This window comes from Zosterops lateralis (genome assembly GCF_965231275.1).
Source record: "Zosterops lateralis genome assembly, chromosome: 8".
Taxonomy (NCBI): Eukaryota; Metazoa; Chordata; class Aves; order Passeriformes; family Zosteropidae; genus Zosterops; species Zosterops lateralis.
The window spans coordinates 14536752-14659942 of NC_139768.1; the positions used below are offsets into that span (position 1 = coordinate 14536752).

The window sequence follows — 123191 nt, forward strand, 5'->3', positions numbered from 1 at the left end:
TTGTGCTTTCCCACCCAGGGCTCTCAGTGGGACCCTTGAGCCCCAGGACCGTGTTGAGGTGCTGCTGCTTGTCCTGCCAGAAAGGAGCTCACAGCCTGGCCTGTGGAACAGGCTTCTCCAGCAGCACCTCATGACCAGGAGCTACATCCATCTTCCTCTGCTGCCTGCAGCCTGGGCCTGCTGCCCTCCCTCCCCTGGGAGCAGGACAGGGGGTGACAGGCAGCAGTCACCTTCTGAGACACCAACACCTGTAACCTGTGGCTCAAGGCCCAGCAGAGCCGTTTTCCTGCTTTCCCTTCTCTTCTTGGAGACAGGGCCTGGAGAAGGCTGTAGATAATTTATTTGGGAGCTCCAGCTTACTCACTCTATTGTTCTTCATTTGTATGTTGTTGCTTAAATTAGTGCATGCCTGCATGGAACAGAAGAGTTTTATTAGAACAGAGGCTGGTGTTCACCTGAGCCGGAGTCCAGAGAACAGATTCTACTGCAATGACATCTTGTTAATCAGCTAATTAATCATGTAATGCAATGGAAACCCTCTGCGAGGAGATGTCATCCTGCCTGGGAAGGCTGGCTGCAAGTCAAGCCTGCTCCCCACCAGCAGCTGCCTCTGGCAGGGAGCAGAGCTGTGTCTTGGGGGCCCTCAGGAGCCTGAGCACATCTCTGACACGGGTCAGGCTGAGGGCTGGTGTGGGTCGTGCCTCCTGCAGCTGTCTGCCACAACGATTTTGCAGTTACCTGTGGAGAGGCACAGGCTGGGGACCTGGAGACATGCTTGGCTTTTGCTGCTCAAGCTGGGAGGTGGCTTGAAGGCTATTTCTTCACCACACAGGCTCTTGAACCATGCAACTTCTTCCTGCAGTACCAGTATTTAGCATGACATTGTCACAAAGAGTTCTTAACTCTTGCAGTTCTTAACCAGCTTGAGGAGAGGCTGGCAGGACTAACAGGTTCCCCCCAGTGCTGGCTGGGACACTTGCAAATGCCCACCCTGATCCTTAAACCTTAAAATCAGGGGCAGATGTGCCCCATGGGGCTGTGCCCACCCAACATCCAGATGGACCACCCCATCCTGCAAGCACAGTGCTCCACCTTTCAGGGTTCCCCTGTTCAGAGTTGGGATTCCTCACTCAGGTTTGTGCAGGGATGGGAAAACACTCCTGGGGACTGCAGTGTAAGAGGAGCTTTGGTGTTTAAGATAAAATGATTGGCAGCAAGATAATTAATGTGGAGTCTTAAAATGCCAAGGGACCACTCCAGCTGAAATCTAGTCAATTAAAAAAATATTACATTAATTCCAAATCCCCTCAACACTCCAATCTAGAGTTTCAATTGTTTCTAAGTTGTCTTTCTGTAATTGCTACCTGGGTGCTGTGGGTACAGCAAGTGTGCAGGGCCACAGCGACCCTGGTTCAGAGCACGGCAAGTGCTTTCACCCACAAAGGGAAAAAAATGGGAATAAAACTACTCTTCCACTGTCTATGTTCTCTATTTGTCCTTGATGGAGTAATAGAAAACATTCAAGCCGAGATGGGAATTGCAGTTTATGGTACAGCTCATGCCTTTTGGAGCATTTGGTGCGGCCTCTGCAGGCTGGGGGTGCATCAGGCCGAGTGTGAGTTTCCTGGCAGTGCAGTGGGTGTCGGGGTGCCCAGCACCGGGGGGGGCAGCGCCGCCGGCCTACAACTCCCAGCATGCCGCGCGCCGCACGGCCGGCCGTTCCCCCACACCCGCCCCTCGTGCGCGCGGATCGGCCGTTGCCCGTTCGAACCGGCCAATAGCGACGGGGCGGTGCCGGTCGCAGCCAATAACGTTGCGTAGCGCGAGCAGGGCTGGGCCGAGGGGGTGGCGCGGCGGGCCAATGGGCAGGCGGAGCGGCAGGTATGAGATGGCGGCGGGAGCACCGGCGTCCGGCCGCGGCAGGTAGGAGCGGGATCCCGGGCCCCCCCCTCGCCCCGTCCCCGCGGCTCGCTCTCCTTGGCCCCTCGCCGCCCTTTTACGGGTCGGGCACCCCGCAGCAGCCGGTGGGCAGGCGCCGGTCCGTGCGCGTCGGCCCGCCCACTGCGGTGCGAGCCGCGCCGTCCCCGCTGCCGCGCCACCCGCCGGTGCCCGGCACCCTAACGGAGCCCTCAGGCTCGGTGTGCCGGCGGCTCCGGAGCTCGGCCGCGCAGTCCCGCGGGTGTCGCAGTAGGCCCCGTGTCCCCGCGGTAGGGCCCGTGTCCCCGCGGCGGGGAGCGCTCCCGCCGCATCCCGGTGCTGCATTGCGGGAAGCGCCGCCCGCTCCGCTGCAAGGGGACGGATCCCGGGCCGGGAGCTCTGCCCTGTGCGGGCCCCGCCGGGCCGGCTCGCTCCTCCTGCAGCCGCAGAGCCGCTCTCGGCAGTTGCGGGCTTCGGTAGGGTGATGGCACTATATAGACTTGCTTCGCATCCAGCCCGCTTTTCTCCTTTGCTTTGTCCGCTCTACGCGCGTTATTTCCAAACACACAAGCGATGTAAGCTTCACGTAATTCACCTTTAGCTCATACTTGTGTATGCATCACCATTCTGTCACTGCTGCAATAAAATCGCAAGGACTGCATGAGCACCTTGCTAGAACACTGCCCTGTCGGATGACTGTTAAAAGGCTGCAGTATACTTCTTTTTTTTTTTTTTTTTTTTTTTTTTTTTTTTTTTTTTTTTTTTTTTTTTCCTCCCTCTGTATGGGTGGTGTGTAGCTGCAAACTGAGTATCCTCTGAGTGGTAATTCTTATGGATAAATAAATATAGTTGAGGGCTGATTCACAGTGGTACCATCCTGCTCACTGCTGACCCTTCCCCAGGGCACTTGCTGTGCTTATCTGGGAGCACTGCTCTGGTGCCTGGGTTGGGGCAGAGCATTGCCCTGGAAGGAGGGATGAAGAGAAGGTGATCATTGCAGTGTATTTGGGCAGGGAGTGCCTAAAATGCTGGACCTGGTAAAGGGATGTGTTTACTCAGTACAGCTGATACTTAAAATGCCCTTTTGGATAAAGCATTTTTAACACGGCCTCGATCAGCCTAATGACTCGATTTGTTTTTTTCTATGTTGGCAGTTGTCCTTAGGATACATTCCACCGGTTTTTATCCCCCACTCTCCGCAAACGGTTATGTTAATGCAAAGCCTGAAGTAGGAGTTTTCCTCCAGCGCTGCCTGTCGCCCACAGGCAGCGCTAGAAAATCGATCTCTTGCTTTGCTGGTCCATCACCACACAGGCCATAAAGCTTGCTTTTTTTTTGTGCTTTTACCCCTGTTTCCTCTCATCTGGAGAGAAGTGCAAGTTAGCTAGTAAAGCTTGCATGCTGTGTGTGTGATACTATAGCATGCTGACTTAAGGACTAGAATTAAAAGGTGGTTGTCCTAAACTCCTCACCAAATGTCACTGAACACGTCAAAAGATGATTTCTGTAGGTCTCTCTCTTCTGTTTGTGGTTTCTCTAACCTCTGCCTGGTTCTCCATAACCAAGAATGAAAATTGCAGTGTGCCAGGCTGCTCAATTTCAAAAGAGAAACATCTGTCTGTTTAATTAATGCATTTAATGTCCTACTCAAGCAGTGCCTAAACGCTTTGCCAGGCACTCATGTCAGCCATTTGATATGACCGGGGTGGGATGAGCAGAAGGGAAAAAGCAATGAGTCTGGAAGAAGCTGGAAAAAGCCATAATGCATCTTGCTAAAATGGCTTGATAGAATGGCACTGCATAACTGGACATCAAGAGCTCACATCATAAACAGGTTATGAAACTCCTTTCACAGTTGCTATCTGTGTTTTACTGGTAATAGGAAAATGTTCACTGTAAACATGACTTGATGGCAAAAAATCAAACTGACTTGCTGAGAGTCAGGCAGAAAAAATGGTCGATTTCAGAGTTAAAGCCAAGTCTGAACACATGGCTACTTTTGTCTGAAGATAGCCTGGGAGCTGGGGACAATCTTACTCACACATTCCCTTTTCCACGGCCCTCATGAGAATCTTTGAGACCTAGATTTGTGTTTGACTCCATACTCAGTCCAAGTCTTGTGAGGTATGCATCTGAACCGAGCTCAAGGCCATGTTCTATTTCCAGTATTTTTATATGTTTGCATGTAACACCCTGTCCTGTTCCCATCCAGGGTAGGATGGGCTTTGACAACAGGATCCTTGTTCTGCTACACTTCAGTTTATTGTCTGTTTGTGTGAAGGGGGCACATTGCTTCCCACATAGCCCAAAGCAGCCTCTGTGTCTCCTTGCCAGCCTGGTTGTTTCCTTGTTGCTGTGTGCACATTTACATGCCTATGAAAATGTCACAGAGCTTCGTTATCACTCCTTTAAAGGTGCTGGGCATTTAGTTCAGTCTGAAACTGAAGCACTGAGTGCTAGACACTGCTGGGAAATCAAATGCCTTGTCCTAAAGGTCAAAAGTCCTCAGTGTGTGTTGATTTAATAAGTGACATGAACAGATGGGAAGGAGATGGGCAGCATGGAAATGTTGGCTAATGTCAAATGGTTGCACTGAAGTCAAGTACATCTTGGAAATACTGTCCCTCTGTATATTGAGTTGGGCTCCTGGTCACAGCTGAGGCCTTATATTTTCTAGCTGTTTTGGACCTAGCTCATTCTATAGGATCTCATTTTCAGTTGCCCTTCAGCTGGAGGCAGGAGCAGGGAGCCCAGGCCCTTTCCTTGCCCTACACTCTGCTGGTTCAGGCACAGCCCTGATGTGCAGGGTGTTACCAGACCTGCACTGTGATCCTAGGGAGTAACACTATGGGTTTCTGTGTTTCCCAAGTCACAGGGAGTCTTGAAATCAGCATGGGCAGAGAAATGGGAGGAAATGTGTCTGCTTGGTGGGATAAATAGGCTGAAGTTTTTCAAAGCTTCACAGGTCTGGCGTGTCCCTGGCCTCTCATCCTGGTAATGCATTGCACTTACTGTGGTGTCTGACAAGAGCATTAAGCCCTTTGCTCTAAAGAGCAAAACCCTCATTCCTTGACTCCTGGCCTTTCTCACCTCTGCACTAGGTAATTGCAATTAAGCCATCTAGAGTTTCCTCATAAATTTTATTTTCAGAAACTATAGATAGCAGGGAATGTGATAAGCTGCTTAATTATTGCCTGCCAGCTGGCTTACAGGAACTTTTAATGTGTTTGCTTTTGGCCTATAAAGCTCTAATAATTTGGACTCCAGCCAAAACATCCTTTCTTCTTGAACAGTAATGTGGCAGCTCTGATTTTCAGAGGCAGGAATTTCTCTGGGGAAATGGCATTAGTTTTCCTTTTTGTTTTTCTGGAGCTCATACTGAAGGTTGAAACATAGCTTTATGGTTTGGGACTTCCATATGGGTATTCCTACAGCCTGCAAGCCATTTTATAGCAGGAGACAAGCATGCTGTGGCTCTCTGTGCCTTGGAGAGCAAGAAGCCTTTTACAGAACATTCTCACAAGCTCTTGGGGGTTTCTGGAGCTCTCCTCATGCACACGCCACTCTTCATTCTCTTGAGTGGCCCCTGGAGCATGTATAAATATATCACAGTTCCCTGGGCTCTGCAGTGAAACAGAGTTGATCCAGACAGAGATGAACTGTCAGGCGGGATGGGAAGAGAAGCTGTATCTCATCAGAGTTGCATAAAGTGACACTATGGCTTATTGTCATATGAATTCTGGTATCTGTGTACAGTATTCCAGTTTTTGACATCCTAGCCTGCCCAGATCCCCTTCAAAAGCCCTAGGCCCCCATACTGCTCAGTTTGGTGAGTTAATTGGGCTGCTTTGTGTATCTCTGTGTCTCTGGTGCCGCATGCTGTGCTGCACTGTGGCGGGCCCAGCCTGTTTATCTGTGTGCCTCGGCAGCCCTGACCAGATGTCACCAGCTTATTTAAATGCTGGCATGCATCCAGGTGTTCCTCATCACAATTCCAGCTTGTAAGAGTTTACACATCTGGAACAAGGGATATGGCCTCTGACATACTCAGTGGTGTCTGCAGAGGATTGCTGATGAGGAGGGATTTGATGTGCTATCATCCTTTGCAAGCACCACTGTGATACAAAACACAGATGCAAGGATGCAGCTTGTTCACTGCAGCTCCAGAGCGTTGTGGAATTACAGAACTGTAGTGAACAAAAACCAAGAGCTGTGATTCCTGGATACCTTAGTCCTCTGTATTTGCCAGGCTGTGACTACAAAACCTCACTAATAGTACTGTGAGGAGCTGGCTGTGGGTCCTAACCCAGGTCTCAGTATCCTCTCAGTTCAGAAAAAGAAACTGCAGTCCAGCAAACCTGTGAGTGCTGCAGCACACTACTCAAATTTGCTCAAGCACCAGTCTACCAGCTGATGGTGGGATGGGATTCCCAAATGTGTTCTGGGCACCCACTGGTGCTACCAATTTTGGATATCATCCTGTGGGAGGGCTGAAGGAAAACATCCATCCTGCCTTACTGGGTTGCTCTGAGTTCCCAGACTGGTTGCTACAATAGCTGGTTAACTTTGTTTTGGTTTTTTTGTGTAATTGCTTGATTTTTCATGTCAGAAGTAAACTGGATTGTTTAGATGGTAGTTCTGCTCTGACCTGGACACTACCTTGGAGCTACTGGACTGAGAAGCGTCTAGATGGTGCGTCTTTGCTGGCCTCTGAACTCCATTTCATCCTGCCTCTGAAGGAAGCCCTTGGATTCTTGCCTTCAAGAATAAGGGTGATAATTGGAGGTGCATGCAGCAATTTTGGACTGCTAGAGGCCAAGGAGGTATAGGTAGGACTGGGCCATACCTGTTATTGACTTCCATCCAGTACACTCAACATGGGGAAATAAAGAGATAAAGACATTTTAAAATGAGAAGAATAAGGGAATGCTATAATTATTGACAACTGGAAAGTATCCACCCGCACACTGGGGATACAGCAGACGGATGTTTGGTGGGAAATGGCTGTGGAGCTTCCTCAGGCTGTGTCCCACCCTGCAGTGAGGGTCTGGATGTGCCACAGAGTGCCCTGTGGCACTGCCAAGCTTCTCCAGCTCCTGGGCACTGCTGGCTTGTCTCGGCCTCACCAGCAGCTCCCAGCCAGTGCGTGGAGCTCGGCTCTTGCCTCCTCAGCCCCATGTCCCAGCTGTCCCTGCCTGATAGCTTTCAAACCAGCTCCTTTATGCTCAGTCCCATGTCACCCCTTGCGCAAAAGCTGGATTTCTTCTAAACCTCTGCAGTGTGACCTGATTTTTTTCCCTGTCCTTCCTCGCCCTCCTTTTTAATAGTGTCTACAGAAAAGCTGGCAGAGTTCAGTTTTATCAGTCATGCTGACTGATAGTGCTGCCTCTTCTCTTGGGATTCCTTCTCTTTTCTGTCCCTCCAGCATTCATTTCAGATTTAGCTATCAGCCCTCTAAAGACAGGGTATTGCCTTTGTTCTGTTTGTACAGCACGGAGCACAGCGGAGTCCCCAGCTGTGACCGAGGTTCCCAATGCCACAGTGATAAAAGTGAGCAGATCAGTAACGAGAAGAGGCAGCTGCTGCCATCTAAAAAGATTTAGTTTTGGTGCTGGTTTCAGTGAAATCAGGATTGGATCTAAGGCTGTTCTTCTATAGCTTCTCCCAGTAGGAGTTTATATTAAAATAGAGACACAAATGCATTGACAGTCATGAGAATCAGAGCAGCATTCCTGTTTAACACTGTTCGACTGTGTTAATCTGATCTTAAGGCAGACCTATGAGCTTGCAGATCTTTAATGTAAAATTACTGGATTTCTGGTGGTAGCTGCCTTTCTGCATTTTTACAGGCTCTTGGGTAGTCTTAGTAGCTGAGCCATCGTAGAGTGTGGGAGCACCTGGACCTGGGGTGGTGGCACTGGGAAGACTTGATGAGGAGCAATGCAGTGAACGTGCAGTTCCTCTCTAAGGCACCCCTTGGTTCTTTCCCCCCTAGCACTAGAAGGCATCTGGATGCTCTGATGTTGTGATGGCTGATTGAAGTACTGCTTGATTGACTTTAAAATATTCCAGTGGCTATTATTAAAAATATCACAAAGAATTCACTCAGGTCGAACTTGAGAAATTTCATGCTGAAATGCAAATTTCTTGATGTTTCACATATATCAAGCTGTCTTGCTACTGCTGTTTTCTTTGACGTTAGTAATGTATTGCATTTTCATTTTTTTCCAAAGCACAGACCCCCACCCCTCCCAACCCTTTTATCTTTTCAGATAGGTCCATCTCCTCCAGGTTCACATCACAGATGTGTGGCCAATGTTACCAAGATCTACTCTGAGTCCTTTACTGACACAGAAATTGAATTCGTAGATGATAGCAGTGACATGGATAACCAATATACCTGGTTTCCAAAAGGTGGCCAGGAATTGCATTAGTTCCAGGTTATTGAGCACAGGCCACCATCACATAACAGCAGCTTTCTTAGCAAGCTCCTTGCTGTTTAAATTGTATATTATTATCTGGTTCTCATAGCCAAAAGGCTGAATCACTCTGTGTAAGCTATTTAAATGTGAAGAAAGCAAAGCAAAAATTAAAAAGGGAGTGTTATCTCATAAGGCTTACTTTTGTCAAGGCTTGAGAGAGTAGGCAAGGATTGGCACCCACTGTGCCACTGTGCTGTGCACTGTGTACTCATCACAAAAGGACTCTGCCCCTGAAGACCTTATGAGTATAACCCCGGGCAAAAATTACTGCATGTTTTTCTTGACATTTTTCAGAGGCTTATCAGTCATCCTGTGAAAAGTTAGGGTGCCAAGTCTGAGGCCTGAATGTGATCTTTGTTACACCATCTTACAAGAATGTCAGTCTGAAGTACAGCCCTCAAAGCAACTTTAACTGTGGAGTCACTTCTAGTGTCTCTGCAGTCCATTCCCATTAGACTATTTTATTTTTTTATTATTTTTTAATCTAGGAAATAATTTGTCTTCTAGTCCTTTTGTACTTAAAATGATTCCATATAATTCCACTATGGTTCTTTCATCTCTTTGCAAAATCTGGGATGGCTCCTATCTGGCTCTGGAAATACTGTCTTCAGACATCCTCATTAATTGATTCCTTACTCTGGCACAACATAGGAAACAATGCTACTTCTCCCTCCCTGGGGAAATCCGAGCCTGTGTGCATCTGTCCCATGTCCCTTTGTGCTTAGCCAGGCAGAGAATTGTTCGTGTTTTGTGTTCTTCAGCACTGCCTGCATATCACCCTGCTCTTAGTATTTGGTAGCAGCCTGGCTGTTTCTTATAGTCTAAAGATTTTATTATTATAGAGAGATTTTCTTCTATTATCTGCCTTACTTTCAAAAGCTCTTTAATCCTTTTACTCCTATATGGTAAAACTTGTCTACTCTGGTGTGTCTGAAGCATAAGGCCTCAGTGATGACATACAAAGAGTGCAAAATGGCACTGGAGATGGATTTTGCCCACTGAATTAGACACATCAGGCAACTCTGAAATCTTTAGCTTTCGGTGTATCCACTTTCCCAGCTAGACAAACACAGCTGATGCCTTGCCCCAAAGGTACCTCTTCCTTTTCTTTCTTGCCTTCTGTTCTCCTTATGTTCTATTACATGTTTCTTGAACTTTTCTTCTGTCACATGTGTGGACTTAGAACAATATCAAATCTGTGAAAGCCACTAAACCAGCTCCATCTCACCTAACCAAATGCAAGCTTACTGCCACGTGAAGTAATCTGCCTGCTTGCAGAGCTCTTGCACCACAGGTTTGATCACCAGGTTTTGGCAGTTAAAGTCTCATTTTTGTCCTAGTTTCCAAGGCATTTCCCTGGCCTGGATCTAGTTACCTTAGGGATTAATTGATCCATCATGATTTTGACCTCCTGCACCATCCACTCCCCATGAAATGATGGGGCTGTCATGCCTGAAGCAAAAACGCTGTGTGTGACAGACAGCTTTCTTTGTGACTTGGCTGGGATCACAGGCTTTGCCTCTGAAGGATACTAGAATGGCAAGAATCTCAGCACAATATAGGACCCATTTTTTTTAATCTGCTGTCTTAATCACAACCCTATTAGAACAAGGTTTTATTATTCATTGGGATTTGATTATATTCATGAGACTGGAGAGGAAGCTATTTATTCCTTTATTTTATTGTCTTTTGACGTGTCGTAAAGCAGTCTGAGATCACAGCATATAGAAAATATAACTCTGTAATTGCAAGCAAGGCAAAAAAAAAAAGGCAATAAACTCCATGAATACATGTTTGTCTCCCCTTTGCTGCTGTTATATAAACTGTGAGTGTAGGTAGAGTACATCCATCTCTCTTTTCTAACATGAAAACAGCAGATGGGGCACATGGCTCTTTCTGAAGGTTATGGTGTGTGCAGCAGTGAGGATTGGCAGGGTTATTGTGTGTAAAGCCAGTGGGGGCTTTATCTTTGCTCAGAAATAGGGGTTTGCTTCACATTTCCATTTTGATTAGCAATAATGATACAAAAGCAAATTTTCTGTGCAAGGAAGAGCTGCTAATAAAGTGACCTTTCAAAATTAAGTAGCTCATTGAAGTGCCATATCACAATAAGCGTATACAAGGCTGGTCCCAGCTGCAGCAGGCAGGGGAACTGGACGGGAATCCAGAGAAACGTGGAACAGGAATCCTGAAGTGGATGAACGGCACATGGTGGCACAGTAATAGTAGCAGCAGGGAGCAATGGCCAGGTGCTGTTTCCAGCTCTGAGGGGCTGATCTATGTGCTTTGTCTTTGAAAGGATCTAAAAGTGAGAAAGACAGGCACAGGGAGTTTCCAGCAAGGTTTCTGGGCATGGGGTTGTGCAGTTAAGGGACTTGGCTGTTGTCCTGCCAGTGCTGTAACATCGGTTGTGCTTGGATGCTGTTGGGAATGTGTTTGCATGGCTTTACTCATGGTAAACACAGGGTAGACTTGGATCTATTTTGTGGAGTCCTCTTGGATACAGGTGGAAAGCACTTAATACCACGCTGGTCCTAATTCAAAACCCTGGTTTCTATGTAGGAATTATTTGCAGTTAAACTCCAGCTACGCAGCCTTTGGCAAGAGACATGAATCAATTTGTCCAGCTTTTCTTTTCTGTTTTGTCCCTGTGTGAAGGCTGATGCCCAGTGTGTGCCAAGGGGGCCTTTCAGACCCAATAATGCGCCCTTGTGTCTCGTAGCATGCGTGGAATTTGCATAGGCTGTGCTGGGACAGGCAGGTTTCTTTTGTTGCTGGAAACAAGGAGCAAGTTCTTTTCTCTGTCTCTGCTTCCTAATGCCTCTTCAAAAGCTCTCAGCACTCATGTAAGAAATTTATTTTTTTCTATTAATTTTTGCATTAAATGTTGTTGGACTTTGTGCGACTTGTAACACAGGCTGTGCAGAGAAGTCATATCAGTCAGTACTAGTTGACAAAATTGTTTAATTTTCTTTCTGTGAATCTAGATATCTAATTGTCAGAGGGAAGAGATAATCTGTGATGCTTGATGTAACTGCTGCAAAGTATTTGCATATCTTCTCTGTGGGGAAACAAAACTGCTAGCGAGTGAATAACAGTGCACGGATCATTGCAGGCAGGGTCACTGGGCCTATACACTTGCTATTAACCCTTCTCAGGATCTGTATTGCCACAGAATGAGTTGTCATGGGTTTCAGGCAAAGGGCTTGCTCCACATTGTGGGCAGAGCTGGCGCTTTTTTGTGCCTTGTAGCCCTATGCAATGAAATGCGAATATGATCAGATCAATTGGCAGTTGCTTTTTGGCAACTGATACAGAATTGTTGCATTTTGGTCTTGATTTATTGCAGATAACAAACTGCTGAAAAACAGGCTGGGAGGTGCTCAGCAAAATATGGCCCTCATTTGGAGTCAGCAGTGTGCTTGCTAGGCCACTGAGCCAGGCAGCTGGGAGCCTTTAAGAGCTTTCTAAAATTTTAGATGACCTGGCAGTTTGCCTTGCAGTCTGCCTTGCAGACCTTCTTCCTCTCCATCCTCTTGAAGGCATCTTTGGCATCCATGGAGAGCAGTGTAAAGGGGAGGGGGTTTGGTATGGATTCTCACGATGTGAGAGTTGCTGAGAGCCTCATTTCCTCTTGTTTCAGCAAGTATCTTTCTTCTTGTGGAGCCTGAGTCCCAGCTTTTATTCTGTTATTCTGATCACGCATCCTGGAAATCCTGGGGATAGTCTTTCAGGTCAAAAACGTACAGCAGTAGCTCAGATAACTGTTGGGTTCACAGATAATGTGCAGAGGTGGGCTGGAGTTCAGATAACTTGCCAGGATGTGCTTTGATGTCCTCGTGTCCTGAGCTACTGTCAGTTTACATCACAACAGGAAGTTGCTGAGGTCTCTGAAGTAGCAGTGAAATGTTCTGTTTCTTGAGCCAATGGATGTGAGGTTCAATGGGCTGCAAACACTTTTGGTGGCAGCTGTGTTGGGCAGTGAGCAGGGGTGCCCAGCATGGTCTGAACACAATAGTATTGCCACCACCCTTCAGCAGCGAGGAGAGGAAGAACAAGGTGCTGCAGTCTTCTGTAGAAAAGCCTGTTTTGAAGGGAAAGCCTTTATGGGCTTGGGAGTGCTCAGCAGAGCACTTGTTGCCCCACATCTGCATCTAAGGGACTGATGTGATCCCTGGTACATAAGCACAGCATCCCTATTTACTGTGCACTTGGCAGCTGCTCTTGGAAAATGGTGTCCAGTGAGAGAGCTCACAGCTGAGGATGGATATAGAGTGGAAAGTATTGTAGAAGAACTAAAGAATGATAAAGGATTGGGGAATGTCACAGGGTGAACACACAGTACATGCAAGCTGAGTGGGTGGGGATCCTCCTTCCAGAGCCCTGGAAGAACTGGCACATCCATTCCCAGAGCCAGGCTGTCACAGCTGAGTATGAAATCAAGACAGTAGCTCGTGACTGGAGAATAATGACACTAATTCTCACCCTTAAGTAAAAGAGTGGCGGGAGAAGCAAGCTGGGCAACTTTAGCCTGTAGGCTTGACTTAAGAAACATGAAAATGTTTCAAACAGTGGTGGGAAGATGGTAATGGAAGACCTAGAGGTAGATGGAAATTGACATAAAAGTTAAGTATGAGCATTAAGAGTGCTGATTAACATGGGATATCTCTTTGATAACTCTTTAATTTGATTTTCAACATGGTAAATGTACCTATCCTCTGGTAGAGTTATGTACCCGTTTGAGATAACTCTTAGCAGAGCAGTGTCTTGGGTGCATCCCTTTTCCCATGCCACATGAGAAGCCATGAAATGAAGAAAGTAGCTGTCAGTAGAGAATAGGGAGGTCAGATAAAGGACATGAAGGGATGACAAAGAGGTAAGAACTGGATGAGCTGAAAAGGGATGATCTATGTGAAAAGTTAGTAGAGGTTCCTCAAGGATTGATCTTGCATGGCTCGTGACAATGAGTTCTCACTTGCTCCAGAGTGTGGAGCTGGCAGAGAGTAGTAACCAAAGGCTTGGCAGCATGTCACCTGGGAGCATTTGACCACACCCACAGCAAAACTGAGGGTTCAGTGTTACACACATTTATGACCTTAAAAACCAAGTCCCAGGACATGGGAACTATCTATTTGTTGATACAAAGGTAGGTATGATGGAATGGCAATGGGATCTGATGAGTGTAAGCTGGCCATGAAAAAATTTAGATTATTTTTCAGACTTTCAGGCCACTGGGAGTGAATTTCTGGGGAGGAAGGGAGATTAAACCAAACTTATTTATGACTTTAAGCAATAAGTTAATGTAAAATATTGGGTGTCATCTCTGCCAGAGCTAGTATGATGTAGATACAGTGAAACAAGTAGTAGAGATGTAGATGTAGTGAAAGTTTTTATTGGGTGTTGCCATGTGTTGTCTATGTCATCAGCACTCTGTTGATGTGTTGTACACTCTTTGGCTGTGTTGTACAAACAGTCCAGAAGTTATTTTGCTCCACAGGGAAATGTAACTGTGCTGTGCTGAGCACTCACCAAAGTCAGACAGTGCTGTTGTTGTAGACTGGTATCTCCTATGTCAGCAAATGTCTCCTTCAGGGCAGACCAGCTGGCTGTAAAAACCAAAGTGAAGAGGAGTTACTGTATTTTTTTTTCCTCTTTCCCTCTTTTCAGTGATGCCATCTGCAATTTTGTGATCTGCAATGACTCCTCCCTCCGCAGCCAGCCCATCATCTTCAATCCTGACTTCTTTGTGGAAAAGCTGCGCCATGAAAAACCAGAGGTGTTCACAGAGCTGGTTGTCAGCAACATCACCAGGCTCATTGATTTACCTGGAGCAGAGCTGGCCCAGCTAATGGGAGAGGAGGACCCAAAGCTGCCTGGAGCAAACAGCACGGCCTCTGGATTTTTTCGTTCTCTGATATCTCTGAAGCGCAAGGGTGAGTATGGATGCCATGAAGTCTGGTGCCCACCTTTAGAGTGATGCTGTCATCATTTGTTACACTTAGTTTATAAAACTTTCAGCCTGTAGTTTTGAGCTCGTGTGGAATGCTTAATACTACGGTTTCATAATCTCTGGGGCTGCCACCTCTAGAAAGGAGCAAAGCAGGCCAGGAAATTGATCCCAAAAATGCCCTGCACTTTGAAAATACCTTTCTGGGATTCCTGCTGTGGTGTGTGTCAGGCTGGCTTCAGTGGGTCAGCTCCCCACTGTGCAGCTCAGAAATCTGTAAGCATCTTCCATCCAAATGCTAGTGCTGCTCTGATCCATGTCCCAATCCAGTGAGTCAGTGACAAAGCTCTGCAGATTAACCGATGAAGCCCAGTTTTAACTCTGGGAGGTGACATATCTCTCTTTCTCTCTTAGACAAGCATTCCACTGGAGTTTTCTTCTGCTAAACTGACTATTCTTATAGTCTCTCAAGTTCAGCTCTGTTGGTTGTGAAACATTAGCCCCAGGCCCTTCACAGAAGTCTTCTTTTGAGCGTGGTTGTGTTCAGATCCTTTCCTCTTCAATGGCTGGCATTTACCACTCTGTTTTGTTGAAACTAAAAGCATGTTCTAGGTGTGTGTGTGTGTCTTCTCTCACCTTTCCCCACACTCAAGGGGAGTCTGGTTCTCCTGGTAAGTTCAGTTAAACCTTCTCACTCATCTAGACAGAAGCAGCCTCCATCTGGGCCTCTCACATTCCTCCTCAGCTCTGGTTTCCCAGCTTAGACTGGCTGGCTGCTGGCAGAGAAGCTGTGAGCTGCCTTCAGATGTTGGCAGTCTGAGGTTGAGCACTTCTGATTAGTCTTCCTTTTCCTTTGAGCAGTTCTGCTATTGTATCTCAGAGAAGGGAGGTATTGCTATGGCATAGTTTGACTACAGCTTTTTTCTGTCTTTAAGCATTATATAATTTGTCTAATTTCTACCAAGCTTATTCCTCCATTGTGTTTCATAAGGACAAGCTTTGCAGCCCCACTGATCAGGCAGAATTTTCTGGTGGTGACTTCAGCCCTCCACTTCTATCTGACACAGCAAGAATCCTGGTATATACACTCACCCTAGGAAAATAAAAGACTTCAAATGAAGTCTTTTAGCATCCTTAGATGAGAATTACTTAATATTGTCATGACTTACTTTGCTGCTCCATTATAACAGGTCTTTGTGCTGCCCCTAAACGGCAGTTAGACTGTGCCCATACCTATTATTGGTTCTGCCTCTTCCCAGAGAGTAGCAGGACACCTTAAATTCAAGCACTTGCCACTTGACAAACAGAAGTGAGTGAGTAACCAAATTGAAAGTGTTTTCTTATTGTGTATGGAAACCCCCATGTTCTTGTCAAAACCTTCCAGCAGGGGCTGTTGAGCCTTCTCCAGCTCAATTTTTTTATTAAAATATCTGTACTCTGTTGGAGCTCTGCTCTTATCAGACCTGACGTCTCCTGCTGACTCTGTTCCCCCAGAGCTCTGCCTTTCCCCATTCAGATGTCTCCATGGCCATGTGTCACTACAGCTAGCAGATGTTTCCAAGTTTGCTGGCTGCACTCCCAGGCTGCAACGGCAGTGTCTCCCAGCATTGACAGGCACTGTCTGTGAACTCCTTGGCCAAACTCTGAGAAAAAGAACTTTGTGCCTACAGAGAAAATCAGTTTCATGTACTGTGTGTTTCATCTTGGAGCTATCATTTGTTTTTCTGCATGTTATAGACCAGCTAGAATAAACAAGTTTTATTTCCTTAAAGCCAGAGGCCAAGGACCATGGAGCTCAGACCTGATCAAACTGCAAATAGTTACAACTTCTTTGAGCGTCAGGAAACTCAATCTCATGGTGCTGCTTAGTTTCAGAAGCAATAGTACAATAACATCTAAGCCTCTGTAATGCAACATCCATTCTCCAGACACGTCTTTCAAGTTTCTTTGAGAATCAAATTCGCATTCAGATACCAGCTTCTGACTTCAAAACTAAATCAAATTTGTCAAGCCCTGCATGTCTCAAGAAGATGTATTTTCCTCTTCTGTTCCTGGCCACTGTTGATTCTATCTGTTGAATGTCTAATGAGTTTAGTTTTCTTCAAGGACAAGAATCTTTTGCCGATCATTCTCTCCCTTTGCACTCAAACCTTTCAGATCTTTCGTGTGGATCAAGAGCTGGCATTGCTCTCCTTTCTCTTGCAAGACTGAAGCATGTGCTTTATCAGAGTGAGGTCAGAAAGTTCTTGATTTAACAGGAGGCTGGAGTTCCTGGTGGCTTACCATGTATTTCAGAAGTCCTGGAAGAAAGCAGAACATTCTTCAGGCGGAATAAATTTAGTTACACAGGATGGCTGCTAGAGAAGTGCATAGGGTTAACCAGGTCTCTCTCACATGCTGTGAGCATCAACACCACAGAGCAGTAAGATCTGTAGTACAAGAGACCAAAAGCAAGTAAAATCAAAATGACATAGGGGGGTAGGGGGGGAGAAAGCAAGAGAAAGCTTGTGGGGGAGATAACTTTTATCAGACCAATTCATTGCTTGGATTGCTGGGGTATCAGCTGTAGCAGTAAGGAGAGAAACCTTCAGTGCAAATGGTGCAAATGTCCAGCCTGCACTCAGAAGTGACCCATGTTCCTGACAGTCTGGTCATGGAGAAGGGAAGGATATTCTTTTCTTACATCTGTTGTCTCTTTGAAGCCTAAGTACAAGAGCAGGACAAACCAGCTCTGTACCTGGTTCCAGTTCTCAGTCCCAGTCAGCATGGTGTGGTACAGTCTATCCAGTATCTTGTCTCCAGTCCAAACCTACATGCATCTGAGGGAGGAAGTGTGTTACCCAGAGTTCTGGTTGCAGCCAGTAAAGTCTCTGGGAGTTGTCGCCACTTTCTGAGGGACAGATCATACTGGCTGTGTGTGTTTGACAGAAAAATCCATTCAGTAGCAAGGTTGCATTTATTAGAAAACGCTGGCCTTCTGGATAATCACTGTCTCACCTGGGAAGTTCCTCTGTAGACAAGAGTATTCTACATTGGTTCAACAAATGCCCCTCAGTTAAATGGACTTCTCATCTAATATTTCCTTCCCTGCAGGGATCCCATTCCTTTCAGCTCAGTTGCTTTGATCTTTTGGGACTATAGCCTGTGTTTTTTACTGGAGTTCTGGAATTGACAGCTCATGCCCAATCTCAATCCCATGAGATGGGAACAGACTCCAAGAGTGAGAGGAGCCCAGCTTATTGCTTTGTTACTCTCCTTCTGCCTCGTTCAGCTTTTATGCTTTACTCAGACCAGGGCAGCTGACATGGAAGAGAGATTCACTGGGATGAGGAAATTCCATGTTTTACCCATGCCTGAAAAGGAAGCTAGTTTGAGCCAGTCTGATTATGTCTGCTCTCCCCAGCAGTGCTTATTTGCCCCTCCCATAAACTCATAGCTACAACTCTTGTTTCTGCTCCACTTCATGTCAAGCCACAGTGAGGATTAATCTGGACATTTCTTTCTCGGTGTGGAGTGTGTCAATGTGGCAGGCATCAGGGCTGTCCAGGCTTACATCTTTTCCCAGCCTTTCCCACTTTGCTCTTTTCATAAGGTCTGGGCTTGTAAATTCCATGCCATTTTAAACTGAAGCATCTGTCCTGGTGTTGTTTTTTCTTCAAGGGATAGAGAATAATTGCTTTAGCTGATAAAAGCTGTAATCAAAGTAAGGTAAGAAGCAGGATGATGAAGCCCATGTGAGTACAGCATGGTGAGATGAAGTGACTTATTTTAGAGTGTTTGTGATATCTCACATCTGTGAGGGTCCTTGTGACCTTCATTGGGGCACTGGTCTTTGCATGTTGAAATGCTGTTCTTTGGGGAGCACTGATTTCTGTGGCTGTTGGGTTCTGAGCTGCCTGAACACCTTGTGTTCTGTTCTGCAGAGAAAGGGGTGGTGTTTGGCTCACCACTGACAGAAGAAGGCATTGCACAGGTTTCCCAGCTAATCGAGTATCTGCACAAAAGTAAGTGGCTCTGGTTGCTGTCTTCCTATCCCAATGGGTGTCTGTCTGGCCCACTTCAGGTCTCTTCTGGAGACAGTGACAAACTCTGAGTTCTCCAGCAGCAGGAGTTTGAGACTGCACTGGGCAACTGTTCCCCAGAATTGCCTAGCATATATGTTGATCTATTTCCTTTTGTACAAGAACTTTCTCTACTGATTGGAGACAGCTTAAAGTCATGTCTCTGAATGCAGTTCACTGAGGTTTGCTGTCAAGCTCTGGAAAGATGAGGAAACTGCTTTAGTAAGAAGGTGGGAAATCAGCCTCTGATTATTCAGAGCTCTTTTTTTCTCCCCTCTGCTGAGCAGATCTAAGAGCAGAAGGCTTGTTTCGAGTGCCAGGCAACAGCATCAGGCAACAGATCCTGAAGGATGCTCTGAACAGTGGTACAGATATTGACCTGGACTCTGGGGAGTTTCATTCCAATGATGTGGCCACCCTACTTAAGATGTTCCTGGGTGAATTACCAGAGCCGCTGCTGACACACAAGCACTTCCATGCCCACCTCAAAATTGCAGGTGAGTGGGCAGCAAGAGGCAGTGATGGGCAGAAGGATTGGAATTGGCCTTCTAGAAAGCACACTAGGCTGTGATGTGTATTCCTTAAAGGCAGCATAAGAAGGAATCTTCCTGCCACCTCAGCCTGGTGATGGAAAGACTAGAGCTGATTAATGAATCAGACCAAGTCTGTCTAGACTATTCTTCTCTCAGATACCACAGTGATAACCTGGGTCTCCATCTATTTTATGTCCAGGGTTCTGAGCAAGTTGTGGTTTCTATGTATTTAATAACTGTTATTGAACTACCTTATGTGAACTTCCTCCATCTTGCCTTCAAGCCATCACAGCTCTTAGCAGCTCTGTTGTTCTGTGGGAGGAGTAGCATAGATTAACACATCAAGTGGGGAGCTTGGGAGCTGGGGGGAAGAGAGATGGTGGGCCAAGAACTGTGCAGGGGTTTGTAGGAGATCTGTATATGAAGAGGAAAGGATAAGCAGTTGCAACAGACTGCTCTGAGGGAAAGTAATGTACATCCTTCATGTTCTGCCCTGTGATTCGGCAGATTTGACACTGTTTGATGAGAAGGGGAATAAGACCAGCACTCCAGACAAAGAGCGCCAAATTGAAGCCCTCCAGCTGCTGTTTTTGATCCTTCCCGCTCCCAACCGCAGCCTGCTGAAACTGCTGCTGGACTTGCTCTACCAGACTGCCAAGAAGCAGGACAAGAACAAGATGTCTGCCCACAACCTTGCCCTCATGTTTGCACCCCACATCCTATGGCCCAGAAATGTGAGCAATGCCTCAGTGTCTGTGGGTGGGGTATTGCAAGGTAAAAAGCAAAGGCTTGGCAGGGGAAAAACCAAGATGAGAAGGTTAAGTAGTGACACAATGATGTGAGAGTAGGAGGCTATGATGGAGAGATGAGAGCCTCCTGGCAGGACTCAGTCCCATTGTTCAGCCCAGGCTTGCTATGGGTCTCATTTGCAATTTATGCATCTTCTTTTCCAGTAAGATTGAAAGCACAGCACAGTCATACTTCTTCTTAGAATATCAGCTCCAGAAAAACCTTGCAGATCACTCTTCAAGGCTTCTTATGCTGCTGGTGAACTGTTTGGCCACAGAGTTATTTGATTCTCCTCTAAGAGCAACTTTGGCTCTATGAGCTCTGCTGCTGACGTGCTATAAGCCCTCCCTATCACCTCAGAGTAGATCTCCTGCTATGGCACTGTGTGTGTCTGTGTCCCAGAAGAGACCCCGTCCTCCTCCCCTTCTAATGGATACACCTTTGGCTGTGTCCCCTTGCCAGGTGACAGCAAATGACCTTCAGGAAAATATCACAAAGCTAAACAATGGAGTGACCTTCATGATCAAACATTCTCAGAAACTCTTCAAGGTAAGTGTGCTTTGGCATCTTGCTCTCCTGCCTCCATCACCAGGAGACTGAATGCCCCTTGTCCAGAGAGATCCTATATGTTGAGTGTATATTCTGTGGGCTCTATTCTGCTGTAGAAGGAGACTTTCTACAAGAAACTGTTCCTATAGTGACTGGGGAGGAGATCTTTGCTGGGCAGGCAGCCCTGGAGGTGGCTTTGCCAGGGCAGGTTAGCAGCACGGTGCAGTGTTACACTCCCCTCTGCTGGACACCAGCACCTGCTGCCCGCCAGCAAACCTGGCTCCCGAGGGCAGGTACACACCAGGCTGCACTCAGGTTCTGGCAGGATCAGGAAATGAAAGGGATTTGTCCTACCTGAGTGCTGTCAAGAGCAGAATACCTGATGCAGTGGGTTGTTCTGTTGTGAATTTCTCTGCAAATGGTCATCAGCCCACTGTTGTTACAGGCACTGTCCAGCTCTGAGCAGGGTGCTGTGGTAAGACAGTCAGGAGTCTGGGGCTTTCAACTGTTTCTCCAAGGAAATGTTTCTACAACAGTCTCTTGTTCAGGATCTGTTCTCGGTCTCAGTTCTCAGGGCCTTCCTGGTCACTGGAGGCATTGCTTGCTGCAGAGTCCTCCCATGGAGAATTCCCCTTCTACCTTCTTTGTCAGGCCCCAGTTTGGCCAGCTCAGAGCTGGGGCAATTACTTCAAGCAGGGTTCCACAGGAACTTTCCCTGCTCTGAGTTCCACTTGTGCTGAATGTCTGCATGTAAATGATACTGTGAACAGGGAGTGCATTGGGGAGATGAAATTCCACAGCTTTGTTTGCCCAGAATGGCTGAGTCTTGATAAAAGTGGCTTGTGTTGTATGGTTGAAAAGCAACTCTTGCTGGAGCCACTGTTGTCCCAAGGCCAAAGATGTTAAACATATATTTAGCCTGTTCTCTGCTTATCGTCGCAGGCTCCGGTGTACATCCGGGAGTGTGCCAGGCTACACTATCTGGGATCCAGAGCCCACACATCAAAGGTAAGGCCAGCAAATGCAGCACCTGCCCTCCATGAAAGGGCAGAGGCTGTGATGCTATGAAGGGATCTTTGTGAGTGATAGAAGCTGAAAACAAACCACGTCATGAAAGAGGATCTGTCAGGGCAGGAGCAAGAGAAGCATATGGTGTGGTAGTGCAGGCAGCTGCATTAGGGAAATTGGACAGAGTTGAAGCATCTGTTAATCAAAAGCACAGGAAAGGAAAGCTACGAGCCCCTGTTTAGCAGCAAACCTGCTCCCTGTGCCCAGTACATGTAGCACCTGCTCCTTCACAGGGTTCTGCCTTTCAAACAGACAGACATGCCTGCTGCCATGGCCAGGATGCTTGGCAGAAGTGCTGAGATAAAGGCTACTTGCTGCCGCTGGGACAACATTTGTGTCTTGCCAGCAAATGCTTCCCTGCCTCATATAGCTGCAGAAGAGGGAAGATGCATGGCAAGGAGCTGCACTGACCCTTCTCAAGCCTGGAAGGGCTTCTGCAGCTCCCATCTGGGAGGGGAGGGAAGAAGCAATGGGGTCACCTTTGTATTGCTGTCACCTCTTCCTGGCACGGGGCCTGCTGATGCAGTGCTGCTGCAGAGGGGTAGGGAAAACACAGCCCTGTGCATTCACTGGGGTGGAGGCAGCTCATGAGACTCTTCCTAGCCAGGCTCAGATGGGTGGCTCGTTGGGATTAAAGCATGGCAGACGACTTCTGTCTCCGCTTTCCCAGGACGACCTGGATTTGCTGACGTCTTCTGGCTCCAAGGAGCTGCAGCCCCTCAAGTCTCAGAAGCGAAGCCGGCTGGACTCCTGCCATCAGGAGGAGACCCAGCAGCGCACAGAGGAGGCACTGAAGGAGCTCTTCCACCACGTCCACAATATGCCTGACTCTGCAAAGAAGAAGAAGCTTATCCGGCAGGTAGTGTGGGGAGGAAAGATATTTGGGGTGTGCTTGTCAGCACAATCCTGGGCACAGGGCTAAAGACAGGGCCTTCTTGAGAGCTGCTCCTGATCCTGGGCAGGCTGAGGAAAGTGGGCTCTGGGCTGTGTATGGGGCAGAGCTGTAAGAAGACAGGAGGAGGAGGTGTCCTGAATGTTCCTGTACTAATAAGCAGTGCTTTTGAGCTCTGTTTTTCAAACTAAGGACCTGCTAGCCAGCAGTTTCCCAGTCCTGATCATGGCCTTGTTGAGCTTCCTCCCTCAGAAATGGAAAACTTTCTTCCCCTGTTGCCTGCAGAGAGTAAACAAACTGGTCTCCTCTTGGTATCAGACAACTTGCTGCACCAGACAGACTGGTCAATATGGTCAGCACCAGTCATGACTGCCAGCCTCTAGCTACCACCCAGCCTTCTTTCTGCTCCCAACATCTGCTGCTTTTGGTTAGTCTGGTAGCCAGCACAAAGAACATTTGCACCCAAACTCCCTGTAATCCTGGGTGGAAGGTGTGGCCTTCCTCTGCTTTCTTCCTCCTGCAGTTCTGAGCTGCTTCACCCTCATTTTAGGGGGCAAAGGAGGAAAACTGAGTTCTGGGACAGCGGGTAGAGCAGCACACAGCAGTAAGGGACAGGTATAACTGTGCTAACAAACTGCCCTTATGTTTCCTCCTAGTTTAATAAGCATCCAACAGCTCTGACTCCTGGCTCTGATGTGCCCACATCCCCAGCACCGCGACGCACCCGCTCGCGCTCCTTCAGCGGCCTCATTAAGGTAAAAGCAGCCTCTGACCCTTGCTCTCCTCTCTGAATTTCTGATGTTGCTTTTTGCTTCTGACTTGCCCTGCCTTGAATGAGACCCTCAAAGGGTAGGGAATCCTCAAAGTATTGCCTGTCAAACAACACAGATCCACTGGGACAGAAAAGGCAGTACAGTGACAATAAGGCTTGTGTAAAGTGTAATTATCTTGAAATACATGGCTGTAGGATCTATGCATCTTTCTGGAGAATTGATTGCTTCCTGAGATGAAATCAGATGAGGATTGACAGGGAGCTGTTCATGTAGTCTAGCATGTTAGCATGGGTTTTAGCACATTATGGGCTGCCCTACAGCAGCATGTACCTGCTTCCGACAGGCTGGGCTCCTGGCCTGGCCTCAGGTCAGCTCCCAAACCCTTTACAATCAGGCAGGCTCAGCCTAGTAGTGTGGTATTTCAGGTGGTTCTGCTTTGCAATCTTTGTCCCAGCTTGGCTTCCTTTTTTTCTTTCCCAGCATTCAACTGCTTACCAGCAATGCATCCTGCTCCTTCCCTTTCTTTTTTACTTTGCACTCTAAGCACTAGCCAACAGCCCTCTCTTCTTACAACAGCGGAAAGTTTTGGGAACTCCAGTTATCATGGAGAGGAAGAGCAGAGATACCACACCAGAGCCTGTGCGGGTCAGCAAAGAGAATGTCCAGCTGGTAAGAGCTGCTCCCAGCACCACTGAAGCTGCTGGTGGGGAAGTGTGTGAGGGGAGTTTGATTGCTGCAACTTCAGCGATCCATGGGGAGCTGTTCTCTGCTCAAGAGAAGGGTTCAAAATTTCTTCTCTATGATAAAACAAGGTGCAGAGAAGCTGTTCCGAGGAGAGCAGGGCAGATGGCAAGGACAGCATCAGAGCAGAGATGACAGCATGGGGCCTCTACTCCAGTCTTGTCTCTCTGACTGTGTCCTGCCCTGCGGCATTGTCTTGTGCTCCCTTCCGTCTCTCATCCTCTTCCACACAAAGCCTGCTGCCTGTATGCAGTAGGATTGTCCCTTGGCCCAGACAAACCAAGAGTGGATTTGGGTGATAGATGCTCTTTGGTGGTACAGGCTGCTTCCAGGGGAGGCTGTGGATGCCAGTTCATTCACAGAGCTCTCTACTCCTATTGCCTTCTCTTGTCCAGTTACAGAAATGTGGCTCTCCAGCTCATATGTCCCAGGCGAAGCTGAAGTCTTTGGAAAGCCAGAAAGAGGTGAGACATTTCCCCTTACCCTCCATTCCTCTTCCTGAGGGAAACATGGTGTGCTGAAGCTTGCCGAGGTGACAGCACACACTCAAGGCTCTGTGACAGCTGTGGTGCCCCAGCTCGTAGCAGTCTGCCCTGTGCCAGGCTGCAGGCAGGTGACATGCTGGAAACCAGACCCTGAAGGGTCTTAGAGCCCTTCTGCCTGTGAGTTGGCAGGCTGGCTGTTGCAGGAAGCAGAGGGAAGCTGGCAGCACAGGACAGTGCTAACAGCCTGTCAGGGTGGCAGTGGGAGAAGAGGTTGGTGCAGCCCAAGACTTACTGCTGTGTTTGTTCCCATCTGCTCACTGCCTCATCTAGAGCTTTAGCAAAAGGTGTGGGAGGCTGACACCAGGGAAGGGTCCTTGCAAGGGGAGAATGTCAGCCTTTCTTTGCATGGTATTCTGTGTCTCAAGCACTCAACTGCTCTCATTCTCTGCTACAGGGATCCTGTAGACGCATGCGAGCCCGCCTGCTTTCCAAGGATTCATCATCCCTCTGAATCGCCTCGCACCAATGCATGGGTGGGGAGTGCCCAGCCTCACAAGCTGTGAATAGAAAACGTGCTGCACTGAGAGGGGAGTGCTGCAGGCTCACGGCAACCCTCACCAATACAGCAGCACTCTTTAAACTGGACCTTTGCAAAGATTGCGGGGATTTGTTTCTTTATGTATATAAATTATATTTCATTCTACTGTGGGGCAAACCACTATCTAACCAAAACTTGTGCAGCATGTCTGACCTGCTGGCTCTGGGAAGAGCGGGAGTGCTTGCTTACAAGGAGAGCCCTGCTCCTTGCAGGGCCTTGTGTGCACTCCCAGCTTTCTCTGTAATGTTGCTAGGCTGTATTTTTTTGCTTCTCTGCACTGAGTTTTTAACATGTTGGCATGTTTTTGCTTCTTCTGCCCTGTTAGCAGTGAGAATGATGGGCTGTAACCCTTACCTACATCCTGACACCTAAGCTTGACTCCAGTCTTCCTCTGGAAGCATGCCCTTCTCTGCTTCTTCTTGGCTTCATTTTGCTCTGCTGTTTCCAAAGGGCTGGAAAGCACAAACGGTACAGAGCACACAGGATGGGCCTGGAAGGAGAGACTCTGGATGCCATCTTTTCAAGTAGGGCCAGTGGAAAGCAGCTTACCCAATAAACTCATCCCTCTATTTTAGCATGAGCTGGAGGCAGCCCTTGCTCACTGCCTTCATGTTTCAGTGGCACAGTTCTGTACAAGGAGTGTCTTGGCTTTGTGTTCACCCAAGGACACTTAAGCTGAGGAAAGCAGGAGGCTGGCAAAGGCCATCTGGGGCAGAACAGCCTAATTTTTGGAAGTTAGGGTTCCTGGGGCAGGCAGAGTCTTGTAGCTGTGTGTGGAAAAGTGTGAGAGGTGAGAGGGCTCCATTCATTTGTGATCTGCTGCAAATGGTGACAAAGGTTTTGGCTCAAGATATCTGGATGGCTGGTAAGGCAACTGGCTGATTAGTCATTAAACTGCGGGAAAGGGCTGAAGCTGGGCTCAGGTCTTTGGTCTGAGCTGCAGAAATTACATGAAACCTTCTAGATACAGGATAAACCCCAGTCACAGCTGGCCAATGTCAGTGGCCTCGTTAAGCCAAAGTGCTTCAGTAAGCCAGTCTTGCCAAGAACCTGTCTGCAAGCACTCTGAGGTAGGATACACACAGGGTCACTACTGTGAAATAAAGATTTAATCAGCTGGGGGACCATCTAAACGCTTCTCAGCCCTTCTCAGCAAAGCAAGTAATCTCTGGAATCCAATTATATTTGTCTTCTAATCTTTAAGAACCAGCAGCCAGCAGGAGTTAGAGCTCTGCTCTTGACAGCTTTCTGAAACAACTGGTGGCAGGAGGTGTGAATATTGGGATATGAACAGGGAGTTCAGTCTGATTGGCTGGAGCTGTCAGAACAGGGCATTGGAGCCCTGTGCAGCTTAGCTGGAATTTGTCACCTTTAATTGTGAATTTTTTTTTTAAATACAAATCTTTGTGCTGCTCTGTACACAGGGTGGTTTTTGGTACTTTATCAGGGATACTTGTCCCCAGTCTGACCCCAAGTTGGAGTGTTGAAAATATAGGGGGTAGGGGGACTGTAGATGTGTGAGTTGGGAGTTGCTGGTGTTAGGAGCCTCTGTCACAGCAAAGAAAGAGCTGTGGTTCTTCAGGGACCAGACTGATGATGATGCTGTGAGGAAGGGCAGAGGCTGTTTTCTCTGGTAGTAGTATGTGCTTTTTGGATGTGTCTGTAATAATTCCCTCCAGAGGCTAAAGCTGTCTATGTGCTTTATCTCCAAAGGGCACCATGTTTTTTTGACTGCACTTCTGCCCTGTCCTGCAGCCTGTTATTAGCAAAGACTCGGGAATCTCGGTTTTGCCTCTGAGCAGAGATGAGGCACAAAGGTCAAGTGGCAGCACAGGGAGAGCCAGGTCTGCTCCTGCTATCTCTGCTCTTACTTGCATTGGGAGCAATTGCTGGGTGAAGCATTTGTTCACTCCTCCTCTCCTCGTTGTCCCTACTTGGCATATCTCATATGTCTCTATGGGTGACTACTTGGCAAGGCAGTCTTGTACCTAAAACTAAATTCACTGCTCTCAAATAGATGAGACAAATGTAACTCTCCACTGTCCCCCCTTACTGATGGCTCTAGCTCAGGTGCTCTGTCTGGCTTCTGGCACAGCTGAGATTTGTTCAGCTCTAAGAAAAGTTTTCTATGGGGCATTGGCCAAGCCTTCTGCATGTGTCAGATGCCTTACCTGCCAAGGGGTTGGGTGCTGTCTCTAGACAGGGCAGTCCCGGGAGGGGTTCAGTGCCATGGGCTTTAGGCCATGGTGCTGGGCTCTCCATGCTGTGGATGGTGGTGGCTGACAGATTCCACCCCTAGGACCTTGGCTGTTGCAGTGCCAATGCATTCACACTGTCTCCCAGGCACGGGAGAGTTTTAGTCATGCTTGGATGTGTCTCGTTTGTCTGCCCTGTGTAATGACTCATAAGGATGCTTCTTCCCAGAGCAGCCGCTAACTGTTCCCAGAGTCTATCATTTCCAAAGTATTTTTAATCTTTGTCCTTATTTATATACGCTGTGTCAGTACTGAAAGGCAGACTGTTGCCTTTCTGTGTGTTCATGTGAAAACACCACATTAAATGCTTTTATTTTTAGTGGTTTTGCTTGGTGGCTTAAGCAATTTCATTGGGACAACAAGGACTTCAATCCACCCTAAAAAAGAAGGAAATGTCTGCTTAGAAGCCCAGAGCTCTTAAGTGTGGGGGTGCTTGGTGAGGTGCTGCCCACCTGCAGGAATGGCACTGGCCTCCCATGACACCAGGACTTGAAAGCCTCTGGGATACTTGCATGATACAGGGTGCCCAGACAGGCTGTCTTTCCCTTGGAAGTATGAAGTTGGACCTCTTCTTTTCCTGTTTTCCCCCTGCTGTCATCCAGGGTGATGGGAAATCAGGTTTACAAAGAACACTTTATATAAATAATGGATCAAATGAATAAATTTTTCTCTGTAGGGCCATTCTTCTCTTGCCGCTCTTGGCTGCTGAGAGAGGATGCTTTCTGCTTGCATTTTCTTTTCCTCCTTCTTAATAATGGAGTCTCAGATTTTATGCAGATTATTTCTCTGTGAAGTTCTTCCACGTTTGAAATGCCCTGGGCTTGCCTGCCATAGCTCAGACACTCATTAACATCCTCACCATGCAATTGAAAAACAAGCAGGAGAAGGAGCAGCACAGCGTGTTTGAAAGCGGCGCTGCCTTCCTGCGGGCTGAGCCCCAAGCCAGCCCCCTTCTCCCCCGTGGCTGCAGTTGGGTGTCATGGGAATGGTGAGCCCCATCTCCCTGGAGCTCAGGGAGCAGGAGGCGACGGGCCTCTGTGCACTTCAAAGTGGGCATGAGAGTCTAGAGAGACGTTTCTCTTCTTGAACATGTTGAACAAAGGAATGCAAAAACTCACAACAGCCTATCTTCGATACTGAAAATCCAAATATCGCCCCCCTGATAAGCTGTGATTCAAAGTGACAGCTTTATCTGGCTTACATAATTTAAAAAATGAACAGGTTTTGCCTTCTGAAGCCACAATCCAAGCACTTATGCATGACTGCAAGTGAAAGGGCAGCAGCCACTGGGACCCAGCACTGGATAAAGGTATATATTTAAAGGGGGAGCACTTGTCTCTCAGTGTGTTTGTTTTGGCCTGTTGGTATGCACAGCAGTGGCATGACAAAGCAAACAAGCAGTGCTCACCTTCATTTCATTAAACAGTTTTTATCTCAAATTGCACAGCACAGACTTGCAAATAAGTTCTTCAGAGTGTCACTGCTATCTAAATCAATTTTTGCAAGTTGTCTTGAATTTTTTTTAACTGCTCTGCCCTGGTTTGGAGTTGAAATAAGATATTTTCTCTCTCTTAAATTATCATGTGTGGCTGGGAGCTGTCATGTTGCTGCTGCATCTCACTGCCTAGGGCAACAGTGTAGACAAAAAACATGACTACTGCTTGAGATAGATATTGGCATCAGCCAGACCAGTTATCAGGCTTTACAATCTCATTGGCTTGGATTAACTAATATTTTTTCATGGACTGAATAAATTACCATGTTTAGTTCTGTTTGCTCATCTCCCCAGTGAGGGTTTTGTATTGAAGCTCATAAACTGTTCAGGCATGTAGATGCCAAGATCTCTGCGCTCGGTCCCACGCTCACCTTACACTTTTGTTGTGGCCTGGAGTGGGATCTCAACTGGCACCACCTCTCTGGCCCCATCCTCTTGCAGCCCAGCTTTGTCCCTGGGGAGTGCCTACACATGAAGAATGTGATGGGGTTGCTTTGGGGCTCCTGTGCAAGGAGCTGCTGTCCCCACCTGTGCATCACAGGGTAAGGTTTGTACTTGCCAGCACCAGCCTTCAATTTTAGTCTGGGTCAGAGGGAGACAAGTTTTCCTTTCTCTGCTGAGTCACAGCTGGAGGGACCATTTCTGTAGCCCCCTCTGCAGTTCCTCCTCTCCCAAACTAAACCAGCCTCCCTTGCCTTGCTGTTGGGGAAGATTTACAAATCCACTACCCAGCCCTCCCATGCAGTGCCTTACATGATATCAAGATCATCTCCTTTTCCCCTGGAGAGAATTGCGTCCCACTTGATCCTCTGCTTTTGGCTGAAGCTCCTGTGCCACGGAGAATTGTGATGAATTGAGGTGCCAACCTGCCTTGGCCATCATGGCTGCATGTAACTTGATGTGTGCACAGGTCTATGATATGGGGGTGTCTGTGTTCACCTGTGGTTGTTTTAGAGTTTGTTTCTTCCAACTTTTTGCTTACAAATCTTGAGCCTTGCTTTCCTGTGGAGCAGGATCTCGGCAACCTCTTGCACAAAAGCTTTTGGCTCCATTGTGCCTCTCCCAGGCCGTTCTGCAGCGGCAGCACAAGAGGGGGCTGGCAGCACATGCTGCGGGACGGGACCCCCTGCCCGCCCCGCAGCCCTGGGGGCCCCGCGCCAGATGTGCTGGAGGCAGGCTTGGAGACGCCTGGTTCTTCCTCCCTGGCTACATCTGGCAGATCGAGGAGGTGGGAAGCTGAGGCTCTAAATAAGGTGAACAAAAACATAAAGAGCACTGAGAAGGCTGGGGAAGGATGTCCTCAAAATCAAAAATCAGCTCTGCAGCTAGCCACTAGCATGGTCCTCCAGCTCTAAGGAGAGTCCCTGCCTGCACCCAGGGTCAAGCAGAGCTGTCACAAGGCAAGCTGAACCCTTTCCCCCCCTCTTTCAAGTTATTTTTGGCATCTTCTTGCTATTCTTCAGAGCCAGACCCTGATAGCCAGTCCTTCAGGCTCATGCCTCTGGGACTGGTGCTCCATCCTGCAGAACCTGCAGCCTGAAAGTTCGTCTTCTACAGAGTGGAAATTTGGGTGATGGAGGCAAAGTGGAGATGGAAGGAGTTTCCTTGTCCCATTGAGCAGAATTTGACTTTCGTTCTCTAGTAGCTTGTGATTCTGTAAGGGCTGGGGAAGGAGGAGCAAGGATGCAGAGACACATGCTCACAGTTTTGGGATTGACGAGGCACAGAAAGGCCATCTGCAACTGTGGAAGCACAATGAGCCCAAGTGGGCATGCAGCTTATTGATCACACCCCAGCATGGGACTGGCTGCCATAAATATGAAGCATGCTTGTCTGCACCCAGGGCATCTTCATCAAGAAAACCAGGACAGAGCCTCTGCCTCCCTCATCCATCAGACTGAGGCACTTCTTATTTCTCAGGTTAGATGTTTTCCCAGTCCAGGGATGTCAGTGCAATGGGGGCAAAAGGGCTTGGTGGGAACATGTCCTGTTCCTCTAACAACAGAACACTGTCTCTGCTTACCCTGTGGCCAAGGTCATCAGCTGAATCCTGAAAACCCACCTGCTCTTTCTGGGAGGCAGGGTTTTATGGCAGAGGAGCTGCAGTTTATGGCACCGTGGAGAAATATGTTGGATGCGCTTGGCAACAGCAAATGGAAAGTTAGTCTATTAAACAGTAAATTATCCCTCCAATGCATCTTCATTGAGGAGGGTTAATGAGTGGCTGCAGGCAGAGTGAGTGGGAAAGAGTGTGTGTGTACGCAGAGTGCGGATGTGGAACAATTGCTACATCTGGGGACCCTGGAGCCCCTGATCCAACAATAGCATTTCCATGTGCAAGGCGCTTCACAGACACCTCCTCGCGTGTGGTTTATTCAAACCAGCTTGCACTGCTCCACAGAGCTCCCAGGCGGTTGGTGTGTCCAGCCGTGCTGGGAACAGCATCTCTTCATCTGCATCTGGGCTGCTTGGTGCAAATGTTTTCCTTGTGGGCTAGAACTGGTTTTGGGAACCCAGGCTCAGCCCCTCTGCTCAGCCACACCACAAAGCAGGGATGCTATGCCTTGCAGATTGTCCTCATCCTGCTGTTCCACAATTGTTCAAGGCAGTGAGACAGACTGGGTTCCCCCTACCTGGATGGTCCCCGTTGTGTTAGGCTGGGGACAAATCCACCTGCTTGGGAGTCCTGGCATTTTCTCCGTCATCTCAGAGCAATCAATGGATGCTGTTCCTTTCACTTGGTCCCAGACAGCAGAGCTGCCCAGCTCCTGCAGTCAGTCAGCAGCTTTGCAGAGCAATGCTGGCCATGTTTGGAGGGTGATGGTGGTGGTGTTCACAGGGCAACACTAGCAGTGTCTAGCGGGTGATGATCACAGGGCAGTGCTGGCAGTTTGCAAGGCAATGCTGGCCACATTCACAGGGTGATGCTCTTGCTGTTTGTGAGGGAGGACTTGTCCCTGGCAAGATACAGGGAAGAGTGCATCCCAGCCCTGCCTGCTGCTGCTGCTAACCCGGAGAGATTTACTGTGATCCCAGTGCCCCCAGCTGCCCACACCACTCTGTAATAGACTCATCAAGGCCATTGTGTGCTACAGGAGCCCAACAGATACCCTAATGGGGCTGACATGCCAGCCCACTCCCACACAATGCCTCACTCTCCCAAGCCCAGTGTGTCTGGCAGGACAAAGGCAGCCTGGCCTCCCAGCATGAGCCAAGCTGGCCAGGCATGACAGATGTGGCCCGGGACAGCCCACCCTGCACAAAATCTCTGGGGGACGCTAAGATGTTGAAGGTTACAGCCACTCTGCTCCCAGCACATCTCCAGCTGGGTCTTATGGCCACTGCTTCTCAAACAGGAGCTGCTGGTAGAAGGAAGGGTTCAAAGCACCACTCCAGTGCAAGGGATGGCAGATACTGCTGTGAGCAATGCTCCTCAGCAGCAAGGTTGGAGCAGGCACCGTGCACACATGCTTGTGTTGTCTTTGTGTGGCAAGGCTTTGGTAGTAAGGGGACTTCTGTGAGAAGCTGCTAGAAGCTTCCTCCATGTCCAGTGGAGCCAGTGCCAGTCAGCTTCAAGATGGGCTGACCATTGGCCAAGGCTGAGCCCATCAGTGATGGTGATAGCAGCTCCAGGATAATGTATGTAAGAAAGGGAAAAAATTCTGCACAACACCAGCAGCAGCTGTAGAGAAGAATATGTGAGAGGAACAACTCTGCAGACACAAAGGTCAGTGAAAGAAGAGGGGAAGAGGGGGAGGGGGTGTTCCAGGCACCAGAGCAGAGATTCCCCTGCAGCCTGTGAAGGACCCCACACCAGAGCTGGTGGATGCCCAAGGGAGGAATGTGAGAAGTCGCTGTCCTGAGGAGGAAGAAACAGCAGAGACGAAGTGTGATGAACTGATCACAGCTCTTATTCCCCATCCTCTCATGTCACTGGTAGGGAGGAGGTAGAGAAAACTGGGAGTGAAATTGAGCCCAGGAAGATGAGAGGGATGGGGAAAGGTTTTTTAAGACTATGTTTTGTTTCTTATCCTACTCGGATCTGATGAGTAATAAATTTAATCAATTTCCCCAAGTCAAGTCTGTTTTGGTGTTGGTAACTGGTTATCTCTCCCTGGCCTTACCTTGGCCTATGAGCTTTTCATTATATTTTCTCTGCCCTGGCCAGCTGAGGAGGGGAGGGACAGAGTGGCTTGGGGGGGGGCACCTGGTGTCTTGCCACAGCCAACCCACCAGAACCCTACTGCCTGTGTTTTAAACACTTCTGCTCTGCAGCAGTGGCTGATCTCACCCTGAGAAAAGTTGAGCACTGCTGTGGACAGATGACAGCTACAGCACTGCTTCAAAGTGTGGTACAAATGGGCCAGGGTGTGCTGCCTCCCCTCTGCATTCCCAAATCCAGGGTACAGCACACTGCCTTGAAGCCCAGGCATGCTGGAAGGTGCTATCATGGGACCCAGTACCAGCCCAGCACATGGGAGAGCTAACAGGGGCGAGCTGTGACCTGTCCTGGGTGGGAGGAAATGCCAGGATGCTGCCCTGGGGGGCTTGGCTTAAAACTGGCAGCGATTTTTTTGTTTGAAGCTTTGTAGCTGCTTCACATCTCTTTGCACGACAGGTCTGGCGCGTACCCTGGAACCCTTCCCCGGATCTTCCCATGAAAACTCCTACAAAAAAAAGCTTCTGCTTCATTTTAACCAAACCCAGAGCCCATCAGACGATCCAGATGGTCTCTCTCTCTATCAAGCAGTTTGGCCCAAATCCCAGTGGCAGACGGCAGGACCAGGCCTTCCCTGATAAAGAAGTTTGGGGTTTATTTTTCTCCCTGCTCCTCATCCATATTCAGAGGAACCCTGGGATTTTCCCAGGCAGCTGTTGCTCTCTGAGGCCCACGCCATCAGGGTGCCTGGGTGACTTGGGATCAGCCAAATGCACCAGGGGCTGAGGTGTGGGAGGAAGATCTTGGTACACAGCCTGTCCCTCCACACTGCCTTCCTGGCTCACCCAGCCCTTGTTGTATTGGCAGCCCTGGAAGGGTGTTGCTTTTGCAGCTGGAGCGGATGCTGAGGGGTTGGCCACAGCTGGCAGCCCAGCTCAGTGGGATGCACTGTGGTACTGGGGCACAGGGCACTGGCTGTGTGGCAGGCAGAGGCAGAAAGCTCACAGGGAACAGCAGGAGCTGAGGTACCCACAAGAGAAAATGTGGATGTTGGCCTGAAATAGTTTTCAGCTTCCCAGCCCCACACTCCCACTGGAACTGGGACAGGTGATGGTGGGCTCCAGGCAAGCCTTGCTGGCTACTCCCTTTGCCAAGAGCACAGCCCGGTGTGACTGGATGTTGCTGCAGCTGGACGGAGAGATGGAGGGAGACCTTTTTCTGCAGATCACAAGGATTTGCCTGAGGCAAGTGCTGCAAAAAAATGTAGGAAACAAGATCCCTCACTCCCTCCTGCTTTCCTGCCAGCACCAGAGGTAAAGGGCAGGTTAGGAAGACCCGGTTCTGCTCTGCCAGCCAAGGGGTGAAGGGGAGTTTGTGAGGGTGGGCGATCACAAGATCACACTGATAGCAGCCTTGAGGAGACATCAAACCATTCTGAAACAACCTTCAGCCTCCAAAATTCAGTCAAGGTCTACAGTTCAGACCCCTTCAGGTGCCATTGCCACCAGCATCTCCCTGGGAGCCCCAGGACAGGCTGCAGGGCCACCTCTGCAGAAGCTATGCCAGCAAGGGGTCGGCTCCCAGAGTCCTGGGAAGCAGCTCATCTTCCTTGCTGTCAGGGCTGCTGGGTAGCAACGAGGAACAAATCCCTTTCATCCATCTCAGGCACAGCTTCCTCCTGGGACTGGGGCCAGAGGAAGGAGATGTCACGAAAATGCAGACAGATGATGGGAGCCAGCATTTGGGATGGAAAAGAGCTGCTGATCTGGGCCAAGCTGGTGCAACCCTGTGTGTGTGTGAGGTAGCCCTTGCTGGAGCAGGACCCCAGGCAGACACCTCCCTCTTGCCCTGATTAAGTAACTTGTGGAGTTCTATGTGCAGAGGGCATTAAGAGGCGGTCCAGCCCTTGGGACCTGCCACCATCCCTGCAAATATCCACCATCCCTGCTGCACTGTTGCACTGGGGTGTCCATGCTCACACACCATCCTCCCACTGTGGTACAGTGCAACAGGCTCCCATCTCCCCCCCTGTGGATTTCCTCTCAGGAAATTTGTAGCAGTTGCTGCCAGAAGCTGCGGCTGTGTTGTGCACATGAAAATACCTGTTGGTTTTTTTAAGGACTCAGGACCTGGAGCCACAGGGTTACAAGTGTTTGAGGTGTCATTAATCAAACAGGTGGCCAGCCCTCCTGGTTACGCCCTTCTGCTTTGCATTTGCAGATCTCAGGGGAAAAAATGGAAGGCAATAAAATGAATGCAATGTTTGTGTTTCCGAGATGTCAACTGTTTAGGGACAAACTTGTAAGATTTCTTGGCTTCACTTCCTTTTGCATTGAAATAGGTGCATTTTGCCTTGTTCTTCCCTTCAGGTTAGCCAAAAAGACATTTTGGTTGCTTGACTTTAAAAGCTGTTCCTCTGGAATGGAAAAGAACATAGCTAATGCCACAGCCAGGACTTCAAGATTTGCTGTTTGTACGTGGAGCAAAGAGCAAAGCAGAGCTGCCACCCGAGTCCCCTCTGCACGGGGGGTGCTGAGCCGCGGGATTCCACTCGTGGGCCAGGCACCATCCCGGCCGATAAGGGCCAGCCTGTCGTGTGCCCCCCGAGGGCTGCCAGGTCCCCGCGCCTCACCTGGACTCTGCGGATGATGGGATGGGGTTTCAGGATAACGGGTGGGAGACAGGCCAAGGCTCCCTTGAGTACATCAGGGGATGAGAAAGCTTTTGGCACCCCCGAGGAGAGGCGGGAATGCTCTGCCCGCAGCCGCCCGGCTGTTTCTCCCCGGGGTGCCGCTGCCGCAGCCTCTCCCGGAGAAGTCGGGCGCTCCGCGAGCCCATCCCGCTGTCCCGACCCGAAGCCCACCTTCCTGCACGGTCGGGGCGGTGCAGAGCCCCGACGGCTCCGGCGACCGGGGTGCCCGTGCCGTGCCCGGCCAGGAGCGCCGCCACCTCCGCCGGTACCGGGGGCGCGGGGAGGGGCGCGGGCGGCGGCGGGGGGGCCCGTCGGGGCGGGCAGGGCGGGAGGGAGGAGCCAGCGCGGGGGCTGAGCCTGGGCTGCGGGATGGGGCGGCAGTGAGGGTGGGCGGGTGTGCGCCGACGGGGCTTTAGCCCCGCAGCCGAGCCGCGCCGCGTCCAGCCCGGCTCCGCTCCGCTCCGCTCCCCGGTGATGCGCAGCGGCCGCAGCCCCTGACCCCACTGCCCGCTGCCATGGCGGCCCCGACCCCCGGGGGTCCGGCGGGGGTCCCGGCGGGGCTGCGGGCCGCCGCCTGGCTGCTGGCGTGCGCCGCGCTGTGCCGGGGCCGCGCCGCCGCCTGCCCGCCGCTCTGCGCCTGCAGCGGCACCACGGTGGACTGCCACGGCTCGGCCCTGCGCGCCGTGCCCCGGAGCATCCCCCGCGGCACCGAGCGCCTGTGAGTACCGCCGGGCTTTGTCCGCCGCCGCTGGGCGTGCGGCGCCGAGGGTGCGGGAGCCCGCCGGGGCCGGGGGCTTGTCCGAGGGTGTGTGTCCAAAAACGCTCGAGGAGAGAGTGCCCCGCGGGGCCGCGTGGGCAAGAACCCCCCGGGGCTGCGGAACGGGCTCGGGAGCCCGTCAGGAGTGTGTGCGGGAGCCCGTCAGAGGATGCGTGTGGAAGAGGCTGGGTCCGTGGCGGGGTGTGCAGCAGCCTGTCTGGGGTGTTAAAGATACGTGTGCAAGTGCCCGTGGGGCCATGGTCGGCCACCCAAAAGGTGCGTGTGCAAGAACCTCGAGGGGTGGGTGATGTGCGGTGTCCCGCTACGCCCGGGGGTCGTGTGTCTGTAAATTCCCGTCCAGGAGATACGTGTGCCAGGGCCTGTTAGGTGAGTTTACGTGTATCATCCCCTTCCTGAGGGAGGTGCAGTAGCCCGTCGAGGTGGAGAGCAGTGTGTGTGTGGGAGCCTGCTGGGGCAGGCTCTGTGTGTGACCCTTTCTCTGTGTGAGGGTTGTGCAAGACCCCGCGTGTGCCAGTCCCTGTGCAAGTGTGTGGAGCGGGGTTGGGATGAGCAGTGCCCGAGGGAGTGGGTCGCTCCGGGGCAGGGTCTGTGCTGGGGCAGCCCAGAATGGACTGTGCATGTGGGTCTGCCAGCCCCATGGCACCCCCGGCAGGTGTGTGCCCACCCCTCCAGTGACTTGTCAAAGGGTAGCTACACAGCCACAGGGGTTCTCTGAGGAGTCCTGTCACCCCAAGCCTCTACCTGTGCTGGGCACCCCTTTGTCCCCAGGAAACTGTCCTGGGAGTGCTGCACATCGTGTTAAGATCAGGTCCCATTGCCCCAGCTCATCTTGAGACTCCTCGATGGTGCTACCAGCCTTGAGCTGTGCAGATCACCCATCGTGAGCCAGACAGCTCACCCATCCTCTCCAGTCCCCTGTGCCTGCACCTCACTGCTCCTCAAATCCCCTGCCACATCCTCGGGGGTGCTGGTTGGTGTCCCTGGCTCTCTCAGCTGGGCCCCCATAGGGAAGGCTTTTCTCTCAGAGTCATGGTCCAGCAGGCTGTGTGGATCCCTTGTTACCTGCTGAGCTCCCCTGAGCAGGAGGGGGACCTCTTGCTGCTGTGCCTGGCTGGGCAAGTCTGCCTGCCTGGGGTTCTGGGGCTGCAGGGGACCCCCACTCAGGGAGAGCAGCATGAGCTGAACGTGTCCAACCTGCTGCTGGCAGCAGGTTCCTGGCAAGCAGGAACCCAGTCTGGGCAGGAGAGCAGAACTGTCCCCAGCCTGTCCCCTCTACTCAGTAGCAGCAGGTGCCCCATCCCAGTAGCTGCAATAGAGCATAGTGGCACAGTAGCTGTCTGGCCCTGGGGCCAGGCTGCTTCCACATCCCCCTTGCAGTGCAGGGAAGGGTTGAGCTGCTATCTCCTTGGGCAGCAAAGCTGCAGGATGTGTTCTAGGACAGGCACACACGGTGCTCCTGTCCCTGTGCTGTGCTGTTTGCAGCTCCTGGAGTGTGACTGTGTCCTTTGCCTGCAGATGGGCAGAGACCCTGCAGGAGAGGACTGCATGCATGGACTGCAGACAGCCTGGCAGCTGCCAGGGCTGCACCCAGCGTGCAGCATCAAGAGCTCTGCAGGATACCACTTTAGAGGAGTTTTCTTTTCTCCCACCATAATTATCCTCACACAAATGATTATTACCCAGTGCGGCAACCAGGCTCCTGTGAGTTGCCATCCCATAGACCAAGTTTATGAGGTCTGAGACAGGATCCCCCTTCCTGCTGTGCCCAGGGCAGGGGGAAGGTTTATGCATAGCCTGCACTAGCCCTTTCTTCCTCTTGGAGAGCTTAGTGGGGTCCTTGGCATCAGCTGTCCATGCACCTGGGGGCAGGGTCCCGGGAGAGTGTTGGCATCGAGTCCCCACCTCTGCTCGCTGGGCAGGTGCCAGCACTGCTCAGATGAAGCAATGCTGGATTGAGCTAATGGAGGATGCCCTTGCTGGGTTTCTCACTCCTGTTCTGGCAGGGCATCTCTTCCTTCTGGTGGTGGCTCCTGCTTCCTATCTCCCATTCTGTCTCCACTGACCTGGTCCTCCATGTCTGTTGCCATTCAGCAGCATTAGGTTTTCTGGATTTTAATGCAGCTGGCGATGCCGGATCTTCTGTCTGGATTGAGCTAGACATGCTTGCTCTCTCGTGGGTGTTGTCTGCTGGATAACTACTTCCTGCTGTTTTGTACACCCGTGCAGGTGCTTGAGGGTGTCTGTGCAGAGCAGGTCTATCTCCTAGCAGTGAAATCCTGCTGTAACAGCTCGTAAGTGGGTTTCAATTCCCTGTAAGCAGGCTTCAACCTTGCAGTCTTCAACTTCTCAGTGTTTGATGGAGCAAGGTCAGCAGGCAGCCACAGGGGGGTCTGCAGCAGGGTCTGTGCTCCGGACCTGCTCTCTCCAGGAGTCAGCTCTCTGTGGAAAGTCATCAACCTCTTATCAGTGCCCTCCACTGCGTGCGTGCCTCTTTTCCCAAGCCCTGAGATGCACAGCATGAGCAATGCCAACCTTGCTGTGCATCCCACAGTGCTAGTGAGCAGTGGTGTCCCTGCTGTTGAATTTCTTGCCTGTTGGATTTCTCGCCAGTGCGGTGTTTGGAGCCTCCAGGCTTTCTCTAGCCTCCCACCTGGCTGAGCCCCATGGTAGCATGGGGCTCAAGCCTCTGGACAGGGCAGCACTGCTGCTGCAGCCATTCCTGCTTGGCACTGCCTTTGTGGGGACTCAGTCAGCAGCATCCTGTGACGAGGTTTGTGCTCTGTTGTTTTTGAAATACACCCTTTTCCTTTGAAGAACAGGGAATTACTTGTCTTGCAGAGTCACTGCACCTTTGGAGAATCATGGGCTGGGGGAAAATTGTCTTGTCTTCTGCTTCAGTTTGCCCTGTGGGTAACATAGCACCCCTTCCTGGTGGGTGCTATGCTGTTGGTAGAGAATAAGGGCTGCATATGTGTCTAGAATGGACCATGAGTGATGGTTGCATGGGGGAGACACAGGACCCCTCTTCCCTTGTCCCAGGGCATAGCACATTGCTCCCTAAGTGCCTTTTAGTCTGCAACCCAACATAAATGGGGATTATGCACCTGCCCTCTGACTGGATGGGGGCTGAGCAAGGTGGGAAGCAGCAAAGTCTCTGGGCACTTTGTACAGATGCCTGTGCTCCTGCCTACACCTCTGGCAAACGCAACAGAGGCCTGAAGGCTTTGTAGACAGAATGGGGTGATAATCCTCGAGCACTACAGTGTTATCTGCTTCCAGGAGACCCTCAGGCCTCAGCCACCAGAGAAGAGTTGTGGGAGAAGGTCATGGTTCCCTTCCCCATTTGTTTGCTTTTCTTTCTTCCTTTGAAAGTGTCTCTGAAGAGCAGACTGCCCTGTTGAGGAGGTGGATAGCTCTCCCCACACCAGCAGGATCAGTGCAAATTTGCCACTGTTAAATGGCAGCTTCCAGCCCAGCTCTTTGCTTGTAGGGGATGAATTGACTGTGATGGTGCTGCACTCTCCCCTGCTATTGAATTTTTTGGCTGCAGCTGAGAATTGCCCCACTTGCCCCTTCTGCCTCCTCTCCAATGAGCTGAACATCCCTATCTCACTGTAGGCTGTGCTGTGTCCCTCCCCCAATTTGGAAGGCAGCAGAGCTGGGTTTGGGGGGTCCCCATCACTGCACCCCTCTTGGCTCTGGCTTTTCCTTTCCAGGGTCCCTGGCCTCAGCATGTAATGGGGCTTCTGTTTGCCTTGTTCCTAAACTTTGGGGTTTGCTGAAATGGGCCCTGTGCAGTCTCTGCCATCCCTCTGTCTGCATTGGTGCAGGGAAGGGGTGCTGAGCTACAGCCTTTGGGTGTGAGAGCACCACATGCCAGGGCAGCTGCACCTGAAGCACTCCTGCACACTGCCCAACCATCCCCTGCTTAAATTCCAGCAGCAAGCTCTTCTTCAGAGCATGTTTAATCCATTCACCTGCATCTACTTCTCACCAGCTAATCAAAATGTCTTGCAGCAGCCAGGCTGGTGTATCACAGCAGCAGTCCTGCATTCCACACCAGTTGTTGGGCTGCTTCTCCTTTCAGGGGCTTCAGGCAATGCTTGTTCCTCAGAAGCACCTTGAGGAAGTCAACCTCTCCCTTCCCTGAAGTGCCTGGGCAAGTTCTCAGTGAGCAGTCTGGTTGCAGAGGGTCTGCACAAGCTCTGCAGAGCTCTGGAGCAGGATGCAGGACCTTTGTCCAGCCAGGGCAGTGCTTGGCTGGCCCTGCAGCCCTCAGCTCTCAGGACAGCCTCTGCTGGGCACTGGGAGGATGCAGGCTGGCTTGGGAAGGTAGCCTGCCCAGCCCACTGCAGTGGCTTCCTTGGGAGCCTTCCTGGACAGAGGAAATTTGCAATTCTATTCCAATTTCTCCCTTCAGCTACGTCCAAGGCAGATGCTGTCTATATATTGCCATGGTAACGCTGCGTTCTCACTCTCTATGGAATTGCATGCTGGAAAAATATTAGTTTAAAAAACTATGTCGTGTTTGTATTGACTGAAGTGGAGGCTGATAGTGGAGGATCTATTGTCCCCTCGTTGGGAAAAGTCACCAGTAACAGGCAATAAAGCCAGGCAGATTGGCCTCTAGTGACCACTTCTCACCCCACACAGCAATTGCTTCCCTATAAACCCTTCCCTGGCTCTGTTTTATTGCATCCTTTAAAACAGATATTTTTGCCTTAAATGTGCTGCCACTTTGGTCCTCCAGAGTGATGCATTGTGCTAACAGCAATTCCTTGCTGCTGCGGTGGGAGCAAGGAAGAGGAATTGCTTCCAGCTTTAATTGTGGATTTCTCACATGCACCTTCAAATGCTGTTGCTGCTGTGCCCAGGGCCTGCAGCCACAAGATGGACTGGGCATGGTGGCCATGGTGGCAGTGCAGGGCAGCACACACAGAAACAGTCCAGTTACAGAAACAGACTCCTAACAGGACGTGCATTTGCTTTGAGTTTCATTCTCCCCTACTTCATTGTTTTCCATCAAAACTCTGTCTGGCAGAAGAGTGAGGCAGCTATAAAAGGCAAAGGCAGATGCATGAGGGACCCCCACAGGGCAGCAGAACCTGCAGCCTGGGGGAACAGAAGGGATTTGGGGTACCACCAGGGTGGTGGTGTGGGGAGGGAAAGAGTGTCCTGTCCAGGGAAAGGTGTACAAGCCCATGACCTCTCACTGAAGAGGGGCTTTTCCTGTATCCTTGCTCTGATTTGCTCTCTGGCAGACTGGTGGAGGAGAGTACTGGAGCAGGACGTGCATGTGGACAACCAAGGGAGCCTTTGTCTTGCTTCTGAGTCCTTCATGGTTCCCTGCCCACTCCAGAGGTGCTCAGTGCTGCAGACACATCCTCTTGATCTTTATTGCTACTGAAATAACCTTTCGTAAAACCTGAGCGGCAAAGAGATGTTTCTGTGCGTGTTTTGCTGAAAAGCAGTAAAAAACACAGTTGTGTGTTAGCAAATGGCCTCATCCCAGGGGATGTCAGACCCAGATCACTGCTCCCTGGCAGGCTTCCAGTATGAGTAGCTCCAAGGCCAGCTCCGGCAGCTGGCCCCTGTCCCCACTCAGGGGACAGCCAGGGATGGCAGTGGTAGGAGTGGTGAGGGGAGCAGAGGTTTTCCTGCTGTACAGCACCAGGCTTCCAGTTAGCCTGGAACAGTAAGGATAGCCAGGTCCTTGGGGTTGTGGCACTGCTGGAGGTGACTTGGGATGAGGGGACCTCTCCATGGTGTTGGTGTGGGGTTGGCCCAAGGCTGTCCCCTCAGGAATCATCTCAGACCTCCCTGCTGCATTCAGGCTCTGAGGCTGTGCTGACTATCTGCTTCCCCAGCATGCATTTTGGATGCACTTGCTGCTCAAAATAGCAGAGGCAAGTGTCCTATGGGGGAGAGAGGCTGCTAGAGGAGGAAGATCAGAAAAAGGGAAGATTAATTTTTAAAGCAATGCAGCCAAGGAGCAGCCCTGGGCACCAAGAGTGAGAGAGATGCAAGCTCCTGGCCCGGGATATTTCTGGGTTGGAGGAAGTCCTACATCCCAAATGGGATGCTCCAGGAGACATCTGATCTGGGATTGAGTGGGCACCTATAACTGAGCAGTTCAGGTGCGCTTGTCCTCTCATCCCTGGTGTGAGCAACTCCAGGAGGTATAAGCCAAAGAGGTTTTGCTGGGGGATATGCAAAGTGGAACTCGATTTGATGAATGGTAGGATGAAGCCTGAGGACTGGGCAGCCTCCCCTGCCCTGGGAAGCAGGGGAGCTACAGAGCAGCTCCTCACCAGGCTACTCAGCATAGCATAAAAAGCCAAATTTTGTGGGTATTCAGGAAAATCTGTTCTCTTGACTGAGTCTCAGTTTCCACATTTGTGAAATAGAAATGCCCTGCTTCCTTTTCTCTCTCCCCTTGGGGTTCAGGGAGATTATTTATTTATTTTTCACCTGAAGGTGGTACACCACAATGCTGTGTGAGTGTAAAGCATTCCCTGACTGCGAGCAGCTAATGGCTGTGGCATGAAAACCCCAGAGAGAAGTTAAGAGAACAGAAAGCCTTCTGGATCCTCACTGTTACTTGCATGATCGATGCTGTTTGTAATGCCTAAAGATCTGTCGTGATGCTAACCTGCTGTAGTACCTCATAAAAGCCTATAGATCCTCCTGTGCTCTGGGGCCATCACTGTGCTTGGGGCTGGGTTCTCCTTGGGCTCAGGGCAGTGGTTCTGAGATGAGCCCAAAGAGCACACAGATGCTCTTGGCTCTGCTTGTTGGGCACCTGCAGGCAGCTGGTAGGGGTGGTGCTGGCAAGGCATTCACCCTGTGAGTGACACCCCTAAAGGAACTTCTATGTGTCCCTTGGGCACTTTTGCTCTTCTTCAGGGGTCTGGTTAGCACAGGGATGGGATGGAAAAGGAGAAGAAGGTGCTGAGCCCCTTGTGCAGCTGTGTCAGCCCAGGACGTGTGTGACCAGTGTTCCCTCCCTGAGCAGTGGGCAGCAGCACCCTGTAATTCCCTGGTACCTTGGAGGGGATGGAGTTAGCACCCAACCATGGCCATATGGGCCCCAGAGAGCTGGTGAATATGGTGCTGGAGGGGACCAGCTCTCCCAGGACTGGGAAGGGCTTCTGCCCCACATTTCTTTGTTTGAGCAGCTCAGTGAGCCTGTGCTGGGGCTAAGTTACATTCAAGCAGCTGGGTGAAATCTTGAGAAGACTTGAAAAATGCAATAGAAGTGTAGGATGAAAGGTTGCAGCTGCTCTGTCCCCCAGTGCTGAGCACAGGGGTCACTCTGGAGTCTAAGCCTCATCCATGTTTCCATTAGCAGTCCGTGTGATGGGACACGAGCTGCTTATGACAGTTGGAGATGCCACCAGGCTGGAGAGATGCAAAGAGGGCTGGAGAATGGGCTGAGATTTCAGAGTGGGCTTGGTGAATGGGAGGAATGAGTTGACAGAAAGGAAGTTGTTGCCTGGGGACTCGAGGAAAATGTTTGATGGGAGGGAATCACCAACAGCACAGATGTGGAATGGGAGCACAAACAGAGCGGGTCCTGCCCCTGCAAGTCAGAGAGGCCCTGAGGGAGAGCTGTGCCCTTGGGGCTGTGGGATTGCTGGAGGGAAGTGGGCTGGGAAAGAGGCCTGCACAGGCAAGGGAGCAGCCAGATCTCTGCACCATGGTGGGCTGGGCAGGCAGAGATGGGGTTCATCTGCTGTGGGAGGGGTTCAGGTCAGAGTTTTGTTAATGGTCCTGGAGGCAGGAGCAGTGACATGCTGGAATAAGGCAGAGGGTAGTGTCAGTCCCTGTCCTTGAAGGAGCAGTGTGTGCATCTGCCTGGATTGATGGAGGGTGGCAGAGGTACTGCTGTGGGGTGCGTGACCTTCCAGCCTTCATTTCTCTGCTTCCCTGATTATTATCTGGCACTGCAGGCTCCAGCTGGGGTCAGGGCTCTGGGATGAGGGCTATGGAGCTGCTGGGAGGGGAGCCATGCCCTGGGGGCTGGTGCTCTGAGGCAAGGGCAGGAAAGGCAGAGCAGTGAAGAACTGTCAACAGAGGGACACATCTCATGGACAATACCCCAGCCCCACTGGGCACCAGGGCAGGGGCAGCCCTTGCAGCAGTCACCACAGGAGCACAGATCCTTTTCCACCAGCGCCTGCAGCTGTTGCCCAGAGCTGTGTGCACCTGCTCCCTGCTGCCCCTGATGGGCCAGGGCACATTTTGCTGCTGGTGGGTGCAAATGCAGGAATTCATCTCAGACTTTCCCTCTACATTCTTAAAAGCGGGATCCTGGGGAGCAGAGCAGTCAGGAATTTTGCCTCAGCAGAAGAGCAGAACTGAGCTGAGCCACAAGGACAGGAGTCACATGTGTATGAATAGCTGATGCTTTGCAACAGTGTAGTAGGGATAGTAGGATTGTGCTGTCTGCTCCTTCCCGCTCCTGATAAATCAGTGCCCAGGGAAATATCATTCATGTTGGCTGTATTTAATAAATTAACTCTCAGCACTTGTGCTCTCTGAGGTTGTTACTGAGTTAGTGTAGCTCCAAACCCTGCAAAGGGAAAAGACACATTGGACCCCCTGGGAATGGATAAGCCATCCAAAGCTAGAAACCAAATATAAACCCAGACTATGCAAATCCAGTCTAACGAACCCTGCTGCAGCACAGACATCCCATCTGGGAGTGGGATGATCCACAAGCAATGTAGCAAAGGGACTGATTGTTTTAATGACTTTCCTCTTCCCAGGGAGAAATGGGAGGGGGGTTTCTGAAACTTGAGGGTTGCAAATGAAAATTTGCTGCCTCTCCATCAGCAGTGTGAGATTTGGGGTGCTGGGAGGGAGAGGAAGGCAGCCTGAAGGAACTTAAGGATGCTTTCTGGTATTAAATTCTCTGAATTAGTGAGGAAAGAGCATGCCCTGTGTTTCTGCTTTCAAGTCACAGTCCAGAAATACAACCAATCTGTTGGGCAGTTCCCCAGACACATCAGTCCTTATTGAAGCTCTGCTATGTGGAACAGGGCAGAGTGTTTTGCTTGACTGGGAAAGGGCATGGAGGCAGTGGGTGAGTAGCTGAGCAGCAGGGATCTGGCTTTCTGGGCACTGCAGACTGTAATTTATCTCCATGAGGAACTGAAGGGGGTTCAGAGGGGAAAAAATGTCATGAAGTTAAATGGCAGTGTTGCCTCGGCATCCTTACAAATAAGCTTTACCTGCTGTTCGTTCCCATCTTGGTTGCAAAGGCCGTCATTTACCTGAACAAAGGCATGGAAGGATGCTGGAAACAGTTGTCAGGGAGCACACAGAGCCAGCCTCTGAGGGAGGAGGACTGTCAAGAGGCCCTGAGACACAGCCCCATTTAGGGATTGCCACCAGCCCCACTGCTGAAGTTCCCTGAGGGTGCTCAGTAAGCATGCAGGGAGCAGAGGCTGGGGTGGGCTGTGTGGGCAGCAGACCCCAGGGTAGCTGGTCCTGCCAGTGCCTTGTGGTGCTACAGTCTTCAGGCTGCACTGTCCCAGCAGGTGCCTTGGAGAGAGGGCAGAGCCTGGTTTTGGCAAATGCAGGGACTGGCCATGTCTGGTCTGTTGCTTCCATGGCTCTTGGGTGTTTCTCCATGTTTCCATGCTGCTTTGCCTGTGCTCTGCCTCTGGCCAAGGCTCTGGGGTGCTGGTGCCCTGAGTACAGCACCACCTTGGGCTTTGCAGGCTGAGGTGTAAGTCCTGGCTTTCAGGTTGGGCAGCTCTAAATCAAGCCTCTCTGCTCCATCCCTCTGCAGTACTGGAGATGTCTCAACTTCCAGTTATGCACTGTACTGGAACTGTACTCTGGCTACACGGCCAGAGTAATGTTAGCTATGTGTAAAGGAAGGAGTCATGCTGGGAATTCTCCCTCACCAGCAGCTCGAGTGGGTTCCATTACCTCCAGCGTGGCCCTGGGGATCTTCCAGGCCCTCTTCTTTGCCAAGGAACCTTTAGTACCTTTGGAGAAAACCACTCCTGAAGCTGTGATTTCTCCCTGCCCTCAGCTGACTCCAGGGCTGTGGGTCCATCAGGAGGTGAGCACACAACTGCACACACCAAACGACCCCTTTGTGGTGACAAATGTCCCTAAAACGTGTGACACAGCCCAGAGCTTCGTGCCTGGGACTCACAGCCTGACTGACCATGGCTTTTGCTCCCACTGAGAGTGTCAGGTCGGTCTGATTTGGAGGCCCATCCCTGGCAGCCTGCTGTGCTCTCTCCGCGCTGGTCGCACTGGAAGCCGCGGGAGTCGCGGGGCGGCAGAGCCCAAGTGTGGGTTTCAGTTTAATCACTGGGGCTGAGGAACCTCTATTCATTCCCGCTCGCATTCATCTGTGTCCTAGTAACGGTGCTCTTCCACCCTCCTTCCCAACACAGGCACACACGGCGGGATAATGGCAGGAGCCCGGCAATCGCGGGGCTGAATAGCGCTGTAATTACGGGGCTATAATGGCGAGCTGGAACTCATTAGCCATTATCAGCCGTTTCAGCAGGACAATGGCAGCACCCCGGGGTGCGCGGCTGCGCTGCCTGCACCCGGTGGCCCTACCCGCTGCTTGGCGGCCCCGAGGCCAGCCCGCCGCTGACCTTGTCCCCTCGCACGGCTGCAGAACCCGGTGGCGGGAGGCTTTGGCTCCGGATGGCAGTGATGGGCTGTGTATTCAGCCACTCGTGTGACATGAGGCATTCCCGCTCCCTGGTCCCGCTGGCAGGGCTCAGGAAGTTACAGACCCCCCGTGGTGCTGCCCCAGCGCCCCAACCTGCTCCATGGTGGCACTTCCCTGTCTCTCTCCTTCCCCTGGCCCCAGCAGCTCATCCTTCACTTGACTGACTTCTCTAGTTTATCTGTTTCCCTCTTGATTTCTGTGTGTTGTGTTCAGTGCAGGCAGTGGGTCTCCAGCATGGGAGCCCTCCCTGGGCCCTGCCTTTGCCTAGGCATCCTCCATCCCCAGCACACGCCTTGGGCAGGCTGGCCTTATGGCAAGAAGCAAATGCTGCCATGCTTTGTGATGCCAAGCAGGGAGACTCTCTCCTGAGATAAGGGGCTGCACAGAGATCCCCAGCTCTGCAGACTGTGGGTCCCAGGGCTGATGGTCCTGCTTTTCCTACAGTAATTACATCCTGTAATGCAGAAAGGCGTTGTAAAGCTGACTGCGAGGTGCAAATCTCTGCAGCTTCTGGCTTGATGTATTTTAAAGCAAGATAATCCTAGCAGGAGCATGCTGGAGAGCATGGCTGAGGAGAGCTGGGGAAGGTGTAGCCAGCAGGCTGGGAGCAGGACCAGCCATGTGTGTGTCCAGCAGTGGGACACATGTCCTGGTGCTCAGCAGAGCGTGGGCAGGACCAAGGCCGTGGGGTGGGTGCAGGTACCTCTTATTTCCACCAGCAGAATGAGCAAGAAGGGGCAGCATCTCCCTTCTGGCTGCATTGCTTTTCCCTGTGTTCACTCAGGGCTTTTGAATGAGACAGTGATGCCACAAAGCAGCTTGTCACGTCCAAGCTTCTCTTGGCAGGTGACACCTGAGCGTGGCTTATTCTCCAGGTAGAAGGTGTGAAATGGCTGTGCATTGAACCGGTTGTGATGCAAGGATAATGGCAGGAGCCATTATCGTGTAAGTGTCACTTACACATAGAAGTGTCTTGCAGCTGGGTATTTGGAGGGATCCTGCTGTTCTGGGGACTTTTGTTTGTTTCTTGTTACCCTTGCCTTCTCTAAACAACTCTGTGTGTTTGGGATGCCCCTACCAGGTGTTAGCTGCATTTGCAGAGCAGGGTGACGTGCATCCCAGGGTGGGGATCTGAATGGGAACAGTGAGGAGCCAGACAGCCCCTGCCTCTTGTTGCCTATGGTTCATGAAAGATGCCAGCTTACCCAGCCAGAGCCAGCCAGATTCTGTGTGCCCAGCACTGCTTGAGGATGAGGGTCCTCTCTGGAGCCAGGGGCCATTCCTGGTGAGGAGCCACAGAATTGCACCAGCCCCTACTGTCCTTTGGGGCTCTGCCTGTTGTTTTTGGGGAGGTCAATGCCTGGCTGCCTCCTGAGTGCTTCCCTGCTAATTTCTTCCTCTTCTCTCTGCAGGGAGCTCAATGGCAACAACATAACACGAATCAACAAGAATGACTTTGCTGGGCTGAAGCAGCTCCGTGTCCTGTGAGTTCCTTTTGAGGGGCCAGCTGCCCCCACCTTGATGGATATTGTGCTTCATTTGTGGCCCCTCCTAGGGCTGCTGGAGTTACTCAGCCTCTTTCTGTGGGCTTCAGCCAGCAGGGCTGGAGGGTATGATGTTGGGCTGAGCGTGGTGATTTCCAGCTGGGAGAGAGTGGGAAGAGTCTGGGTTATGTTGAGGGGATAATGGGAGCGAGGTGCCCTGGATCAAAAGAAGTAATGGGGGCACTGGGGACCACTTTTCCAGAAAGCTGACCCCTTCTCTCTGCAGGCAGCTGATGGAAAACCAGATCAGCGTGGTGGAGCGTGGGGCATTCGATGACATGAAGGAGCTTGAGCGGCTGTGAGTGTCTGGACATGGAGGGAGGTTGGTGAGGGGCTGCTGGATTTAGTTGCAGAGAGGATCCTTTCCTTTTTTCCTTAAACCCTAATGTATCAGTGCTGCCTGACTTCAATCAGTTTCTCTTCTGCGTGGCAGCGGTATTTTACAGTTTGGGAAGCACACCTATTTCTGTTTCTATAGATCTTAGAGTCTTTTCTGATGCTTTTGAAGTGAGGAGCAGGTTAAACACAAATGACTTCTGCTGTATCAGCTGTGCCCTGTGTGTTAGCAAGGGAGCTGTAAGTTCTGGTCCAGTACTCAGTAAAATAGCTCAGCAGTTTAAAAATCCCAAGCTGCTCAAGCAAATATGAGGAGCTGAGTGAGCAGCAGGTTAAGAGTGCAGTTAAGCAGCAGTCAGCAGTTAACAGCTTGGAGTCCTCTGCATGTAATTACAACATTGTGAGTAGGTCCATTAGTGCCCTGTTGGTTGTCCTTGCCTGGGACTGTGGTGAGTAGGATGGGGTGTCCTTGCCAGGTGGGATGCTGTGCTCTGTTGGCCTCTCTGAGCGAGCCAAAGTACTCAGCTCTGCCTGATGCATCCAGCTGGGCTGCAGATGGGGTCATTGCTTTGTACCCCAAACCATGACCCTGTTCTTCTTTCCCTGCAGGCGGCTGAACCGCAACCAGCTGCACACCCTGCCCGAACTTCTCTTCCAGAACAACCAGGCGCTGTCGCGGCTGTAAGTACCTTCCGTGCCCACAGGGCTCCCCTGCCCAGCAGTGGTGTGGGCTCACTTGGGGGACTGCCATGGGCTTTGGAGGGGCACTGATGTCTCAGGAGGGTGCTGCTCCTGCGGGGATTGTTGGTGGTCACTGGTATGTTGTCCCAATGAAGGCTCAGCAGGGGAATGCACCCTGTTTCTGAGTGACCAGAGCATGCAGCAAGGTGGGAAATGGGCTGTGGCTTGCAGAAAACCTGAGACTGGCAGAGTTAAGGATGTCCTTGTAACACATGGGAATATGGGATGAGGTGCTGGCAGTCTGGGCTGGGTCTGGCATCACAGAGTTGGGCTGTGCCTGCACAGTTGTCAGGTGGAGAGGTGCTGTGAGCTCCTCAGCCTCCTCCCTGGGTGTGGATCACGGGCTTTGGAGCAGGATTCCCTTACATACTAGCTCAGGTTCTCATGAAAGGAGGGTGAAAGAGGGTGTCCCTAAGGGGGTCACATTCTGCCCAGAGGAGCCCCACAGCCCTGCTCAAGAACTGCCTTTCTGTAGGTGTCTGGAGAAGGAGGGGGAAGCCCTGCCCAGGGCAGATCCAGCCCTTAATGCCTGCTGCCCCCTCCTCACATTGCTCTACCTGTCCCCATCCCTGTCCCTCTGCACCTGCAGAAACAAGTCCAGGGACTGTCTCTTGCTGTGCAAGCCCCAGCTCCACAGATCTCTCTGTTCCTCCTCCCTCTGTGCAGCAGCAGGCTGCTTGGGGAGGGCTTCTGGGGTTTTGATAAATATTCTCTGTTCCATATTGGGTTTCCCTTGCCTGGGGCTGTTTTGCTCAGGCAATGGTGCTTTCAGCAGTGCCAGCATTGTTCAAACAAAGTGTTTACAGGCTCTCAGCTATGTCAGGCACCACATACATTGGGAAGGGTGCTGTGAGGAGGAGAGGGTGCGTGCCAGACTGGGGCTGGGTGCTCTCCATCACTCAGAGAAGCAGCTTATACCCTGTGGATTGGGGTGGTAGTTGCCAGGACACAAGCTTTCTGCTTGCTACATCTTGTATCTCTGTTGATCAGCTGTGACATAAGGATGCCAGGTCCCTGCTGAGGCAAGGCAGGGAATGGATGAAATAACTAAATGTGCTGAGACCCTCCCAGGACAGGCCATGTTGGGGCCAGGCAGCCCTGCCTGTGCAGTCAGGCTGTGGCTGAGCCATTTTCTTCCAACCGTGCCAGAGACTCAGTCCCAGAGTCCAGCCTGAGGCATGTAATGAAGGGTTAAAACTCTGTGTGGGTTGCCAGCATGGGATGTGTGAAGTGATGGACAGGTGCCAAAGATGGGCCTAGGTAATGGCAGCTGATAGCACAGGCGTTCAATTAATTATCAAATGGCATTCGTTGAGCTCAGCTGTGCCATATCCTGGTGCCAGCAAGGGCCCATCCTCCTCCAGCCATTGCATAACAGAAACATGGGCAAGAAAATAATTTTACAAATATTAATGCTTCCTTTTTAATCTTCTCTAGATTTTAATAGCAGGGTATTTCGACAAGCAAACCCTAACAATTCATTGTGGAGATAAAGAAGAGCAGCATGTGTGTTTCCTACACATACAGTGTGCCCCTACACAGCCACCAGGCTCGTGGGGAGCCAGGACTATGCCACAGTGTGCATGGGGCTGCACATGCCACCATCGCACCAGGGTTTAAGAGGGCTATGCAAGATGCGCCTTGCAGCCATCTCACGTTCAGGTGCATTTCAGCCTCTTCCTGTTGTTCTGCTCCTTACTGCAATGTGGTGGTTATTTCAAACCTTTTCCCTCCCACTCTGTCTTGAAGTAGTTTTCTGGCCATTTCTGCCATGGGAACCTTCCTGGATACCAGCACCTGGAGGTTTTCTTATTCAATCTGGGGCTGTGTGCATGGGCTCAGATTTTGCAGCTCCTTGACTACAACCATGTCTTGGGGAGCTTTGATGTGTGCTTGGAGCAGAGGGGTCCCTATGATGAGTGGTGGGACTGGGGACAGGAGACACATTGAGCCACCCTCCAGCCTCCTGGAGGGCATGCAGCACATGCCCCCCAACACATTAATGAGGGTAAGGGTGCAGCACTGGGGTCTGCCCAGAGAGCACATCAGGAGCCAGTGTCCTGGCAGATCCTTAAGTTCTGCATTTGTGCAACAGAGCCCTATGTGCCAGAGGACCTGCTGTTCCCTCTCCTCGAGGCTGCCACTTGCTGAGGTGCTCAGGGATGTTTCAGGGGGATGGTGGGGCAGGGGGTGCCCTGGTAGCTTGTCTAGACACACGTGCTGGTTTAGCAGGAGGTGGGATCTGGACCAGTGCTGCTCCAGCCAGTGTGGGAGGTCATCAGGACGCTCTTAAATTGCTGCAAACCCGGGTCAGGCTACAGGGGTATGAGTCAGTGGGGAACAGGTTTAAGCTAAATTGAAATCAGCTCTCCTTGAACGAAATTGGAGCCTCCCCACAGGGCTTTGCACTTGTTTAACTGCTGAAATGTATCTGGAGTGGCCCCACTGCTCAGGACCCCCTCCCTACCCAGAAAAAGGCTGGGTCCTGTGGTGGTCTAGGAAAAGAAGGCTCTTACAGCACCATTTTCTTGCAAATCTTGATCTCCAGATCACTTCCATCAAACAGGCTTCTCCTTGACCTGCCAACTGCAACTACCTATGGCATGCTTCTCAAGTTCTGGAGTCCTTGCTGGGTCCTCATGTCCTCACACCATTTTACTAGGAGGTCTTGAAGTAGCAAAAACTGACTGAATGAGTCAGGCTGAGATCTGTTTGGTTGGGAAATGAGGCTGTCTGCCAGCTGAAGCAGAAAGCCAGGGGTGGATTGCAGGACCTGCTGGGGGTTGCTTGGATGGACCCTTGGGTGCTGCCTGAGTGCTCCAGCCTTTTCTACACATGGTATTGATAGATCTTTTTCAGCACATCAGTAACACAGAAGATGAAGACAAGTCTGTTGATTTCGGGGTATGTGATAGCCATAGAGTAGTTTCCCACTGAACCTGATGAAAACTTTTCAGGAGCACAAGAGGAGTCTCTCAGGTTCAGGTTGGGATGGAGAGCTCTTTGTCCACCTCCAGAGTGTCAGAGCCTGATCCACGTTGGTGGTACTTTGTGGTCTCCCAGCCCAGCTCAAGCAACAATTAGATACGTGGAACTGGGCTGTAAAGAGCATTTGTGCATCAGGATAATGTAAAGGGCTGGAGTTAAACCTGATCCGTCGAAGCTTAAATAAACTGAGGAATGGCAGGAAAGGGCCAACGGAAAGCAAACCTCAAATGAGGCCATGGGGGAGGTGAGACGCCTGGAGAGGAATGTTTTCCCCTTGGAATTTGGGAATATTGAACTGACGCCTGCCCAGAGCCCATTTCAATCTGAAGTAGTGAGGAGGGGGGTCCTTGGCTGTGGGGCCAGGAGGCAGGGGGACTCCCTGCATGACCTCCCTTATTTATGTCCCCTGCAATGAGCGGGTAACTCATTAAGCAGTCCTGATGGCTGGAAATGGTGCTGATCTGAGGTTTTGCTGGAGAGCGCCTGACCTCAGTGACCCGTTCTCAAACTGGGTTTAATTAAACTGTCAGCACTGGACGGAAGAACAAAGCTTTGTGGGCTCAGGGGGGAAAGCCAGGGTCCCCCAGCAGCTCACTAGGGAAGAGCATATCTCCTGTGAAGTGGAGGGCTGATAAAAAGATGGATCTTTCCTTCCAGTGAGGATTGCCCAGGCAAGAAGGTGACCTCTTCTATTGCCGTGGCCAGGGTTGGTCCCCAGTGTGCCACAGCCATACACATCTTGGCTCAGCAATGGTGCTCCTGTACAGCCCTGATGCACACCAGGAGCCAAGGGGATAGGTAGACCTTCCTTCACCATCTCTCCCAAGCTGGCAGGAGCTGGGGTGGTTTTTTTTTTGTGGGTTTTTTTTTTTTTTTTTTTTTTTTTTTTTGGGTTTCCCAGCAGTCCCCAACAGAAAAAGCCAGCAGTTTCCTCTCTGCTTCCTTGAGAAGAGTGGGGGCAGGGGGGGGAAGGATGAGAAAGGAGTTTTTTAGCACTCTCTCCCTTCTCTGCTCACCTCCCCTTAAAACCTCCTGCTGAAGCTGTTTCTAAGTCCCTTTGGGGGGTTCTGGATGAGGGATGTGAGGAGGAGAGAGGAGTCTGGAATGGCTGTAGCAGCAGGGCGAGGACAGAAATGCTGCAGGCGCATCATCAGGGAGGCAAAGACGTGGGCCGTTGAAATGTGCTAAAGGCAGCCAGGATGGTTATAAATAAATAGTTTTCTCCAAGGGAAGCCGAGCTGATGCGAGGGAGGAGAGGAGCAGTGGGTGCTTGGCTGTGAGGAGCTCTGGGGAGTTGCTCCTGCAGGGGAGTCACAATCCCGGATGGATGCATTCCCATGGGAGTGGCTGCCCAGTGGTTTCCCTCAACATAAGCTGCAGTAGCTGCTCCTTGCTCAGGCAGAGTGGGAGCTTAGAGAGAGTGAGCAGAGAGTAGGGGGGAAAAGTCTTGTCTCCAGAAGGAGGGAGATTTAGGACATGGGCCGCAGACTGTCAGTTTCTGTCGGACCCATGCCAGCAAAAACGGTGAAGGAGATGGTGCCACATCTTAGCTGGCAGCCAAGCCCAGGGGGAAGGGCTGCCGTGCTGCTCTCAGTCTGCAAGGGCAGGGGCTCCCTGGAAACAGCATTAACATCTCAATCAGGGCTGGTGACTTTCTGAGCCAGGGACATGTGAAATGTTGTAGGAGCTGGGGGGATTGTCATGCTCCCACTCCCGTGAGACTCTTCTCCTGCAGCCAGAGCCTGCAGAGGAATAGTGATGCTCTATGACTGCCTCTGTCTGGGGCTGACAGAGGAACCAGGGGCAGGTCCAGACCCACCATGGACCCAGAGGTATTTAAAGATCTGGGAGCTGAGTGGCAGAGAGCACTACAGCTGGGTGTGCTGCCTGGTTAGGAGAGATGATATTATAGTGAACCATGGGGCAGGTTCCGTGCACAACCCCTGCATTTGGCTAAACCCAGCCCTAACTGCCTTTAGAAAAGCAGGCAGAGAAAAATGGAGGGCTGCTAAATAACTTGAGAAAATGCAAATTACATCCTTCAAGAAGGAGAGGATCACAACCATGCCAGAGGAAGCTGTGAGCTGAGTAGTAGCAAAACAGGGTGACAAGTGAAAAAGGAGCTGTCAGAGAAAGGAATAACAAAACAGGCCCCGCTCGGATGGGGCTGGCTGCGCGTGGGAGGTGTTGCTTGCGAGACTGTACTAGTGACCGCTCCTCTTTGGGCTGCACCAGGAAAACCCCCAGATAGGGAAGGCAGAGATGGAGAAAAAAATGTGTGCTGGGTGACGGCTGGATCTGTGTTCCCACAGTGGGTAGTCATGCTGGTGCCAGGTGGGAGGTGTGGGTGCCAGGTGGGGACTCTCTCTGGGGAATGAATGTGGCATAGCTTTGTTCCCTCCCAGTGGGGGAGACTTGCCTGAGCCCCATTTTCAATTTAGTGGGGCATATTTAGTGCCTGCCTGCTGGTTGGCTCCCTGGAAATGCTGTCACTGTGGTGGGCTGGCTCTGGCTGTACCCTGGCTCTCCTGTGCCAGACACCCGCCCCCACCTCCCACAGTCACTCCTATTGGGGCTTTGGTTGAGGTTCACTCCCTCCAGCAAGGTTTTGTGCTGGTTCTGGAGCTCAGCAAGTGCCCAGGAGCCGGCAGCCACTGCGTGGGAAGGAGCCTGTGGGCACAGCATTGTGTTTTCATCTTCCCATGCTGGAGCAGGGTTGCTTTGGCTCCCCTGGGCACGTGCCCCTTTGCTCTTTGCACAGATGCATGTGTGCTGATGTTCTGTGCAGAGCTCTGCAGTCCAAGAGCAAAGTGCCAAGGTCAGAGCAGAGAGCAGCTTTCCTGGAGCAAACCTCCCTGCTTCCCCTTCCCCAGCATCCCTCATTTTGTCCCAGCTCCCCCTCTAGCAGCATCCCCCTCCCTTTGCCGGGTGAGGGCCAAGTGTCCCCGCTGTCACCATGCCCACGTTCTGGACTCCGGGTGCCGTACCCCATCGCGCTCCCTGACAAAGCTCTTTCTGTTGGGGACAGAGCAGGGCTGGGGGGGCCAGGCTGGGATGTGTCCCCCCGAATACCAATGAGGAGGGGCAGTGTGTTTACCCCTCTAGCTGGGGGGAGGGGGAAGCCATGGGGTCTGTATGCTGCAAGACACCCCCCCACACCAGCTGGGGGGAAGGGGAAGGGAGGCCTCTCTGCAGCCCCCGGGAACAAAGAGTCAGTGTGGCTCGTGACAGCTCTAAGGAAACGCAGGGAAACAAATGTGCCACTAATAGGTGGGGAGGTTACCTAGGGAAGGATGCTGCCAGGCGGGCGGGCGGCCAGCCCCCTCCCCGGCGGGCTGCCAGGCGCTGAGGGACTGCTCCTGGCACCCCAGCCTTGGCGGGGCTCAGGGGGCTACTGAAGGGCCAAGCTGAGCCAGGCTGATACATCCTTGTGCTTCTGGCCTGTGGGGACAGCATCCTTACAGATACCTCTGGGGTTTTGTGCTGGGTAACCCTGCTGGGAAGGAGCACCCTTGTGCAGGGGTGGTGCTCACTGCCTGCTGCTCCCCCTTTCTTTCTCCATCATTAATGTGCCACAGGTCTCAGCTTTTTTTGGGTGGGGGGAGGGCAGTAAAACTCCCTGGGGGATCCTGTGTGCAGACAACCTCAAAGCCTCACAAATTAAACATATTCTTAAGATCTCTTTATATTTAAGCACTTCCATAAGCATTTTGGGACTTGACCTGCAGTCTCCAGATGCACAGGAGTGCTGGGGTGAGGGTAGCAACCATGCCCCAACCTGCAGATCAGCAGCCTCCCTCTTTGCTTCCCATCAGCCTGGGCCCTGTCCCACTGGGGTGGTGGTGCAACCCCTGCACAGGGATGCCCCAGCTCTGGTCTGTGCCATTATCCTGCCAGCGAGCCAGGGCTGCCAGGAGTGGGCATTGCCAGACGGCTGCCTGGAGATAATCTGCCCCATTCCCTCCATGCACCCCGTGGTGCTCCTGACTCACGGCCGGCTCCAGTTTTCTGGCTGTTGAGAGGCTTCCAAGGTTTCCCTGGCAATGCACAGGGTCAAGTCTCACTCCTGGGGCTGTCTCCTTGAGCCACTGATTCTGCTGGGCTCACCCTTTATCTTGCTTTGGGTGCAGGCTTGGATTTGGGTGTCGTAATGTTATTAAAGCAAAAGGGGCTGAGTCTGTGGTGAGGTGCAGCTTTCAGCCCCCTGCCCCTTTCAACAAAGTTCTCCTCTCCATGTGGCATCATGCAGAGCATCCCTGTCCAGCTTCCCAGTGGTGCACTGACAAATGGGAATTTGCAGCCCATGGGAAAAAGCAATGAAAAATCAAGTCTTCCTAAATCTGAGCAGTGGTGCTAATTACACAGCTATTAAAACACAGGAATTATTTATTCTCTGCCTGCCTCACAGCTCATTGCCTTCATTGTCCCACATTCAGCCTTTGGCCACCTTTGGTCTCCCGAAAGAGTTAAAAGAGCACTTGGAGGAGCTGATCCCTTTGTCCATCCATTTTGAGCACAGAATAAAGGCATTTCCTTCCTCCTGTTTTCACAGCTCAAATAGCAGAAGGGTTCAAAGTGATATTAAAGAATCGTGAGCAGAATTAGCCTCTGGTAATTTGAGTTCCAGAATGTAGAAGAAAAAAGTCTCATGCAGTGATTTGAGGCTAAGTTATAACTTGGTACCACTGCACATGCATCCCACAGACGTGTGAATGTGCAGAGCCAGGTAATTAACCTGCATTTGCTGGTTGATCTTCCTGCAGGTGGGTGCTGGAGCCCCCCATCTCTCATGCTGGGACTGCCATGAAAACAAGCTGTCAGCAGTTTCCAGCACTGCTTCCAATAGGATGCCTGTGCTGTGTTCTTGCTCTTCTGCTCCCAAGGGACCTGTGGTGCTTTTGGGATTGGTGCTGCACCACACAACCTGCAACCCTGACACCAGCAGTTGGGCTTGGTGGGCTCCAACTTTTTGCCCAAGCGGGCTGCCTGGAGCACTGGGTTGCTTTATCCAGTGCTGTACATGGGTAAATTTCCCAATGCTAAAGTGCTGTAAAGGGCCAAATAGATGAGTGTAAGTGTGAAAGATGCCCCTGTCTGGTGATTCTTCTTGCCATGGACCAGCACATACCCAGTGAAACATGTAGCAGTGTGTTTCGTGGATATGTGTCAGTCTGAGGCAAGAATGGTGGAAATGCAAAATGGGTATGGGTTGGGGTGTAGGTATTCAACCCCAGGGATACTCCTTGGCAGCTCCTCTCTATTGCACAACCTGGCTGTTACTGCCCAGCAATTAATGCTGGTGCTATTAATTACCAATCATAGGGATAAAATCGGGGCCATGTAGCAGGAGAGGGGATCTGTGTCTGTGGGGTAAACAAGAGCAAGGAAGTGAGGAGCAAGCAAGGGGGCTGGCTGCATTCCCAGGACTCGGCAGTGTTTCCAGCTCTTGCTGTCTGACCGGAGGCATTTCCACCTCCCGGTGTTGTCGTCCCGCTCCAGCTCGCTTGTTCTCCTCCCCACGGGCTCAGCATGTTGCTCATTCCTGCATCCTACGATTTCACAGCATCCCCGCAGCCGGGTGCTAATGAGATTAGACCCAAGCTTTAAGATGTCTCTCTCTATCCTTTGCCATCCAATTACACAGCCCGCATGGTATCTGATTGCCTGTGAGAGGGGAGGACTGGGGCTCGCTGGGATGGGAGGATGCAGCTGGTCTTTCTGGGTATCAGCCCCGCCGTGCCGAGTGGTTTTCTTTCTTTTCTTTTATATCTTTCTTTCTTTTTTTTTTTTTTTTTTTTTTTTTCCAGTCTCCCCTTGGCTTTGAGCTGCTTCATTTGGCTTTTTCATCGCTTCTCGATGTGGCGGCTGGGCAGAATTTGTTTAAATTAACTGCCTGAATGGCAGCGTTTGTGTGTGTTGGTGGGGGGGAGCCCAGACAGCACCAGAATGGATGAGGGGGATTAAAGGTGCCTAATGGGTTCCAGATGGGCATCCTGGACTGGGAAACACCCCCACAACCCCAACCCCAGCCAGGAGCCGCTGGTAAGGAGCTTGGGGCTGGGAGCTGGGATGCTACAGCAGGCGGCTGCTCTGAGCATTTGCCAATAGTACTGGGGTGCCCTGAGGCTCCCCAGGTGCTGTGACTGCCCAGCCGTGCTGGGGGTGAGCAGGCAGATGCACCACAGGAAGGACCTTCCTTGGATTGCCCAGAGCATGGGGTGCAGCAGTCTCCACTCTCCCTGCTGCAAGGCTCTGGGGATGTGGGGCTGGGGACAACCACTTTGTGTGTGATTCCAGCTTTCAGAGGTGCCTCAGCTCCATCATTAGCTGACATTGCAAATACAGCCCACTGGGGCAGCACCACTGGCACATCAGTTTCTGCTCTGCAGTCTTAGTTGCAATGAGGAATGATAATACTTAGTCTTTGTTGCCCTCCCCCTGGGCTCTAGAGTAGCCTGGGGCAGGCACTTGCTCATTTCAACATCCCCACCACTGCAAAAGTCAGCGGTTTTTTTCATATTTACAGATGGAAAACTGAGTCACAGAGGCAGGAACTAAATTGCTTGTATGGCCCTGCCAGTTGCATTTCCCAGATCTGTAGGGGTTAGAGACGTGGTGACAGCCCTGCCCGTCTTTCCAAGGGCTGTGCCTCCCACCAATGGCCAGATTTCTCCTCCAGACCTGCTACATGGTGCCAGGGCTGTGTTTGCAGCTTGTCTGGTGGCAGAGTCTTGATTGGAAGCATGTCAGTCCCAAATGAGATGAAGAGTGTGGAAGTGAAGGATTGCTGTGGTTTGGTGTCACTGGCAGGGACTTCAAGGTCATTGCTTTTGAGTTTTATTAATGGCTGAGAGCAGGAGGAGGATATAAGCTGTGAGACAGTCATCTGCTGGGAATATCACCTGTGCTGTAGGTCAGCACATCATTTTGTGGGAGATTTTTTAGGGGGAGCAGGGCTACAGAAGCGGGCAAGTTTAATGAAAGTAAGTATCACATAGAACCTTTTGAAAGCTGGCAAAGCCCTGATCCTGGTGGGAACAAGACCACTCACCCTGAAATAGCTTTTTGTGAAGGCAGTGGTTTGCTCTGATGTGTCCACGTGCATCCAAGCGGATGCCAGAGCCAGGGAATGAGACAAGCCTCAGGAGGGAGACCTACAGCCACACTCCCCATCCCTGAGGGAGGTGACAGAGGAGGGCCCTGGCTGGCTGTCACAGGGACATGGAGGGTGGCTGGGAAGTGCTGGCTGACCTCCATCCCCTGCTGACCCTCTGTTGGCCAGCCCTCCCAGCCCATCCTTGGCCCCACATTCCCCCACCCAGCTCTTGTTTCCTTCCACAAATATTGAGAAAATAAACAGCATAGCCAAAAGGGAACATCCCTGCATCCCTCCACACACAGCTGCCTCCCCAGGGAGCCACACAGGTGGTGACCCTGCATTCCTCAGTCTGAGGGTTAACTGAGAGAAAGCAAATATTGGCTTCTCCAGGGGCTGCTCCAGCCTGTGCCTGTGGCTAAGGCTGCCTCTTTCCTAAGGAAAGGGACTCGTGGTGCAGGCAGGTCTCCATCTCTGGCAGAGGTGGTTGCACAAACATGGCTCTTCACACGGGTAGCTTGAATTCCCTGTTGTGGATTTGAGCCTGCTCCTTAGGACAGGATCTTCCAATCCCCCCTCCTCCTTGGCTCTCTTCATCCTGGTCTTGTCTCTTAGCAACTACCCCTGGCCAGGTCCTGGGCTGTGTAGGGAGGGGTGTGACACTCTCTATGCATCAGTCACTTTGTCACCTCCAGAGTGAGGGTGAGGTCATTAACCCCGAGGCACAGTGAGTGACGATAGAGCCTCCCTGCCAGGCCTCCCCACGGTGGCAGCCGCTGCTCTGCCTCCAGCTTGACACCGATCCCCGCTACAGTAACGATACGGGTGGCAATCAGGGAGGAATTAAAGGATAATTAATGCCAATCCACATGGAAAATTGCTCTCGTCAAACAAACCTGATATCATTTTTTTGATGAGCTGACAAATTGGGTTGATAAGTAGCGACTGTGCTGACATGATATACCGAGACTTCTGCAAGTCATTTTGCTCTTGCCTGGAAGATATTGCAATGAAAACATTAATATCCTACAAAAATCTGTGTAGCATTTCTGACAGCATTCTTCAATGGTAGAAATCCCTGGGGGAATTGCAGTGGTCACCTCTCTGGCAGGGTGCACTGGGGGTCTGACGGTGGTGAACTAATGTTCACCATCTCTGCAAAGCTGCAGTGGTCTTGGAATATTTGGTGGCAATACTGACTTTTGCCTATCACCCCCCAATATCCTGGTCTCTTGTTGCCTCTTCTTTCTGCCTTGCACCAGCTGAGGGTGAGCTGAGTGTGTGATGTAGCTTGGGAAGAAACCACCTGCACAGTGACAGAACTCAGTCTGGGGGGAAACATGAGGCAGCAGGTGAAAGGAGCAGGGCTGGTGCTGCCGGCGGGATGCCGGTCTGGTGGGGATGCTCCGCCTGAAACACTTGCACTGGAAAACATCCTCATGCAAGGTCACGCAGCTGGGGAAAAAAAAATGTAGGTCACAGCTACAAGACGGGGAGCAGTGTCTGGGGATGTGGTTACACTGAAAAGGACTTAGCAGCCATCGTGTAAGCCTGCTCTGGGATGTGGGCTTCCAGCTTGGGCAGTGATGGATGCGCGGAGTAGCTCTGGGTACTGGGGAGTTGCCAGTTTGGGGGGCAGGAGGGAGGCCTCTGCTGAGCATAATTTCTGCTTCAGGGCCCACAGTTTAGAGAGATGTTGGGAAATTAGAAAGTGCTCAGAGAGGAAGTGCAGGATAATTGGAGGCCTGGAAAATCTGCCTTCCAGTGAAAAGAATTTTAAAAGCTCGGCCTATTTAGTGTGTGCAAGACGAGGCTAGGAGAGAAATTTATCTCCAACTCTGCATACCTGCATGGGGAAAAGCCTGATTATAGGGACGCCGTTAATTAAAAAAAAAAAGAAAGAAAAGAGAAAAAGCATAAAATCATTCAATAGCTGGGGGCTGAAACTAGATAAATTCAGACTAGAATTAAATTTGTCTTTTTCACGACAGAGAGCAATTAACCATTGAACATTCAGCTGGGAAGAGGTGAATTGAATGTCCTTTGAAGTTGCAAAGGAGACTGTACTTTTTTTCCCAGTGGTGAAAACTGGAAGCGTCAGTTGGAGCAGAAGTCCCTGGGAGGGCTCTGTGTCTGTGCTGAGTGCTCAGAGGTGTCCCAGTGATAAAGTGTCCCCTTCTGGGTGATGGATGATACCCCATCCACTCTCTGTCTCTGGATACTGGGAACCTAAGTCCAGTGCCTCCTATACAGGCCAGGTCCTTAATTACTCTCAAAGCCCCCAAGCATCCCTGCTTTGCAAGGCTGGTGGAGGAAAGCTGGCTGCAGAGGCTCTTCTCTGTCTGGGATGATGTGAGTTGATGTCTGAACAGGCATGTCTTAGGGTAGGGGCTGCCACAGCCGGGGGGCTGCTGGAGGGGTTCCAGGCAGCCCCTGCTGCTCCCAGCCAGGCTGGGGGAGATCCACTGGCGCCGGGCTTCCCACGCTCTCCCCAGGGGATGCTCAGCCGTGGCCTTCCCGACCTCTGCGCTGCAGTCCTGTCTGAGCATCTTAGGCAGAGATATATTTCACTAGCACTGTAAAAGGGAAAGACAGCTTTGCTTTAATTTTATGAGCTCTAGAGTACCTTGCCTGATGAGGTGCTGGCTGAACTTTGCGGGGGCTCTGGCTTGGAGTTCACAGGGCAAATGGTGGTGGCTGAAGATGTTCTCTCTTCCCCACACTCCTCTCTTGCCCATCACAACTGTTCCTTCTGTGCCCCCAACTGCACAGAGCCAGACAGGACCTGTTCCCCTCCCATTCCCATCCATTTTTAGAGAGATGCCAGCAAGTGACCAGGACAGCAAGGCTAAACCAGAGTGCTCCTGGATTATTCTAGCATGGGGCCTTCCTGTCTGTCAGTGCCCAAAATTGTGCCTGGAACAGTGAGAATGTGAAACTGGGCTATAGATAGACATGGACAGGGGACATGGCTCTGGGGAAGTTACACTGTGGCTGCATATTTGGGGACACTTACAGAGTTGGGAGGATGCTGTGGGGAGCTGTTGGTGCCCCCATAGGCAGGGCACTTGCAGCCTGCCAACCTCTGATCCCCTGGTTGTAGGACTGTCTTTACATCCTATGGGAATCTTTGTGCTCCTGTCCTTGCAGCCTGCCACTGCAGGGCCTGGGTTTTGTGCTTTTGCTTCTTTTTCTTCCCTTTATTTTCCAGCCTCTTTCACAAAGACACCTATTCTCCCCTCACCGTGCCCTGGGGATTTACACAGAAAGCTCACCCTCAACATGGCAAAAGAAAGGCCCGGGCGGCCCGGGAGAGGAAGCTCACACAAAATGTGGTGTGTGGCTCTTTGTGTCCCCTTTGTAATTCCTCTGCACAATGAACTGCCCCGGCCACCCACCAGCCTCGGGCTAACCCAGGTGCCCCATCCCTCACGCCTCTCGATGAGGCAGCGGGCAGAGATGGGCATGCTCTCGACAGGCAGCCGAGAGCACAGCCTTTGTGCGCAGACAAGGGGAAATTTGGGCAGGATGGAGATCGCCATGTTCCCGCAGCAGCAAAAAGCACCTTGCATCCCCACTAGCCCCCAGGCAGAGCGCTGGGGGTCCCTCCGGCAGAGCCCTTCCATCAACCCCGCTCTGACGGCTTTTAACATGCTAATGACCCTCTCAAGGGCAGGAGCAGCTCTGTGTAAAACCCATGTTCAGCCCTCGGTCATGGACATTTGCTCGGAGACACAGTGTTAAATATTTATCCTCCCCGCCTCCCTCCCCAGCTCCGCAGGCATTAACAATAGCGATTGCAACCGGCCCCTTCCCCCTCGCCGGGAACATGTGGCTCCCGGACCATGACAGCGAACGTTATCGTTTGTACCTGTGAATTATTGATAAGGTATAAGATAGTTCTTGCGGTGAAAAAATAATGAGAGGGAGAGGCTGCAGCCTGGCGGGGCAGGCGCTGCTTCAAACCCTCTTTTCCAGGAGCGAAATGGGGAGGTGGCACCCTGTTCCTGCTGGGCCCATCCACCAGCTGACCATGCCGGCCCTCGGCAGCGTGTGGCTCCCACCGGCTGCCCTTGTGCCTGTGACTGTTCCCGGCGTGGGTCTGGCTGGCGCCTGTCCCCTCCTGCCTGCCCCGGGGGACGTGGGCAGCTGCCCTCCCTCGCCGGCCCCACGCTGCCCGAGCCACCCGTGAGCCAGGGACGGTCGCTCAGGCAGCTGCCCGCGGGTCGTGGGGGTGAGTGGGGATGTCCCAGCTCGGCGGGGAAGGGGCAGGTATTGCCCGGCCCTGCAGACGACGTGGCTCCAAGGAGCAGCTGGGAGAGCCTTTCAACTGGCCGGGCTGAGGGGCTCGGGAGGTCTCCAGGGGCTGAAGGAGAGAGAGTGGTCCTTGGTCTGTGGCTTTATGGCCACTGATATGCTGTCCCTGTGTCCTAATCTGTCCCTGGAAAATCAGGGATGATGCTGCTGAGTCCTTGGAAAGCAGGTGGCAGTCCTGAAAAGGGGTCAGGTCTCTGGTTTAGGGCTGTTGTTTGGTTGGAAGCTGAATGCGGAGTGTCCATCCCCTTAGCTGTGTCCCAGAGAGTCCCTGTGTCTGCCAGCTGGGGCAGCTCTCCTCTCCAGCTCTGCTTTGCAAGCCTCTGGGATGCTATGTGGGAAGGTGCAGATGGCTCAGGGGGATCTTGTCATGGTGGCGTGGGCAGTCTGATTAAAATGGTTCAAAGCCCAGCTTTGATATACTTAGACCATCAACACTCCTGCTGTGTTTTGCAGGGAGAGCATGAGCAGGAGAATCCAGGCATTTAGTGTGCAGATCTGGGCCAATCTGGGGCTACACATCTTTGTCCCTGGGCCTGGTGGTGGAGAGCCAGGGTTTTCCTCCCTGCTGAACCTCCCCAGAGTGTTCTTTAGGTTGTGTGCATAAGGAAGCGTTGCTGGGAGGGGAGCACTGAATAGTCCTTCCAACCAGACTCAGAAGATGGGCTGGACTCCTGGAGGGACCATGTCCTCCCCTCTGCTGCTCCCCACAGTGCTGCTTTTCCAGGTGTGCTGACACAGGAGTGGGCAGAAAATAGCAAAGGCTTGAAAGTGAGAATTAGGGAGTGATTAATAGAGCATGTATGTGTGCAGTGTGCCTGCATGCTGGAGGGAGTGTGGACGTGGTGCAGTGGGTGATGGGTTGCAGTGTGTGCTGTGGTATATGGACATAGCAGGGGAGAAATTCCCAGGCAGTGCAGCAGTGTGTGTGCAGAGCCCCAGCCCGAGGGTGCTCCAGCATCAGGCAGCATTACCCTGGGCACGAGCTGCAGCATGGGAGCTGTAGCAAGGAAGGGGTTGAGTACAGCTCTCAGTCTCACTGCAGCAGAGCATCCCTGAGCAGGTGATTGATCCCAGCATTAAAGGGTTTGGGGATGTGAGCCCTTGTCTCCTTGCTCACCCTTCCCCTCCCTGACTTGTCTCCAGCTGTGCAGCAAATACAAGCCAGTCCACTTGGATATCAACTTTGAAGTCTGAATTTCAAATACACTGTCTGTCCTCATCCCCTCTCCCATGTCTGATGCAATGCACAGGGAGCAGCAGGAGCACCAGGCACATGAAACAGCCTTGTTCACTGCAGCTTCCACTTGCAAGTTAAGTTTGCAGGCAATTACCTGGTGGTGTTCCTTGCCTTTGCTCCCAGCCTTTTCCCTTGCAAACTGCCTGCTCTCTGCTCTGCTTTTAGGGGAAGAGCCTGGCACCAGAGCAGACACAAACACCAGAGCACACAGACACTGTTCGGCTGGGCTCCTGCCTGCAGGTTAAGGTGGGGGATGCCACAGCCCTCCTGTGGTCCCCATGGCTCCAACTCAGCACTGAATTGGGCTGACACCAAGCCAGAGTTGAAGACTGAGGAATAGAAATGTTCTATGCAGGGGGCAAAGCAAGACAGCAGCACTTTGGCCCCTTACTCATGTGGAGGAGATCAAACCCAAGCCCTTTTTTTCTCCAGCTGTATTTTGGCTAGGAGGGTGCAGTGGAGATGGCTCATCCTGTGCTGGATCCCAGGGTGCTGTGGGATGCTCACATGCTCAGCCAGAGCTGTGGCTCTGTGTGCAGGGGGAGGATCCTTCCTTGTGCGAGGCAGAGGCGAGACAGTGCATGTAAACTCGACTTCACAAGACATCAAATGTTCTGTGGTCGGATGGAAATTGGCTCTTGGAGCTCCTTTCTTACGGCACAGAGCAGTTCCTGGCTCTGCTCCTCTCTCAGCAAGTGGATGGGCTGACAATATGAGGAAGCTCCTATTCCCCTTCAAGCCACTGTGCCTGAGATCTCATCTCCAGGCTCACTGACAATTTGCATTAATGTTTGTCTAACTAACCAGGAGCCCTCTTACATCCTAATCGCTGTTGCTGGGGGGCTCACATGGCTCATGGGGCAGCAGGACTGGCAGAGGCGTTTCTGGGCTGTCTCCTTTGTGCTTCAGCAGTCTCCAACCCTCAAAAAAAAAAAAAAAAAAAAAAAAAAAAAAAAAAAAAAAAAAAAAAAAAAAAAAAAAATCCTTTGCCAGAAGAGTGAGCCTTTTTCCCAAATTACCTGAAATTATGCCCTGGATTTCTGTTCAGCCAGGTCCCTGCATTGTTCCTGAGCAGGATTTCAGTGTGGGAGCTGGCTAATTTGCAGTATTTTACATATGTAATGTGTTGTCAGAAATGCTTTTAAATGCCTATAATATTTAATTAGGAGGCAGATTTCAGCATATTAGGCAGGAATGGGGCTGTCTAATTAGTTATTGATGATTACATATCCATGAAGGTAATTAAGTAAAAGCTGGAGGCAAGCTCCCATGTATGAATCCGCCCCATTTTTGGGCTGTTCTGGGATGCAGCAGGGTTGTGCTTGTTGTCTGGCAGTGGAGCAGCTTGTACCTATGCAGGGCTGCTGCAGGGCTTTCCCCCTCCATAAAAGCCATTCTGCCTGTCAGGAATGCCCAGCCCACAATCCCAGCTGCAGAAGGACATCTCCCACCTCAGTCACGTCTCCATCCTCCTCTGGCAGAGCTCTCACATCTTCTGAGGCCTGTGACATGCTTGTCTCTCAAACCTGGTATTTTTGGTCTCAAAACTGATCTGGAATCTGACAAAATATGAATCATCCAAGAGATGTAAGAGCGGGCAGAGTCCTGGGCAGACTAGAGTGTATTTTTAGACAGCACGTGTTGGAATTTGACTGTTTCACAGGGAAAAAAGGAGGTTTTCAGATCTGAGTGCTCTGGCCATGCTGGGAGCCCCACTGCTGGCTCTGCATTGCATTTCCAGCCTTCACACAGCAGCATAGGAAGGAGGATAAGGTCAGGCTGTGCTGGACAGCCCCTGCTTGACACATCACAATGGACCACACTGGGGATCCAAGCCCTGCATGTGTTCGTGAGTCCCTTTATCCACTGCTGGGAGCTCATGGCATGGGCATGCACATGCAAACAGGATTGGTACCTCACCCTTCTGCTGGTCCCAGGCAGCAACCATGGCTCCTGCTGCACCTGGAGCCAGTCATGGGGGCACTTCCAGGAGCCTGAGTGTCTCTGGGGACACCAGCACCCAAAGTTGCATCTGTAGCCCAGCCATGCTGCCATGTCCTTACACTCACACCAGTGATGATGACTCATATTCCTCCGAGGCTGACCTGAGATGGCTCCTGCTGCATGTGGTGGCAGGATCTCAGTCTGTAATACCCCCACTGTGAGATAGGCACCCATCTCCCTCCAAGAGGGCTGATACCTGCCCAGCTGCACTGGTCTGGCTCTTTCCCCCTCTGCAGGGTTTGCAGCCAGGACCCCACTGTTCGGGAGATTTCATTCTCCTTTTTATCTTGGCGGTGGGAAGCCGGGGAGCCGATAATGATGAAGGAGTGTAAATGTCAGCAGGAAACCAGCTTCAATCAGAACTGTTAAAAATAAACCTGCCAGGCCTGCTCTGGCAGGGGTAATCAGCCTCAGCAGCTCCTCTCCCCAGGTCCTAGAGCACGAGCTGCAGCGGTGCTGGCAGTACCAGGCCACCTGAGCAGCCGTGCTGGACGCTGGCTACAACCTTGGCAGCTCCAGCCCTGGCCAGCACCTCCCCTGGAGCTATGAGGAGCAGCCCCTCAAGCCAAGCAGGGTGAAGGATCCCTTTCCCTCTTCCCAGGCAATACCCTGACTCTCCTCTCTGTGGAGTTCCCCTCTGCAGTCCTGGCTGCTCTTGAGCTCAACCAGGCTGTGGCAGGAGATGTGGACATGCAGGTAACACAGCCCCCAGCTATTAAGGCACATCCACAGGGCAGAGTCAGCCACGGGCTCTTGGGGTCACAGAGCTGCTGTCCCCACTGTAAGTCAGATGCGTTTGGATCAAAGACAGGAGGTGCATTGTTAACCCCAAAGATAATTATCCTCAGGGCAGTTTTGAAAAGGGGTGTGGTGCTGCTCCGTCACTTGAACTTTAATATGGAGATCAAAGATCTGTGTGAGACCCCTAGGTGCCCACAGACCCAGGGCCAGGACTTTCCAGTCTGTGCCTTGTGTTTGGGTGCTGCTGTTGGGCTTGATACTCCTCCAAGGCTCCATGCATGTGTGGATCAGGAAAAGGGAGGAGCATCCAGATGTGCCTCCAGCAACTCATTTCTGCCTTCCCAAAACAAGGAGGGGCTGTTGATCCACAGCACACAGGTCCATGGGGTGGGAGCTGCAGCTGTACTAACTACCTGCAGGCAGAGACTTCCCCAGACCTGTGGTGTGGTTTAGTGCCAGGGGCTCTTCAAAGAGCAGCTCTGTGGAGAGAAGCCTTGTGGGCTGGGATGCAGCTCCCAGTCCCCTGTGGCATGGCCGTGACTGGGTGCTGCTCTCCCAAACCCCCTCTCGAGAGCAAATGTTACTGGGGCAAGGGCACCCTCAGCTTGGGCCAGCCTTGTGGCAGGGCTTTGCTGCCTGCCTTCCAGCAATTCTTATCTTGGCTTTGATGTATGTCACATGAGATGGAGTCTCTTTATCTGGCTGTTGGGTTTTCCCTGTGTGTCCCTGTGTTTGATTCCCATGCTCTTTCAGCACTGCACTCTCTCTGCTGTTTCCCATCTGCCTTTCTGTCTCCTATCCTGGCTGTTTCCTCCTAGCCCTGTGTAAAATCACATCTCTTTTACCAGCCGTTGGGTACGATTTGAAATGTCCCACTGGCTCCACCCTGGCTGCCTTCCACCCTGCAATGCATCTCCCACTTCTCATCCCACTGCCAGCCTCTCCCAAGTGCTTTCAGGAAGCCCCAGGCTATGAGACATAAGAGTTTTACCTGTCTGAGTGCTAGGGCCAAACACGAGGAGTGTGAAGGACGCTTAGTCATGTCAGGGCATCTCGCCAAGTTCTCCAGCTGTCTTGCAAGGTTCAGTCTCGGTTTCAGAACATCCTCCAGCCCACAGGGAGTTTGCTTTAGCTCTTCTTAAAGCTGAGTCCAGTTGCTGTCCCAGGACGAGAAAAGCTGAGGAGCAGCATCACAGATCCACAGCATCGCTTCTTGGCTCACCAGGATCTGGGACAGATCTGGGACAGCCGGGAGACAATTCTCAGCTTGGCTCAGCCTCATTCACACCTCGGAGGAATCCAGGAGGGCTGGCAGGGCTGGCTTCACACTTATTAGCAATTAAAAGCCTCAGAGCCTGGGAGTCAATTAGCTCTGGGCTCTGCAGTGCTGCAAACCCAGGGGATGAGCCTACTAACGAGAGCTGCAGCCAACTCCCCACAGGGCTCAGGGCTGGCTCACCAGAAGAGCTATTTGCTTTTTCATTTACACCTTGGATGAGTGTTGCAGCATGGAGTTTGGGGTATCTTCTCGGGTGTGAGATGCCAGGCAGGGAGCACACTCTGATTGCTGAAGGATGTAAGGCTTTGTGGCAGGCAGAGCTGGAGCCTGGCGCTCCTCAGGGCATGGCACAGGCACGCATGGAGTCGTGAAGGGGTGAGGGAGATTGACCTTGTCCTAACTGTCAGAGAGCTATATGGGAAGGTTTTGCTGTGGCACACTGCTGTCTGCTGGAGGTAGAACCACAGATGGTCTAGCAAATCCCTGCCACCACCTGCAGCTCACTCTGTCCCAGGCTCTGGAGCTGCTGGGCTACTCCGATTTGCTAGAACACGTGGGTCTGTGAGTACTGAGGTGCTAAACTGTGGGCAGGAGTTTCCCTCTGCCTGGCATGCAGCTCTAGGGGAAGGGACATCTCTGTGCCTTTTATTTGCAGTGTGCAGGGAACGTGCTTGAAATGAGCTGGGGTATGCAGATGTGAAGCAGGTAGGCGCACAGGCTGGAGGGTAGTGTGGGAGCTGGAAAAAACATGCTTTGGTGGAGGGTTCATGCAGGGATTTCCTGCTACTGGAGGGTAAGACAGAAGCAAAAACATGAAAAGAGGGAGGAGAAAAGATTTGCTGAACATCGGGGCTACGGGAACCTGGAGGTGTGAGAAGCAGGGATGCAGAAAAGCAGGAGGCTGTGCAGCACTGGGGCCAATGGCTAGGTGCCTTGGCTCCCAGTGGCAGTGGGACACAGAGGCTGTGAGCCAGGCAGGTGCAGTTTTAACACTCAGTGTCCAGCCAGACACTTGCTGGAGGGAATGAACCCTCACCCAGCAGACAGTGGGAACTGGGGTAGATGTGTCAGCCACAGAGCAGGTCCTTTTGCAGAAAGTGTCAGGCTGGCTGCTCCCACAGGTGGGTTGCAGGACACTTCCCTGCTTACCCCAGGCTCTGCCAGACCACAGGGCACTGGACACAGAAGCTGCTGTGGTTCTCTCAAGGCACTTTGGGACGTGGGGGAGCTGATGGCGATGCCGTAGCCTCGTGTTGGCTCTCCTTCCCGCCGATAACGAGGTTGCAGGAACAAAGGGACACTGTGGGGAGGGGGCGGTGACAGGCACGCAGGGTTTGCAGCTTGTTATTTCACTTGTGTTTCCATTAAAGCTGCTGCTTTTAACTTGTTTCAATCTCTGAAGAGGCTCCAGGGTGTGTAGCAGATGCTTTATTCCCCCTCCCTCCCACCCTCCCTCTTTTCCTTGGCCAGCTCCGCTTGTTCCCATAGCATCCCCCTTCCCACGGAGGCCGAGTCCCGCAGCTCTGGCATTGCAGCACAGCCCACGCAGGAGCCGATCCTTGCTGGAGCTGGACCGGAGCCACTGCACAGGCACTGCCCTGGCAGAGAGCTGCTCAGCAAAGTCTGGCTCATGGCAGTGCCCTCCCGGCACAGATCATCCCACTTCCCCAGTGTCCACAGATGGGGCTGCTGGTGTTACCCGTGGTGCATGGACCCCCATGGGGTGTCCCCTCAGCCCACACTGACACCCTGGTGGCACCTTTGGGTGATAGCAGAGCAGTCAATTGCAGGTGCTCTGGTAAAGACAGCGGGTCATGGCATGGGTCAGCAGTGTCCTTTGAAGCCACTGAGATTTATGCACGCCCTGAAATGTTTTGCTAAATCAACACCACCACACTGGGGCTGGAACTCCTCTCACTAACTGTTGCCATGAGCATATGTTGCCTTTTACACATGCTCTGCTCGGCTGTCCAAGCAACAAACCTCTCCAGCTTTAATGTTTTTGGAAGCATCTGCATATCCTGGGAGGGAAGGAACCAGGGCCAGAGCCTGGGGTCAGCACGGCACTTTGGGAAGCCTGGGGAAGGCAGGGTAGCGTGCATGAAGCATTGCTCCCTGCTCTGTTCACTTCTGCACTTTACTGTGAGGACACAGTGGACAGGCAGAATCTGTTGATAGGACTTGTGTCTCTGAGATCTGTGGTCTGAGACACTCAGCACATCGTGGTGTCAAGCTGTTGTTTTGCCTTGCTGCAGCAAAGGATGGTTTTGTCCTTATATATAAGGCTTGGCAAGGAGGAGCTCTGATTCATTGCTTTCACTGGTGCTGAGAAAATAAGAAAAAAAGAAATATTACAAGGAACTTCAGGTGGGATTGGAGTCAGCTCTCCTAAGGGAACTGATTATTTATTTTCACTTGAATCATATCAGTGGATATGATCTGGTGCCAAGAGATGCTGAGGATGCTGGTCCCTTTGGGAGGACTGATCCATGGACTGGAATTGTACCAGCCACCATGGATGGTGTGTGAGCAGGTGATGATGTGGATACATAGCCCTTGCACAGGGAAAGGACAGTCAGGGCTGGGCAGCCTGTGTGATTCAGAGCATGGGGACCCTGTATCTTGCAGGTGGGGACACGAGCCCTGTTTCCCAGCAGGAATGGGGCAGAGATATGCATGTAAGGATATACATAGGCCAAACTCCCCATCTCACTGAGGAGCAATGAGCCCTGCACAGGGCAGGAGAGGTCAGTGGTGACTTTCAGGCTGGTGTGGTAACTAGGATGGCTGGATGTCTTAATCTCTAGGACCACTGTAGGGACATCACCCCCTCTTTGCACAGTGCTTTGCTGTGCCACAGAGACGTCTCTTGTGCTGAATTTGGTTGTTGCCAGCATCCTTGTCCCTTCTGTCTGTGCTGTCCCTGCTCCATGCACCCTTTCACAGTACCCATCAAGGCTGTGTGGGTCGGGAGGCAGTTTCTGTGGCTGCAGGTTGCAGCCTCCCCCAGCTCGCTGCGGGCTGTGGCAACCAGAGCTAGGAGGATAATGAGATCTTAATAGTCCAATTATATCCCATCGATTTACTCAGCACGTAATTGTTGGCGGCTGGGGCTGCCTGAGGAGCCGCTGCACTCCGGCTGCCAGCAGGGAGGGCTGTGCCACCCCGCCCAGCCTGGGATGCTCTTCACAGCGACCAGCTGTTCCCCCTTGAACCCCTGTAGGAGCAGTGCCTCCCTCCCCCACTTCCAACTCACTGTCCCCCCCCCCGCCCCCCTCCAGGAGGGGCAGTGACAAGAGTGACAGGCAGAGATCAGAGCAGGGACCCTGGTACCTTGCCGTGGCTGGACATTCCAGCATCAGGCTGGCCCCAGGCTGATGTCCCCCATACTGCCCTGGGGAGCAGAGAGGTTGTGCATCTCTGCCTGCCACTAAAACAGGCTGACAGAAGTGACTTCTGGTGGGTGTCAGTCCCTTCCAGCAGAGCAGTGGTGGAGCCATTGTCCATGCAGCCTGCACTGGGCAATGTGGTGCTACCAGAGGTGTGCCCAGCTGGTCTCCCAGCAGCAGGAATCAGCTCCCAAGCATCCACCTGCAGGTGTTCTTGCCACAGCAAGGCCTGGCAGGTGCATCTCTGCACTTTGTTTCTGTTAATTTTCCTTTTCAGCTGGCTGTGGCTGAGAGACCCATGGATTTCTAATCTGGAGGATTCACTCTTAGCTGTGATTTTAAGCTTGCCTTTGTGATTGTGTAGGTCATCCCTTGTTCTAGTATTGTGAAAAGCAGTAAATAATGTTCCTTTTCCCCCACACCGTGCTGCTTTGGACCGTGTCCCATTCTCTCCCATTTCCCCTTCTGGCCCCTGCCAAAGCGCCTTTTCCAGAAACCCCACCATGTTTTTCCTGAGTGGCAGAGGCTCATGCTGAGCTCACTATGCTACTCTTTGGGTTGTTTGTAACCATGCATCAGGCTCTGCCATCCCACCTTGTCCTGTGCAAAGGCCATCAGCCCCAGAGCTGGGGTTGCAGTGCGTGGCAGTCAGCACAGAGGCTGTGACCTTGGGGACAGTGGAGTGAGATGGGCTGGGGGCAGTGGGAGGTCTGTCTCATCTCCCTTGGCCAGGAGGGAATGGTGCCATCAGCTGGGCCAGTGGAGCCCACTAAAAATCAAACAGTGACATAATGCTGGGGGCATACCACAGGAGCCTGAACCTGAGACAGGGCTGCAGGGCCCTGCTCACACTGGCATTGGAGACTGGGGCAGGTCACACAGTAAACAAAATTCTGCCTTGTTGCCCTGGCATCCTGCTAATGCAGCAATGGGGGGTGGCTGCTCCCCATCTCCAGCAAGCAGTTCCCTTAGGGAACTCCTCCATGGGCACTGGGGACTTGTGTGCATCACCTCCAGTGGACTGTGTAGCCACATAGGGGATTGTGGACATGTGGGTGACATTTCCCCCAGCACAGGGCTGCAGGTGCTGACGCTGGCACAAGCAGTGGGTGCAGCAGCTCCTGCCCTGAAGTGGCAACAGAGAGTGCTGAACCCCTGGGGGACTCTGGCCGTTGCTACTAATGCAAGTGCTGATTAGTCTATTGATTTTTTTGTAATGCAGGAGTCTTACTGTCCCTTCAGCTCACCCCTTGTCAGCTGTCAGGCATGTCTCTGCTCATCCCTCTGCCCTGGACAGGCTGTGCTGGGACAGACAGCACGTGCAGGATCATCTGAGAGACACCAGGTTGCTTAATAGCTGCTGGTGCCGCAGTCCTTGCTGGGGAAATGCCATTTGTGCTCTGGCACAGCTGCCTCTGGCACAGCACCACTGAGGTGAGGCTGGGAAGCACTTGTCCCAGCATGAAACACTGATGCTCCACAGGGCTGGAGGCTGTGGTTGCCTTGTCTGCTCAAGGCTGGTGTACAGTTGCTGTGGCTGAGCTGGTGCCTGCAGTGACTGGTCAGCACTGGTGGAGTGGAGCTGCTGCAGCAGTGCCTGGTCTGTGAGCCAGGAGCATGCAATGTCATGCATTTTCATTGTGGGAGCTGCGGGCTGACAAAGGCTGAAGCCCCCATAATGAGTTTCCAGCACGGATGCTGGAGAGGAAACAAGGTGAAGAGAGGAGCAGCTCCCTGCATGTCACCTGCCTGGAGTCAGCACTGCTCCCGGGCATGGGGGCACGGCCAGGGTGGAAAGTCACTCACCTGCCACAGAGTGGCCTCGCAGCTCTCACCGGCGTGCCTGGGGCATGGCCCGGGCTGCAGCTTTGGCCCGGACAAGGTGCCCCGTGGCTGCCGACACCGGGCAAGGCGGACCTGTGCAGCACGGCCGGCCGGAGCAGCCCCGCGGCCGCTGCCAAGCCGGGCTGCCTGGCGAGGGCAGCCTTGCCGGAGGGCTGCCAGGCCGCCCGGCGCTCTTGGCAGCGGGGGGCTCGGGGGACGCGGGGCCAGCGCCGCTGGAAAGCAATTACCTCCCCGCTGCGTCCGGCCCTAATCCCCTCACACGGCGCGCAAGGAGCCGGCTCGCCAAACAAGGCTCAATCAGGTTAAAGTGTGAAGTCAGGATTAGCCAAAAGAATGAGAGCGTGGTAATAGCCCCGGCCTCCTCGCCCGGCCGCCGCAGCCCCGCTGCCGCCCCCTCCCTCTCGCCCGCCCTCCGGCCCCGCGGGCTCTTGCCGGGGAGATTAAGGCTGCCGGGGTTTGTTTGCCTGAGTGGGCTCCCCACTGGGAAGCCATGTCGAACAGTTTTGCTCGGGCGCCCCGCTAAGCGCCGGGCAGGGCGGCGCGCTGGGGGGTTGGCTCCCGCCGCCGGGCCCCTGCCAGCCCCCAGGAGCCGCGCCTGGCTCCTCGCCGAGGCTCCCCGGGAACCGGCGGCAGTGGGATGGGGCTGTGGCTGCCAGGAGAGGCAGCGCCGGGGCACCTCCTGATGCGCTGCCGCGCCGACAGCCGTCACACACACAGGGGGGCAGAGCAGCCGGGTGTAAGATCTGAGCGGGGAAGCTCCTGAAGCTCCTCTCTCCATCACACAGCTCTGGGTTGGAGCTGGCTGCTGCTGTTGTACAGGCATCAGCTGGGTCGGAAATCCAAGTGAGAGGTGAGCTTGATGACAGAGATGTCCTCCATCACCTCCTCATCCCTTGTTATACTTCCCCCTTTGCACCCCTGGGACTACCAGAGCCCTCTGTACCTTGTGCTGTGCAAGGACAAACTCCAGCTGCATGGTCCTCTGGGGCCATGGCACAGGGATGGGAGGGCAGTGGCACTGTGAACAGGCCACTGGTAAACCCCTAGATCCAATAGCCAGGAACTCTTAAACTTGGAGATTTAGGACAATACCTGGAAGTGAAATCAGAGAAGGCAGTTAGGGTGACTGTAACAACTCCCCCTCCTCTGTCTGTGCCCGTTGGTCAGCTGGTCCCCAGCAGGGCTCTCAGACCTGCCAGTGGTCATGGTCTCCACTGTAAGCTGGCACTCCACATGCCATGACAGTGGTGACACTCTTTATTTGGCGGGGTGTGAGGCGGCACCGATGCAGCCACTGCGGGTGCTGTGAGTGGCACGGCGGAGCGAGGAGAAGCCGTGCCATCTGCTGTTTCTTCTGCGCCAAAGTGTAAAGCAAACATAGCTGGGAGCTATGAAACACCAGGAGGGAAGGGGCCATGCCTTGTTCCAATGCCGGGGCCCAAGGATTCCACAGGCAAAGCATGTGTTTGTCCTGGTGTTGTCAGCTGTGTAACCGTGCAATGTCATCTAAGCCCGCTGCCGGAGCCTTGCTGAAACCCTCGCATCCAGCGTCTGTCCCTCTTGGCTTTGGTACCCCCAACGGCAGCACTTCATGGGTGACTGTCACAAAAAGCTGTGAAGGGGAGAAGCCTCGCAAAGTCAGTTGCAACCTTCTAGCAGCATTTCCCTCGCAAGCTGTAAATGAGCAGCTTGGAGACAGACGCTTGGGTTTTACTCCTTGGGCGCATTGGGACTCCCATGTGCTCCAAGCAGAGAAATGGGAGCAAGCTTTCCATGAGGGAACCAAACAAACTGCACACAGCACCTGCCTGGGCAGGCAGTACCAGAGACAGGAGAGAGGTGCAGAGCACTGAAGTGTGGTGCTCACCTCTGTGACGGGTTTAATGTTGGAGGACAGGCAGCTGTCAAGAAGGAATACAGTGCATTGAATGCTTTGCTAGGAGGAATGGTGAACTGCACCTGGAGGGTTTATAGAATCATATTATGGTTTGGGTTGGAAGACACCTTGAAGATCGTATAGTTCAAACCCCTGGCTGTGGGCAGGGATGGCACCCACTAGGTAAAGTTGCTCAGTGCCCCATCCAACTAGCCTTGAACACTTCCAGGGGTGGGGTATCCACAAGTTCTTTGGACACCCTGCTCCAGTGCCTCACTAGCCTCACTGTAAAGAATTTCTTCTTTACATCTAATTTAAAACTCAGCTCTTTTGGTTTAAAACTGTTCTCCCTATCACTGTCTGACCATGTAAAAAAGTTGCTATCTTCAAAGAGTTTTCTAAGGGTTTCCTTCTGGAAGCTAAAAGAGAAAAGAGGAATTGGTGCAATGCTATCTTTTTCTGAAAGATCAGTGCAATTCCGGGAGGTCCCCAGGCTCATCACATCTCCAACATAGTGTGAGGAGAAGATGTTTGTATTTGAAGGAGTGCTGGGGAATTGGAGACTGCTGCAGGTGTCTGGTCCTTTCCCTTTGGAGAGAGGGTGAGGGGACCCTGATGCTCTGATGCCATGGGCAGGTAGGACCGGAGTTCCGAGAATAGCAGCACACTCAGGGCAGGCAGAGCAAACCGGGCAGGCAGTATGAGCAGGGCAGGCAGCGCAGGCAGCACAAACAGGCAGGGCAGCCTGGCAGTGCCGCCACGTGGGTTGCTGCGAAACTGCGCCTGCTGCTCGCAGAGGAGCTGGGCTTGTCCTCCAGCAGTCTGGGCAGTTCCTGGGGTGCATCTCCCTTCCACTGCCCCAGCAATGCTGCTTTGCCAGCAGGGTTTGGTTTCCTAGGAACGACCCAGAGTGATGCAGAAACTCTGCAGGGGGCAGGGGCTGGTGCATCACACTGGGACTATATAGCATCTCCTTGGTGGCCAGGCATACCACTGGAGGGCTAGGCAAGCCCACTGTCCTTTTGTTTTCCTTTTCCTAATGCATCTGTGCAAGTAATGCCGCTGCTTCCCTCTGGGAACATTTCCTCATTGTGACAGTGCAGCTTTCAGAGAGGGTGAAGTCCCAGTTTGGAGACCTCCAGGTGATTTGCAAGCAGCTTGTGCCCATTTATTGAGCCTGCTTTTTGGAGCAAATGAGGGCATGAGGAGGTACATGAATGCTGTGCCTCCATCCTGACCTAGTCCAGCTGTAGGGTATCAACAGCAAATAGGCTTTGTTATGTTGAAGCAGAGCTGGTGAGCACTATGTGTGAAATGCTGACATCTATGGACACCCTAAACCACCTCTTGGGGCTGGGATGGGGGTGTCTGTGTGGCCTGTGTAATTCTGGGGACATTTAATCTGTGCAGGATACCCTGGTCCTCCTCCTCACTCACCCATGGACTTGCATAGGGAAAATGCTATGTTGTGCCTCAGTTTCCCTTTTCCAGGAAGGAGATGGGAGCTTGACCTCCTGCCCCAGAGGTGGCTGGAGCAGGACTGTGCTGGCACCTTGGGATGGGAGCAGGCAATACAGTTGCCAGCCAGGTTTGGAGGAGCTGCTGACTATTAGGGTGGGAGAGGGAATGGCTATTCCCTCTCCATGGAGCCATGGAGAATAAATAAAAAAACCATGTCTTCCCACAGCTGAGCCAGTCCACCCAGACCCTACTTGCAGTGAGATTTGTGGTCTTCATGGTCTTTAAAAGCCAGCCCAGGCATGGTGGGAGATCTGACCTGCTGCCAGCCCTGCAACACAGAGCCCTTGCTGGCTTGGCATGCCCTGGCATTGCAGAGCAGGTGATTACACAGACAGTACCCTGCAGTGATGAAGTAAATAATGACCCGATTATTTGTGCCCTCTGAAGAGCAGGTCAGGCTCCATGGGAATACCTCCCGGAGCCACTAAGTGTAATTACCAGTTAATCAGCAGGGACCTGTAATTATAGCAGTCAGAGAGTATTTAAGTGTGGAGGGTTTTCCCAAAGCTGTGCCAGTCAGCTCTGCTTGTCAGAGCCAGGGACTGCAGTGCCCTGGGAGCCCCAGTCACTTTGAGCCACCATAGATGGAGCTAGACTTGCCTCAGAACAGCAAAACAGTGGTCAGCCAAAGACCTGAAGCCAAATTACAGTTTGTCTGAGTCCCTGAGGGATCACTGAGTGCTGGGGCATGCCCCTGCCTGTGGATGCCCTGCTCCCATGGGACATCACGCTTTGCAGGCACTGCCCATTTGCCTTCTTGCCTCTTTCTTCTGCAGGGATCTGAGTGAGAACTTCATCCAGGCCATCCCCAGGAAAGCATTCCGTGGGGCTACTGACCTCAAGAACCTGTGAGTCCTGGCAGTTTTGGGCATGAGGGAGTTTGGGGTCAAGTCCTGTGGCAGCAGGCAGCAGAAGTGATCAGGAGCACTGATTGCTCTCTGCCTGGGCTGTCCCAGCAATTCTCCCTTCTTTTCCCTTTCTCCTGCAGGCAACTGGACAAGAACCAGATCAGCTGCATTGAGGATGGGGCTTTCCGTGCCTTGCGAGGGCTGGAGGTCCTGTAAGTGACTGGGGACAGGCTGGACTCTCCAGTGTGCAACCCCATGCAGGATGAAGGTGTCCTCGGGTGTCCCCCACTCACTGGGGTGCTGCAGGGATATCCCCAGCATGCCATTTCTCCCTTGGATCAAGCAGGGGCTGACCAGAGTTCTGGTAGAGCTGCTACAAAGCTGTGCTCCAGTGCTTGATCATGCCCCAGGGGGCCCCTGGGTGCCACTGGCTGTGGAGAGGAAAAGCCTGGAAAGGACAGCAAGTCCTGCTGGGCGTTTGGGCTGTCCCCAGCCTTTAGTTCTCCATCCATTCACTCTGTGCTAGGTTGCTCCCAGGGGTTAGTGCCACCTCGACCATCTCATGTTCCTATTTACAGCCTGTTTACCCTGACCTGCCCTTCTTTGTCTTCCTGCAGGACCCTGAATAACAACAATATCACTTCAATTCCTGTATCCAGCTTCAACCACATGCCCAAGTTGCGGACGTTGTGAGTGCCAGGGCCATGGTGGTGGTGGGAGTGACCTCCTAGGCTAGAGTGAGGTGTCCCCTGCGGCTGGTGCTGGTGGCTCAATTGTGCTGGGACAGCACCATGGCGAGGGAATGGAGGGGACACCCCTGCAGAGCATCCCCAAATACTGCCAAGCAAAATGGCCTTGACAACTGTCACAGATGCTCTTAGGCCCCTCTGAATCCCCCAGCCTTTGGGGTGAGACAGGCTGGGGCATTCAGAGGGCAGTGGGGTGGGCAGGAGCTGTCCTGTGGCTGCTGACTGCTCCATCCATCCTCCTGCAGCCGCCTGCATTCCAACCATCTCTTCTGTGACTGCCACCTGGCCTGGCTCTCACAGTGGCTGCGCCAGCGCCCCACCATCGGGCTCTTCACCCAGTGCTCTGGTCCTGCCCAGCTTCGTGGCCTCAACGTGGCTGAGATCCAAAAGAATGAGTTCAGCTGCTCTGGTGAGAGGGCAGGGGAGGTGGTGGGTGCCAGGGCAGGGATATGGGCCAGGGGAACAAGGCTTGTGCCACCAATGCAGCCCATCTCCACTCCCTGCCATGTACCCCAGAACCCGTGCTGCCAGTTCATCTCAGGTCAGCACACTCCTTGGTGTGGGGACAATGCCACCCTCTCAGTGTGACAGTACATCAGTCTGTGCCTTTGGAGATTTTGCAGGGGGTTGAGGTGCCCTGTAAGAGCTTGTGCACTTGCTCAAGGGTGCCATGAACTGTCCCTGGAAGCTGTCACCAGGGTCCCTTCTTCAGGGTGCTGCCACATACTGGCTTAACTCAGCTCTTTGCAATTCCAATGCTGGCTGCTTCCCTGGCAGGACAAACAGACTCAGCACATGCCCAGCTCTGCAGCTTGTCCTCTGGCTCCTGCCCAGCCATGTGCACCTGCAGCAATGGCATTGTGGACTGTCGGGGCAAGGGGCTGACGGCCATCCCCGCCAACCTGCCCGAGACCATGACAGAGATGTGAGTATGGCCCCACACCATCACACTGGGCTCTGGGTGGCTCAAGACACTGGGAACACAGAGCAAGCCCTGCAGCTCAGCCACTCCGCAGGGCAGCAGGCCTTCCTTGCCCCTTTCGCACACTGCCAGATTTAGCCCTGGATTTAGCTGCATTAAAAATGTAAATAGAGAAATAATCTCCTTAGAGGAATCCAATTATGGTGCAAAGCCCCTGCTGGTATGGTGCACAAAGCATGTGGGAGGCAGCAGGCACCCCCAAACCCGAGGTGCTGGGGAGGAGAGGTTCCTCCTCCACCCCAGCCACCATGGTTCCCCCACTCGTGGCACCTCTCCCTGGTGGAGAAAGCCCCAACCATAGCATGCAAGTTGTCTCTGGGCAGAATATTTCCACTCCTGTGGGGTAACTTACTGCAACTTTAGGGGTCCTGCAGGCCCAGCTCTGTCAGTGGGGTTCTGGGGTTTGGCCAGCCCTAGAGCCCTCGTCTCTCCCTATTCTATTTGCAGACGTCTGGAACTCAATGGCATTAAGTCCATCCCCCCAGGAGCCTTCTCACCCTACAAGAAGCTGCGGAGGATGTAAGTGTACAGCCTCTATCAGCTCACTCTGAACCTCAACACCCTTCACCCTGCTGGCTACTGCTGAGAGCTGACAGACATGGGGCACCTGCTGTGTGTGACATGGGTGCCTCATGTGGCAGCACTGGGAGGGGGTCTTGGATAACCCCAGCTCTGTATATTGGATGTTGGGGGTGGTCCCCTGGAACTAGCAGAAGGATGAGGACATGGGACAAGAGAAGAGGGGACCAGGCCACCTTCTCCCTTTGGGTTTCAGAGACCTGAGCAACAACCAGATCTCGGAGATCGCCCCTGACGCCTTCCAGGGGCTGCGCTCGCTGAACTCCTTGTAAGTGCCTACTCTGGTGTGGGTGGGATGGGCTGGATGCTGTACCCCTTAACCATGGCCCACACCACCCCCCCCCCCGCCATCTCTCTCACACCAGCCTTTTTTTCCCAGGGTGCTGTATGGCAACAAGATCACAGACCTCCCTAAGGGTGTCTTTGGAGGACTTTTTGCCCTGCAACTGCTGTAAGGCACCAGTGACTGTGTGGGATGCTTTTCAGGGACATAGGGAAGGAGGACTGAAGTCCCTAGCACCCATGGTGCAGTGAAGGGGTGTCCCTAGATTCAAATCTTCCCTCCCTGCCAGGCTTCTCAATGCCAACAAGATCAACTGTGTACGGGCAGATGCCTTCCAGGACCTGCAGAACCTCTCACTACTCTCACTCTATGACAACAAGATCCAGAGCCTGGCCAAAGGCACGTTCACCTCCCTGCGGGCCATCCAGACTCTGTGAGTGTCCACACCAGCTCCCATGCCTGGGCAGGAGAGCCTCTGGGGGAAAAGCATCTTCAAGGCTGGAGCTGGTGATCACTCACTGCTCCTGGTGGTGTGTCACCCACTGTCCCTGGCAGTGTGTCACCTGCTGTCCCTGGCATAGGCACCTGGCCCAGAACCCTTTCATCTGTGACTGCAACCTGAAGTGGCTGGCAGATTTCCTCCGTGCCAACCCTGTGGAGACCAGCGGGGCCCGCTGTGCCAGCCCCCGGCGCTTGGCCAACAAACGCATCGGCCAGATCAAGAGCAAGAAGTTCCGCTGCTCGGGTGAGAGCTGTCCCCAGCCCTGTCACAGGTGTCCTGCAGCATGCCTGTCCTCAGCCCTGTCACAGCCTGGTCTCTATGTGCTCAATGGGCTGATGTGCTTTTTTTTTTCGCAGCCAAAGAGCAGTATTTCATCCCAGGTGAGCAGAGGAGCCATACACATGTGCATGGGTGTGTGTGTGGTGCCCTTTTGGCCAGGCTGCCTGTGGGGATGTGCCAGAACCCCGTGGTGTGGCCCAGCAGAACTAGGCTTCATTTCCCACATGCTGGGTACCAGGATGTGCTGTGGCATCTCCCATCATGCCATTACCTGGATGGGCACAGAGGTGTCCCCAGAGTCCAGCTCTGTTTGCAGGAGGGTGGTTGGCAGTGCAGTGCCCTGTGTACCCAGGACAAATATCTCTGTAGATAAGCTGCTTTGGGCATAGAGAAGAGTAATATGTGCACAGGGGCTGGAATGAGGGGAGCTGGGGAAGAAAATGAGATCAGGGGGGGATATGGGAGGATCATAGGGAGAGGGGGGCGGAGCAGTCCCCCGTGCCTGTGCCTGTGGGAGCCCACGCTGCCTTCACCATCACACAGGGACAGAGGATTACCAGCTGAACAGTGAATGCAACAGTGACGTGGTCTGCCCCCCAAAGTGCCGCTGTGAATCTGGTGTGGTCGAGTGCTCCAACCTGAAACTCACCAAGATCCCAGATCGCATTCCACAGTCCACAGCTGAGCTGTAAGAGTCTACTCTATCACTCTGCCTTCCCTCCTGCAGCAGGCACCTTGCTGGCATTGGGGTTTGGCTTGGGGTTTGGGCTGTACCAGGCACTTTGCAGCCATCTTCTGAGCTCCCCTGCTGCCCACTCCAGGCGCCTGAACAACAATGAAATCTCCATCCTGGAGGCCACTGGCATTTTCAAGAAACTCCCACATCTGAAGAAAATGTGAGTATTGGGCAGGCACAGCCATGTCAGGAGTGCCCAAGGGCTGGGAAAGCACATGGGGGTCCTGATGCCAGGGCAGACTGGGGCATGTAATGCAGGGTGTGTCCCACCCTGAGGGTCCTCTGAGGGGCTGGCATCATGGGGGTGCTTAGTGGGATCTGGGGGAGGCAGAGTTCAGGATGAAGTCATGGCAGAGACCTCATCCCAGCCTGCTCTTCCCTCTTCACAGCAACCTCAGCAACAACAAGGTGTCAGAGATTGAGGATGGGGCATTTGAGGGGGCATCCTCTGTCAATGAGCTGCACCTCACTGTCAACCAGCTGGAGTCTGTGCGGAGTGGCATGTTCAGGGGCCTGGACGGGCTGAGGACACTGTGAGTCCCCTCTCCTCCATGAGCACCCAGATGGGGACGTCCTTATGCCTTGCCTCCCTTCAGGGCCAGCTCAGGATGCCTTGCCCACCAGCTGGCTGTATCCAGTGCTGGGGGGGGCAGGTTTTTGCTGCTCAGGGACTTGCTCAGGCTCATTCTGCTGCCCAGCACTGAGGTGGGCACAGCCTGAGCACTGCTAAGGTGGGTTTTGCCTGTGGTGCCTGCCTGTGTTGTAGGTGCCCTTGTTCTCTTCCCTCTGCAGGATGCTGAGGAACAACCGCATCAGCTGCATTCACAACGACAGCTTCACAGGGCTGCGCAACGTCCGCCTGCTCTCCCTGTATGACAACCAGATCAGCACAATTGCACCGGGCGCCTTTGACACACTGCAGTCCCTCTCCACACTGTATGTCCTGTGCCCCAGGGGATGTCCCCAGCCTGTCTGCCTTGCATCAGAGGGCTGCAGGCCCCCTTGCCTGGTGGTTGTTCAGGTGCTGCCCTTGTGCTCTTTCTCATGTGCAGGAACCTTCTCGCCAACCCCTTCAACTGCAACTGCCAGCTGGCCTGGCTGGGGGACTGGCTGCGCAAGAGGAAGATCGTGACAGGGAACCCTCGGTGCCAAAACCCTGACTTCCTCCGGCAGATCCCGCTCCAGGATGTGGCTTTCCCTGACTTCAGGTGTGAGGAAGGTAACTCATGGGCCCTGCAGCACCAAGGGTGAGGGGAGACCAGGCTGCTCTTCCCAGGATGACACCATGCTCCTTGTCCCAGCACCATGCTTGCTGCCAAGATGTGCCTGTGGCAAGGCAGTAGCTCAGGGGGTCCACAAATGCCCTCTCCTAATGATACAAAAGTTTCCCTTCCTGCTCTCCCGCCCTTGGGTACTCACATATCCACTCTGTAGCCAGTTTGCACCCACTGCACCTTGGGGCTCTTGTATGTAGGTGGGTCCATGCTGGCAAATGCCATGCCCTGGGTGCTGACAGGAGCAGATGTGAAGGCAAAGCCCTCTGGGATTCATCCTGCTCCTTCCTGCCTTCCCTTCTCAGCCTTGCACATGCACCGGAGCTGGCGGTGGGCAGATGGAGCAGACGGGGAGTGTGCGTGGGGAGAAAAACCTCTTTTAATTTTTTTTTTTAATTTAGAGCAGCTTTTGAGCCCTCTAGAAAATATTTACAAACAAATCATCCTTTCTTCTGCTTTCCCTCCTCCACCACATCAAAGACTGAAGGGTTGCATCCTGTGCCTTTCTAACAGTGTGAGATAGTGTACGGTTGTCCTAGGGATGCCTTTCCTGCAGGATTCCAGCGTCATGGCAGGGAGGGGAGGCAATGCCAGCTCCTCTGGCTGCTCAGCATAGGCTCTGCTTCATCTAACCTGTGTCAGGGAGATGCATGAAGGAGGTTGTTTCAGGAGGATTTGCAGGGCTGAGCCTCTTCTTCTGTGCCCTTACCTACGTTTTCCCTATGACTGCATTTTTGCATGAAAATTGTGAAAATCAGCAGCCCTGAGCTGGCTGGTTGTATCCACGCCAGTGGGGCAGGTGATTTCTGGGTGCAGGACCAATTCCTGCACTGCTAATTCCTGACTGCTACTTCCTGCAACACCCTGCTTTGGGGGCAGGGGAGGATGGTTGGCATGGGAGGGCAGCCATCCTAGGCAGGCACAAGGCATTGAATCAGGCCTCACACAATGCCCAAGGGCTGGACCCTGCTGACCTGGTGGCTTTCCATGCCTGGTGCAGGTAAGGAGGAGACCAGCTGCATCCCCCGGCCCCAGTGCCCGCAGGAATGCACCTGCCTCGACACAGTTGTCCGCTGCAGCAACAAGCACCTCAAAGCCTTGCCCAAGGGGATCCCCAAGAATGTCACAGAGCTGTGAGTAGTGGGCAAGTACCCAAGCTCTCCCTCTAACCCTTCATCAACTTTACTCTGGGTGAGGGGCCTCTGCTGTGGGGTTGCAGGTGTCAGGGCAGAGACTCCTGGGCTCCTCCCCACAACCCCATCCTGGCCTGGTAGTGGGAGTAGGACCCCACCCATCCAAGGTATCCTGTTCAGCCCCAACACCAGCAAGTGTCTCAGCAAAAGTCTCTCTGATGATTCAGGGCTATCAAAGGTATTGTGCAAGAGACATTGTCACCCAGCAGCTGAGACCCTTGTCTTTGGCCCTTGGGAGGGGACAGTGAGGGACAACCACTCCCTGCAGCTGTGGTCCCCATGAAGCCATGCAGCTCAGGGCTCTGTGGTTCCCAGGAGCCTGCCATCAGCAGCAGGGACAGGGGCACCCTATTTTTGCCATTCCCTCTCACCACAGCTGCAGGGATGCCTTGGCAGCACCAGCCTCAAGCACATGGGCAATGGGATGTGGTTTGCTTGAGGTCAGGCACCCATCAGTGTGGGTGTCAGGGAGATAGCCATGCAGCCATGCCAGAGCTGAATGTGCAGACTCTGATGCCCATCACCATGAAAGGGGCTCCATATACATCTGGGATGAGGGATGACAGCAAGTCCTCTGTGCAGGGGGTGCAGGCACTGGTTGGGCACATACATATATATATATGCATACCACCCCTGCAGCCCCCTCCACTGTCTTGCACACTCCTCCTCTCTCCACATCCTGTGCCATCTCTCACATTCTCACACATGCCTTGGGAATGGTTACAGCCTCCCACGCTCCCATCAGATGTATAAACGTGGCACATTTGCTGGCTGTGCCTGCACACATAGGCTGTGGGGAGAGTGTTCCTAGGGACATGCCTGCAAACCCAGGTGTGCTCATGCGCTCACACACTAGCTCCCCTGCCAGCCCAGGAGTCTCCTGCAAGCCCTTTGGGCCCTGGGTGCAGGAGGGAGGTGATGCTGGAGATGCTTTTTGAAGCCTGTAGTCCGTGGTGGTGCACAGGAGAAAGAGGGAGAAGAGGGAGGGATCTCCTGCTTCTCAGTCACCCTGAGGTGCTTTTGTTCTCCCTTGCAGCTACCTAGATGGAAACCAGTTCACTCAGGTCCCGGGGCAGCTCTCTACCTTCAAGTATCTGCAGCTTGTGTAAGTAGCCAGGAGCAGAAGCCCAGGGAGCTGGAAGCACTGCTGGAACTTGTGGGTGAGGGCAGGGGCTGTCTCCATGGTGTGTGATCCCAAGGAGGGGTCTGGCAGTGTGTGAGGACCCCTGACATCCCTCTGTGTCCCCCCTCTGCTCTGGAACACAACTGACTGCCAGTGATGCTCAGCCTCTGGCTGCTCACCACCTGGTGCCAGGCATGGAACAGAGAGGGGACAAGTGGCATTGCTGCCATCACCCTGTGTGACAGCCCTGCTGCTCCCTTGGAGGCTGTGATATGCTGCTGTTTACAGCCCATTGCAGCTGAGCCAGGCTGGGGAGCAGTGAGAGGGGACAGGCCCCAGCTGGCTCCAAGCCCTGGCATTTCTGTTTTCCAGCGATCTGAGCAACAACAAGATAAGCTCCCTGAGCAACTCCTCCTTCACCAACATGAGCCAGCTCACCACCCTGTAAGTGAGATCCCTGCAGTGCCACACTGGGCTGCTGCCCAGCTGAGCTGTTCTAGGGGACCCTGAAGACTGGAGGTGCTGGGTATACCAGGGTCTCCACCCTCTGTCTGGGTGAAGCTGTGGTTTGAGATGCAGCAGTGTGGGGCAGTGTGTAGCCCAGGGTGGGTTTCTTGCCAACACACAGAGCTGTGTTGCCTACTTCCCTTCTGCAGGATCCTCAGCTACAACTCCCTGCAGTGCATCCCTCCGCTGGCCTTCGAGGGCCTCCGCTCCCTGCGGCTGCTGTAAGTACCTGCCCAAAGCCCTGCCGCTCTGCTCAGTGCCTTGCTTGGCCCCTTCTCTGCTGCTGTCCATGTCCCTGTGTCCCCTGTGCCCACTTGGAGCTGGGTGCATGCAGGTGGGCAGGGTAGAGGCTGCAGGAGAAGCACAGGAAGGTTCATCTGCTCTCACAGCAGATGGTACATTTGCAACAGTGACAATGTGGTGGGGTCCAGCTCTGCCACCCACACCTGGACATGTGGGATGGGGCCACAGTCCTTGCTGCCCACCTTGGAGCCCTGGGCATTGCAGGACCTTCTGTTCTCTGCAGGTCTCTCCATGGCAATGACATTTCCAGCCTCCCCGAAGGCATCTTCGCAGATGTCACCTCCCTGTCCCACCTGTGAGTATCTCTTCCCACTCCTCAGGGCTCAGGGCTGGATGCAGGTTCCATAGACTTAAAAACTACTGGCTGAGCTTGACTTCTCTGAAGGGTGACCTGCCTTCTCCCCTCTTCTCTATGCTTGTACCTGCAACATCATTTGTTGGATAGTGCTGTGACCTGCTGCCCAAGCTCAGATCCAGGTGTGCAGCTGAGTCTGCCTGTGCAGCTGGGATGTCCCTATGGTCTTAGGTGAATATGGTATGGGGTCCTTCCCCAATCCACCAAATCTCCAGGGTCCCCCAAGATGTAGGTCAAACCATGCAAAGTAGTGTCACAGCTGTGGGTTGGCAGGGGCTGTTCTGACACACACCAGGGTGTTGTTAGCCTTATGCCAGTGCACTTCCCTGCAACAACCCCCCAGTCTGTCATCAAGTATCCTCCTGCCAGTGGTGGTGTTTCAGCTGCTCTTTGAGTGAGCCTGCAGGCCAGGGAGCATTGCCCTATATCCACCACCCAGGGCCAGGGTGTAACTTTGCTCACAGTGTCTTTTTGGTCTCCTCCCTGTCTCTTAACTAAGCTATTCCCAGCTGCCTGCTCTTGGCATTCTGGGCTTCTCAGGCTGTTCCTTCAGTCTGTAAAGAGCAGCTTGATACCCAGTTGTGCCTCTTTGGTTTTTGGGGAGAAATACTGCTTGCTCTACTCCAATTTCCCTTGGCCGTGCTGCCTTCACTGCAGACAGCTGGCACTGCCAGTTCCCACAGGCTGAGCTGTGTCATAGCCAGTGGTGCAGGTGCTGTAGGACCAGGTTAGTCAGCCCCAGCAGATCTGCTGTCCCTACTGCCTGCCCTCTGGGCTGCCATCTCCTTCTTTTGTCACATGTATTGGTCACACTGGCCCTCCATCACTGCTGACCTTTGCAGTCAAGGATTCAGAGACATCCAGGTCCTCCATCTCCCACATCGTCCTCTGCTTCCATATCCTTCTCTGCTGGAGAAGAGCAAACTTTCCCCCTCCTTCTCTCCTAGAGCAATTCCTTGCTTTCCCACTGCTGTGGCTGTGACCCACTGCTCAATTCCCACCAGCCCACTCCTGTGTCTCTGTCCTGCAGGCTTGTGCAGCAGAGCCAGGGCTGGCCCTGAAGCTCCCATGCAGGTCCTATTGTTTCTGCATGGCCTCAAGGTACTTTGCCCAGTTTGCTGGCCCCAGGCAGCTTTGCCTGTGTTCTGGAGAGGGACTGCCAAGAATTTCTGTGTGGGCAGTGGAGGAGAGCCCCAGGGCAGAGCACAGAGCACTAGATGGGCTGTGGATCTCGCAGCAGGGTGGTCTAACTGGACACTATTGTGGGGCTGTGTGTCCCAGTCCTCCCATTGTGGGCAGCACCTCTGGTGGGTCCAGAACTGGAGGAGCACTGGTTTGCCCATCATGTGGCATCCTGGTCAAGTGACAGAGTTGTGCCCAGTTCCCTCTGTGTGGCAGCAGGTGCAATTTTGCCCCTCTCCTCGTGCAGAGCCATCGGGGCCAACCCCCTGTACTGCAGCTGCAACCTGCGCTGGCTCTCCAGCTGGGTCAAGACGGGGTACAAGGAGCCAGGCATTGCCCGCTGCGCTGGGCCCCCCGACATGGAAGGAAAGCTGCTGCTCACCACCCCTGCCAAGAAATTCGAGTGCCAAGGTGAGAGGTGCCCATGCTGTCTATCCATACCCTCTTCTGGGCACCGAGCAGAGTGATGCTTTGGCTCCAGGATTTTTTTTGTTGAGGTGCCTTGTGGAGGAGGGGGACCAGGTTGCTTCCATCCTCTTACCTGACTGGTGGCACTTCCCCAGTGACTGAACAAACCTGTGGCTTTCCCATTGCCTGGTGCAAAGCCCCTTGGACAGGCTCTGCTCCCAGCAACCCCAGAGGCTCTGGGGAGCAACCCCAGGTGCCCACAAAAGGACACGTCTACATCACTCCTTGCACTGACGGTCATCTCTGTGCCTCCCATCCCACAGGTCCACCTGCCCTGAGCGTCCAGGCCAAGTGCAACCCGTGCCTCTCCAGCCCCTGTCAGAATCAGGGCACCTGCCACAATGACCCCCTTGGCTCCTACCGCTGTGCCTGTCCCAGTGGCTACAAGGTACCCTGGTCCCAGGGGTCCCCAGTGCGTGGGGACATGTCCCTGCAGAGGGCAGGGGAACAGAGCAGAGCCTCTGCCATGCCCCTGGGTCTTGCTGCCTGTGGGACCACCTACCCTCCCTGTGTGCCACAGCATCCTCCTGAGTGGGAAGGGGAGAGCTGGGCGGGTGCTGTGGCACCCTTCTCCCTCCCACCTTTCCATTCTTCCCCAGGGCAGGGACTGCGAGGTGGCACTCAGTGGCTGCTCCTCCAACCCCTGTGCCAACGGAGGGACCTGCCAGCCTCAGGAGGGGGAAGGAGCTGGGTTCAGGTGAGTGCTGGACAGGAACCAATGAAAAGTGGGTGTTTGAGCAGTAGCATGGTGCCCTGGCATCCCATGGAGAGAAGTGCTGATACTTCCTTTGCCTCCTGCATGCTCCCTTGGGCATATAGCTGGGATATTGCATTTGAATGGGAGCTCCAGCTCATGTTGTCTGACTCCACTTCCCCATGCCCCCCAGCCCAAAAGGCTCCTGTGCTGAGGTCAGTGGGGGAGAGGAGGGTACCATCACCGCAGGAGCCAGGGGGCAGTAGAGGGGTTTGGGATTGGAACTGGTTGCTGTGGTTCTGGAGTCACTGCTGCTCCCTGCGGGGCTGCCTTATCCTCACACAACCCTCACTGCCCTGAATGCTTTAGGCCATTCTAGGAATCAGGCTGCAATCAGGAGCTGAAAATAGTTGGCAGGCTGGGGGTGAGGAGGTAGGCTGTGCAGCCCCTCCCTGTGCTGAGAAGCCTCTCAGCCTGTTGTTGTGGCAACACAGCATCCTTGGGCAGGCTGTGCTGCCACCCACCCCTGTGCCCAGTGTTTGACAGGAGGACACCAAACCCAGCTCTTTGACAAGGTCCTGTGCTGGTCATCTTGGGGGAGGCACCCCAAAATGTTCTGTTTCATTTTTCTCCTTGACACTGCCCTGGCTCTGTGGCAGGTGCCTGTGCCCAGTGGGCTTCGAGGGCCCAAGCTGCCACTCCACCAGCGACCCCTGCAAGGAGCACAGCTGCAAGAATGGGGGCTCCTGTGTGCCCAGTGCCACCAACTACACCTGCCTTTGTCCTGCTCACTACACAGGTACCTGGAATGAGCCTAGCCATCCCTAAATGGCACAGACCTGGCATGGGAATGTGCCCAGTGCTTCTACCCACCCGTGAAGGCTAAATAGCTCCTCTGCCTGCTGTCTCAATGCCCATCACCATGGCCTCTTGGCACAGCTGTCTTGAATTTGGGTACACCCAGCTGAACCCCCACACTCTGGGATGCCCTCAGTGCCTGGCTCAGGCAGGAGCTGCCTCCAGGGGAGGAGAACCCTGTGCCCATGGGGTGAAAGCTGTGGGCTTAGCATGGGGACTGGGGCTGCTCCTCTGGTCCTGGAGCTGCTGGGCACCCCCTCTTCTGCCTTGCAGGGGAATTCTGTGAGCAGCCGCCCAATTTCTGCTCAGATGAGCTCAACCCCTGCCAGCATGACTCCACCTGCATCTCCACCAGCCAGGGGCCCAGGTGAGCCCCCTCCTCTGCAAACCACTTTTTCTGGCTGCCCGGGAATGGGTAGATTTTCTTTTTGGGACTGCAGTAAGGGGGGAGAGGGGGGTTACAAGGGGAGGAGCGGGCACCCACCGATGTGAGGGGGAAGGAAGGGGCAGCCTCGAGCCCCCCACCTGTCCCAGGTGTGAGTGTGCACCCGGCTATGTGGGGAGCAACTGCAGCGAGGACTTCGACGACTGCCAGGACCACCGGTGCCAGAACAATGCCCGCTGCCTGGATGAGGTGAATGGCTACTCCTGCCTCTGCACCGAGGGCTACAGGTACCACCAGGAAGACAAGGGACACCTGGGGTAGTGGGGGTGGTTATGTGTCACTGCAGAAGGGACAAGTCTTGGCTACCAAGTCCATCCATCCATCCATCCATCCATCCATCCATCCATCCATCCATCCGTCCATCCATCTGTCCATCCGTCTGTCCGTCCGTCCGTCCGTCCGTCCATCCTCAGTGTGAGAGGAAGGAGTGAGGCTGGGAGTGTGTGTCTCTGGGGGTGGAGGCTGGGGGAAGCCAGCATCATTGGGGAGGGACCCCAGGGCACAACTCAGCATCCAGGCATCCCTGTGATGGCAGTTTCTGGGAGAGCCTAGCCTCCCCAGGGACCCCAAGTCAGGGGCGTGCTGTCAGAGTCCCATGGGGCATTGGGCAGGGTGTAGGGCTCTTTCCCAGCTCTCGGCCCAGCAGCACCCTTGGCCCCACAGTGGCCAGCTCTGCGAGATGCCGCCCCACACCTCTGGCCAGCCTGGCCTCTGTGAGCGAGCTGAATGCCAGAACGGGGCCCCGTGTGTCGAGCGGGGCGCCCGTGCCCTGTGCCAGTGCCTGCCTGGCTTTGGTGGCCCCAAATGTGAGAAGCTGCTGAGCGTCAACTTTGTGGACCGGGACACGTACCTGCAATTCACTGACCTGCAAGACTGGCCCCGGGCCAATATCACCCTTCAGGTGAGGGCTGGGGGGGCATGGGGACATTGAGGGATGGCATTGGGGGTCTGCCCCAGGGATGTGGGCTCCCACCCCTCTCTCTGGCAGGTCTCCACGGCTGAAGGCAATGGCATCCTGCTGTACAATGGTGACAGCGACCACATGGCTGTGGAGCTGTACCAAGGCCATGTGAGGGTCAGCTATGACCCTGGCACCCACCCCAGCTCAGCCATCTACAGGTATCTGGCACCCCTTCTCCACTCACTGGGGACCTCCGCCCCCATTGCTTCGGCCTGGGGGCATCCCCAGTGACCCAGCAATCCCTGCCAGTGCTGAGACCATCAACGACGGGCAGTTCCACACTGTGGAGCTGGTGACCTTCGACCAGATGGTGAACCTGTCCATCGATGGTGGCAGCCCCATGACCATGGACAACTCGGGCAAGCACTACACGCTGAATAGCGAGGCTCCCCTCTACGTGGGAGGTAGGACAGGGACTGGGTGATGGAGGGCATGGGGGGCATCTGGGTGTGCTGATGGTCCTGCTCTCCCCAGGAATGCCTGTGGATGTCAACTCGGCTGCCTTCCGCCTCTGGCAGCTTCTCAATGGCACCAGCTTCCACGGGTGCATCCGCAACCTCTACATCAACAATGAGCTGCAGGACTTCACCAAGACGCGGATGACGCCAGGGGTGGTGCCGGGCTGCGAGCCCTGCCGCAAGCTCTACTGCCTGCATGGCATCTGCCAGCCCTCAGGCGCCCAGGGCCCTGTCTGCCACTGTGAGCCTGGCTGGGATGGGCCCCACTGTGACCAGCCCCGTGGTGGTCCCTGCCAGGGGCACAAGTGAGTGCCCTCACCCCACTGTCAGCCCTTCCTGCCCCTCCCACTGGCTGCTCACCCTGTCCTGTGGCTGGTTCCTGGTGCTGCTGCATCAATGGGTCCCGTGCCATCACAGTGGTGCTGTGTCACTGCCCTGCCATGCTAGTAGCACTGAGTTGTGCCAGGCTGTTCTGTGCTGGTGCCATGCCAGAGCCACACCTGTGCTGTGCCATGATGGCAGCATTGTACCAGGTGGTGCTGTATCAGTCACAATAAAAACAGTTGCTGTGCTGGTGCTTAGCCACGCCATGCTCAGTACTGGTGGGCTGTGCATGCTGGTGCCTCACCGTGCCATGCCAGCAGGTCCTGACAGCATCGTGTGCCCACAGGTGTGTGCATGGGCTTTGCCTGCCCCTTGATGCCCTCTCCTACAGTTGCCAGTGCCATGAGGGCTACCAGGGCGCACTCTGCAATCAGCCTGCCGAACCACCCGACCCCTGCCGCGACCAGCCCTGTGTCCATGGCCACTGCCACCTCACCCCAGGTGGCCAGCCCACCTGTGAGTGCCATGATGGCTATACCGGAGCCCTCTGTGACCAAGGTAGGTACTGAGGAGGTGGGTGTCCAGGGCAAGCAGCCCTATGCCACGACACCAGGCTGACCATTGCTGTCCCACCATCCCACAGAACCGGAGTGCCGCGGGGAGCCGGTGCGGGACTACCACCAGGTGCAGCGGGGCTATGCCATCTGCCAGACGACGCGGCCGGTGGCCTGGGTGGAATGCCGGGGGACCTGCGGTGGCCCTGACGCCAGTTGCTGCACTGGGCTGCGGCTCCGGCGCAGGAAATACGCCTTTGAGTGCAGCAACGGTTCCACCTTTGTGGAGGAGGTGGAGAAGCCCAGCAAGTGTGGCTGCAGCCAGTGCCTGTGAGCAGCCACTGGCCCTGCAGAGCCGGGGGGCTGGTGGGGAGAACTCCCCGAGCCAAGGACCTCACTTTACACTGCAGCCATGGTGCTGCTCTCTGGGTGTTCCGAACTGCAGCTGCATCTGAGGAGCCCAGCAGAGGGTAGAGCTGGTGCATCTAGAAGGTTGGGAAGGAAACAGGAAAAAAAAAAGAAAAAAAAAAAAAAGAAAAAAAAAAAAAAGAAAAAAAACCAACACACAAACAAAGCAAATGTGTAGATAGAGATTTTTTTTAAGAACTGCAGCTACACAGATGTGTGGATATGGAGTGGGCACCCTGCCCAGCTGCCCCGTCCTCTCCCTGTGGCACTCTGCCTCCTTGCCAGTGAAGCCCCACAGCCATGGAGGGCAGTGCCTGCATCCCGGGTGAGTCCCCTCCCTGGCAGCCCTGTCCCCTTGCATTAGCCCAGTGATCTGAGGGCTTTTCCAACAGCTTAGACAGGAGGAGGGAGGCCTGACCTGGCAGAGCCTTGTGATCTATGGCAAGCCATGGCTTACAGTAGGCTGCGTAGTGTAACCACTGTCCTGCGGTCCTGGTGAGCCCAGACGTGGTTTCCTGTCCTCTCCTCCAGCAGCTCTGGTCTCTCTCCCTGCAGGGTGTTGGAGCCCAAAGTACCCCAGATAATGTCCCCAGTTCTGTGGCCTCAGCCTGACCCTCTGGTGACAGCCCCCGTCTGTGCATGCAGGCTGGGCTCTGCAGCCATGCAGAGCATGCATGGGGCCAGCTCACTGTGGTCACATCAGGGTCACACTGGTGGAGCAGGACCAGGGCCGTGCCAGGCACACTGAATGGGAGACAGGCACCAGTGCACAGATGTTCCTGAGGGTTCCAGTGCCAACCTGCCCTGTGCCATGGGGTCAGCACTGTGCCATTCATGTGGAGAGGGCCCCAAGCCAGGTGGCTCTGCACAGAGGTGGGAGCTGTTGAGGGCAGCACAGAAATCCCTTTTTTCCAGACCCTGTCCTGGGGGAGCAGGCCTGCAGCTGGGCAAAGATGCCCCATGTCCCACTGATGCAGCCAGCAGGAGCAAGAGGCTGCTGGGACAGCTGGGATGCAGGTTTGCCATGCCCATCACTGGGGCCTTAGTCTTGTGTGTGCCAAGTTGAAGAGGCTGAAGATGTCCAAACCTGCAAGTCTGGAGCCAACATCACTGCCAGGGCAAGACCCACCAGCTCTTGGACTCAAGTGCCCATACCCAGTGTCTCTCCAAAGCCTAGGGCATATGCTGGACTGGTGTGGGAGCAGAGGCACACAGGGAGCTCCTGCCAGGGTACTGCATGCACCCAACATCCACAGCAGCATCACCTCTATGACTGTGGGGGCCAAGGATAGTGGGGGCCCAGCCTGGGACTGCACATGGCTGGACAGTGAAACACCACATCACCCTGGTGAACAGACTCATCCCAGAGCTGCAGTCCTGGGTCTCTCCATCACACGGCTCCAGCACTTTGGCTTCAAGTCTGCACTGCCAGCTGTGGCCGGGCTGCAGGCACCTCCACTGGATACACCCAGCTCTGCAGGTGCTGTCACCATCCCTACTCACCACTGGCATCCAGGGCATCTCCACCACCACAGGGATGTGTTTCTGCCACAAATGCCCTCTCCATGGGAGCTCCTCTGCAGAGAGGAGCTGGGATGCGTCTCATTTTGCCTGTGGCCCACCTGGGGCTTGGTTGTGTTGTGTTTCTGTTCTTGCTGTACGCTAACCGCTAAAGTATCTCTTTATACAGAATACTTACAGATTCTAATATATATTTGTATTTCATTTTGTTATAGTATTTTTATATGTTTGGGGTCAACAAATGATGTTTTCTTTTTGTTTACAGATGCTACTGGGCAGGAAAATGACGGTGGCTTTGTTTGGCCCGTGGGGTTTGTGTGTGTCACTATTGAAGACGCTGGTTTGTACTAGGCTGGCGAGGGAGGCACTGGGCATCCTTCCGCTGGCAGAGGCTGTATTGTTTTAGGAGATGTTTGGTATTGTCTATGTTGTCTTCCATGTGAACATGACATTTATTCATTCAGAGGCTTGGCCTCTTCTTTCCTGGTGGGGAGAAGGAGAAGCTGGTGCTTGGGAGATGCTGAGTGTGTGAGGAGGTGGTACAAGATGGAAAGAGCTGGCTGTGCCTTGGGGGATGATTTCCTACTCCTGGAGCAGCCCTGGCCAATGTGTTGCCCCCATGGTGCAGGAACAAGCATCCAGGGTTTTCCATGCAATGCCTTGCAAAAGCTGCCATCACTGCTGGGGTCTCGCATATGGGAAGCTGAAGGGCCTGTGCCTGCTGTGGGGATGGAATGACTCCAGGGGAAACTGGGCACTTGTAGCTCTCTGGGGAAGGGTAGAGGGGGCTGGGCAGCAGTCCCCAGGACCACCAAGAGATTGCACTGTTGGTGCCACAAACACAAGTCTGCCACAGCTCAGGCACTGTGTGCTCAGGCACTGTGTGCTCAGGCACTGGTGTGGGAGCACTGAAACCCCACACAGGCATTTATATCCCTCCTCCATAGGGAGGGGGTGACAGTTGGAGGGTGCCAGCCTGCTGTGCCCTACCTTGTGCACTCACTCACCTTCAGTCTTCCCCACTTATCACACCAAACAAACATTGATATCAAAGAAACGTTTAATAAGCTGCAATAAAATACGGACCTTTAGAAAGCTCATAGGGTGAATATTGACAGTGAGGAAGAAAAGAAAACAAGGTGGTGGGAATCCTTGAGGAGTTCAGATCTGAGTCAGGGACCTTTTACCTGGAACAAGAACACAACTTTTTCCATAGGCTAGGATGAAATAAAAGACAGGAGCACAGAGTTCACAAAATGTCAACATTTAGAGAATCAATACATATTCAAAGTTCAAATGACCCAGCTCTTATAGCTATACATATTGATTTAAAGCAACTTAATATAATTTTATTTTCTTTTTTTTTTTTTTTTTAATATATACACTTTCAAAGGTTTGTCAGGTGAGGTATGTAAACATTATCTAATGGAAACTCCTCTCCACATTTCCAACTGAGAATTCACAGCAGACAGTTCATTTTCCCAACTTGTGGCGCAGTACTTCCCACTCCCTACACCAACTGGGAATGCCGTCCCAAGCCACGACTCTCCCAGGTGCAGTCACTGGTTCCCACTTCCCACTGCTGGTCTGTACAGTTCACATTGCTTGGGCTCAAACATACAGTACCGGAAAGGAGGAATTTCAGCTCAGTGTCTAAAGTTCATATAGAAACAAACAGAGAAACAAAACTCTCCCAGGGAAGAGATGAAGGAAAAGCATTTGCCATCAGGGTGGAGATAGTATTTAAATGTTTTACATCTTAAGAAAAGAATTACTGTGTTGTTTCCTTTTTTCCTCTTTTTTTTTGTTTGTTTTTCTTTTTTTACACACCTGTTCCAAGGGTGAAGGAAGCGTGGGACTGGTGAAGGGTCCTGCAGGGCTGGGACCCAGCAGCACCCCTCACTCCATCCTCCACAGTCAGAGACCTATCATCATAAAAGCAGATTCTGCTGACACTGCCCCACACAGACATCTGGACTGGAAGGTCAGAGCCAACCTTCTAGACAAAAAGGGGTTAACAAAGAAAAAAAAAATCTAAACCCACTTAGGCAAAAATTACCAAATGACCTCAAACCTCCTAGAAGGAGAATTAAAATTGCAGAATGATAAGCAAATGAGCAAATGACCTTCTGGAGCTGGCCCTAGGACTAGCAGCAACAGCAGTGTGCTTCCTTGGGTCACCTGTACCCACAAAGGCAGTAATTCACTAGTGGGAGTTTGCTACCAGCAACTACCTACCCTACTCCGGTGGTTTTGGGGGTGGCTCCTTGTGGGTGACAGCATCCCCCACTTTCTGAATCCCTGGGGACACTTCCTTGAGTACCTCCAGGTCAAGAGGCGCTTCCCCCCCCACATGCCATGCTGGACTGAGCCCCTGCCCGGAGCAGGGTTATTCCCACCTGGCCCTGAGCCCTGAGAGCCCCTGCCATCAAAGCAGACATTATTACTACAAATCTTATTGCTTACAGTGCCCCCTGTCCTGGGGACAACCATCCTGGCTAGCCATGGGAGCTCATGGCCTCCCTGGGGACCATGGCCATCGACCAGGTCAGACATCATCAAAACGAGATGAAGAGAGTTAATGCTTCAGCTTCGACGTGACATAAAACCAAACTGACCACCACCACCCACCCACCCTACCCCGTTCCATCCCCCCACGCAATCACCAGCCCTTTGGTTGTGGCACAATGGGCAATACAGCCCCACCAACCAACACACCAGTCAGAACGAGAACCTGTGGAAAGCCCATGAAATAAATATTTTAAAAACCTATTTACAATATTAGATCTGTGAGCATGAAGTGAGAGAAAAATGCTTTTTCCTGCCCCCAAAAAGCTTAAAAAGTAGGTTAGCATCCTGCTGCCTAGCACAACACTATCTTACATGGCACCTACACATAATATATATTCACATTTCATTTTAAAATTAGGTACTCTTACAAACAGACTTAGAAAACATTGGCTAGCAATACAGCCCGTGGGACCGCCTGGCCTCCAGACCCATGTCACAAATGCTGGCCGGCTGCATCCCAGCTCCTTTGGCTGCCCCAAAGCTGCCAATGTGCCCTGAATCAAAACCACCAGCTGCCCTCTACTGCCCTTTGGGGAGAAGGTGGAAGTGCTCGTGAGAGAGAGGGCTTGTCTGCAGGGAGGGGAGCAGGGAGGATGGGGACTGTGATTTCTGCTAAGCCTAGGGGTGAGCTTAATACAAACAAGAACTCCTGAGAACATCTTAGAACAGATGGATTCATTTCACAACCACCAAGCTAAAGGATGGGCCAAATGGATGCTACAACACACGGGGGGAACACACACAACATGGGGACACCATAGCCTTGTGGTTTGCTCAAAAAACCTACTGCTACAAGAAAAGCTCCAGTGGCATTCCCTGTCAAGGAGGAGCGTATCCCCATCTTGCTCCTGGGCTGTCCAGGCATACAATCCAAGGATGCAGACCCAAGAACACCTTGGCTGGGGCTCAGCCCTCTTCCCCCGGCATGACTGCTGATGGTAGAAAGGTGAGAGCCCAACCTGGATGGCCACTCACACCTCTCTGCTGCCTCAGGCACTACTTGTACCCATGGAAGCCTGGGAGTCACCACTTTCTCAGTCACCTTCAACTGGGAATGCAGTTGTCAGGCTGAAAGTTTATGAGCTGGAGAGAAAAAGTGTCCATCAGCAAGTCTTAAAAACAGGGCACCTGTATACCTGATTGCATGTCTATTTCCTGGGAGCTATTTACTAGGAGCTGGCAGAGCTTTTGGAAACATCACACTTCCAGAAGTGCCACAACAGCAGCTGGGACATGGGCTGGGCTGCAGCTTTGCTCATCTGCACACCAGTAAAAAGTGGTGTGGGCAGCCAGCCAGCCTGCTCAGTCCAGCCCTGCATGGCATCCCCAGCACTGAAGGGACAGGGGTGCAGAGAGCAATGGGAACAATTTCATCCTGCTCTCACGGCTCACGGACCTTGATCAGCAATGCAGCAGAAAGTTTGTCAGAAGCATCAGCGCCAACAAGTCGGCTCTTCAGAGAAGGTTTGCTGCAAATCTGTTTCCCTGACATGCTGGCAGGTAACTGCAGAAACCCCACTGCACAGAGCGATCACTGGCAAACAGGGATGAGTAAGTGATGAATATAAATACCTGCACACCTTGGGTACATATCACACACCCTGTCAGCAGGGAAACCCCTTCCAGGGCTGGCCTTGCTAAACAAGATCTTAACAGCTACAGGTAGGAGGAACCATCCCAGGCTCGAACTGCTCTTGCTACAGCACCAACATAAGTTTTGACTCTGAGCTTGGCAAACACAGCTCCTCCCAGTGGTTAATTAAGATGGACGGATCCTGAACATGTGAAGTGTGAAGACCCAGAGCTGCCACTGACAACAAGAGACAGATAAAGGTAACTATGCAAATGAGAGAGCAGTGCTGGCAGCAGAGGGATAGTGAGGACATCTGTGGAGACGCAGAGCTAAGAGGATGCTGCTCCTAGTTCATGGACCAGAATGCATGATGGACACTAGCTTCAATAGGATGAGAAAGTAGCCATCAAGAAAAGCCAAAGTAACAGAAAGATCTGCTTTGTGGGTTGAAACTTGAAACCCGGAGCTGAAGAAGTAGAGCAGGGGCTGTGGGGTAGCCCAGGGGAAGAAGAGCGCAATGAGGCTGTGGATCTGAGGATGGCACTGTGGTAGTGCCAGTGGCCAACTCTGTGCCTGTAGCACATGGAGACACACTCCATGTCCGTGTGGAATAAGGTACTAAATCATGTTGCTTATTTTCTTCCATTCATTAAGCTCATCTGCAGCTCCCTGTGCATCCCTTGCATGATGTAAGAGCCACATTTATCGGTGACAGACTGCTCTAAAGCAGGGGCTATGCCTCAGCAGCACACATCACCACTGCCTGTCAGGGACACTGTCGGGAAGCACAGTGTTCTGATCCCACCACTGCCTAAGCCAAGCAGTGCACACAGAACTGGGACAGATGCCCAGAAGCCACTCCACTCCAGCAACAATGACACCTGCTGTCCCCCAACCTTGCCATGCTCAAGCCAATCAGTGCTGGTGAAGCCCCAGCATGCAGGAAAACATCCAGGATTGGAGCAGCAGCACCCCATCTAGAAAGACTCTTTCCACTTTTGCATAGGGTTTCATCCTAATAGGATTCCTGCTCCTAGAAGCACAGAAGACAGGGAGCAGGACAGTCTGCATTTACCATTTGCCAGCAGCTAAAAAATGAGAGAAGAAAGAGAGAGGGAAAGCCTCAAGGAGCATGCAGTGGATGGTAACCAGTGCAGGCGCTTCAAGAGTGACGGTGAAGGATAGGTAGAGGGGATTCGCTGCAGGGGAATGGCGTGAGGACCAAAGGTAAGAGGTGTGCTCACATGCACACTGGGCCCAGAGGAAGAAGAGGAAATCAGGGCCTATGTGGCTGGGCCCCAGCCAGAGGCTAGAGATGAACCGTAAGTAGGGATGGAGAAGCAAGAGGGAAAGACACTCTGGAAAGATCAGTCACCCTGTACAGATCAGCCACTTAACCGCCATCAGTGCCCTCCTGCCTTACACCTCTCTTGAAATGCTTTTGAATATTTTCTGATGGAATGTTTGACATATTTAATGCATGCAGTAAAAATTAAAGTAATAGATAACTTCATATTAATCTGTACAGGGACTGACAGGCTAGATTTAATCACTTGCTAGCTGTTCAGAGAGTTAACTTATTCTAGCACAATTCAAAGGAAAGCCAAAGGATTTTTTTTTTAAATCAGCCATTTCATAGTAAGAGAAAAATGTGCTGCAGCATTGTGTGTCAATGCTTGGTAAAGGGAGTACCTGCAAGAGAGCCAGAGGTGCTCTGTGAAAGGCGTGCAAATCAAACACCTGATTTCATCCTCTGTACTAAAGGGGTACAATGAAAGATTTTAACACAATTATCTGCCTTTCACCCCCAGTGCCCAGGCTTTGAGATCTAGGGTTCAATGCCAACTATGAAAAGGAATTCCCTTTGCAAGCAATCCCTTTCCAGCCTCTGCTCCCAGGGCCAGCATCTCTTGAATTCATGGGCTGCACCAGAGCCTTGCTCTCATCAGGGACAAGCAGCTGAGAAAGGACCAGCAAGGCAGCTGTTAAAGGTCTGGCAGCCTCAGGACCCACACAGTGCCCTGACAAGCACTGCTGCTTTATGTGTGGAAAGAGGCTGGCATTGGGATTCCTGCAAATGGACTCTGCAGTAATGTGAAAGTGAAGCTGTGGGGATTCAATGGCTGAGCAGGGACCTTTCCCTAGCACAGACCAAAGCCCTCCCCAGCTGGTGGTCATCTCTGCCCAGCAGAACCAGCACATACACTCTATGCACTTCTAACAGGTTTTTCTAAGAGAAGACAGGCACTATGACCCTGTTCTGTGACACAAGCAAGGACAAACTTCCCACACCTTGCTAGTAAAAGGGTGAAATGCAAATTCTGGTAAAAAATTAACACAAGCCAGTCCCTTATCCCAACCTTATTTCAACTGCAAATCCTGTCTTAGGAGAGCACTAGGCAAGACGTCCACAAAAGCACAAGGTGAGGACCAGAGGTCCCTTCCTGCAGAGCACCAACATTAGGAACTCAAGCCCTTAATAAGGGAGGGAATCAACCTTCAGTGAAGCACTGCAGAAAAGCTTTGCCATCGGAGACCACAGAAATCACCACAAGGACAGGGAAATAGGAGAAGGAAGTCTGTCCAAAAGCAGAGCATGGCAAGACTGGTTCATCCCTGAAGCTAGCAAAAAAGAAAAAAAGACAGATACAGCCCAGCACGCCCAGCTGGCAGCAGTGGATGTGGCAGCCAGATGTGCCCACGGCATGTCCTCAGCCTGAGCAGGCTCTCCCCACCCACGGGCTGTGCAGTGAGGAGCAGGTAGCCATCAGCAGTACACACACCAGTAGCTACTTCACATTCTGATGCCAGGTAACAGTCTGGGACACCAGCAGCTGCTACCAGCAAACCGACAAAGGACAGACTCGCCTTTCTCTCCCTTAGTGATGCGAAATGGTTTTGGTTTTGCTTTAAATGCCACTAAGAAGACAGACAGAAGGACTCTGAAAGAAAGGGAAATGTTCGTGTGCACCCAAAGGCTGACAAAAGCTACTTCATGTGCACGAAGGTGGTTTTCTTTCTGCTACAGTACAAGTGCTTGTGCCTCAAGTATAAAACGCAAGCCTCCAAATCACACAGACGAGCTTCTTATTTTTATTTTTAAAGTGATAAATAAGGCACTGTACTTTTAACAAAAACTGCCTGGTTCCAAGTTTAAAAGAACCCAAAGAACGTTCAAACTGCAAAAACTTCCTTCTCAACAGCAGAGCCAGACAGACCAACCTCTTCTCTGTCCAAGACACATCTGCTGATGCCTAAAATCATGGGCGTTATCCTTTAACTGCGGATTTTTAAAGGCTTGCTACAGCTTATAAAAGCAGCTTTAGTTAATGCATGGTAAAGGGTTACTACTATACATCAGTTTTGTACATGGCTACCGGTTCTTTGCTATTTTGGGTCCAGTCGTGAGCGTTTGCTATGCGGACAGTCCACTTTTGCCCTCAGCTTCCTCTTGCCCTGAGACACACTGTTCTCCTGCATCTTCTTCATAGACCTTGTCAGGGTCTTCCCACTGCTGTGCTTCTTGTTGGCCATCTTCTGTGACCGCGTGGAGGACTCCCCCAGGGGCTTCTGCTTTAGGGACTTGGACAGCTCCTCCTGACTGGGAGGCAGCACGGCCCGTCTGCTCGTGTTCTCCTTGCCCTTCCGCACGGGGAGTCGCATCTTCTCCAGCTGCTTTTTTGGGACTCTCTTCTCTTTCAAAGACATTTTTCTGGCCAGTTTATTGCTCTTCTCCATGGCAGTCTGCTTTCGGGTGGTGGGAGATTTCACGCTGACCTCTGAATGCTTTATTTTACTAGCCTTCTTGGCAGGCAGCTTGTCCTTGGTGGAGGAGCTGGATCGCTCCTGGGTGCTCCCACTCTCCTTCAGCATCTTCTTCTTCTTGCTGAGCTGGAGGTCGACTTTGGGCAAGGGATCCTCTTGGGACCTGCTCTTCCCCTTCCGCCCCTTCCCTGTTCCATCCACTGTGGGAGATTTAGAAGGAAAGGCAGCTGCTTTGATCTGCAAGGCCAACTTTGGAGACATCAGGGGGTTGATGCACACACTCTTCTGGCTCTGCTTGCTCTCCAGGGACAGATGGTCCCCTGGGCCATCACTGCGCTTCTCTGCCTTCACTATGCGCTGCTGAGCTCGCAGCTTGCCCCGAAGATTGGAGTACTTGCGCAGGATCCTGGTGCTGGCCTGTGTGGGCAAGCTGAGGGCAGGCTGGATGGTCTTGTCTTCACTCAGTTCCTTGGTGCTGCCATCAGTGGGAGACGTCTGGTTGGGAGCAGTGGCTTCTTCAGCCTCTGCTTTATCAGCATTCTCACGAATTTTGGCCCAAAGCTTTTGGTTCTTCAGGTTATTCCGAGCCGGGGTAGTGGCAGCGAACTTCTTGAGATGTTTTTTCAAACGTTCAGCTTGTAGTGAGCTGGGGTAGAGACTAGAGGAAGAATATTTCTGCATGGGGACTTTCATGGGGGGAATCTCCCCTGGGAGACGGGTGTTGAGTTTCTTCACAATCACTAGAGACCTGGTTTCAGTTGTCTCCAGAAACCACTGGCATATGTCAGACAGCTTAAAGGCCTTCATAAACAACATCTGCACAGGAGAAAGCTTCTGCACTTCCAGTGAGCCTCTGCTTTTACGTGTTCTTTTCTTGCTTTTCCAAATCTCTTTCAGTTTGTCAGCTTTGTTCTTTACCTTGGGGGTTGGCTGGACCTCCTTCTCCAGCTGAATCCAGCCCTTCTGGATTTTCATGTATTGATTGTTGAACTCAGCAATGAGCTCCTGGTTTTCCTCTTCAGCACACCACTCCATGAACTTTGGTTTGCTGTCAGTCATGTCTATATCCTCCAGTGCTGGGCAGTCATCATTCCCTGAACTGTGTTCATCCCTCAGTTTGGGGATTGCTTGCATAGACTCCTTCCCTGGTGTGTTCTTTTTTGCACTGTCTACAGGTGTGGGTGCATGTCGTAAATTATAAAACTGCAGAGCAACCTTTTTGTGCTTTGCAGTTTTTGCTGGAAGATGCTTGCTTCCACCTCTGCTGCTGGGACATGGAGGCAAATTGGTCACCAGCTCGTAGTTCACTGGCTTGCCCAGATCCCTGGCACTGTCAGAGCTCTCCTTGTCCTTTGCATTGGCACTGATTGGTTTCACATCTACTTGTTCAGCATCATTTGCAGGAACACTGTTCTCTGGAGGGAGGAGAATGTTTTTCTTCTCAGCATCAGCCTGGATGCTGATTTCCAGCATCTCACCTAGTTGACTTTGGCTGCTGTTAGCAGAGGAGTCATCTTTAGAGGTATTTTCTCCCTCTGCAGCAGTCTCTTTTGCTAAGATGCTTTTATAGGTTTGTCTGGTAGTGACACCATTCTCCCTGCCTGGCTGCTGCTGAGTGATGCTCTCTGGAGCCTGGCCAATGCCCAGCCCTTCGCTGGTTTTGAGCAGAACATTGGGGAAGCAGTCATTTGGGAAGTGCATGGATGCTGCCTCATCCAGCTGCACTTCGCTCTTGAACCGCTTAGCGCCAGGGCTCTTGGAGAGTTTGATCTGAAGGCAAGGAAGCTGCACGGAGCTGGAAGAACCAGAGTCCTCAACACTGCCCTCAGCAAGTGACTGGGATTGTTGGCTTCGGAGACACCGGTCCGATGCCACTAGCACTCTCCTGCCTTTCTTTCGCTTCTTGTCTAGACTGTCTTTGGAAGAGACAGAGTCTGAGCTGTTTGGGTCAGGTGGCATTTCCCCTTCAGTGGGCTCAGTGGGCTCTTTTTCACCTGCTGTGCTGTTATTCTGCATTGTCTCCACTTCCAATGTTTTGGGGAGAGGTGTGCTGATGAGCACAGCATCCTCTTGCTCAAGATGGCTGTCACCCACCATGATCAATGATTCGGTTTCTGGTTTAGCATCAATGCTTTTGTTCACGTCCCCACACTGTAAAGTGGCAGGGGGCTCCAGGGGGCTCTCCCCATCCATGGTAGCAGGGGGCTCTTCAGGAGCCTGTAGGCCTGGAGAGCATGGGGAGGGCTCTGCCAGACACTGCCCACAGAGCTCAGCATCCCCTGAGTCTGGAAGCTGGACAGGATCCCTGACACCATCACAGGGCAAAGGTGCTGTGTCTGTAGCGGCAGAGGGCTGTGAGGAGGACTTTGGCTCTGGGCTGGCAGGGCAGTCTGGAATAGTTTGTATATCAATGCCTGGAAAACCTTCCTCCTCACTGTGTGCTTTTGAAACTGAAAAGGCAGTAATATCAGCAGCCTGCTGGCTGCTGCTGCCATCCCCAGAGGAGTCCAGGCTACTGCCAGCCTCCCAGGTGACAGTGCCTCCTACTGTCATCCCCCCTCCTTCAGCAGGAGGGGAGCCAGGTGGCGGTGAGCTGGCCACGCTGTCCTCTTTCTGGGGGCTGGGGGGAGCAGAGAGGGAGAAGAATGGCATGGCCACGGCAGCTTCCCTTGATCGCAATGCTCGGGTATCCCGGAGCTGCATGGAGCCCAGCTCGGCCCTCTCTTTCATTTCTTGGCTGGTTGGTGCCACTTTAGCCAGGAGCCTCAGGGAAACCCTCTTCTCACCCTCCCGTCCTGCCCCTGCAGACCCCTCCACCGAGGGCAGCAGGGATGGCTTCGCACTTACAAGGGTCTCTGTTCGCAGCGCCGGGCTGCTCGCCCTCTCCTCCGCCCGGGAGCTCTTCACCAGCGTGCGGACAGTGGGGAGCTCGCAGCATTCCCCATTGAAGTAATACCCGCGGGTGCTCTTCCTCGCCGTCCTGCGGGACGACGCCAGCCGCTGGGTCTCAAAATGGCACTCGGTGATGGGCTGGCTGATGTACACCACGTCGCACTGGTTGTCATAGTCATTGATCCTCAGCCCCGATGCCTTCTTGCTCTTGCGAGAGGACCTGAGGGAGGCTGCCTTGGCGCGGGGGTGCCCACCGGGGGTCCGGTGTGCGGCTGGCATGGCGCCAGTGGGCAGCCAGCCCTCTTTGGACTTGTCAAGCGTGCCCTTGTCAGAGGGGTGTAGCTGGCAGCCTGCCTTGCCCTTGGCCATGGCATGCAGGTGGTTTTCTTGCTTTGGTCTCACATCTTGTTCTTTTGCGTCTAAGTCCTGGTGCAAAGATGCTTTCGAGCTGCATTGCAAAGTGTTCTCTTTGTCGGCTCTGCGAGGCGCAAAGCCAGGATCCCAGGACTCCTCTGAGAGAGCCCTGAAAGAGCTCTTTTGGGACCCCAGACAGCTGTCTAAGCTGTCCTCACTGCTATTCACATTTGCCACTTTGACTGAGATATAACCTTCCATGAGAGTCTTACCTGCTAACTGCTCTTTATTATCTTCACACTTCCTGATACCGGCTTCTTGTTCATGTCCAGCAGCTTGCTGCCCTTCCAGGCTCTTTGCAGTATGATGGAAATTCAAAGACGAAGAGTTCAACGTGCTGAGGTATCCTTGGGTGGGGCTATCCTTTGGACTAGCAGAGCGAAGCCTGGTGATGGGGAGCTCACAGAAGTCCCTTCTCAAAGCAGGACTGGAGTTCTCTGCTCTGTCCAGAGACTTCAGTTCCACTGGCTGCTTTGGGGCTTGTCCCGTAACGTGCAGGGGGCCATCGGCCCCTGACTGTCCTGGGTCCAATATAGAAGGGAGCTTTGATTCAGTACAAGTAGCACCCTTATCCTGATTTTCAGTGCTTCGCTGGCTACAACCAGAGCCACAGGTAGAGGCCTCCATGCTCTCAGATTCGGATAACTGCTGTCCGTCAGAGTCTGGTTGTACTTCAGTGTATATGTCGTTTAGCACACGAATGAACTGCTTCTGGTGATGTGTACACAGTCTGACCATAAATTTTTCCAGTGGAGACTTCGGCTGATTGTTAGAGTCTATTGCTATTGTCTCTGCTGCATCCTCACTAGAGAGACAAAGAGAGAAGCAGTCAGTAACATGTCCTAGGGAACATTAGTTTATACTGCAAAACCAGAATAACCTTTCTCCTCCCAGTCAGGCACATCACTTGCCTGACCTCCAGGTGAGATCAAGCATCCTGTTTTCCTGGGGCTGGCAGGTGTCTCTTTAGTCCAAGCATGCACACTTACATGTGCACACTGCTGGCAGGACACAGATTGCACTTTTGTTTGTTTGCTACTGCTAGAGTACTCATAATTACACTTCTGCCTAGGACATCCCAGTGTGTAGGCACCATGTCACATGTTCAAAGCAAACCTAAAAAGAATCAGACTTAGTATCTGCACGGCACCTGATGTAGAAGGCCCAGCATTTCTAGGATGGCTGCACACCTCTACTCCCTCACTCTGCACTGCTAGGCTGGGTGGGAGCAGAGCAGCATCCCAGCTGGGCATCCAGATGCCAGGAATCTTCAGCTACTCAAAGTCTTAAAATTCTGCTTACACCCCAGTGGCAGAAGATGGGTCTGCAGCCAAACTGAGCAGATCTGAGCCTCTTCTGTAATCAGCACAGAAATTCTGGTGAGCTCCAAGCCTACAGGACATGCAGGCAGCAAGGCATCCTGTGCAGTGTCGTGCTATTTGCACTGACCTTTGATTAGCTCCCATTTAATAAGTGTTCCTGTAGCTGATGGGCTGCCAGCACACAGTGGTTGTGCAGAAAGTTGGGTTTCTACAGCACAGGGTCACTGCCACTAGCTAGCGCTCAAACCCAGCCCATTATCAGTTACCTGCTTGGCAGAAGCAATTAATTAGGACTTAGTAGTGGAGAGGTTAAGGGATAATTATCCAGTGTTTGCATGAACGCATCAGGAGTGCCACGCCAGATGCTGTTATTGAGACCGTATCTGTTCCCAACGGCAGCACAGGCGACTCCCACCCAGTCCTGACCACACTGAGAGGACCCCACACTGCCTGACACAGGATCTTTATCAGTAACGTAGTGTTGTTTTGCAGCAACACTTGCACTTTGCACCTCCTGGCCTTGTACTGGAAGAGTGAAAGTCCTTTCTCCCCCTACAGCCTTTCTCTGCCTGCCCCCCCATCAGCATCAGACACCAATCTCGCTCACTCAGCTGGGTCAAGGGGGGCCATGCTTATCAAAGGGTTCAGGGCCAGGGAGAAGAAAAGCAGCTTCATCTGGAGTGGGTTTTCCCACTCCATGCTGCCAGGCACAGGGCTCAACAGGTGGATGAGGAGGAAGAGCTCCAGTTTGGAGAAGCTATCAGCAAAGAAAAGGAGAAGAGAAAACCAGTGGCTAGAGTCAGCTGTTCTCAGTGGCATCAGGCACATCAGAGCCAGCCCTGGGCAGCCCTCGCCTGCTCCTTAATGCTTGCTGGCTGCTTTCTTTGAACTGACACGCAGCAGGGAGGCACCTCCAGTGCCCTGATTCCCTGGGCTAGTCGGGACACCTGAGGCCACTTCAGACTCAGGGCTGACCAGGTCTCCTCTTTGCCGAGAAATGCAAGGCTGTAGCCAAGCCTGCCCTGAGCAGCTGCTACCCAGCCCTTTGCTTTCCAGTTTGCCCAGGCTTAACGTGTTTTACACGTTTGCCTCTCAAGCCCAGCCTCTCAGTTTCCTTAAAGGCTTCTGAGGCAGGGTTTTCCTAAAAACACCTGGAAAGGCTGAGCAAGCTCAGCTTGCCAAATGTGTCCCGGCACCTCCAGAACATACTCCCGGGGTTAGGAATAAACAACGTACCTGGAGACTGCTTTACTACACCCAAGTGAGAAAAATGCCCTCCAGCAACCGCCTGAACTGGTCCTACCTGGCGCTGCGATGGCTTTCAATTTGGAACGTCTGGGATTAGTTTAAATAAAAATACTCAGGTACACCCTGGCCCCTCTCCAGAGCTCTGCATGGGAAGGGTTATGTCAGCCAGGATCTCTTACACGGCCCAGCTCCTCCCCTCGCTCTGCTGAATAACAAAAGGGGATAAAAAAACCTTTCAACCCCCTGGGCTTGGAGCAGGGGGCTTTTAGAAGAGGCAGAGCTCAGAGTAATCGTTTTTCTACCTTTGCAGAGAGGGGCGGTAACTCCCCTCACCTACTCACGAGCCCAGCTCTGAAGAGAAGCAGCCATCTTCTCCCGGGAACACTGAATTTGTAACGACAGCAGCAGAGGTGGGGCCCTGCCCTGGCCCCCGCCACTGCCACACTCCCTGGGCAGCTGTGGGAAGGGGTCATGGTGGCAAAACAACTATGTCACTCCTTGCTGAGGCACCTTCGGGTGCTACACTCCATGGCTGTGAAGGAAGAACTCTTGGCATAGGCAAAGTGATTGCCCGGGTGGATGGCAAGAAAGGAAAGGCTGGGTCATGCCTGGTGAGGAGGAGATTGCAAACCTGTGTACAGAGCTACTTCTCTCCTGGTCTGGAAGGGACCAAAGTGGCTGGGCACTGTCCTTTCCTGCCTTGCAGCCATGATGCCAAGCACAGCCAGCTGCAGGTCACCCCTGCTCTGCACAGGCGTGTGGAAAAGGCTCATGTCCCGTTTGTATGGCAGAGGGGATCTTGGCTCCCTGATCCTGAAGGTTCCAGTGGCATTTCTGCCTTGCCTTTCACCTGGTTTCTTCCTCTGAAGTATGACTGAGGCCTTCGTGCTCATTGTCACCTTATTTGCCCTACTGTACTCCAAGGAGACAATCAGAGATACACAGAGCTTGCCAAGCTATAAATTAAAAAAACAGAGATAAATACTTTTCCTGCTTGATAAAGGAAATAAATTAATTCAGTTTTGATGCCCTTTCTACTTAGATGACCCATCTCACACTCAGTGACACAGTTCACCTGGCACATTGTGTTCAGGGTCCTCTGATGTCACGCCAGTTCAGCTCAAAGACAGGCTGTAACTTCTCACCTTGAGCTAATCTGCTCCTTCCCCAGTCCATCCCTGTTTGGGTACTGCAGGCAGCCTCATCTTTTTCTGGATCTAAGGATAACCTTGGGGCAGAGCTTTCACCGCCACCTGCAGTCAGGCTCTGAGGGTGGCTAGGTCTCAACTCTGTCCTTCCTCTTCCTGTGCCCCCAAGGGTGCTAAACTGCAGCCTCTCCATTCCCAGATCTCCCAGACACAGAGTTCTGTGCTCCCTGTGGCCTGCTAATCTGTGTGCCTTGGTACCTCTCCAGCATTTCCCACTATTCCTGTCTGTTCTGGCTATCACTAATAAATAAAACATGCCCATAGGCATTCTCCTGCAAGGCAGCCGATGGATGCAGGATTGACCACATGCTTCCTACTTAAGGCAGTTTTGGAGACGAGCTTGTTTCTGGCTCACATGTAAGAGTAGAGTTATATCCAGTGCCCCACATTTTCAAGCAGAGTTGCTTATGGACAGTATAAACTGTTGCAGAGAAACTATTTTTTTTATGTGGCTTATCAGAATAGAGAAGAGTTGAGCTGACTGCAGAGCTGAAGTGTCTTTCCGGGGAAAGGTGCCAGGTGCAAACAAGTTCCTCAGCCTGGCAAAAGCACAGTGGAACTGTGGAACTAAAGACTGACTGGTAAACACAGAGGATAGGAATTGGGAACATGGTTTTAAACAGGAGGAAAACTTATTCTCAGAAGGTAGCCAGTCTTGCCTCTGAAGAGACAGGCAGGCAGGCAGGCAGAGTCCTGCCTTTTGGGAGGTACAGGCCAGCCCCACAGAAGCTGCTGGGCTGGAAAGACCAGCGAGGGATCCCAGGGCTGCCCATCCCACCTACAGCCTTCTCTTTGGTGCTTGTACTCACCTCTTCCCACAGGGCTTGGCCCAGGGTTCTCCTAGGTTTGGGTGTGCATGAAAAATGAGCCATTTCTCTCAAGGGCTGGAAAAGCCACAAGCCAAAAGGAGATTCATAACCAGTGAGAGACTATCTAGGGACCCTTTATGCCTCTAGCCAAGCTGTAAGTGCAGTCACAAAACTGTATGGGGTCCCCAGCAGGATTCACTGCAATGGGAGAGACAGCCCACCTGTCACTGAGCTTTCCTGCAGGGCCTGGGACATTTGCCCTTTCTGCCCACCAGCCTCAAATGCTGCCTTCACAAGGCTGCAGCTGCCTGATCTCCTCTGTTCCTGTGCCCCAACATCCTCCCTCCAGCCCCACTGCACAAATCACCCTGGGCCAGCAGAAGACAACCCCAGTGTCCCAAGTGAATTCTATCATCAGAGCCCCTCACTACCTCCCAGCCCTTCTCCATTTCCCAGGGCAGCCCTGTTCTCTTCCCCTTTCCTGCCTGCCACAGAAGGTGTCAGAGGCATCAAGGGGCAGGAGCTGTCAGAGGCACAAGCAGAGCTGTTGCTACGCAACCCCGGCGGTGCAGCAATTAATGCTGGGGAAAACGTGCTGCGCTCTGAAGCTATTTGCATAGCTGCGTGCTGCAATACATTTGTTTGCATTGTGCCTCCACTGTTTAGTGGAGTTTAAAGTCAACCCTCCCCCAGCTCTTGCTGGAGGGGACCTGGGGCTTCCAACAAAGGCCACGCGGTTGGGGATGAAGGGGCTGGGGGAAGGCAGAGGTTTGTTAGCTCATAACACCTATAGACTGCACAGATAGAGGATTTACAGTATGGGGAGGAAGGGCCAAGTTATCTGTGTTTCTCCCTACACAGCCTGAGGAGCTTTTTCCAGCTCCTGCAGTGCCCCCAGCCCACTGGTGGGGTTGTCATATCTCTTCCTTCCTGTTGTACCAGGGTGACACTGTGCTTGCTCTGCTTGTGAACACTATAAAAAAAGAGTTTTAGCCTGCCTCTGGTTCTATAGTGTATTTGGGCAGGGAGTAAGAGGGGAAGAAAGAAAGGGAGAAAGAAATCAGCTGGTTCATACCAACCTACCTGGGAAGCCGGTCTCCAAAAACCTGTCAATTGCCAACTGCAATCTTCTGGTTTGCCCACCCCAAGTTTCTCACTATTGAACATGAAGCCTGTACTCTTTTTGGGTTTCTTTTTTTAGCCCTTGAACATCGGTTTGATTAATTATAAGTTTACAAGTATGTTTTGTACCTCAGAGGTACAAGAAGCAGCAGCAGAACAAAAGTTCAAGGCTAAGTGTTTCTGTTCCTTTCAGACCACTCTAAGCACCAGGATTATAGTTCTGTAAAAGAAACAAAACATAGCTATAAACTTATAAAATCCAATTCAGTATTTTTACAGGGATGACCTTTCCCCTCCCTCTCCTGCTGCCACACAGCTGACTCTGCTCCAGTTGGCAGAGAGGTGCCTTGCACCACCCAAAAACAGAAGTACCACTTGAGTACCCCATCAGCTGAAGGGTGTCTTGGAAACCTGACTAAAAGCAGAGATTTGAGAAACATGGATGACTAAGAAGAAAGACTAACTGGTGAGCAATGCCCTCCATCATCTGAACTCAAAGCACTGACCATGCCCACTGTGAGCCCAAGGTCAGAGGTAGTGTCTCACAGCCCTTGGGTGGCACCTCCAGCCCTGCTGGATTCAACCACTTAATTTATTTTTCATAGTGAGTGGAAATGCCTTTTTGAGGGGTTGCAAAGGAAGAACAGCCTCTTAAAGGGGACCTGCTCACTGCTGGCAGTCAGGTGAGCTGACCCTAGCCCCAAGAGCACAGTGAATCCTGCATGCTAACAGTGCACTTGGAAGGGGCTGTGCTGTGGGTTCCCAAGGACAGGCTTGCTTTGCCTGTGCTGGAGGGCTGCATGCAGAGATCTTACCCAGCAGAAGGGGGAAATGGGTTCTCTGCCAGTCCCAGTTCTGCTTGCTGGAATGGCCATGCAAAAGCAAACACGCTGGGAAAGGCGTAAGACCATCTGACTGTGCTCAAACCCATCTCCACTCGTAGCTGCAGCACAGACCTCGTGCCTTGAGAGGTGCAGGATGCGCTTCCTTCTGCTGCCAGAACGGATGTGGGGAGCCCTTGAAGGGGATGGGCAAATCAGCCATGGGCACAAATAGTGTAAGCCACTGAAGCAAGATTTTCTGGAGCTCATCTTTCAAAGCCCCAATTAAAGGTTGACACTGGATGCACCAGTTTAAATGCCTGTATTTCATTCCTCAGAAATATGCCTGGCACCTCACACTCCCCACACAGATGAATGAGTCCCTTCACACCTCTGTGGGTGCTACAGTAATTCTCTCTCACTGCACTGAAAAAAAATAGAAAAGCAGCATGCAAAGAGCTGTGGCTCCACATAACAGCTAGGAGGGAGAAAAAGCACTCTCCTTCTCTAAATTAAAAGCTGAAGTTCTGCAAAGCACAGCCAAAATAACTATGGAAATATTGCTGCCAGGCTCTCAAGGCCCCTGAATTTACTCTGTCCTTGGTGACGCACATGGGGATGGACTGAGCTTGTATTTCAACTGAAAAGCAGGAAGAAACAAGTTATAGATGGGTTTTGTTTGGCTGGGTTTTTTTGTCAGCTGCATGTATTCATCAACGTATCCAGGTTGTACAATCAGCCAACTGGCTGGACAAATAACAGACATTCATTATAGATTCAGACTTTTAACCCTTCAGAGTAGTGTCTTTTATTTATTTTTTTTAACTAGTTAAACATTAAAAATCCTTTCTCCCCACCTGTAGCCAAATAGAAATCAAACAAACTAAAGTTGGTTTTAAGAAAAACGCAATAGCAGCCTCAAATAAGTTTTGCTTTTTTATATTCCTGTCATAACTTCCTCAACTCCCACCTTCCCCAAAACCCAACTGTATTTTATAGTAGTTTATCATCTCTGTGATACTTCTAATAAAATTAATGACTAATTAAAAATTTTACCACTGAGCTATTGCTTTAAAACCAAGGGAAATTTATCATGTTGGAAATACTATTCTACATACCAACTTTCAAACCCTTTCCAGAACTGTCCTTGCTAATTTTTCTAATTATCAAGATCATTTGGGATCTTCCCTTTAAGGTAAAAAGATTACCATGATTGTTTCTTTCTGAGGCAGTACCCAGAATCTTTGCTGAGCTAGGTGCTCCAAAAGGATAGATAGCACCAGAAGACCAGAATAGATAGAAAAACAGACAGCACCAGAAGACAGATAACAAAAGCATGCGGGGCAAAAAAAAAGTTCTTACAATGATTTTCACGGCTTTGCACGTTTTAAAAAAAGCACCACCCAGTTAAGAGAAGGGAAAATGAACCTCAGGCACTGTGGAGTAGAGAGAGATGCCCTGAGTATCTTTAACAGTCCCAGGAAGACATACTGGCTCTGAACCTGAGGTGACACAGGTGTATGGCCTCTCTCCTACTCTGAGTCCATTGCTGTCAGTTCCTGTCTGTCCTGCAGCACACTGGGGACAAAGTTCTCCCTCCCCAGCCTTCAGACATGCACAAAGTCAGCTGGAGTCACTGCAACTGCAGAGGTCCAACAACTAGCAAACTCCCACTGAAGGTGCACTCATCTACAGTAAATGAGGGCTTCTGAGAAGGATAGGCTGTGCTGTGAGAAATTCCACCTTCCCCTCCTAAGCTGAATGGACACTGAAAGGTGGAAGAAAACTCAAATGCATTGGACACCCTACTCTAAAACTTCCCTGGTCCCAGCTCCAACAGACACATTGCCATGCACAGCCACTGCCTGCCTCCTTCTGGAAGTCTTCAAGGATTTCAAATTCTGCAATTATCCAGGTTGGGGTTTTTTTCCAACATGGATATGAAAATGCAGAAGCTAGGCAGAGCACTCACTAGAGTTAACCACTCTCAGCACAGCCCAGCTGCCAAAGCTTGGGAGGGGCCAGTGGAGACATCTGGAGAAGAGAGGGTATCCTGGGTGTAATTAACAGATGTTGGGGGATATGACCCCATTTCAGATAACCTGGAGATTCAGATAATTGGGCCTCAGATAATCAAGGCCACATTCTTATTAGAAACAGTATCACAACTCCTAACGGCTTCACTCCCCACGTGCCAATGCCATCCCTCCTTGCACAGGAATGCCTGGTGAAATATGAATTAGCGATTTTAGACATGCCCATACTCTCTGTCAGCTGCTGGGCTGAGCAGCAAAGCCCGTTTCTGATGCACCACTTTGGCTGGCTGCTTGGGAAATAGGTTAAGGCAGAGATGTGGATTGCAGCCCTGGATGCCTGGGGACAAGGCTGTCTCAGAGCTGACGGGCTAGGTAAGCTCTATTTTGAAAGTGGGTTAATTTAGCTGCCATTCAACTACCATTAAATGATGTAGGTTAATTTTATAGTCAGATAACTATTAAGAAACCAAAACATAAGGCAGGAAATGTCTCTATGCATACCAGTGAGGAGAGATTTCCTCTGCACTAATGCACACCCCTCCCCTTCAGCTCAAACCTCTCATCCTTCCATTTCTGCACATCCCTCACATAATTTTCTTTTTTTTTTTTTTTTTTTTAACACTTGTCATTACACACCCTTGTCCTTCCTCCCTCTCTTAAGAGAGTCTATTCTTCCTCTCAAAAATTCACCTTGATATCCTGGCCCGCAATTATTTTTCTCCTTTGTTTATATTGTCACACATCTCAATGCTAGAGGAAGACTAAAAAATCCAAACCACATCTGACTCTGGCAAATGTCCACTAAGAAAGGTTCCATCTTCATCCATACAGCCAATATTTGCGCAGCTACATGGTAAATTGAGGTAGGGAACTACACCTTGCTTAGTATGTAACATTCCATCACTACTAACACATCCAGCTTACTTTAGGGGTATTTACCATATTTAAAGCCTCCTCAATTGGCATTTTACCCTTTATAAATGGATGCTGCAGTTGAAACTACTTTATCTCTCTGTGACTTTCCTTTCCGCAGCATAATAATAGGTATTGTTTGTTTCTTTATACTGGTGACAAAACCCATCAATTGCTAGTTCGTCATAAAAGGAAAAATAAAACGAAAAAAAAAAATTATCAACAACAGCTTATGCCTGCAAAGGAACAGATCCTTTGGAAAAAGCAGAAGTGACTCATCACTCCTCACGTGCAGTAAGGAAGGAGCAAACATCATAGCCCGGCAGATCCCCCAGGATGCCTTCACAGATTGCTTCTCTCTGACTTCTGTGCTTTCCTAGTCCCTCCAGCAGGAAAATGAGTCCCTAACCTTCACAGAGAAAGCCAAAACGATGATGACCCATTAGCACATGCTGCCCATCAAGCAATCACAGATCTCCTCTACCGCAGATGTTTTTTATCATATTAACAGTAAGTGCACTACGCAAACCCTGAGAGCTCACAGAAAAGAACTTATGCTTAACCACGCAGTTGTAACGAGACAACAATTCTAACAGGATGTTGGCATTTGCACTGTGCTTTTTATGACCAGAGAAATACAGAACGGGACCATACCCAGGAATTGCAGCTAAATCACCACTGAAAAATCCTCCTCGCAGCAACTCAGACGTTCAGATGGTGACAGCGGAGCCCAAACAATGCACATCATGGGAATTCTGACCCACAGAAGGCTGAGTGCCAAATCCCCAGTTGTCTTGCCGAGGCCTCGCTACTCTTATAAATCTTGCAATGAAAGTCCTTTTTTTACTTATGAGCTATAAAAGAACAGATGAAAAAGCCAAACCCCAACCCCCATCAATCTGCTCTTTGCCAGCACTAAGCCACTACCTTTGTCACTTTGGTGTTAAGCTTTATAATTATTATTCTATTACAATATTACATTATACAACTATTATTCCAAATTTAATAATGTAATTGAGTGCAGAGCATATTTCTTTTAAATCCTGAGTTGTGTTATTTTTTCTTTTATCAATTAGCAATCCGGACTACACTCAAACAAAAGTAAAGGCACCAATGTAAGGACAGGTACGGGCAAGGTGGCTAGAATTAAAGAGCATAAATGAGTGGTCACCCTTACCACACACACTTGTGTCTGTTAGAGAAAAGTCAATACAGGGCCTAAAAAAGGAGCAAAAATCTACTTGCATGAGCAGAAAAGCTCAGTGAATTACAGCTAGATAGACCTCTAGTGAGCAGTAAGGTCAGGCAGCTGCCACCACGGTTGGACTAGAACTTAGTTATTAACAACCACGCTTCAGACACCAAGTAAGCTTATTTAGCTTTCACACCTTGAGCTGATGTTTGATGGATGTATTTCTGTACAAATAGAGGATATTTGCTATGATATCTTCTTATGCAAAACCAGAATCCTACTGGGTCATTTTTTAGTCTCCTTTCAAAATCAAATAGTTTGTTTTAAACCCTTGATAACACCTCACAGGCAGCTAGTTGCTTTAAAGGCCTGAAAGGAATCTGAGGAAGATTCCATGTGTGACCACAGTGCACCTGAAAGCATGAAAAAACTGTTACCACCTTCACCTGAAAAGGAAAGGTTGTGAAAACTAATGGATCCTCCAAGCAACCAGCTCAGGCTTAGATTATAGCAAGGAACCCAGCACAAATATTGGCTGTGTATAAGAAAAACCTCTTCACACATGCAGGGAAGTTGTTCAGCTTCTCCTGGTGTCAGATTTCCCCTGCAGTCCCAGAGTAACTCAACAATCAGTGTCAGGACCTTCCTCTAAAGCTCAGGGAGAAGAAAGGCTCGACTTTAAGAAAGGAAACTGTAAAAGCCTCTTTCAAAGTTAGGAATATCATCCCAAATGAGTTAAGCAAGCTCTACACTTGAATAGCTGGGCAGGAGGGATCTAGGACGTGTGACAATGGGATCTTGGTGCACATCAGAAAAAAAAAAAAAAAAAAAAAAAAAAAAAAAATCCAGACCTTAGCAGGTGTAACCTATTTAGCACTGTAATTTTTACAGGCAGTTTGCTGATAATCCTGTACAGACAAACCACTCCTCTTGTCAGCACACAGCTGGCTGATCTGCACCTGGAACAGGAGCCCAGCAAAGTTAGGCAAGCAAGCTGTGACCAAGCCAGCCCTGGAAACCACAGCCAGGGAGACAAGGCAGGAGCCACACATCAACAGATCCACTGCAGGCTCAGGTATAGGCGACTGCTGAAGCCTCTGCCCCAACCCTCATGGTGTTAATGTGAGGGCTGGGTGGGTTATGGTCCAGGACTCCAGTCAGCTCCTTAGAGGCATGCAGCTGTATTTTCATACAGGCAACTTTTGTATGTTCAGGCAGCAGTGCTTATATTTCTAAGCTTTGAAGTATACCTTAAGCGCTTCTAATTTTAGTTGAGTTTTTAAACAATTCCTGGAGATCTGAGCTGTAGCCATCTCATACAAAAATCTGCCTTTTAGTTAAGTGTTGGGAACAGACTCATGCAGAGCTGTGAGACACCTGCAGAGGAGGAGGCAGCAAAAGAAGATTTTTAGAAGTTCTATTTCAAATGTGATCTGTAATTTTGATATATTCAAAGTGACCTGTAAAAACAAGATGCAGTTGTTCTGTGTTCCCTCTTCATGATACCAAAAGGGAGCTTTTAAAGATTGTGTTGTCTGCGGTTTTCAAGTAGGTGGGTAAGAAGGAACTTAATTAATTCATAATTCATAGGTGTGAAGTCATTCACATTTCTTTTGATTTTTCTACTAGACAGCTGAGAACACCTTGGATTTCAAGTTACAGAGTCTGCATCAAATGTATCAGATCAGAGGAAACAGTACCCTCACAAATTGAGATCCTTCCAGCATTGTAATGTCTATTAAAGTGTCTCAAGAATAATTACACTTAAAAAGATCAACTTTCTCTTTAATCTCTTTTCCATCTTCATTGTATCAAAGTCCATAATACTAGATTTGCCCTAACACTTCAAGCTCAGTTTTTTGAAATTGCTTTTCATCTGTAGCTCTGTTCCTCTGTACATGAATCACATTCCTAAACAGGTCCAAGAACCTGCTACTTGCTTCCAGTTAAAACCTCCATTCAGCCAGTACCCTTGTTTGGGCATCTGGCAGAGTTGGCAGATTAAGAAAATAATGATTTGCTGAAGTATCTTCCTGAATCAGGATTTAAATCCTCCCCCTCCCCCAGACCCACTTTTGTCATGCCTCTAAGAAATTAGAGAGCTCAGCATGCTCAGGCAGGAAAGCCACTGGTGATCCGTCTTACTGCAGATGCCAGAGCAAGCTCTGCACTGCTGCTGTTTGACTCTGAGGAGCCATGACACAAGGGCTCAGCTTTGATTACATGGGAAGGTGAAACTCTGATGCTCAGGAATTCCCTTAATTAAACCAGCTTCACTCACAAAACCTAAGTTTATTTCCAACTTTCAGATCCTTCACACAGAATTCAGGGAGTTGCTTCCTTACAGATTTAGTTTAAACGCCAAAACTTGCAGGTGCACTTGAAGCCAAGGCTTCCTGCTCTTCCCTTCCCAGCAGCTCTCACTTCCAGAGAGGAGCAATGAGCAGAGCCCCTCATTCCACATCTGAGGGAGTATCTGCATTGTAGCAAGTGACCCAGGTGTATGTGGGGGTACAGTCGACTGCTACTCCACAAAGAATCTGCTACTTCAGAAGGTGACTGGATATACTCCGGCAAGTACAAAAAAAGGAAGCTGCCTTGTCCAATAACAGACTGAGCAGCTCAAAACCTGCCCTGAATCCAAGTAAACTGAAGGAAATTAGCAGGTGACTTTTAAAGCTGCCTAACAGGGCTAATTGTTGCTTCTTTTCTACTTCTATAAGAGACAACAGCATGGAAGCTATTTTCTGGGTCTGGGTGCAACATCTTGTGCAATCTTGTAATGATACAGGAAACAGCTTTTAAAAGAAGAAATCAAGACTGTGCTCCTTTAAGTTCAAACAATTTCATCTTAGCAGTGCAGGACCATCAGCAAGTCCTTCAGGAAAAGCAGAAAAACTTGGTATTTGTGATAATCGCAGGACTAAAAGTGTCAATTAAAAATGTTCTGGGACAAGCCTGCACAGTGTAATGCATCCTAAAGAATGGCAGATGGGAATATGGTTCATCACTTTCAAAGGCTATTTTCATAGATTTGACAGATGTATTCAGACAAAGATAAAAAAATATGATAAATGATAGTTTACTGCACAAGGCTTTCAAGCTATTTACACATAAAAACTCACTGAATTCCTGAATAAGTGTAAGATGTAGTCTCTAGTCAAACCAAGTTTTTTATTCAAGAGCAATTTGCCTGGAAAAGCTAAACCAATGACAACACCCAATTACCATTTTGCTTTTTGTTTTTAATATCAGTATTAGTATACAAGGAATATAATAATTAGTTTGTAATGGAACAGTTATTTAAGGATCTTAAAAAAACAAAAAGGCACTGAAAAATGCAAAGCCTAAATTACCTACTTTTCAACAGCACATGCTAAGAAAGGCAATTTCTCAGGAGAAAAGAAACCTGGGCTAGATACCGTGCAGCATTATGAATTTTCCTAAAGCTAGGAAATCCCTATGCATCACTCTCAAAATCATCCTAGAACTGAACACAAAGGTTAGCAGAAATGCCTAAACTCAAGTGGGTTCCATTATACACCACTTAGTGTAACCTACTTTTTAGTATTCAGCATTTCAGTATCAATAATGCATAACGTCAAAAGTAGTTCAACCCAAAGTACAGTCACGAGAAAGTAAACATGGATCTTGGAGAAAGGCTGGCTGCAGTGTGGTGTCACTGCCAGATTTGCCTTGTGCCCCATGCAGAGGGACAGCAAGATAAGAGTTGGAGCTTTCCCTGTGCTAATGGGGAGTTGGGGACCTGCCCCGTCTGCAGAAGAGCAGAGAAAATAAAGCTGCAGAGAAAGTAAAACCACCACCAGTGCCTTGGTGAACAGCTAAGCAATGAGCCTGTGCCTGGTGACATGTGCTCCAGTACAAAGCTCCGCTGCCCAAACCGGTGCTGTGCCCGCTGCCAACCCCACAGCCCAAAACTGACCCACACGGGGCTCAGGCCACGCTTTCACTACCTCTGTGCCTACCTTGGCTCATTACTAAGTGCTCAGTGAACATCACTACACCACGTTTTATTTTCCCTCCTGAGACATTGTTTGTTCTTCACTGGATAAATTATTTACCATTAAGAAAATTAAGGTGGCCAGTAGGGAAGCGCAAATTAAAGTACGGGAGTTCATGAGACTGCGCTGCTATGAGACAGCGTTTCAGCTTTCACATGTATTCCCTACCCAGCTGCTAAAGCAGCTTTATAGTCAATCCTATTTAGGACAAGAACCCAACGGAGTATGGAGATTCCAAAGCTCAGTCCTCCAGCCAGAAATTCCTTTACCTTCTATTTTCACTTTCTCCCCTGCTTCTCTCCCCTTGTGATAGCTTGCATCTCATATCCTTGGGCTACTAATACAGGCATTTAGAAAGCACATTAGAAACAACAGAATTGGAACCCCTTAAAGTTTTTCACAACAAAATTTATTAGAAGAATAGTGGTTTTGAAAAGTCTAGCATCCAGTGAAAACTACCATACACAACGTTACAGCTGGGAATGTGTTTCCAAAATGACATGGTCAAATAATACAATGGAGCCATTAAATCTTACACATGCACAACAAGAGAATTAGCGCTTTGACATACAATGCAAAAAATAAATGGACCACATGAAATAAAAATTTAAAAGTACTTATCACATACATTAAGACACAGCTTATTTAGTCCAGTCAAAAAATCAGAACTGCATTAAAAAAATTAATGTAGTGCAATCAAACCAAAAACCTTAATTTGTGATCATAAGTGCTCTACTACATAAAACATTGATCATAGCAAGGAACAAAAAAATTCAAATCACACAGTACAAAAAAAATCTGTAAATAAATATAAACTACAGTACAAGAGAAATATTAAATTATACAATTCCGTCAAACTGTAAACAGTATATTGAAATGAGGTCCATAAGAGTAAAGGGGGGGTTCCTGTTTTTTTTCCCATGACACTTGAACTTCTAGAGGTCAGAGAGAAATGCCATTTTCCATACTCTTCAAAGACTATGGGTTACATAAATAGAAGGAGAAGACTTTTTAGATGTAAAGTGTCAAATAATAAAGCAGAGGTGTTGCCAACTTGCAACTGCCAACAGATCACCATGAAGGCAGAACAGCAGATTTTAGTTTCAGGCTTGGCCTCCAGGTGAGCACAGCACAGAGGCCTGGCACTGCAGGTGCTCAGTGAATAGTGCTCAGCCTTGGAACAGGAGGCGCCTCATGAGCTCTGGTCCTACCCAGGAGGTGGAAGTAATTACGGACAACCTGGACCTCTGCTGATTATCTGACAGGTTTACATGCTTGTCATACAAACACCAACTTTGGCAGAACAATTACTAATAAACTCAAAGCACTCCCGGCCCATTGGTTTCCATCACAGTGGCCAGTGCACAGAATTCTCTAAGGACATTGCATAACTAGAGTGTAGAGGTCAGACAGCCAAGGACCCGTGCTTGAGGTTAGAAGTAGTTATGGTGAGAGAGAAGCAAGAGCCACGTTAAGAAGCTGCCTCTGCTGTTCACAGAAACAGCTGGGAATGTATTTCATTTTTAGCTGCGCTGGCTAGTAGTGGCATTTTAAAATATATAAGTTTAAGATAACATATATACTATATATGTATATAATATAATACATATTATATAATATACATAGGAATTTCTTACAATACATACCAGGAACCCCCACGCGATCTGCTCAGTAGTAATAACTGAATATACAGAATGCCACTATAAGTGTCTGAGGCACTGTGTGCTGGAGAGTAAATATGCAGCTTTAAAATCCGTTTGGCTGAGTTATACCTGGATACCTGAACTGAGTTTTAAGTTGACATTCATCAAGGATGTGCTATCAGCACGTCAAAAGAAAAGCAAAACAAAATACAAGTC

General features: G+C 51.8%; 3 protein-coding genes across 7 annotated transcripts; 2 read left to right on the top strand and 1 right to left on the bottom strand.

The window, feature by feature from the left end:
* Positions 1-1861: 1861 nt before the first annotated feature.
* Positions 1862-27409, top strand: ARHGAP19 (Rho GTPase activating protein 19; the record flags this gene model as incomplete). 2 transcript variants are annotated; one of them, XM_083866675.1, is made up of 12 exons in its annotated part: positions 1862-1923; positions 14067-14332; positions 18270-18350; positions 18695-18904; positions 19448-19674; positions 20192-20278; positions 21221-21286; positions 22017-22205; positions 22895-22993; positions 23588-23680; positions 24148-24216; positions 24692-27409. In XM_083866675.1, the coding sequence occupies 12 exons, from the start codon at positions 1862-1864 to the stop codon at positions 24746-24748; spliced, it is 1506 nt and encodes a 501-aa protein (XP_083722801.1). In that variant the 3' UTR covers positions 24749-27409. The 2 variants fall into 2 exon arrangements, with proteins under 2 accessions (XP_083722801.1, XP_083722802.1); XM_083866676.1 differs by lacking the exon at positions 1862-1923 and adding an exon at positions 11157-11245.
* Positions 27410-35951: 8542 nt separating this feature from the next.
* Positions 35952-95424, top strand: SLIT1 (slit guidance ligand 1; the record flags this gene model as incomplete). Its single annotated transcript, XM_083866751.1, has 37 exons — positions 35952-36154; positions 48338-48409; positions 48696-48767; positions 49415-49486; positions 78616-78687; positions 78828-78899; positions 79305-79376; positions 79682-79845; positions 80214-80361; positions 80866-80937; positions 81194-81265; positions 81377-81448; positions 81570-81713; positions 81862-82025; positions 82139-82162; positions 82605-82749; positions 82883-82957; positions 83187-83330; positions 83590-83733; positions 83850-84016; positions 85072-85204; positions 86301-86369; positions 86760-86831; positions 87044-87115; positions 87421-87492; positions 88982-89145; positions 89466-89590; positions 89802-89899; positions 90556-90695; positions 91028-91121; positions 91289-91426; positions 91863-92100; positions 92188-92318; positions 92410-92564; positions 92635-92923; positions 93289-93500; positions 93586-95424. 37 exons carry the CDS (start codon positions 35952-35954, stop codon positions 93828-93830), a joined length of 4617 nt encoding a protein of 1538 aa, XP_083722877.1. The 3' UTR covers positions 93831-95424.
* A 1043-nt stretch (positions 95425-96467) lies between these two features.
* Positions 96468-112547, bottom strand: LOC310911994 (uncharacterized protein). 4 transcript variants are annotated; one of them, XM_083866117.1, is made up of 3 exons: positions 112311-112471; positions 111228-111302; positions 96468-107445 (listed from the first exon to the last, which is right to left on the bottom strand). In XM_083866117.1, the coding sequence occupies exon 3, from the start codon at positions 107376-107378 to the stop codon at positions 102957-102959; it is 4422 nt and encodes a 1473-aa protein (XP_083722243.1). In that variant the 5' UTR covers positions 107379-107445; positions 111228-111302; positions 112311-112471; the 3' UTR covers positions 96468-102956. The 4 variants fall into 4 exon arrangements, with proteins under 4 accessions (XP_083722243.1, XP_083722245.1, XP_083722242.1 ...); XM_083866119.1 differs by lacking the exons at positions 111228-111302; positions 112311-112471 and adding an exon at positions 112479-112547; XM_083866116.1 differs by lacking the exon at positions 111228-111302.
* Between the last annotated feature and the right edge of the window lie 10644 nt (positions 112548-123191).

Bases quoted from the DNA above. Each gene is read 5' to 3' on its own strand.
- LOC310911994 (XM_083866119.1), bottom strand. From the start codon at position 107,378: ATGGTCAGACTGTGTACACATCACCAGAAGCAGTTCATTCGTGTGCTA.